General features: G+C 38.7%; 3 protein-coding genes across 3 annotated transcripts; 2 read left to right on the top strand and 1 right to left on the bottom strand.

The window, feature by feature from the left end:
• Nucleotides 1-4,019: 4,019 nt before the first annotated feature.
• LOC128233381 (uncharacterized) lies at nt 4,020-54,845 on the bottom strand. Its single transcript, XM_052947034.1, has 9 exons — nt 54,717-54,845; nt 52,080-52,137; nt 49,552-49,688; nt 37,231-37,379; nt 27,284-27,417; nt 12,163-12,253; nt 5,961-6,129; nt 5,503-5,644; nt 4,020-4,142 (listed from the first exon to the last, which is right to left on the bottom strand). Exons 1-9 carry the CDS (start codon nt 54,771-54,773, stop codon nt 4,090-4,092), a joined length of 990 nt encoding a protein of 329 aa, XP_052802994.1. The 5' UTR covers nt 54,774-54,845; the 3' UTR covers nt 4,020-4,089.
• Nucleotides 54,846-55,106: 261 nt separating this feature from the next.
• Nucleotides 55,107-68,108, top strand: LOC128235275 (uncharacterized). Its single transcript, XM_052950084.1, has 8 exons — nt 55,107-55,257; nt 61,061-61,203; nt 62,434-62,573; nt 63,572-63,711; nt 66,075-66,162; nt 66,356-66,533; nt 67,107-67,275; nt 67,681-68,108. The coding sequence occupies exons 1-8, from the start codon at nt 55,152-55,154 to the stop codon at nt 67,713-67,715; spliced, it is 999 nt and encodes a 332-aa protein (XP_052806044.1). The 5' UTR covers nt 55,107-55,151; the 3' UTR covers nt 67,716-68,108.
• A 13,148-nt stretch (nt 68,109-81,256) lies between these two features.
• Nucleotides 81,257-81,907, top strand: LOC128234356 (uncharacterized). Its single transcript, XM_052948553.1, has one exon. It carries the CDS (start codon nt 81,257-81,259, stop codon nt 81,905-81,907), a length of 651 nt encoding a protein of 216 aa, XP_052804513.1.
• The last annotated feature ends 44,353 nt before the right edge of the window (nt 81,908-126,260 follow it).

Below are 126,260 nucleotides of genomic sequence, written 5' to 3' on the forward strand. Positions count from 1 at the left end.
GTTTCAGAGGTGTCGTTAGTTGATGATGTAGACGGTGGTTGGGGGCAATGGACAGACTGGACTTTGTGTTCACGTGACTGTGGGGGTGGACAGCGGTGGAGGCGGCGGGAATGCAGTGACCCATTACCCCTAGGACACGGTCAGGACTGCCCTGGTCACACGCTTGAGGGTCAGCTGTGCAATGACCACCCATGTAAAGGTATGTGCTCTTTCTTATTCAATAAAACTCGATAAAGAGAACCATAAATTCCTCCCCTTTACACACAAGGCTTTATTTTTAGGACATTTAATGAGTGGCAAGTGAGGTGTTGTATTCCTTTCCTTCACACTGGCATTTTGTCACTTTATGTTCAGTTGCTTTTTACATGTATATTTAAACAGAAAATTAAAGCTCTAATTTTCTTCAATCCTAGGTCAATGGGGCTGCTGGTCCACATTGTCCCTATGTTCTGTCACATGCGGACAGGGTGTGACGTCACGCACAAGAATGTGCAGCTCTCATCCACCTGGACGGAAGTTCACCATTCCTTGTGATGGCAGCAGCGAGGACTTCTCCAACTGTGATATGGGACCATGCAGGGGCAAGACTGTATTCTAAATATCTTGGTGTCCTTATGGTTCTAATAGAAGATTCTTATTAATGTGTCTGTAATATCATGGTATTATGCATTCTGAACACGTACATGTAGATTTTAAAAGGTTTAATTTCTTCAGGTTGTCACTGGTGTTTTTCAGAACTTGTTTTGCCAATGAAGGGAAATCTGGCAGTACATATTTCATTCAATCACATGAAAGATATTTGTAACTTGAAAACTTTGAAATACATGTATTTTGCTTTTCAATCAAACCAAATCACTTTTACAGTGGTAGCAATTGCAAGCTCGCTGTCTGAGGACGGGTACCTATCACGGCCGCGGTTCAGCCTCGGGCAGATGTTCCTCGTTGGGGCCCTTGCCTTCTTCCTTGGCGGTTCTGCATCCCTTGTGCTCTACGCCTATGTCACAAGCTTCTGTCGTGCAATGAAGGACGCCAAGCAGCAGGAGCGCCTGCAGGCCGCTCATCGTAAACAGCGGGAACAACACCAGAAGCGCCAGTCAGAGCTCTCTGCTGCCTCCATCCACTCATCGTTGCGCTACAACCCTTCAGTAACATCACAGGCCAGCATTGAGCACATGTTCGGTGGGAGGGGCAAGGTGTATGACGTACAGGGCATCTCAAAGGATGTTATGGGTGAACAAGCAGAGCCGTACTACTCAACCATTGACAAAAAGTGCACTCTACAGACATTCACCATCAAAGACCTTTAGCTCAACTTTGTCTTTGGTGCAGTGTTTAATCTTTAATTTCTGAAGGTGTTCATTGTGATATCATGTAAATATTACACTGGTTGAAATCTGTTCATTTTAAAACCAGTTTATGTACTATTTACTGTCAAAATAACTTGTATGTACCGTGCTAATTAGCAGTAAATCAACTTGAGTAATAAATAGGGATGAAGCTTAGACTTACAAATGGCATTATAATTACTAATTTCATTGGTTGTCCCATTTGTCAGGGCATTTACGAAGAGACTTTGTCTACTCTTTAAGAAGAACATGGAAATTTACACACATTTTTCTTTTCATAGCGTTGAATCAGGCGGTACTCCCCAAATAGCCACTTAGAACTACTGAGAGCTACTACAAGACACTTAAAAGCACTATGTAATGTTATAAAGAGAAGTAATGAAATAAAATATATCCAAAAGTCCTACAGAAGCTCTTTTTCAAGTTGCTGCATGTATACGCATATCCATAGAATGCTCAAGAGAATCTTCTTTTTCAATAAAAAGACTTATTTCAATTCTAATCAAACACTAGACATCTAGATTAAATTCAAAATTCATTTTAATCTGTCCACTTTTTACCGGATTTTAAACTTGATTATATAGATGTTAAATCTATAAGTGCTTTAAGCAGCTCTCTATTTTTCTTAGTAGCAATTTAAGTTTTATGGACATCTCAAAATTTCTTTCAATGCAACACTGTTGATTAATACCAGTTTTTATTTATAGATTTATTAATATATATATTCATAGCTAAATGAATTGATATCGATATTGCATTTTAAACATGCTGCCTCAGAAAACTCCTTACAAAAATGCTTCATGTGTTTAAATTTTAATTAAACACAATACAGTGAAAAATCTAGATTAAAGTAAAAAAAATAATTAATAGTCCTAAAACTAAATCTTTTTAAACTTCTTCATATTTATCTATAAGCTATATATGCATCAAAAATACCGGTACTAATATAAGTTCTGAGTAGCTCTTAGTAATTCTTAACAGCTTATAGCAGGACTTTATATCAGGGAAGACATCCATTATAAGTATAGCTCAGTGATTTTTGAATTGTTTAACTCCTGTATTACCCATGTATTACTCCATGTACAATAAACATTGACCTTATTGAGGTTGTACAGTGTTACTTGTCAGCTCAGTTGTGTAGTGCTGCTTATCCGAAAAGTGAAGCCAGCGCATGCTGAACTTGTGTGTTTGTCTAGGTCACAAGGAAACTGTTTTATGCCAGCAAGAACATTGTACATATAGGCATTTTTAAAACATATGATGTATAAAATCAGGTAGACAGGTAGATTATCACTGTGATGTTGTGAATGTGTGCAGCCCATTCCTTCATGACAGGTAGATGTAGATTATCACTGTGATGTTGTGAATGTGTGCAGCCCATTCCTTCATGACAGGTAGATGTAGATTATCACTGTGATGTTGTGAATGTGTGCAGCCCATTCCTTCATGACAGGTAGATGCAGATTATCACTGTGATGTTGTGAATGTGTGCAGCCCATTCCTTCATTTATTCAGGTCCCTGGATCTGATCCACTCAATTTCGTACAATAGTTTGCTCAGTGTTATAATTATCTTTGTGTGCTATAATCAAATGTTATATATTGTTATCCTGTAATTGCATTTTCAGGTTTTAAAGTGTTGTGTTTGTTCCCAAAATGACATAAAAAAAACCAGTTTTTAGTCATATTTTTTAATGAAAAATTAAGATATTTGGAATGGTGTAAAATCGGGTGATGGTCACAATTTTTGGTTAAGTTTCTTTCCAGGTCATGAATTCAATCGTTTTCATCAAATTGTTATGAAACTTGGTCAGAATACTTGTCTGCAAGTTGTCTTGACAAAACATTAATATGGGTCACCTCAGGTAAAACAACCAGGTCACTAGGTCAAATCTTAAAAGAAAATATATGTCATAAATTCAATAGTTTTTATCTAATTGTTATGAAACTTGGTCAGAATACTTGTCTTGAGCAGTTCTAAACAAAGGTTACCTCGGGTCAAAAATAGGTCACTACATGTCAAATCCCCTGTCATAAATTCAACCTGTTTAATAAAATTTTCATAAAACTTGTAAACAACTAATTTCACTTGCTATCCCATAAACAGTAAAAAACAGACATAATGTCTGTTTGTCAGATTATTTGAATCATGACAGATTTTTATCTAGCTCTACTCAAACCTTAAGAATAAACGGTAGTAAAGAGCAAATTTTAATTACTGCCCAAGAACCACAAATCAAAATGAAAAAAACATCATAAAATGAAAATGCAGCTTAAATGCGGTGTACCCCATTGTCCCATGTTTTATATCTTCACTCAAAACAATTCTTTATCTAAATGACGCATTCTCTAAAACTGAGCCAATTAGTATTTTTCATAAAGACATGTTTTGTAAATCTTATCATACAGAATATAAAGAAATGCTTAAAAATATTTTCAAATGTTAAATTTGAAGTTGTCATTTATTGCTCATTTTTATGAAAAGTGTATTGTACAAAAATCGTAGCAACTTTGACCTGCTAAAAGTGTATATATTTATATCTATAATTTATTCATGGCAATGTACTCCTAACTTATTAAATAAAGCAACGTTACATTGCATTTTTTTCTTTCTTTTATTTACTTTAACCAAGGGTATTTCAATAATTCTCATATAATATAGGTCCTTGACATGCAGGCCCAAAGCATGTGTTGTAAAGGTGACATCATGTATCAGGAAGTAACATCAGACTTAGGGACAAGGGTCACAGGAAACGGGTACACAGCCAAACCAGGAAGAGCCACACACACTCTGTCTCTGAAAACCAATTTAATAATTACAACACCGACAACAGAGCTAAATCTTTCAAGTGCCATGGTAGTAAAGCTGTCCCGTTTAACGTGGCATGGTAGTAAAGCTGTCCGGTTTAACGTGGCATGGTAGTAAAGCTGTCCCGTGGCTGAGGCCCATATCGTAAGGGATACCTACTGGCAGCCCTGTGTATACTTTTTAATATCAGGGAGGACAAGAAAAAAGTTGATCCATAGCATCAAGTCGGCACAATGAAATTAGAAGAAAAAGTGCATGCAGATAACCAAAAATGGTTATTTTAATGATAATATTTTGTTTTATGTTGTGCTCGAAGGACATTATGGTTAATAATATTGTTACAATAGTTTAAGCCGGGAATTATAGAAATTATAACAAAAATATACATTGGTTTCTTCGGATGAAATAGAGTCAATGGTCTAATACATAGATTTCAATAGCATGAAATTCACCTTTTATTTGTACCAGCATGTTATGTGAATTCCTTGCTTTATATATTTTATAAGTTTTTGTAACACATTTCACTCATATGAGTATATAGAACGGGGATAAAAATACTATACATCAAAGGGGAATTATCTGGAGTTCATTCTTTCGAATGTCATTTTCAAAACAATTAAGCTCAAGGTTAATAATTCAAAACTCGGCATTTTTGCTGTCACCAAGGGAGATTACTGCGTAGGAGGTTTACAAAGAAAGGATATTTTAATATTACCGTGTAACCTTCATCTATTTGATATCAATCAGAACACCTCGGTCTGTATCTATCTCGGAGATGGCCGAGTTGTTATGATTGAGTTGGTATTTAAAATCAAAATTTTCATAATGATAAGCAGGGCTATTATAATTTAAGGTTTCATTATCAATTAAAGTGCAAAGTTTTATAAAACAAACTAAATTTCATATTTTATCATGCAGCGTGGAAACTATTGAAAGCATTGTTCTGCAATTTATGAACTAGTCCCTAAATTGGAATATTTCTAAAGTAATATCAAATATAGTCGGCGCCCTTCTGGGCGCCGACTAATTAAGACTCCGACATGAATAATGGAGCTGTATTCAATATTGAAAAGTAAGACTTAATAGATAGAAGAGCTTTAAAAGATGCTGCTGACACGAGCTTAACATCGTTCAACTCTCAGATACTGAAAGGCTGAAACTCAGGACTCAGCATTGATTTATTTTTCGCGCTGTTTCAGGCTACCCTTGACATCCATCATTGCATATGTCTGATTCATTCCGAATGACAAAATGATACAAGTATCTATGTAGTTTGCAACATACTTGTTGATTTCTTAATGGCTTTACATATGTCATACCAGAGTTAAACAGACCCATTAAAACATACCTAGATGTGTTGCCTCAGAAGAAAAAATTAAATCATTGTCTGTTATCCTGAGGCTGTAGAGAACGCTTCTTGTTTCTGACTTGGTCTCACTGCCATCACTTTCCGTTAGGTAAGATCTCTTCCGTTTTGTTGAAGAACAATTCTGGTAAAAAGAAAATGTCATCGTCATACACATGACTTTACACGGAGTCTGTTTTGTTGAAATACAAAGAGGGTTCATTCATTCCCAAATTTAATACTGATTTTGCAATTTGACCTAAAGTTGGTAGCAAATACTTGTAATTATAATACCATTATAGCAACAGTAACATCACTTGTATCATGGTGTTACAGGAAACCGTGAATAAACATTATCAACTATTTAATTAAGTCAATCAAATTCCAACTCAGGATATTTGTCTATACATGACCTTTCATAATATATACAATTTCTTAACAATTTTGAAAGTCTTCTTTACCCAATCACAGAAGTTTGATGTATCGGACGGACACATGCGCATGGAGCACTGGAGGGTGATGTAGTCTGATCCATAAAACCGGAAGCCGATCAGGGCAGCATTGATCTTGGACCCATTGTTTGCAGTGTTCCACATGAAGTTTGAACACAAGCTCGAGTCTATTGTGCACCTAGTAAAGAAGCGAGGATATGTCTGTATTGCATGCTCATATTCACACATCACCAAGCAACAGCAATTATCTATAGGCACATCATTATGGTTATTCTAGAGCATTTCATATGCTAACTTTTTGGATTTAGAGCCTGTGATAGTTAATGATGAAGTGAAATCAGGGCTTCTAACAGCTGATAGTCTATTCTGAAAATCCGCCCAGGGTCTGTTTGAGTATGAAGGATTCATGCCCAGAGCAAGGTAAAGGGGCTGAGATCCCATTGAGACTGTCATTCATCTGATTTCAAGATAAATTCTGAACTTGAACATTTGTAAATCATAAATGCATTGAACTCTTAAATAAGCTTTATCTATATACACTTTGAGCTTAACATTGATATAAGCTTATCTTTTGAGAAGTAAGTTTATTACATTTGTTAATTATCAAAATCTCAATCTTCTCATTATGATCAATAAATTATCATTGTGCAGCAAGATCATGAGTGGGGCAATGGACCCGCTGAGCCATGCCTTCACCAAGAGATAAAAACTACTAAAGCACCATGGAACCCATGCCAAACACAAGGCCATTGTTTCTTTTAAAGATTGGACAACTTTATAGACTCATTTAAATATCATAAACTTTCTTCATGCTATGGCCAAAGTCTGCATTTCAACACCACGGCCATCACATCTGACTACAACACCTAGGCCTTCACATCTGACTACAACACCAATGCCATCACATCTGACTACAACACCAAGGCAATCACATCTGACTACAACACCACGGCCATCACATCTGACTACAACACCAAGGCCATTCCATCTGACTACAACACCAAGGCCATTCCATCTGACTACAACACCACGGCCATCACATCTGACAACAACAACAAGGCCATTCCATCTGACAACAGCACCAAAGCAATCACATCTGACTACAACACCACGGCCATCAAGGCAATCACATCTGTCTACAACACCATGGCCATCACATCTGACTACAACACCAAGGCCATCACATCTGACAACAGCACCAAGGCAATCACATCTGACTACAACACCAATGCCATCACATCTGACTACAACACCACAGCCATCACATCTGACTACAACACCACGGCCATCACATCTGACTACAACACCAAGGCCATCACATCTGACAACAGCACCAAGGCAATCACATCTGACTACAACACCATGGCCATCACATCTGACTACAACACCAAGGCAATCACATCTGACTACAACACCAAGGCCATCACATCTGACTACAACACCAAAGCAATCACATCTGTCTACAACACCATGGCCATCACATCTGACTACAACACCAAGGCCATCACATCTGACAACAGCACCAAGGCAATCACATCTGACTACAACACCACGGCCATCACATCTGACTACAACACCAAGGCCATCACATCTGACAACAGCACCAAGGCAATCACATCTGTCTACAACACCATGGCCATCACATCTGACTACAACACCAAGGCAATCACATCTGTCTACAACATCATGGCCATCACATCTGACTACAACACCAAGGCCATCACATCTGACAACAGCACCAAGGCAATCACATCTGACTACAACACCACGGCCATCACATCTGACTACAACACCAAGGCAATCACATCTATCTACAACACCACGGCCATCATATCTGACTACAACACCAAGGCCATCACATCTGACAACAGCACCAAGGCAATCACATCTGACTACAACACCACGGCCATCACATCTGACTACAACACCAAGGCCATCACATCTATCTACAACACCACGGCCATCACATCTGACTACAACACCAAGGCCATCACATCTGACTACAACACCAAGGCAATCACATCTGTCTACAACATCATGGCCATCACATCTGACTACAACACCAAGGCCATCACATCTGACAACAGCACCAAGGCAATCACATCTGACTACAACACCACGGCCATCACATCTGACTACAACACCAAGGCAATCACATCTATCTACAACACCACGGCCATCATATCTGACTACAACACCAAGGCCATCACATCTGACAACAGCACCAAGGCAATCACATCTGACTACAACACCACGGCCATCACATCTGACTACAACACCAAGGCCATCACATCTATCTACAACACCACGGCCATCACATCTGACTACAACACCAAGGCCATCACATCTGACAACAGCACCAAGGCAATCACATCTGACTACAACACCACGGCCATCACATCTGACTACAACACCAAGGCCATCACATCTGACAACAGCACCAAGGCAATCACATCTGACTACAACACCACGGCCATCACATCTGACTACAACACCAAGGCAATCACATCTGACTACAACACCAAGGCCATCACATCTGACTACAACACCAAGGCCATTCCATCTGACTACAACACCAAGACAATCACATCTGAAGACAACACCAATGCCATCACATCTGACTAAAACACCATGGCCATCACATCTGACTTCAACACCGAGGCCACTACAACACCTAGGCCTTCACATCTGACTACAACACCAAGGCCACTACAACACCTAGGCCTTCATATCTGACTACAACACCAAGGCCATCACATCTGACTACAACACCGAGGCCTTCACATCTGACTACAACACCTAGGCCATTCCATCTGACTACAACACCAAGGCCACTACAACACCTAGGCCTTCATATCTGACTACAACACCAAGGCCATCACATCTGACTACAACACCGAGGCCTTCACATCTGACTACAACACCACGGCCATCACATCTGACTACAACACCAAGGCAATCACATCTGACTACAACACCACAGCCATCACATCTGACTACAACACCAAGGCCACCACATCTAACTACAACACCACAGCCATCACATCTGACTACAACACCTAGGCCTTCACATCTGACTACAACACCAAGGCCATCACATCTGACTACAACACCATGGCCATCACATCTGACTACAACACCTAGGCCTTCACATCTGACTACAACACCAAGGCCATCACATCTGACTACAACACCGAGGCCTTCACATCTGACTACAACACCAAGGCCACCACATCTGACTACAACACCAAGGCCACCACATCTAACTACAACACCATGGCCATCACATCTGACTTAAACACCACAGCCATCACATCTGACTACAACACCGAGGCCTTCACATCTGACTACAACACTGAGGCCTTAACATCTGACTACAACACCACAGCCATCACATCTGACTACAACACCAAGGCAATCACATCTGACTACAACACCACAGCCATCACATCTGACTACAACACCTAGGCCATCACATCTGACTACAACACCATGGCCATCACATCTGACTACAACACCAAGGCCATCACATCTGACTACAACACCAAGGCCATCACATCTGACTACAACACAGAGGCCTTCACATATGACTTCAACACCAAGGCCACCACATCTGACTACAACACCAAGGCCACCACATCTAACTACAACACCATGGCCATCACATCTGACTTAAACACCACAGCCATCACATCTGACTACAACACCGAGGCCTTCACATCTGACTACAACGCCGAGACCACAGCCATGACATCTGACTACAACACTGAGGCCTTAACATCTGACTACAACACCACAGCCATCACATCTGACTACAACACCAAGGCAATCACATCTGACTACAACACCACAGCCATCACATCTGACTACAACACCGAGGCCTTCACATCTGACTACAACGCCGAGACCACAGCCATGACATCTGACTACAACACTGAGGCCTTAACATCTGACTACAACACCACAGCCATCACATCTGACTACAACACCAAGGCCATCACATCTGACTACAACACAGAGGCCTTCACATATGACTTCAACACCAAGGCCACCACATCTGACTACAACACCAAGGCCACCACATCTAACTACAACACCATGGCCATCACATCTGACTTAAACACCACAGCCATCACATCTGACTACAACACCGAGGCCTTCACATCTGACTACAACGCCGAGACCACAGCCATGACATCTGACTACAACACTGAGGCCTTAACATCTGACTACAACACCACAGCCATCACATCTGACTACAACACCAAGGCAATCACATCTGACTACAACACCACAGCCATCACATCTGACTACAACACCGAGGCCTTCACATCTGACTACAACGCCGAGACCACAGCCATGACATCTGACTACAACACTGAGGCCTTAACATCTGACTACAACACCACAGCCATCACATCTGACTACAACACCAAGGCCACCACATCTGACTACAACACCACAGCCATCACATTTGACTACAACACCAAGACCATCACATCTGACTACAACACCAAGGCCACCACATCTGACTACAACACCATGGCCATCACATCTGACTTAAACACCACAGCCATCACATCTGACTACAACACCGAGGCCTTCACATCTGACTACAACGCCGAGACCACAGCCATGACATCTGACTACAACACTGAGGCCTTAACATCTGACTACAACACCACAGCCATCACATTTGACTACAACACCAAGACCATCACATCTGACTACAACACCACCAAGGCAACCACATCTGACTACAACACCAAGGCCACCACATCTGACTACAACACCATGGCCATCACATCTGACTACAACACCACGGCCATCACATCTGACTTCAACACCGAGACCTTCACATTTGACTACAACACGAAGGCCATCACAATTGACTACAACACCATGGCCACCACATCTGACTACAACACCAAAACCATCACATCTGACAACAGCACCAAGGCAATCACATCTGACTACAACACCACGGCCATCACATCTGACTACAACACCAAGGCCATCACACCTGCCTACAACACCAAGGCCATTGCATCTGACTACAACACCAAGACAATCACATCTGAATACAACACCAATGCCATCCCATCTGACTACAACACCACGGCCATCACATCCGACTTCAACACTGAGGCCTTCACATCAGACTACAACACCATGGCCACCACATCTGACTACAACACCAAAACCATCACATCTGACAACAGCACCAAGGCAATCACATCTGACTACAACACCACGGCCATCACATCTGACTACAACACCAAGGCCATCACACCTGCCTACAACACCAAGGCCATTCCATCTGACTACAACACCAAGACAATCACATCTGAATACAACACCAATGCCATCCCATCTGACTACAACACCACGGCCATCACATCCGACTTCAACACTGAAGCCTTCACATCAGACTACAACACCACGGCCATCAAATCAGACTACAACACTGAGGCCTTCACATCTGACTACAACACCAAGACCATCACATCTGACTACAACACCAAGGCCACCATATCTGACTTCAACACCGAGGCCTTCACATCTGACTACAACACCAAGACCATCACATCTGAATACAACACCAATGCCATCACATCCGACTACAACACCAAGGCCATCACATCTGACTACAACACCAAGGCCATTCCATCTGACTACAACACCAAGACCACTACATCTGAATACAACACCAATGCCATCACATCTGAATACAACACCAATGCCATCACATCTGACTACAACACCAAGGCCATCACATCTGACTACAACACCAAGGCCATTCCATCTGACTACAACACCAAGACAATCACATCTTAAGACAACACCAATGCCATCACATCTGACTACAACACCACGGCCATCACATCTGACTTCAACACCGAGGCCTTCACATCTGACTACATCTCCAAGACCATCACATCTGACTACAATACCACGGCCATCACATCTGACTTCAACACCGAGGCTTTCACATCTGACTACAACACCATAGCCATCACATCTTACTACAACACCACGGCCATCACATCTGACTTCAACACCGAGGCCTTCACATCTGACTACAATACCACGGCCATCACATCTGACTACAACACCGAGGACTTCACATCTTCCAAAAACAGATGAGCTTATAATGAATAAACAATGAGACAATGCCACTGATATTATTTAAACAGACGGTGTGACATACCCGTTCTGTATCAACTGGACTTTGGGCACATCATCGAGCACTTCTTGACCTCCATATGCCCAGCAGTGTTCTGGCTTCATCACAAAAGTCGCTGAAATGAAAATTGTGAAGTGGTCAAATTTAATAATTAAAGTGTTCACCTCTCACCCTGGCCTTAAAGTCCCGATCTAAACCTAAACTAAGAAAGGACACATGTTTTTAGTTATTTTGACTTTGTTCAATTAGGCATAAAGTTTGTATATTTTCACTTATACTATTATGAAACCAATTCTCCCATTGAACAGACTTGAAATGTTATCTTAAGATGTTTAAACATTGATTCCTCTTACTTATTCACTTTCTTGATTAAAAATGTTGCATCAAACAAGGCAAAACATGTTATCATCCATGTATGTCTCTGATAATATCAGAAACATTGCAACAATTAAATACATGAGCTTAAATTACACTTAGAAGGTATAATTGAATTAAAACTGTTCAGAAATTCCATCCATATATTACCTATATAGATAATAATGCTTTCATTTTCTGACTACTCCCCCCCCCCCCCCCGTTGTTTTTTAGTATATTTTGTTTTTCTCGCAACCTGACTGTTACATTGAATCTGACCAAAATTGTACACAACCACTGGTCAAGAGTGGGAATATAGAAAATACAAGTTGTTTGATCGGTAACCTTAATATTCTTGGATATATGAACATATTATAAAAGGATATTTGTTAAACTTATTCATATTGTGTGTAGTGGAATTAAGTTCAATGTCAAGGTTATTTTGGCTAAAAAAAGAAGGAAAATGAGTCCTTGATTTATAACATCGATGAAATAGCAAGCCTTAAATATTTTCAATAAAGTAATACGGTAATCCATCAATGCATATGTAAGTTATAGCGCGGACACGAGCATGTGTACTCTGACCTTTAAATGTCTCGTGACCTTGACCTTTGAGGTATGGACCCGGGTCAAGGTCACTGCACATCGTCTCAATGAAGACATTATTTGTACCAAGTAATATGGTAATCCATCAATGCATAAGTAAGTTATAGTGCGGACACGAGTATGTGTACTCTGACCTTTAAATGGGGCCATATGGTTAAAAATGCCCAGATGGGACCCATATATATATATATATATATATATATATATATATATATATATATCTGTATATATATATATGCTCATCTGTAATTGGATACACAAAGGAAAACGAAGATCATTGTTATAATTTTACGAAAAATAGTAAACATCGATACAAAGTGAAAAATGTTCATTATTTCATGCATCGGCTTCATATCTTTTGCCATGATATGTCCCAGATAGGTCCCATTAACTCGGCATTATCATCATAGTAGGGCAGTGTTAGATGGTAAGGCACGATGTTGTGGTGATGATACATAAATACACCAAGGAACAGATATTTTTCAGTAATTTCATTTTTTTTATAACTTCTTAAATATAAAACTTTTGCAATTGTGTTTTTAGTAGCAATTCAGTCACAATAAAAAAAAATATGTGGAAAATATGTCACGTGATATTTCATTGACGTGCGAATGATGAACGCGACTGAGTGAAAAAACAAGGGTAGGCATCATAAAAGAAAAGGTAAAGGTTCTTATTTTACTTTAAAAGCAAGTTGTATTTATATGTATAGTATTTTGATCGATTCCAAACAAGTTAATTACTGACGACTTTCATGTAAAAGTAATGTTTGTGCTACAATTTGTCATATAATTTCGCGATCATATCGATATCGATATAAACTATAAAGGCATTCAGGATGGCAGATGGCAAAACTAAACAACGACACATTCTTTGTTCATGCAGCTCTGGGGAACCTATTTACATATAGACCTCCAAAGAGACTTTAACATATTGTTTTCTCTTGAATGGATTCTGACAAGTGCACCTAGAATGTTGACTTATTTACTTACCAACAAAAAATCGGATTTATGACTAAAAAATTGCAGAATATTTATCACCGCTTTTCAAATTGATTATATACAATTTGTATGCATCGATTGTTTTATCATATAGACATCAACGTCGAACTACATGTTATGTTACTTAGTTACAAATAAGAGACCCATCAACAAGACAAATATGTTTAGTTCACATTTGGATGATTATTCAAAAGAAGACTCTTAATATTCCCTTTCTTTCCCTTTTATAAACTGCATAACACTGATGTTTCAGGTAGGTTATCTAAGGAAATATATTTTATTAACATTTTTGATCCAATTCTAAACAAAACGTGACGATGTCAGATTTCATTTACCAACACGTGTACATATGTGAATTCCCAAGTTACGGTGTCAATATTGTCATATTTTACTTCGATTATTGTTTCCCTGATGAAAGCGAAACCTGTTGGCATTGACTAATTATCATTATATCTCAGAATGATGTTGGTTTTAATTTTACTATAATATTTTCTTATCCAGGGTATAGTAAAATATCAAGATGAAGTAAGGAATTTGGCTGAATTAAATGGCAGTTACTTAAGGGTGTTACCCTTTAGAACTTTTAAGAAATTGGGGCCAGATGACTGTAATTATTTCAACACCATTTATTTTCCTGGACACACAATTCTAATAAACAGAACATGTAGAGAATCTACACATTCAAGTATAACAATATTGCTTAGACATAAAGCAGCATTTCAATCCAGAAATGAACTAACAGTTTCAAGTTAATTGTCACATTGGGTTCAATCACAAAAATCATGCATATAAAATAAAGAAGAATTTAAAGGAGAAAAACTAAACACAAACAAGAACTATTGACTAACACAATTAATGCACCTTGAAAAAATGACTACTGAACTGACATCACTGAATGTTAAAACATATATATCCTTATTTCCTCCATGTATGAAGAGTTACATAAGTTACATAACAAAATACATATGAAACAAAAGTAGAGCAACAGCATAGAACAAATATTTACATAATAACTTAAGATTACATCATTAAGACCCATTTCATTGTTGTCTATCAAGAAGGATTAATTAATATATACACACTTACTCCATAGGTTAAAAAAAATGTATCTACCAGGTACAAATCAGGGATCACTGTCTTGGTATGTGGAACACATGTGGCAGGTTATTTTAAAATCTGTACATACAAGAGAAAGTTACAGCCCGGACACGACACCTCTACTCTATGTCCTTATATGCAGCACTCCATTGTGAATAAACACTAAGTGTGACCTTGACCTTTGAGGTAGGGACAGGAGTCTTGCACGCCACACGTTGTCTTGGTCTGTGGAACACATGTGGCAAGTTATTTTAAAATCTGTCCATACAAGGGAAAGTTACAGAGCCGGACGGACGGACAGACGGACGGACGGACAGTGCGATTTTAATATGCCCACCTTCGGGGGCATAAAAAAGCACATTGTTACTGTGAATAAGTTTATGAAGTTTGAAGCTGATATTTAAATGATAGTAGAACAGAACAAGAGCTGTCACAGTATGTGACGAATGCCCCCAAATGTGACATTGACCTACGAACAAGGTCAGTACATGAAAAGTTGATCTTGCCTTTATGTGTCAAATACATATGGCAAGTTATTTTAAATTTCCTCTGAACATAAAAAAATACCACCGATACTTGACAACCTACACTGTTAAGTCCTTATATTCAGAATTCCCTTGTGAATAAACACTTAGTGTATCTTTCACCTTAGAGGTAGGGACATGGGTCTTGCACAGGACACGTCTTCTTTGTATGTGGAACACATGTAGCAAGTTATTTTAAAATCTGTCCTTACAAGGGAAAGTTACAGCCCGGACACGATAACCTATACCCTATGTCCTTGTATGCAGCACTCCATTGTGAATAAACACTAAGTGTGACCTTGACCTTTAGAGGTAGGGACACGGGTCTTGCACGCGACACGTCGTCTTGGTATGTGGAACACATGTGGCAAGTTATTTTAATATCTGTCCATACAAGGGAAAGTTACAGCCCGGACACGACAACCTATACTCTATGTCCTTATATGCAGCACTCCATTGTGAATAAACACTATGTGTGACCTTGACCTTTGAGGTAGGGACACGGGTCTTGCACGCGACACGTCGTCTTGGTATGTGGAACACATTTGGCAAGTTATTTTAAAATCTGTCCATACAACGGAAAGTTACAGGCCGGACACGACAACCTATACTCTATGTCCTTTTATGCAGCACTCTATTGTGAATAAACACTAAGTGTACCTTGACTTTTGACGTAGGGACACGGGTCTTGCAGGCAACACGTTGTCTTGGTATGTGGAACACATGTGGCAAGTTATTTTAAAATCTGTCCATACAAGGGAAAGTTACAGCCCGGACACGACAACCTATACTCTATGCTTATGTGCAGCACTCTATGGTGAATAAACACCAAGTGTGACCTTGACCTTTGAGGTAGGGACACGGGTCTTGCAGGCGACACGTCGTCTTGGTATGTGGAACACATTTGGCAAGTTATTTTAAAATCTGTCCATACAAAGAAACGTTACAGCCCGGACACGACAACCTATACTCTATGTCCTTATATGCAGCACTCCATTGTGAATAAACACTAAGTGTGACCTTGACCTTTGAGGTAAGGACACGGGTCTTGCACGCGACACGTCGTCTTGGTATGTGGAACACATGTGGCAAGTTATTTTAAAATCTGTCTATACAAGGGAAAGTTACAGCCCGGACACGACAACCTATACTCTATGTCCTTATATGCAGCACTCCATTGTGAATAAACACTATGTGTGACCTTGACCTTTGAGGTAGGGACACGGGTCTTGCACGCGACATGTCGTCTTGGTATGTGGAACACATTTGGCAAGTTATTTTAAAATCTGTCCATACAACGGAAAGTTACAGGCCGGACACGACAACCTATACTCTATGTCCTTTTATGCAGCACTCTATTGTGAATAAACACTAAGTGTACCTTGACTTTTGACGTAGGGACACGGGTCTTGCACGCGACACGTTGTCTTGGTATGTGGAACACATGTGGCAAGTTATTTTAAAATCTGTCCATACAAGGGAAAGTTACAGCCCAGACACGACAACCTATACTCTATGTCCTTATATGCAGCACTCCATTGTGAATAAACACTAAGTGTGACCTTGACCTTTGAGGTAGGGACATGAACTTGCACGCGACACGTCGTCTTGTTATGTGGAACACATTTGGCAAGTTATTTTAAAATCTGTCCATACAAGGGAAAGTTACAGCCCGGACACGACAACCTATACTCTATGTCCTTATATGCAGCACTCCATTGTGAAAAAACACTAAGTGTGACCTTGACCTTTGAGGTAGGGACAGGAGTCTTGCACGCCACACGTCGTCTTGGTCTGTGGAACACATGTGGCAAGTTATTTTAAAATCTGTCCATACAAGGGAAAGTTACAGAGCCGGACGGACGGACAGACGGACGGACGGACAGTGCGATTTTAATATGCCCACCTTCGGGGGCATAAAAAAGCACATTGTTACTGTGAATAAGTTTATGAAGTTTGAAGCTGATATTTAAATGATAGTAGAACAGAACAAGAGCTGTCACAGTATGTGACGAATGCCCCCGAATGTGACATTGACCTACGAACAAGGTCAGTACATGAAAAGTTGATCTTGCCTTTATGTGTCAAATACATATGGCAAGTTATTTTAAATTTCCTCTGAACATAAAAAAATACCACCGATACTTGACAACCTACACTGTTATGTCCTTATATTCAGAATTCCCTTGTGAATAAACACTTAGTGTATCTTTCACCTTAGAGGTAGGGACATGGGTCTTGCACAGGACACGTCGTCTTTGTATGTGGAACACATGTAGCAAGTTATTTTAAAATCTGTCCTTACAAGGGAAAGTTACAGCCCGGACACGACAACCTATACCCTATGTCCTTGTATGCAGCACTCCATTGTGAATAAACACTAAGTGTGACCTTGACCTTTAGAGGTAGGGACACGGGTCTTGCACGCGACACGTCGTCTTGGTATGTGGAACACATGTGGCAAGTTATTTTAAAATCTGTCCATACAAGGGAAAGTTACAGCCCGGACACGACAACCTATACTCTATGTCCTTATATGCAGCACTCCATTGTGAATAAACACTATGTGTGACCTTGACCTTTGAGGTAGGGACACGGGTCTTGCACGCGACACGTCGTCTTGGTATGTGGAACACATTTGGCAAGTTATTTTAAAATCTGTCCATACAACGGAAAGTTACAGGCCGGACACGACAACCTATACTCTATGTCCTTTTATGCAGCACTCTATTGTGAATAAACACTAAGTGTACCTTGACTTTTGACGTAGGGACACGGGTCTTGCACGCGACACGTTGTCTTGGTATGTGGAACACATGTGGCAAGTTATTTTAAAATCTGTCCATACAAGGGAAAGTTACAGCCCAGACACGACAACCTATACTCTATGTCCTTATATGCAGCACTCCATTGTGAATAAACACTAAGTGTGACCTTGACCTTTGAGGTAGGGACATGAACTTGCACGCGACACGTCGTCTTGTTATGTGGAACACATTTGGCAAGTTATTTTAAAATCTGTCCATACAAGGGAAAGTTACAGCCCGGACACGACAACCTATACTCTATGTCCTTATATGCAGCACTCCATTGTGAATAAACACTAAGTGTGACCTTGACCTTTGAGGTAGGGACAGGAGTCTTGCACGCCACACGTCGTCTTGGTCTGTGGAACACATGTGGCAAGTTATTTTAAAATCTGTCCATACAAGGGAAAGTTACAGAGCCGGACGGACGGACAGACGGACGGACGGACAGTGCGATTTTAATATGCCCACCTTCGGGGGCATAAAAAAGCACATTGTTACTGTGAATAAGTTTATGAAGTTTGAAGCTGATATCTAAATGATAGTAGAACAGAACAAGAGCTGTCACAGTATGTGACGAATGCCCCCGAATGTGACATTGACCTACGAACAAGGTCAGTACATGAAAAGTTGATCTTGCCTTTATGTGTCAAATACATATGGCAAGTTATTTTAAATTTCCTCTGAACATAAAAAAATACCACCGATACTTGACAACCTACACTGTTATGTCCTTATATTCAGAATTTCCTTGTGAATAAACACTTAGTGTATCTTTCACCTTAGAGGTAGGGACATGGGTCTTGCACAGGACACGTCGTCTTTGTATGTGGAACACATGTAGCAAGTTATTTTAAAATCTGTCCTTACAAGGGAAAGTTACAGCCCGGACACGACAACCTATACCCTATGTCCTTGTATGCAGCACTCCATTGTGAATAAACACTAAGTGTGACCTTGACCTTTAGAGGTAGGGACACCGGTCTTGCACGCGACATGTCGTCTTGGTATGTGGAACACATGTGGCAAGTTATTTTAAAATCTGTCCATACAAGGGAAAGTTACAGCCCGGACACGACAACCTATACTCTATGTCCTTATATGCAGCACTCCATTGTGAATAAACACTATGTGTGACCTTGACCTTTGAGGTAGGGACACGGGTCTTGCACGCGACACGTCGTCTTGGTATGTGGAACATATTTGGCAAGTTATTTTAAAATCTGTCCATACAACAGAAAGTTACAGGCCGGACACGACAACCTATACTCTATGTCCTTTTATGCAGCACTCTATTGTGAATAAACACTAAGTGTACCTTGACTTTTGACGTAGGGACACGGGTCTTGCAGGCGACACGTTGCCTTGGTATGTGGAACACATGTGGCAAGTTATTTTAAAATCTGTCCATACAAGGGAAAGTTACAGCCCGGACACGACAACCTATACTCTATGCTTATGTGCAGCACTCTATGGTGAATAAACACTAAGTGTGACCTTGACCTTTGAGGTAGGGACACGGGTCTTGCAGCCGACACGTCGTCTTGGTATGTGGAACACATTTGGCAAGTTATTTTAAAATCTGTCCATACAAAGAAACGTTACAGCCCGGACACGACAACCTATACTCTATGTCCTTATATGCAGCACTCCATTGTGAATAAACACTAAGTGTGACCTTGACCTTTGAGGTAAGGACACGGGTCTTGCATGCGACACGTCGTCTTGGTATGTGGAACACATTTGGCAAGTTATTTTAAAATCTGTCCATACAACGGAAAGTTACAGGCCGGACACGACAACCTATACTCTATGTCCTTATATGCAGCACTCTATTGTGAATAAACACTAAGTGTACCTTGACTTTTGACGTAGGGACACGGGTCTTGCACGCGACACGTTGTCTTGGTATGTGGAACACATGTGGCAAGTTATTTTAAAATCTGTCCATACAAGGGAAAGTTACAGCCCGGACACGACAACCTATACTCTATGTCCTTATATGCAGCACTCCATTGTGAATAAACACTAAGTGTGACCTTGACCTTTGAGGTAGGGACACGAACTTGCACGCGACACGTCGTCTTGTTATGTGGAACACATTTGGCAAGTTATTTTAAAATCTGTCCATACAAGGGAAAGTTACAGCCCGGACACGACAACCTATACTCTATGTCCTTATATGCAGCACTCCATTGTGAATAAACACTAAGTGTGACCTTGACCTTTGAGGTAAGGACACGGGTCTTGCACACTACACATCGTCTTGGTATGTGGAACACATGTGGCAAGTTATTTTAAAATCTGTCCATACAAGGGAAAGTTACAGCCCGGACACGACAACCTATACTCTATGCTTATATGCAGCACTCCATTGTGAATAAACACTAAGTGTGACCTTGACCTTTGAGGTAGGGACACGGTTCTTGCACGCGACACGCCGTCTTGGTATGTGGAACACATGTGGCAAGTTATTTTAAAATCTGTCCATACAAGGGAAAGTTACAGCCCGGACACGACAACCTATACTCTATGTCCTTATATGCAGCACTCCATTGTGAATAAACACTAAGTGTGACCTTGACCTTTGAGATAGGGACACGAGTCTTGCATGCCACACGTCGTCTTGGTATGTGGAACACATGTGGCAAGTTATTTTAAAATCAGTCCATACAAAGGAAAGTTACAGAGCCGGACGGACGGACAGACGGACAGACGATGAGATTTTAATATGCCCACCTTCGGGGGCATAAAAATAATTATAACAAGTGATTTTAAAATCTGTCCATACAAGGGTAAGTAACAGCCCTGACACCACAACCTATACTCTATGTCCTTATATGCAGCACTCCATTGTGAATAAACACTAAGTGTGACCTTGACCTTTGAGGCAGGGACCAGGGTCTTGCAGGTGACACGTCGTCTTGGTATGTGGAACACATGTGGCAAGTAATTTTAAAATCTGTCCATACAAGAGAAAGTTACAGCCCGGACACGACAACCTATACGCTATGTCCTTATATGCAGCACTCCATTGTGAATAAACACTAAGTGTGACCTTGACCTTTGAGGTAGGGACATGGGTCTTGCAGGCGACACGTCGTCTTGGTATGTGGAACACATGTTGCAAGTTATTTTAAAATCTGTCCTTACAAGGGAAAGTTACAGCCCGGACACGACAACCTATACCCTATGTCCTTGTATGCAGCACTCCATTGTGAATAAACACTAAGTGTGACCTTGACCTTTAGAGGTAGGGACACGGGTCTTGCACGCGACACGTCGTCTTGGTATGTGGAACACATTTGGCAAGTTATTTTAAAATCTGTCCATACAACGGAAAGTTACAGGCCGGACACGACAACCTATACTCTATGTCCTTTTATGCAGCACTCTATTGTGAATAAACACTAAGTGTACCTTGACTTTTGACGTAGGGACACGGGTCTTGCAGGCGACACGTTGTCTTGGTATGTGGAACACATGTGGCAAGTTATTTTAAAATCTGTCCATACAAGGGAAAGTTACAGCCCGGACACGACAACCTATACTCTATGCTTATGTGCAGCACTCTATGGTGAATAAACACTAAGTGTGACCTTGACCTTTGAGGTAGGGACACGGGTCTTGCAGGCGACACGTCGTTTTGGTATGTGGAACACATTTGGCAAGTTATTTTAAAATCTGTCCATACAAAGAAACGTTACAGCCCGGACACGACAACCTATACTCTATGTCCTTATATGCAGCACTCCATTGTGAATAAACACTAAGTGTGACCTTGACCTTTGAGGTAAGGACACGGGTCTTGCACGCGACACGTCGTCTTGGTATGTGGAACACATGTGGCAAGTTATTTTAAAATCTGTCCATACAAGGGAAAGTTACAGCCCGGACACGACAACCTATACTCTATGTCCTTATATGCAGCACTCCACTGTGAATAAACACTATGTGTGACCTTGACCTTTGAGGTAGGGACACGGGTCTTGCACGCGACATGTCGTCTTGGTATGTGGAACACATGTGGCAAGTTATTTTAAAATCTGTCCATACAAGGGAAAGTTACAGCCCGGACACGACAACCTATACTCTATGTCCTTATATGCAGCACTCCATTGTGAATAAACACTAAGTGTGACCTTGACCTTTGAGATAGGGACACGAGTCTTGCATGCCACACGTCGTCTTGGTATGTGGAACACATGTGGCAAGTTATTTTAAAATCAGTCCATACAAGGGAAAGTTACAGAGCCGGACGGACGGACAGACGGACAGACGATGAGATTTTAATATGCCCACCTTCGGGGGCATAAAAATAATTATAACAAGTGATTTTAAAATCTGTCCATACAAGGGTAAGTAACAGCCCTGACACCACAACCTATACTCTATGTCCTTATATGCAGCACTCCATTGTGAATAAACACTAAGTGTGACCTTGACCTTTGAGGCAGGGACCAGGGTCTTGCAGGTGACACGTCGTCTTGGTATGTGGAACACATGTGGCAAGTAATTTTAAAATCTGTCCATACAAGAGAAAGTTACAGCCCGGACACGACAACCTATACGCTATGTCCTTATATGCAGCACTCCATTGTGAATAAACACTAAGTGTGACCTTGACCTTTGAGGTAGGGACACGGGTCTTGCAGGCGACACGTCGTCTTGGTATGTGGAACACATGTTGCAAGTTATTTTAAAATCTGTCCTTACAAGGGAAAGTTACAGCCCGGACACGACAACCTATACCCTATGTCCTTGTATGCAGCACTCCATTGTGAATAAACACTAAGTGTGACCTTGACCTTTAGAGGTAGGGACACGGGTCTTGCACGCGACACGTCGTCTTGGTATGTGGAACACATTTGGCAAGTTATTTTAAAATCTGTCCAAACAACGGAAAGTTACAGGCCGGACACGACAACCTATACTCTATGTCCTTTTATGCAGCACTCTATTGTGAATAAACACTAAGTGTACCTTGACTTTTGACGTAGGGACACGGGTCTTGCAGGCGACACGTTGTCTTGGTATGTGGAACACATGTGGCAAGTTATTTTAAAATCTGTCCATACAAGGGAAAGTTACAGCCCGGACACGACAACCTATACTCTATGCTTATGTGCAGCACTCTATGGTGAATAAACACTAAGTGTGACCTTGACCTTTGAGGTAGGGACACGGGTCTTGCAGGCGACACGTCGTTTTGGTATGTGGAACACATTTGGCAAGTTATTTTAAAATCTGTCCATACAAAGAAACGTTACAGCCCGGACACGACAACCTATACTCTATGTCCTTATATGCAGCACTCCATTGTGAATAAACACTAAGTGTGACCTTGACCTTTGAGGTAAGGACACGGGTCTTGCACGCGACACGTCGTCTTGGTATGTGGAACACATGTGGCAAGTTATTTTAAAATCTGTCCATACAAGGGAAAGTTACAGCCCGGACACGACAACCTATACTCTATGTCCTTATATGCAGCACTCCACTGTGAATAAACACTATGTGTGACCTTGACCTTTGAGGTAGGGACACGGGTCTTGCACGCGACATGTCGTCTTGGTATGTGGAACACATTTGGCAAGTTATTTTAAAATCTGTCCATACAACGGAAAGTTACAGGCCGGACACGACAACCTATACTCTATGTCCTTTTATGCAGCACTCTATTGTGAATAAACACTAAGTGTACCTTGACTTTTGACGTAGGGACACGGGTCTTGCACGCGACACGTTGTCTTGGTATGTGGAACACATGTGGCAAGTTATTTTAAAATCTGTCCATACAAGGGAAAGTTACAGCCCGGACACGACAACCTATACTCTATGTCCTTATATGCAGCACTCCATTGTGAATAAACACTAAGTGTGACCTTGACCTTTGAGGTAGGGACATGAACTTGCACGCGACACGTCGTCTTGTTATGTGGAACACATTTGGCAAGTTATTTTAAAATCTGTCCATACAAGGGAAAGTTACAGCCCGGACACGACAACCTATACTCTATGTCCTTATATGCAGCACTCCATTGTGAATAAACACTAAGTGTGACCTTGACCTTTGAGGTAGGGACAGGAGTCTTGCACGCCACACGTCGTCTTGGTCTGTGGAACACATGTGGCAAGTTATTTTAAAATCTGTCCATACAAGGGAAAGTTACAGAGCCGGACGGACGGACAGACGGACGGACGATGAGATTTTAATATGCCCACCTTCGGGGGCATAAAAATAATTATAACAAGTGATTTTAAAATCTGTCCATACAAGGGTAAGTAACAGCCCTGACACCACAACCTATACTCTTTGTCCTTATATGCAGCACTCCATTGTGAATAAACACTAAGAGTGACCTTGACCTTTGAGGCAGGGACCAGGGTCTTGCAGGTGACACGTCGTCTTGGTATGTGGAACACATGTGGCAAGTAATTTTAAAATCTGTCCATACAAGAGAAAGTTACAGCCCGGACACGACAACCTATACGCTATGTCCTTATATGCAGCACTCCATTGTGAATAAACACTAAGTGTGACCTTGACCTTTGAGGTAGGGACATGGGTCTTGCAGGCGACACGTCGTCTTGGTATGTGCAACACATGTTGCAAGTTATTTTAAAATCTGTCCATACAAGGGAAAGTTACAGCCCGGACACGACAACCTATACTCTATGTCCTTATATGTAGCACTCCATTGTAAATAAACACTAAGTGTGACCTTGACCTTTGAGGTAGGGACACGGGTCTTGCACGAGACATGTCGTCTTGGTATGTCGAACACATGTGGCAAGTTATTTTAAAATCTGTCCATACAAGAGAAAGTTACAGCCCTGACACGACAACCTATACTCTTGGTTCTTATATGCAGCACTCCATTGTGAATAAACACCAAGTGTGACCTTGACCTTTGAGGTAGGGACACGGGTCTTGCGCCCGACACGTCGTCTTGGTATGTGCAACACATGTTGCAAGTTATTTTAAAATCTGTCCATACAAGGGAAAGTTACAGTCCGGACAGGACAACCTATACTCTATGTCCTTATATGCAGCACTCCATTGTAAATAAATACTTAGTGTGACCTTGACCTTTGAGGTAGGGACATGGATCTTGCACGCGACACGCCGTCTTGGTATGTGGAACACATGTGGCAAGTTATTTTAAAATCTGTCCATACAATAGAAAGTTACAGCCTGGACACGACAACCTATATACTCTATGTACTTATATGCAGCACTTCATTGTGAATAAACACTAAGTGTGACCTTGACTTTTGAGGTAGGGACACGGGTCTTGCACGTGACACATTGTCTTGGTATGTGGAACACATGTGGCAAGTTATTTTAAAATCTGTCCATTCAAGTGAAAGTTACAGCATGGACATGACAACCTATACTCTATGTCCTTATATGCAGCACTCCATTGTGAATAAACACTAAGTGTGACCTTGACCTTTGAGGTAGGGACACGGGTCTTGCACGCGACACATTGTCTTGGTATGTGGTACACATGTGGCAAGTTATTTTAAAATCTCTCCTTACAAGAGAAAGTTACAGCCCGGACACGACAACCTATACTCTATGTCCTTTAAATGCAGCACTCCATTGTGGATAAACACTAAGTGTGACCTTGACCTTTGAGGTAGGGACACGAGTCTTGCACGCCACACGTCGTCTTGGTATGTGGAACACATGTGGCAAGTTATTTTAAAATCAGTCCATACAAGGGAAAGTTACAGAGCCGGATGGACGGACGGACGGTGTGATTTTAATATGCCCACCTTCGGGGGCATAAAAAAAGCACTAATTATAAAATGATAATTAACATAATTTTGACAAAAGAAGAATTCTGTGAAAATATTTTGAAGTTGGGCCTGTGTTTTCTGAAGAGAAGAGTAACAAGACAAAGTGAAAACTAGCTGCACCCTTGGCAGCCAAGTTAGCTAATTAATCACAATAGGGTGAAGAAATTTGATATATGGACACCTAAGGAACATTTCTGTGAAATTATTTTGAAGCTTCTGAGAAAAACATTTTCAAAGCGTTTCCTTTTATTTGCCAAAGTTCTATATGGAACCACATTTGTTGAAGAAATCTGAAAGAGGACCACCCTAGGAACATTCCAGTGAAGTTTGATTGAAATTGTGCCAGTGGTTTAGGAGGAGTTGTTTGGAAGAAAATGTTGATGAGGGACAAGCAGACGACGGACAATCACTTTATCACAATAGCTCACGCTGAGTACTTGTGCTCAGGTGAGGTAAAAAGGGTGGCCAAATATGTTATTCAATACTATTTTCAAATACAGTTTAACACCGCTGTTATCGTTATTTCGAAATTATGTTTTGGTCCCGATTTTACTCCTTTAAATTAACTTTTGGTCTTTATTCCAAAATCGCTATTCCGAAATAATCGCTATTCTGAAGTAAATATTGCGAAAAATGACTAAACTGTGTGTATCGTATTGGTAATGTGTAACCGACATTGCAATCTTCACGACTTAGTATTTCACGTAATTCGCGAACACTGTCATTTGCTGAAATTGTTTATCCAAAACATCGCTATTCCGAAGTAATTTGTTCGGTCCACACGATTTCGGATTAACGGTGTTCAACTGTAGCTAAAAGTATGGTTTCAGTCCTTTATTGAAGGAAAGTGTACTTCCGTGACAAATATGTTCTGATTTTTAAAGAATAACATGACTGAATTTCAAATGTTGATCTGTTCAAATCCACAAAATTAGGATATGCATACGTATAGTTTCTATGGTCCACCATATTGGCGTCCCTGCGGGTACTGTTTCTGCAATGTCTTCTTCTGTGTCATCTAGGAACATCTTTGATCTCACAGCAAATGTAGGGTATATCCTCTTCTCTATCACCAGATCACTGATATGGAAGTACATGCACAAGTAGTTAAAGTACATACATGTCATAATGTATTCACCAGATCATTGATTAGAAAGTTAGTGCACACACAGTTACTGTACACGCATCATAATGTATTCACATGTGGCAAGTGTTTTAAAGCTGCACTCTTATCGATTGACCATTTAGACAACTTTTTTTTATTTACTGTCTTGGAATGAGTAAATTTTTTCGTAAATATCTGCAAACCAGTGATAATAGATTGCTGACCAAAGATCAGATTGACGATTTTTATATTTCCCTTGACAATTTATGTTTTATGGCTAAAAGCGTTAGGTGAAACGATTATTTGTCCATTTTTTTAAACAGGCGTGTAAAAACATGACAAATAAGTGTTTGCTTAAAAAGATACAAAGGGCAATAACTCTTACAATATTTAGGTTGGATTTATATAAGTCAACACAAAAAAATCACAATTTACTGTGAATAAGTTGATGAAGTTGGAAGTTGGTACCTTCAATGATTTTAAAACAATAAAATAACAATAAAAACAAGAGCTGTCACAGTATGTGACGAATGCCCCCGAATGTGACATTGACCTATGAACAAGGTCAGTACATGAAAAGTTGATCTTGCCTTTAAGTGTCAAATACATATGGCAAGATATTTTAAATTGCCTCTGAAAATACCACCCATACTTGACAACCTACACTGTTATATGTCCTTATATTCAGAATTTCCTTGTGAATAAATACTAACTGTATCTTTTACCTTAGAGGTAGGGACATGGGTCTTGAACGCGACACGTCGTCTTGGTATGTCAAACACATGTGGCAAGTTATTTTAAAATCTGTCCATACAAAAAAAAGTTACAGCCCGGACACGGCAACCTATACTCTATGTCCTTATATGCAGCACTCCATTGTGAATAAACACCTAATAGCTATAAGTGTGACCTTAACCTTAGATGTAGGGACACGGGTCTTGCATGCGACACGTCTTCTTGGTATGTCAAACACATGTGGCAAGTTATTTTAAAATCTGTCAATACAAGGGAAAGTTACAGCCCGGACACGACAACCTATACTCTATGTCCTTATATGCAGCACTCCATTGTGAATAAACACCTAAGTGTGACCTTGACCCTAGAGGTAAGGACATGGGTATTGCAAGCAACACGCCGTCTTGGTAAGTGGAACACATGTGGCGGGTTATTTTAAAATCTGTCCATACAAGAGAAAGTTACAGCCCGGACACTGCAACCTATACTCTGTGTCCTTATATGCAGCACTCCATTGTGAATAAACACCTAAGTGTGACCTTGACCTTAGAGGTAGGGACACAGGTCTTGCACGCGACACGTCGTCTTGGTATGTGGAACACATGTAGCAAGTTATTTTAAAATCTGTCCATACAAGGGAAAGTTACAGGCCGGACAAGACAACCTATACCCTATGTGCTTATATATGCAGCATTCCATTATGAATAAACACTAAGTGTGACCTTGACCTTAGTGGTAGGGACATGGGTCTTGCAGGTGACACGTCGTCTTGGTATGTGGAACACATGTGGCAAGTTATTTTAAAATCTGTCCATACAAGAGAAAGTTACAGCCCGGACACGACAACCTATACTCTATGTCCTTATATGCAGCACTCCATTGTGAATAAACACTTAAGTGTGACCTTGACCCTAGAGGTAGGGACATGGGTCTTGCAAGCAACACGCCGTCTTGGTATGTGGAACACATGTGGCAGGTTATTTTAAAATCTGTCCATACAAGAGAAAGTTACAGCCCAGACACAGCAACCTATACTCTGTGTCCTTATATGCAGCACTCCATTGTGAATAAACACCTAAGTGTGACCTTGACCTTAGAGGTAGGGACACAGGTCTTGCACGTGACACGTCGTCTTGGTATGTGGAACACATGCATCAAGTTATTTTAAAATCTGTCCATACAAGGGAAAGTTACAGCCAGGACACGACAACCTATACTCTATGTCCTTATATATGCAGCATTCCATTATGAATAAACACTAAATGTGACCTTGACCTTAGTGATAGGGACATGGGTCTTGCACGTGACACGTCGTCGTGGTATGTGGAACACATGTGGCAAGTTATTTTAAAATCTGTCCATACAAGCGAAAGTTACAGCCCGGACACGACAACCTATACTCTATGTCCTTATATGCAGCACTCCATTGTGAATAAACACTAAGTGTGACCTTGACCTTTGAGGTAGGGACACGGGTCTACCACGTGACACGTTGTCTTGGTATGTGGAACACATGTGCCAAGTTATTTTAAAATCTGTCCATACAAGAGAAAGTTACAGCCCGGACACGACAACCTATACTCAATGTCTTTATATGCAGCACTCCATTACGAATAAACATCTAAGTGTGACCTTGACCTTAGAGGTAGGGACACGGGTCTTGCACGTGACAAGTCGTCTTGGTATGTGGAACACAAGTGGCAAGTTATTTCAAAATCTGTCCATACAAGGGAAAGTTACCGAGCCGGCCGGCCGGCCAGATGGACGGATGGTGCAATTTTAATATGCCCACCTTCAGGGGCATAAAAACTGATGACCCATATTCGAACTTTACTTAAAAATTATCAAAACAACCTTTTGAACTTGAGCTAGAAATCAACAAAACAACATTTCTGACAAATTTCCAGGATATTTGGGCTGAAAATGTTACCTCTAGAATGTTAACAAGGTTTTTCCATATTTGGGCTCTGCGACCTAGTTTTTGACCCCAGTAACCAATATTCGAACTTGAGCTAGAAATCATTGAAATAACCTTTCTGACAAATTTCCAGGATATTTGGGCTGAACATGTTACCTCTCGAGTATTAACAAGGTTTTTCCATATTTGGGCTCTGTGACCTAGTTATCTTGAGCTAGAAATCATCAAAACAACCTTTCTGACAAATTTTCAGAATATTTGGACTGAAAATGTTACCTCTAGAGTGTTATCAAGGTTTTCCATATTGGGCTCTGTGACCTAGTTATTTATCACAGATGACCCATATTTGAACTTGAGCTAAAAATCATCGAAACAACCTTTCTGACAAATTTCCATTATATTTGGCCTGAAAAAGTAGCCTCTAGAGTGTTAACAAAATGGTTCTATTTTTGGGTCATGTGACCTAGTTTTTCATCCCAGATAACCCATATTCCAACTCGTCTGAGTATACAAACACTAAGTGTGACCTTGACCTTAGAGGTAGGGACATGTGTTTTACACGCCACAAGTCATCTTGGTATGTCAAACACATGCTGCAAGTTGTTTTCAAATCTGTCCATACATGAGAACGTTACAGCCCCGACAAGATCACCTATACTCTGTCTCATATGCAGCATTCCAATGTATTTAAACACTAAGTGCGACCTTGACCTTAGCGGTAGGGGCATGGGTCTTGCACGAGACATGTCGTCTTGGTATGTCAAACACGTTTGACATGTTATATTAAAACCTGTCCATATATGAGAAAGTTAAAGGCTTAATACAATCACTTATACTCTTTGACCTTATATGCAGCATTCAATCATATTCAAACACTTAGTGTGACCTTTACCTTAAAGGTAGAAACACAGGTCTTGTACATGAGTCATCGTCTATGTATGTGAAAAACATGTCAAGTTATTTTAAAATCTGTCCATACAAGAGAAAATTACAGCCTGGACGTGGGAAGTTAAGCCAGACAAAAGGACAGACAGACTTTAATATGTCCATCTTCATGGGCATAAAAAGTAAAAAGGGTACCTATGTCATATACACAAACCCTATAATTTCAAGAAATAGTTTGAAGTACCATTACATAAAATTAATTAAATACAAATAATTAATGAGGTAAGTCATGTCCCACTTCCTGGGTACATAAATCTACACAATGGCTTTAACCTTACAGATTTTATTGCAATATATTCATTTTCAAGTATGAAAAACATATAAATGTGATTATCTTGAAAACATTTAAAATGCACTTTGCATGTTATTGCACAAAGGGGGCGATTATTAGGTTGGGTATATTCAGTTTTTTATGATTAACTTGTTATTAAGGGCTCAAACAAGTGATCTCATTGGACTCGAATAATATCATTCTTTAAATCGGAGATTATTGAATGTCACGGATATTGGTTTAACGGATTTACACCTAAAAGGGTGTTTGTTCGACCTGCACATACATGTCAATGTGTAAACATTAGCTTGTCTAAAAATTGGTGACTTGTTTTCATTGCACATGTCCAGGTCCATAAATGGATGTTTGTTTTAATTGCACATGTCCAGGTGAATACCTTGTCCATAAATGGATGCTTGTTTTAATTGCACATGTCCGGGTGTATACCTTGTCCATAAATGGATGTTTGTTTTAATTGCACATGGCCGGGTGTATACCTTGTCCGTAAATGGGTGTCTGTTTTAATTGCACATGTCCGGGTGTATTCCTTGTCCATAAATGGGTATCTGTTTTAATTGCACATGTCTAGGTCCATAAATGGATGTTTGTTTTAATTGCACATGTCCAGGTCCATAAATGGATGTTTGTTTTAATTGCACATGTCCAGGTGTATACCTTGTCCATAAATGGATGTTTGTTTTAATTGCACATGTCCAGGTGTACACCTTGTCCATAAATGAGTGACTGTTTTAACTGCACATGTCCGGGTGTATACCTTGTCCATAAATGGGTGACTGTTTTAAATGCACATGTATGGGTGTATACCATGTCCATAAATGGGTGACTGTTTTAACTGCACATGTCTGGGTGTATACCATGTCCATAAATGGGTGACTGTTTTAACTGCACATGTCTGGGTGTACACCTTGTCCATAAATGGGTGACTGTTTTTATTGCACATGTCCAGGTGTACACCTTGTCCATAAATGGGTGACTGTTTTAATTGCACATGTCCAGGTGTACACCTTGTCCATAAATGGGTGACTGTTTTAACTGCACATGTCTGGGTGTATACCATGTCCATAAATGGGTGACTGTTTTAACTGCACATGTCTGGGTGTATACCATGTCCATAAATGGGTGACTGTTTTAACTGCACATGTCTGGGTGTATACCATGTCCATAAATGGGCGACTGTTTTAACTGCACATGTCCAGGTGTACACCATGTCCATAAATGGGTGACTGTTTTAATTGCACATGTCCAGGTGTATACCTTGTCCATAAATGGGTGCCTGTTTTAATTGCACATGTCCAGGTGTACACCTTGTCCATAAATGGGTGCCTGTTTTAATTGCACATGTCTGGGTGTACACCTTGTCCATAAATGGGTGACTGTTTTAACTGCACATGTCCAGGTGTACACCTTGTCCATAAATGAGTGACTGTTTTAACTGCACATGTCCGGGCGTACACCTTGTCCATAAATGAGTGACTGTTTTAACTGCACATGTCTGGGTGTATACCATGTCCATAAATGGGCGACTGTTTTAACTGCACATGTCCAGGTGTACACCATGTCCATAAATGGGTGACTGTTTTAATTGCACATGTCCAGGTGTATACCTTGTCCATAAATGGGTGCCTGTTTTAATTGCACATGTCCAGGTGTACACCTTGTCCATAAATGGGTGACTGTTTTAATTGCACATGTCCAGGTGTACACCTTGTCCATAAATGGGTGCCTGTTTTAATTGCACATGTCCAGGTGTACACCTTGTCCATAAATGAGTGACTGTTTTAACTGCACATGTCTGGGTGTACACCATGTCCATAAATGGGTGACTGTTTTAATTGCACATGTCCAGGTGTACACCTTGTCCATAAATGGGTGACTGTTTTAACTGCACATGTCCAGGTGTACATCTTGTCCATAAATGGATGACTGTTTTAATTGCACATGTCCAGGTGTACACCTTGTCCATAAATGGGTGACTGTTTTAATTGCACATGTCCAGGTGTACACCTTGTCCATAAATGGGTGACCGTTATAATTGCACATGTCCAGGTGTACACCTTGTCCATAAATGGATGACCGTTTTAATTGCACATGTCTGGGTGTATACCTTGTCCATAAATGAGTGACTGTTTTCATAAATGGGTGACTGTTTTAATTGCACATGTCCAGGTGTACACCTTGTCCATAAATGAGTGACTGTTTTAACTGCACATGTCCAGGTGTATAGCTTGTCCATAAATGGGTGACTGTTTTAACTGCACATGTCCAGGTGTACACCTTGTCCATAAATGGGTGACTATTTTAATTGCACATGTCTGGATGTATACCATTTCCATAAATAGGTGACTGTTTTAATTGCACATGTCCAGGTGTATACCTTGTCCAAAAATGGGTGACTGTTTTAATTGCACATGTCTGGGTGTACACCATGTCAATAAATGGGTGACTGTTTTAACTGCACATGTCTGGGTGTACACCTTGTCCATAAATGGGTGACTGTTTTAACTGCACATGTCCAGGTGTACACCTTGTCCATAAATGGGTGTCTGTTTTAACTGCACATGTCCGGGTGTATACCTTGTCCATAAATGGGTGACTGTTTTTATTGCACATGTCCGGGTGTATACCTTGTCCATAAATGGGTGACTGTTTTAATTGCACATGTCTGGGTGTATACCTTGTTCATAAATGGGTGACTGTTTTAACTGCACATGTCCGGGTGTATACCTTGTCCATAAATGGGTGACTGTTTTAACTGCACATGTCCAGGTGTATACCATGTCCATAAATGGGTGACTGTTTTAACTGCACATGTCCAGGTGTATACCTTGTCCATAAATGAGTGACTGTTTTAACTGCACGTGTCCAGGTGTATACTATGTCCATAAATGAGTGACTGTTTTAACTGCAAATGTCCAGGTGTATACCTTGTCCATAAATGGGTGCCTGTTTTAACTGCACATGTCCAGGTGTATACCTTGTCCATAAATGGGTGCCTGTTTTAACTGCACATGTCCAGGTGTATACCTTGTCCATAAATGGGTGCCTGTTTTAACTGCACATGTCCAGGTGTATACCTTGTCCATAAATGGGTGCCTGTTTTAACTGCACATGTCCAGGTGTATACCTTGTCCATAAATGGGTGACTGTTTTAACTGCACATGTCCAGGTGTATACTTATAACATCTTTGGAATATTGAAAGGAAATTTAATTAAAGAACAGAGACAGGTATGTTAGGACATTTGAAATGTTCTCATATCTAGGACAAAATTGTGCTGAACAATAATGAGTGAGATACTGAACTGTCCCAGCAAGGTCATATACAAATTGTTTAGAATTTTATCTGATAATGAAAAGAAAGCCTGCACTTCTGTGGAACATCTTATTTTTTGTTGAAATGGGTTTGAACAAAATTGAAGTATTGCAATGTATGGCACATGACAACAAATATGTGTCATTTCAGGAGAACAAACTCTTTATCTTCCATATAACACAGCTTTTACATTGTATTTCAGACAGTCTACTTGCTTTGGTTGATACCATATATTTGGGTACGATGAGTATTTTGTGTGGCTAATGCTGGTTTTAAATCAACCATGGTAATGCCACTATATTTTTTTTTAAAATATTGGTTTTGCTTGTGTTGTTAAGCTCTACCCAAGCTTTGAAGACATGTATATAAAGCATGTAACCTTGGTCAAGATAATTGAACATCAAAATGCCTAAAATAATCTTAATATTAAACAACTGCTGTCGACCATTTGCAAACTAACATAGACAGAGCTTAAACAAAATTACCGTTCGCATTCAAATATAACGTAATATGTTTTCGATGTTTTATTAAGACTAGATATTACTATTTGAATATGAAACAAGAGGCCCAAAAGGGCCTATGCTCTACTGGCATGGCTCTTGTGGTCATTTTCAATCCAGAGCATGTACGTTTGAGTAATAGGCAACTAATATAGTTCACTTTTAGTGTTTGGGTTAGCTGAAAACGCTGCACGTTCAACATCTGAGGACAGGAAGTGTTGTAAGCAGATTAGTTGCATGAACTTTTTTTAATATGTGCCAAGTAAAGGTAATCTGAGGGTAAAAAATATTTGCTTTCAAAACTGTACTCATCGTCAAAATTTCATTTCTGTAGCTTTAAAAATAAAAAGTCGGTCAAAGGTCAAAGTCAAGGACATCCGAGGACAACATTAATGCTTGTTTGCAAAACTGTTCACATGGTCAAAATTTCATTACTGTAGCTTTAAAAATTAATAAGTAAGTCAAAAGGGGTGGGGCCAGCTTTTTCCCAAGGGGCATTATTTCAAATGTTTTCAATTGCATCATTTGATGCTCCACAACAAATATCAAAGGTATGGGCCTTGTGGTTTGAAAATATTTCTTAAATAAGTGTGGAAAATTGTGACACCCAGGGCAGTGCCAGTTTTGACCCAAGGAGCATAAGTTGAACAACCATTGTAGTAGACCACTAAATAAAGCCTTGTTCAAAATAGCAAGGATTTGCATAGTGGTTTCAGACAAAAAGGTTTTTAACATTTCCCAATTTAAGGGGGGGGGGGAGTCCCTTACAAAGAAAAGAGAACTCTTCCCTGGGCCTCCGCCAACGTCACTGAGATCGTTTGCATTTGCCGCACTGGTCCCGTCCCTTGCGGGACAATCTCGGTGGGGGGGGGGGGGAAGTAATGACCCCAGGGGCATAATTTGAACAAAACTTCACAAGCAAATGTGACTTTACATGTAAACTTGGCTAAAAATAGACTTCGCTTAAATAGCATTTTTTATACTTTCAAGACCCATAATCCTGGCATGCATGGGCAGATTTCGCTGGTTTTCAAAAGGAACCGAGTTCTAATGGATATCTAAATACTGTACAAGTTTCATCGAGGTACAATCAAAACTGACGACTGTATCATGTTCACAAGCAATTGTTTACAGACGAACTGAATTTTTAATACTTTCAAGGCCCATAATCTAGGCATGCATGGTCGGATCTGGCTGGTTTTGGTCAGGAACCGAGCTCTAATAGATATCTAAATACTGTACAAGTTTCATCGAGATACAATCAAAACTGAAGACTGTATCGTGTTCACACAATAGCATTTTTTTATACTATCAAGGGCCATAATCTAGGCATGCATGGGCGGATCTGGCTGGTTTTCGAAAGGAACCGAGCTCTAATGGATATCTAGATACTGTACAAGTTTCATCGAGATACAATCAAAACTGAAGACTGTATCGTGTTCACAAGCAATTGTTTACAGACGCACGGACGCACGAATGCACGGACGCACAGATGCACATACTACGTACACATTACCATCGCATAAGCTCTTTTGGCCTTTGGCCAGTAGAGTCTGTTGATATTTTTTGTTTGAAATTAAAGGTGCCTATCTGATTATGTGCCTCTATCTTTAGAATAGACATTGAACTATTCACCCCTGCACAGATTTAACTGTTCAGTACATAGTAGGTTGTTGTAACTATGGCAACATGTTTTATGAAACTAAAAGTGAAATTAAGAATATTGGTTTGTGAAAAAAAGAAATGCTTTTCAAAACAAACAGATTACATTTATGATTGTTTTAAATCTAGCGCATGTACTTTGCAGGCATTTGAAACTCAAATTTATCAAGTAGAAGCTACTTCTAGTGTTTTGTGGAGGGTATTCTTTTCAAAATATAAGATCAAAGCATTTTTCACCATTCAAGACATGGTGTACTGACCAACCGACAAGTCAACAAAACAGACTGAAAAACCAAGAGATTGACCGACATATATTTCACAAAAGTATATATACTTCATCTACTTCAATCTGGCGTGATAAGCAAAATAAGTAGAAAGTAACTTTAATTCTTAACTAACAAAATACCAAGAGGGGGTTTCCATACTTAGCCTGTAGAGAGACTGAAATGGTGTGGAACTCTCCTGACTCTGAGATCTCTTTACATTTGAACGAGTATGTCAGCGCATTCGGCCCTCCGTACACATCAGGGCTAGTGAAGTCATGCGTGAAAAACGTCACTTCAACAACATTATCCTAGACAGAGGACAGAAAAACAATCAACTGCATCATACAACTATACAAGAGCTGTCACAGTATGTGACGAATGGTTTGTGCATTTGCAAGACCACAGTTATGGCATTATGTCTAACCAACATGGTCGGTGCATTTGCAAGACCACATGGCATTATGTCTAACCAACATGGCTGGTGCATTTGCAAGACCACATGGCATTATGTCTAACCAACATGGCTGGTGCATTTGCAAGACTAAAAGACTACATGGCATTATGTCTAACCAACATGGCTGGTGCATTTGCAAGACTACATGGCATTATGTCTAACAAATATGGCTGGTGCATTTGTAAGACAACAGTCATAGCATTATGTCTACCCAACATGGCTGGTGCATTTGAAAGACTACATAGCATTATGTCTGCCCAACATGGCTGGTGCATTTGAAAGACTACATAGCATTATGTCTACCCAACATGGCTGGTGCATTTGAAAGACTACATAGCATTATGTCTACCCAACATGGCTGGTGCATTTGAAAGACTACATAGCATTATGTCTACCCAACATGGCTGGTGCAATTGAAAGACTACATAGCATTATGTCTACCAAACATGGCTGGTGCATTTGAAAGACTACATAGCATTATGTCTACCCAACATGGCTGGTGCATTTGAAAGACTACATAGCATTATGTCTACCCAACATGGCTGGTGCATTTGAAAGACTACATAGCATTATGTCTACCCAACATGGCTGGTGCATTTGAAAGACTACATGGCATTATGTCTAACCAACATGGCCTGCACATTTGCAAAACCACATAACATTATGTCTAACCAACATGGCTGGTGCATTTGCAAGACCACATGAAATAATGTCTAACCAACATGGCTGGTGCATTTGAAAGACTACATGGCATTATGTCTAACCAACATGGCCTGCACATTTGCAAAACCACATAACATTATGTCTAACCAACATGGCTGGTGCATTTGCAAGACCACATGAAATAATGTCTAACCAACATGGCTGGTGCATTTGCAAGACTACATGACATGTCTCACCAACATGGCTGGTGCATTTGCAAGACTACATGGCATTAAGTCTAACAAATATGGCTGGTGCATTTGCAAGACTACATGGCATTATGTCTAACAAATATGGCTGGTGCATTTGTAAGACTACATAGCATTATGTCTACCCAACATGGCTGGTGCATTTGAAAGACTACATAGCATTATGTCTACCCAACATGGCTGGTGCATTTGTAAGACTACATAGCATTATGTCTAACAAATATGGCTGGTGCATTTGAAAGACTACATGGCATTATGTCTACCCAACATGGCTGGTGCATTTGAAAGACTACATGGCATTATGTCTACCCAACATGGCTGGTGCATTTGAAAGACTACATGGCATTATGTCTACCCAACATGGCTGGTGCATTTGAAAGACAACATGGCATTATGTCTACCCAACATGGCTGGTGCATTTGAAAGACTACATGGCATTATGTCTACCCAACATGGCTGGTGCATTTGAAAGACTACATGGCATTATGTCTACCCAACATGGCTGGTGCATTTGAAAGACTACATGGCATTATGTCTACCCAACATGGCTGGTGCATTTGAAAGACTACATGGCATTATGTCTACCCAACATGGCTGGTGCATTTGAAAGACTACAAGGCATTATGTCTACCCAACATGGCTGGTGCATTTGTAAGACTACATGGCATTATGTCTACCCAACATGGCTGGTGCATTTGAAAGACTACATGGCATTATGTCTACCCAACATGGCTGGTGCATTTGAAAGACTACATGGCATTATGTCTACCCAACATGGCTGGTGCATTTGAAAGACTACACGGCATTATGTCTACCCAACATGGCTGGTGCATTTGAAAGACTACATGGCATTATGTCTACCCAACATGGCTGGTGCATTTGAAAGACTACATGGCATTATGTCTACCCAACATGGCTGGTGCATTTGAAAGACTTCATAGAATTATGTCTACCCAACATGGCTGGTGCATTTGAAAGACTACATAGCATTATGTCTACCCAACATGGCTGGTGCATTTGAAAGACTACATAGCATTATGTCTACCCAACATGGCTGGTGCATTTGAAAGACTACATGGCATTATGTCTAACCAACATGGCCTGCACATTTGAAAGACTACATGGCATTATGTCTAACCAACATGGCCTGCACATTTGCAAAACCACATAACATTATGTCTAACCAACATGGCTGGTGCATTTGCAAGACCACATGAAATAATCTCTAACCAACATGGCTGGTGCATTTGCAAGACCACATGACATAATGTCTAGCCAACATGGCTGGTGCATTTGCAAGACCACATGAAATAATGTCAAACCAACATGGTTGGTACATTTGCAAGACCACAGTTATGGCATTAAGTCTAACCAACATGGCTGGTGCATTTGAAAGACTACATGGCATTATGTTTAAGAAATATGGCTGTTGCATTTGTAAAACCACAGTCATAGCATTATGTCTATCCAACATAACTGGGGCATTTGCGAGACCACATGGCATTATGTCTAACCAACATGGCTGATGCATTTGCGAGACCACATGGCATTATGTCTGACCAACATGGCTGGTGCATTTGCGAGACTAAAAGACCACATTGCATTATGTCTAACCAACATGGCTGATGCATTTGCGAGACCACATGGCATTATGTCTAACCAACATGGCTGATGCATTTGTGAGACCACATGGCATTATGTCTAACCAACATGGCTGATGCATTTGCGAGACCACATGGCATTATGTCTAACCAACATGGCTGATGCATTTGCGAGACCACATGGCATTATGTCTGACCAACATGGCTGATGCATTTGCGAGACCACATGGCATTATGTCTAACCAACATGGCTGATGCATTTGTGAGACCACATGGCATTATGTCTAACCAACATGGCTGATGCATTTGCGAGACCACATGGCATTATGTCTAACCAACATGGCTGATGCATTTGCGAGACCACATGGCATTATGTCTAACCAACATGGCTGATGCATTTGGGAGACCATATGGCATTGTGTCTAACCAACATGGCTGATGCATTTGTGAGACCACATGGCATTACGTCTAACTAACATTGCATCACCACATGGCATTGTGTCTAACCAACATGGCTGGCACATTTGCAAGACCACATGGCATTATGTACAACACGGCTGATGCATTTGCTATACCATATGGCATTATGTTTTACCAATATTGCTGGTGGCATTGCAAGACTACAGGGCATTATGTCTAACGAACATGGCTGGTTTATTTACAAGACCACATTACATAATGTCTGTGCCATAGGATTGAGAATCCTCTATGCTTTACAACATCACAGCTTTGGTCATACAAATGCAACATTGTCTTTATGTGTCAATTACATATGGCATATTATTTTAAATTGCCATAACAGTTGACTGGCTCACATGCTATCACTATAAATTGGCAAATACTGCTATGGAACAACAAACCAGTCGAGATCTACTGCATTAGTACTCATATCTATTCGTTTTTCTTTTGTTTCGCACCAAAATCAATACGGTCGGGAAAATAATTTTGAAAAAAAAAATGGAATTCATTTTTTATTTCTTTTTGTACTTTTCGGAATATTAGACCCGCCGGTTTTGTAAACCAATTTATATAAAAGAAGTGGCCTAACAGTGACCTGGACACTAGGGGGCCAAAAGGCAATCCAATGAAAGCTCTGCATAAATTTGTCCTTAAATACCAAGTTTGGTCACACTATGTCAAGCCCTTACTTGAGTTATTCAGTACTAACCATATTTCTAATTTTAGCAACAGTGACCATGACCTAGACCAAAACTCTTGGGCCTGAAACACAATCTTAGGAAAGGTCTCTATAAACTCTTCTTATATACCAAGTGTCACAATATATAGACCCTTACTTATTATTATACAAATTAATCAATACAAACCATTTTTATATTAATAGTAACTTTGACCTTGACCTTGATCCTAGGGGCCTCAAACGCATTCCCACCAAAGGTCTCCATAAACTCTTCGTATACAACAAGTTTGATCACTTTATGTCAAACCTAGCTAAAATTATTCGAAAAAAAAAGGTGACTTTGACGCTACCCTCCCACCAGCCCGCCTGAACAATGACGCAAGTCATTCTAATACATTGTTTTTCCTCTATTAAAACCTGGTTAAGAATATAAAAATGTGCTTGTGAAAAGAAATTAAAATAAAAATAAAACTAGAAGCGCCGCAATGCGACGAAACCAGGTTTTTGTTATGGGCAATCAGAAATTATAGCCAATTAATTTGTTGTATGACTTTATCTTTACTTTTATCAAAAAAAGACGTAACTGAAAATTACTGTTGGAAACCATTTTTCTATTTTTAGTAATAGTGACCTTGACCGTAGCCCCTCCCCACTCAAAAGCAATTCCAAGCTAGCTCTGTACATAAGCTACCTACACACCATTTCATCAATATCGGTCAATGCTAACTAAAGTTATTGGGCAGAAACCATTTTTCTATTTTAAGTAACAGTGACCTTGACCATTTTTTTTATTTTAAGTAATAGTGACCTTGACCTTAGCCCCTCCCCACTCAAAAGCAATCCCAAGCTAGCTCTTCACATAAGCAACTTACACACCAAGTTTCATCAATATCGGTCAATGCTAACTAAAGTTATTGGGCAGAAACCATTTTTCTATTTTAAGTAACAGTGACCTTGACCTTAGCCCCTCCTCCCTCAATAGCAATCCCAAGCTAGCTCTTTACATAAGCTACCTACACACCAACTTTCGTCAATATCTATCAATGCTAACTAAAGTTATTGAACAGAAACCAATGTTTGATGCCCGCCCACCCGCCCGCCCAACGACAACCTCATTCTAATAACCCGGTTTCGTTGAAAACCTTGTTAACAAGAGATGTTTGTCAAACATTATGCCCCACATCCATTAGCCCCATGTTGTCAGGATTTTATGGACAATTGAATGAAATTATGCATGGACCGAAATGACAGCTGATTTTGTCACTGACATTGGATGCCGTTGATGTAGTTTTAAGATTATGACCAATCAAAGTGTGAGGAAAGAGTGTGTTAGGACCATGACCTTTGACTCTATGACCTCAAAATCCATAGGAGTCATTAGCTCTTCACCAAAAACCTAAATAACAAGTTTGAGGGCCATGGGTGCAGGCATTGTCAAGTTAACATTAAATGAACATTTTCGCATTCAGATCACTGTGACCTTGACCTTTGACCCGATGACTCCTAAAATCAATAAGGGTCATCTACTGGTCAGGCCCAACTTCCATGTCAAGTTTGATGATCATAGATTCAGGCATTATTGAGATAAGATTTGTTAACTTTTTTGCGTTAAAGATTACTGTGACCTTGACCTTTGGCCCAATGACCCCCAAAATCATTAGGGGTCATCTTCTGGTCAGGCCCAACCTTCATATCAAGTTTGAGGACCATAGGTCCAGGAATTTTCGAGTTTGCTTTCAATGTCACTGTGACCTTGACCTTTGACCCCTAAAATCAATAGGGGTCATCTACTGGTCAGGCCCAACCTCCCAAGTCAAGTTTGAGGGCTATGAGTGCAGGCATTATTGCGTTGTCACTTTTACCATTCAAGGTCACTGTTACCTTGACCTTTGGCCCTATGACGCGCAAAAAAATAGGGTTCAGCTACTGGTCAGGCCCAACTTCCATATCAAGTTTGATAACCATAGGTGTAGGCATTGTTGAGTTATCACTCGGACAAGCTTTAAAATCATTTTACCATTAAAGGTCACTGTGACCTTGACCTTTGACCCAAAGAGCTCTAAAAACAATAGGGGTCATCTACTGGTCAGACCAAACCTTCGAAATAAGTTTGAGGACCATAGGTCCAGGAATTGTCGAGTTTGCTTTCAATGTCACTGTGACCTTGACCTTTGACCCCTAAAATCAATAGGGGTCATCTACTGGTCATGCCCAACCTCCAAGTCAAGTTTGAGGGCCATGGGTGCAGGCATTGTTGAGTTATCACTCGGTCAACCTTTTATCATTCAAGATCACTGTGACCTTGACCTAGGCCCAATGACCCCTAAAATCAATAGGGGACATCTACTGGTCAGGCCCATCCTTCATGTCAAGTTTAATGACCATAGGTGTAGGCATTGTTGAATAATCACTCGGACAAGTTTAAAAATAATTTACCGTTAAAGGTCACTATGACCTTGACCTTTGACCCGATGAGCCCTTAAATCTATATGGGTCATCTACTGATCAGGCTGAACCTTCATGTCAAGTTTGATGACCATACGTCCAGGAATTGTTGAGTTATCACTCGGACGAGCTTTGGTCTACCGACGGACAGACCGACCGACCCACCGACCTACCTACCGACATGTGCATAGCAATATACCCCTCTTCTTTGAAGGGGGGCATAACAAAATTAAATCAAGGGCCATAATTTGTATTCAGGGTTAAAATGAAGTTACCGTAAATGACTGGGTATTAGACGCCCTTTTTTTTCCTCAGATTTCAGATGCCTGTGTATAATACCCAGTTACAATTTTTTTAACTTTTTTTCTGAGGTCGATTTCAAGCCGAGAGTTTGTTTAGATTTATGTAGAAAGGGACGTTACTTGCGTCATATTAATCGAGTATAAACAGCAGTTGAATATCTGGATACCGTATATCGTAAGACGTTTATAATTTAAACAAAAATATTTTTCGATTAGTTATTTACCTGAATTCACCTAGAGTTCGGACACCTTTAATTATTTTTTTAACATGTTTGTTTAACCTGCCTTTTTTCTTCATGTTTGCATTTTACCACTTATTAATTTATCCGTAGTAATCAATGGTCATAAACTTATTTATTACGCCTATAAGTGTAAATCCTTCATCAAGTTAATTAAAACACCATTTTATACATGCATTGAACTGAATTAACACATTCTATCGGCTTCAGATCAAAGAGTCACACTGTGTGACGTCACATAACTTACAGTTATACCCACAAGGATCTCGTGGAGAGCATGGACATTGCTATGCAGGATTAATGTATAACTGTACGATTATTGCTTCATACAGTCTGTGTGGTACAAGTTTGAAAGTTTATTGGCAGATCGTTTTACAAACATGTCATGTCTATGTTTTCTTAATCCCTTGATTGCCCTTGTGGTTTCTTTAATCCTCCATTAGACCAATAAATATATCACACTTCCTTTTCAACAGGCAATAAATCGTTTAGGATGGGTAATAACTAATTAACTTGTCACAGTGGTGTATACCTTAAGTTATCTAGCCAGGCATTGTAACGATAAAAATCAATAATCTTCGTCTGTGAAACTTGGAAACTGTGCAAGTTATGATTGATGTCCTTTGGGTGTCCGAATATTAGGTACGCAAATACCGGTTAAACATACCAATACTACAAACTGTTGCGATAATGGTATTGTTTTTTTCGTACTTTGTCACATACTTTATTCTTTTCTGTAGGTGTTGACATTTTGAGAACAAACCCGTACAATATAAGGTTTTTGCATAACTTAACTTTTCATTCTCGACAGTTTATCATTGTATGGTTTTTAAGATAACCGTCGCCATTTTTCACGATTTTTTTTTTTTTTTTGTTACTGTCAACAAACATGGTGGCCGAAAATGACACGATTTGACATCTTTTCTATGCGTCTTTTAACCAAAAACATAGATTAAAAGTTTTTTCCTTGGACTTTCCACAGAATTTTTTCCCTGCGTCTAATACCCCTATCGTCTTATACCCAGTCATTTACAGTTTGTTACCTTGTTGTTAGATGGTCGTCATTAATTGTGCGAAGTATTAACTGCATTGAATGAAGGGTATAGAAGTGTTTTTTATTAAAATCCCAACCTGCCTTAACTTTAACCTGCCCTAAAACTTTAACCTAAGTTTCTAAGTCATTCAGGGGCCATTACTTGTACTAAGGATAATAAGGAGTTATTTAACCCCATTGTGTGATGGTCCTGAACAACTGTGTGAAGTATTAAGTCCATTGAATGAAGGTTATAAAAGTTTTTAATAAATATCCAAACCTGCCCTAAAACTTTAACCTAAGTTCAATAGTCAATCAGGGGCTATAATATGTATACAGGATAATGTGGAGTTATCTAACCTTATTATGTGATGGCCCTGAACAACTGTGTGAAGTATTAAGTGAATTGAATGAAGGGTATTGAATTTATACCGTAAATGACTGAGTATTAGACACACTTTTTTCCCTCAGATTTCGATGTAAAAAAAATTCCTGCATCTTTTAACCGGTAACAAGCTTTTGAACTTTTTTTCTGAAGTTGATTTCAGGCAGAACGTTTCTTTAGATTTATGTAGAAAGGGATGTTACTTGCGTCATATCGATAGAGTATATACGGGTTAAAACGGCAGTTGAAGATCAGGATATGGTATATCGTAAGACGTTTATAATTCAAAAAAAAAAACGATTAAAATTATTAAAATTATTCAATTTCATTTTGAATATAACAATAATTAAACATGCATATAAAGAAGCAAAGCTGTGCACTGTCAAATTTTTTTTTGTCAGTTGTACGATAAGGTGTGAAAACTCACTCTGCCTTTAAAGCTGTTTAATAAACCAATACTACAAACTGTTGCGAAAATGAACTTGATTTTTCACACTTTGCCACGTTCTTTATTCTTTTTGTAGGTGTTGACATTTTGAGAAAAAACCCTAACAGTATAAGGTTTTTGCATTACTAAACTTTTCATTCTCGACAGGTTTACGATATACTTTCAGAAAGACAGTATCTTACAAATTGTTATAAAAGGTACTTTACAGAGCCATACAGCCATAAATTTTAAATAATTTATTATGTTTTATATAACATGAAACCAATCAACAATGAAACATATTTTGCTTTGCATTAGTATTCTATGGTTTTAAAAATAACCATCGCCATTTTCACGAAAAAAATATTTTTTACGTCACTGTCAACAAACATGGTGGCCGATCGCGGCAGACGATTTTGACATTTTTTCTATGCGTCCTTTAACCCAAAACATAGGTTAAAAGTTTTTTTCTAGGATTTTTCACGGATGTTTTTGCCTGCGTCTTATATCCCCTATTGGCTTATACCCAGTCATTTACGGTAAGTGAAAATCCAAACTTGCCCTAAAACTTTAACCTGCCCTAAAACTTTAACCTAAGTTCCTAAGTCAATCAGGGGCTATAACTTGTATTAAGGATAATATGGAGTTATGTAACCTCATTGTATGATGGTCCTGAACAACTGTGTGACGTATTACATCAATTGAATGAAGGGTATAGAAGCTTTTAATAAATATCCCAACCTGCCCTAAAACTTTAACCCAAGTTCCATAGTCAATTAGGGGCCATAATTTGTATAAAGCATAATATGAAGTTATCTAACCTCATTATGTGATGGCCCTGAATAACTCTGTGAAGAATTAAGTGAATTGAATGAAGGGTATTGGACGTTTAAGTGAAAATACAAACTTGCCCTAAAACCAGATGCTGATGCCACTGCTGGGGCGAGTAGTATAGCCCTCCTTATTCTTTGAATAGTCAAGCTAAAAATGCGCCAAATATCTTAATCTGCATACAAATCATCAACTATTTTTGTTTTGATAATTTAAGTTGAACATAACAACACGTTAAAATAACAAGAGCTGTCACAATAACAGCGCGCTCTACTATTCCGCCGCTTTTCGGTGTAAGGATTGAAAAGTTTTGGCGAAACATGCATGGATCACTGTTAGATTAGATTTCAATGCAATACATGATGTGCTGAGGTATTTACATAAATTGAATGGAAAATATTTTAGGTGGTACGCAAACTTTAACGTAAATTCAAAGTAGAAAAAGGGGCATGATTTTGTCAAAATGCTTGATAGAGTTACCTCCTCCTGTGTACAGGTTGGAGGCATGATGGTGAACAAGTGTGGGAAGTTTCAACGCCAGATGTCAATGGACTTTGAAAATATTTGAGGTGGTACGCAAACTTTAACGTAAATTCAAAGTAGAAAAAGGGGCATGATTTTGTCAAAATGCTTGATAGAGTTACCTCCTCCTGTGTACAGGTTGGGGGCATGATGGTGAACAAGCGTGGGAAGTTTCAAAGCCAGATGTCAATTGACTTTGAAAATATTTGAGGTGGTACGCAAACTTTAACATAAATTCAAAGTAGAAAAAGGGGCATAATTTTGTCAAAATCCTTGATAGATTTACCTCCTCCTGTGTACAGGTTGGGGGCATGATGGTGAACAAGTGTGCAAAGTTTCAAAGCCATATGTCAATGGACTTTGAAAATATTTGAGGTGGTACAAAAACTCTTACAAAAGCTTTAACATAAGTGATTACGCCGACGCAGACGCCGTCGCTCGGGTGACTAGGATAGCTCTCCTTATTCTTCGAATAGTCGAGCTAAAAATGCATTAATCTGTATTTTGCTTCTTCAATCATAGGTTTCAACTGCAAAATATTTTGAATGCATTGTAATCATCTAATAAATGTAATCAAAACAAAAGGAATCCTTGACAATCTTTAGCATTACAAATGTATATTAAATTCTAAACTAGAGCTCTCACTGAAGGTGATTAATACCCCCGAACACTGCCTCTCATTATGATTTATAATTGTATGAAGTTTTATGCTATTCCATCAAGTAGTTTTCGAGTTACTGTCCGGACAAAAGTTTGACAAAAAAACACAGAAAAAGGCAATAACTCTGTAATTTGCTAAAATAGTTTAGTGATTCATGTACACTGAACTCCTTCTCATTATGCTGTACCATTGTATAAAGTTTTATTACATTCCATCCGGTAGTTTTCAAGTTATGCCCCGGACAAGAAAAAAGTAACAAAGGGCAATAACTCTGTAATTGGCTGAAATAGAATTGCGGTTCCTGTACACTACACTTCCTCTCATTATGATCTATCACTGTATGAAGATTTATTAAATTCCATCCAATATTTTTCAAGTTATGCTACATAACAGAAAAAAGTAACAAAGGGCAATAACTCTGTAATTGGCTGAAAAAGAATTGCTGTTTCTGTACACTGCACTCCCTCTCATTATGATCTTTCACTGTATGAAGTTTTATTAAATTCCATCCAATAGTTTTCAAGTTATGCTCCGGACAAGAAAAAGTAACAAAGGGCAGTAACTCTGTAATTATCTGAGATAGAATTGCGGTTCCTGTACACTGCACTCCTTCTCATTATGATCTTTCACTGTATGAAGTTTTATTAAATTCCATCCAATACTTTTCAGGTTATGCTCTGGACAAGAAAAAAGTAACAAAGGGCAGTAACTCTGCAATTAGCTGAAATAGAATTGCAGTTCCTGTACACTGCACTCCCTCTCATCATGATCTATCACTTTATGAAGATTTATTAAATTCCATCCAATAGTTTTCAAGTTATGCTCTAGATAAGAAAAAGTAACAAAGGGCAGTAACTCTGTAATTAGCTGAAATAGAATTGCGGTTCCTGTACACTGCACTTCCTCTCATTGTGCTTTACCATTGTATGAAGTTTTAATAAATTTCATCAAGTAGCCTGCAAGTTAATGTCTTGAAAACAAATTGACAGCAAAAAAAACAAAGGGCAATAACTCAGTAAATAATTTAGGTAGAGTTATGGTTCTTGAACACTGCACTTCCTCTCACTGTGCTTTACCAATGTATGAAGTTCCAATGAATTCCATCCAGTACTTTTCAAGTTATACTCCGGACAAAAAAAAGTAACAAAGGGCAATAACTCAGTAATAAGCAAGAATAGAGCTATGGTAATTGTACATTGCACTTCCTCTCATTATGCTCTACCATTGTATGTAGTTTAATCCAATTCCATCAAGTAGTTTTTAAGTTATGCTCCGGACAAGGTAAATTGCAACGGACCGACCAACAAACCGACCGACCGACTGACCGACCGGGTGACTCAAATATACCCCCTTCAAACTTCGTTTGTCGGGGGTATAAAAAGCAGAAAGGTGCTCAAGGTTGTTTACATGAGGGCAGAAGGGTGCTACTAAGGTGCAATATCAGGGTGCAGCAACTTTCCACAACTCTATAGCTAAATAGATATATATACTCAAACTTGTTTTCATCAAAATCTTAATAAGTTTAACTTACTTTCTCACATCCAGTGATAATGGCGGCCAACTTGTTAGGAACCCAATCTGCGGTGCACTTCTTGCTGTCGTTGTTAGTGAACACACGTGTCGATCCACCCGGGTTCTCCACCACAATTGTGTCATTAGGGAAACATCCTTGTGAAAATACATCATGGCATGCTCAAACCCATTCATATTTATAATACTGGAGCCCTTATTGACAATTGTTGAAAAGCATAGATAAAATGATTTTAATAAAATAATTATGCTTCTTATATCAATTCAATTGTACCATTGGTTGGAAATGTTTTGTTGGTTTCATCTTTACATGATCCCTATATCCAATTGACAACAAGTACATGTAGATGGAGCTTAACCATTCAATAACAAGCATGCATCTAAAATACAACACTATACACATATACTGCAATCTAGTTTTTGAATATTGTCCTTCACAACATGGTCATACATGCCATATCCCCCGGTGGGGGGAAAAATCCCCCAGAATTTCGATTCATCCCCCGGTCTCCTGGCGGGAGATAAAAATCCCCCGGCATTTCAAAAAATATATATTGCAACGTGCCGGGGCTAACTTTCAAATAGTTATATAAGATTTTCCTCTTTGGCTAGTTTGCCAAATAATTTGCACTAATGATTATTTAAAATGATTGGATAGCGAATACAATTATCATTCAATCAATGATAAATCAACAAAGATTGGAATATATACAGTTATCATAGACTCACATATTAAATTATCCAACTTTTTTGATTTCCCCAGCTTTCTATTTAAAAACTGTTCTAATAGTATTATGTCAATGTACGGTAAGGACTTTTGAGTTTACTTTCATTACTTCTATTGTTAAGGAGGCGCTTTTCTATTTAATATTCTCTGTTTCACAGTTTATACCATACTTATATCTATATTAATATAGATAGTTCGGTATAAACCCCTAGGGAATTAACATGTATATTTGCCGCTAGGACAAATAGTGTTTAACCCCTATTAGAGATAATAAATATAGTACACCTTGTCTTATCAAGTTGTTTCTCTCGCAGGAGCCAGCACAAGAATGAATAAAATCTGCTGGTTTGCTGTATTTATACTCACGATATCACGTGACCACATTGGACAGTCCTAACTGGTTTGAATAGTCCAATTTCAACGTTAAGTCCTTTTCCGTAGGGGTTTTGCCTTATATTTTCATATTTTCAGAAAACAACAGTATAAGTATAAATCGCTGTTCACATCATGATTGTAAATATTCAACCATCTTATTTCAATTTACGGTCATGTTGTATCATTAGCTGTTGTTTTTCTTGAAAATTCACTCTCTTAACTATTACATACCCCATATTAAAAGTTAAGCATTAAGTGCATATCAAAGATATCCAAATAGTAATCCAAATAATAGTTGATAATGAAAACTTACTATTTACTATTTCATCTTGTGCTTTTAAAGAATACTTGCTACAGAAATATATTGTTTTTAAGACAATTGAAAAACAGCGGTTTGCTAACTATTCAAAACGAAAGCGAAAGTGTACAATAGCAAAAATATATACCTTACTGTAAAAGCAGCAGACAACAGTTTAACAATGCATCGCTCGGCCCAAATTTGCTACAATATTTATTTTATTTTTTTTAGATTTTACATCAGGCAATAATGACAAAGTAAAACCACAGTATGTGAGTGAAACTGAATGTAAAGAAACAACTCCGCAAGGGTGAAATGCCTGTTTAAAAAAGGTTTGATAAATGCCAAAAGGAAACCTTAACAACAAGTGATCAATTAATTTGAAGTAATGATCAAAGGCAAAGAAATATTACTATTTTGGAAAAGGAAGAAATTAATAATATTCATTCCATTCTCTTAGTGTCTGAACTTCATCATAGCTGACAGTATTAAGCAGAATTTTTTAAAAGACTTTGGAGGAAGGTAAATTTTATTATAGTACAGTATCACAATGTGATAAATCATGACATAAAATAATTCTGTGTAATGAAGAAGTTAGAGGTTTTCATAGCAAAATATATGTGAATACATTTTTTCGTACTTGCGTCTAAAAATACTTTGAAATTTCGCCAATTTATACCTGCTAAAAAAATCCTGAATACTACCAAAATCCCCCTGAATTTTCAGTCTTTCTGAACAAATCCCCTTGAATAGTCTCAAGAAAATATGGCAAGTATGCACGGTACAAATGTCACCCGCTTCATTTTGATTTAAAAGAATTCTCTTGAGCCGACAGTCATTAACTGGGGTTGGGTTGTGTATGCAGTAACAATTACCGATTTCCTACAATAATGTAAAAGTATAATATATTTTGTATTTAAAATGGAATATGATTTAATATAGTAAAATAGCATGATTTGGGTATTTGTCCCGTTTTGTATTTGCATAGGCAATATATATACGCCAACTACACTTATATGACATTATTAAATCAAGACTTCAAGAAATCAACAAAATTAATCAAACTACATGTATAACCCCTCGGGAACAGAAATTACAAACTTGTAAAGGCAGTAAGGGCATTACTTACGCCAGGCTGGGGTACTCGTCACAGGGACGGCAAACAGCAGTACCGCACAAACTTGTGCCTGAAAACAGTTTAAATGTATGATTGAGTCTTGAAACCATTGCTCCATCAATCATTATAGTGAACATACATGTTACTGTCAAATTAGTCTGTGCAAACCCTTGTCATAATTGGTGAGTCGTGTATTGGGAAACAGACACTAACAAGATGTTTGTCAAACATTATGCCCCCCTGAGCGCCTTGTTGTCAGGATTATATGGACAATTGAATGAAATATGCATGGACCGAAATGACAGCTGATTTGTCACTGACATTGGATGCCGTTGAGGCAGTTTTAAGATTATGACCATTCAAAGTGTGAGGACAGTGTGTTATGACCTTTAACTATATGACCTAAAAATCCATAAGAGTCATCAACTGGTCACCAAAAACCTACATGTCAAGTTTGAGGGCCATGGGTGCAGGCATTGTAAAGTTATCACACAGACAAGCTTTTTTCTATCAAGGTCACTGTGACCTTGACCTTTGACCAGTAGATGACCCCTAAAATCATAAGGGGTCATGTATAGGTCAGATGCAACCCCAAGTCAAGTGGAGGCCATGGATGCAGGCATTTTTGAGTTATCACTCAAACAACTTTTTTCGCATTCAAAGTCACTGTGACCTTGAACTTTGACCCAATGACTCCTAAAACCAATAAGGGTCATCTACTGGTCAGGCCCAACTTCCATGTCAAGTTTGATGATCATAGGTTCAGGCATTGTTGAGATATCACTGGAAAATATTTGTTAACTTTTTTGCGTTAAAGGTTACTGTGACCTTAACCTTTGGCCCACTGACCCCCAAAGTCAATAGAGGTCATCTACTGGTCAGGCCCAACCTTCATGTCAAGTTTGATGACCATAGGTCCAGGAATGGTCAAGTTTGCTTTCAAGGTCACTGACCTTGACCTTTGACCCCCTAAAATTAACAGGGGTCATCTACTGGTCAGGCCCAACATCCAAGTTAAGTTTGAGGGCCATGGGTGCAGGCATTGTTGAGTTATCACTTGGACAACCTTTTGTCATTCAAAGTCACTGTGACCTTGACTTTTGGCCCAATGACCCCTAAAATCAAAAGGGGTCATCTACTGGTCAGGCCCAACCTCAAAGTCATGTTTGAGGGCCATGGGTGCAGGCATTGTCAAGTTATCACTCGGACAACCTATTACCATTCAAGGTCACTGTGACCTTGACCTTTGGCCCGATGACCCCCAAAAACAATAGGGGTCATCAACTGGTCAGGCCCAACTTTCATATCAAGTTTGATGACCATAGGTCTAGGCATTGTTGAGTTATCACTCGGACAAGCTTTAAAATGATTTTTACCATTAAAGGTCACTGTGTGATGAGCCCTTAAATCAATAGGGGTCATCTACTGGTCAGGCCCAACCTTCATGTCAATTTTGATGATAATACGTCCAGGAATTGTTGAGTTATCACTCGGACAAGCTTTGGTCTACTGACTGACCGACCGACCGACCGACCGACCGACATGTGCAAAGCAATACCGGGGAATGGGTCTTACCTAGGCTTCCTGGGGTAGGTGCATTTGGCGGGTATTTGACCATCAGTTTGTCTCCGCAGGACGGGGATTTTACCCGGGGTTGGGTTGACCGAAAGTCAAAGTCCCGGCTATTCCCCGGACCTGGGGGGCTGTAGTTACAATTGACTGGTGCAAAAGTAAGACATTCTACTTGAAGTGATATGGCTTGGAACATGTGTTTGGAATGTGATAATTTGTGGCATTAATTATTTCCCAATCCTTCTGTTGGTTTCAAAATTATAAAGAGACAAAATGACCTTGGATCCATATTTATGAGAATGACTTTCAAGCTGGATTATATGCTTGGCCTATGCTTATTTAGTTATTTCCAAATTCAGGGTTTGACAAACAAGGTATGTCAGGACTCTGAGACTAAAATTATGAGTTTCAATAAATGCTATTCGAGACCCATTTCTAGTATTTTTGTGAGTTTCTGAAAAAAATTAAACAAGCTTCATCTTAAAGCTGAAATAGACAATAAATACTCTGCTTTTTTATTTGACAAAGAGATTTTCTTTCCGAGATTGACTTGTAACAGTCCGCTGTAGGTGGATGAGCGTTCATAGTATTACATTCCGTTATAGACGGGAGTACGTTCATAGTATATATGTTTACTTGGTTGATAATATGCAAATTAGCAAAGCGTGGGCTCCGTGTGGATTGAGAATTTACTGTATATAAAGACCAGTGGACCCCTTCAAGGTCGAGCATGCTTTTCTCTGAAGGGATCTGCTGGCCTTCTTTGACGTCGCACGGTATAGACTTATTTTGACTAGGACTTCTAAAACGACTGATGTACTCTACCTATACGAAATTTTTCGCCCTTAATTGACCAGAAAATTTTACTAGAAGTTCTGGGCGTAGATTTTTTCCAAGCGTACGTTGAATAATATAAGTTTTAGTGTTGAAGGCCGAACCAGGTCGGGTTCTTTTTTATTTTAGTTTGGATATTTGTTATTGATCGGACGGCAAGTTATAAAAGAGAAATATTTACTTGCAAACAATACAATGTCAACATTATATCAATGCATTTTCATGAAAAGGTTTTTTACTCACTGTTGAACAAAACCAGGTATGCATAAAATGCCGTCTTCTTCTCTGTCCACACGCCATTGTATCTGAGACTAATTGGACGATGCGCACGAGGAAGGGTCCGAGGAAATCTAGGGAAAAGTGTCAAGCTAGGTTCACTGGGTGAATACTTCGTCACAAATGCATATGGCTGTTGGATTCACTTTGTCGAATATGACACTTTTAGAAAGGTAAGTGACAACAGACAATGTACATGTAGTTCAATTTAACACACACCAAATTGATATATGATTATATTGTTAGTGTGTGCAAAATGCGACCAATTTTGCCCAACAATTACAAACTACAAATTACTCTTTTTTGGCGGATAACTGCACCCGTGTAACACACCTATTTTGCACGGGCGCGGTTATTTACATAAAACAAGGTGTTGGATTACACTTGGATTCTAGGAAAGACATGGCGGACACATCGAGGTTGACGAGTGGAGACATGACAGGACTTCTGGTAATTGTTCTTTGGGCGTCCTTGTCCATTCCATGTGGAGCTCTGGAGGTGAATATGGGTAAGGTTTATATAGCATCAGTAGATAGAAATGTGCATTGGTATAGGCCTAGAATAAGTATATGTTTAATGCAATACATTTACGTAATGTACATTTTAAATTGTGGCCTTGATAGAAATAAAACTTGGGCTTCTGCCTTCAAATATTGTAAGGCTAGGCATGCTAATAAAATAATACTTCAGTGCTTTCAACACTTACGTTAATTTAAACGAATGTTCAAGCAGTTGCTTGATTTTTTACATGAATATTTAAATTGATGGATTTAAAACTAAATAATTGGATCAGGATGCTTCTAGTGATTGAAGTTCTGCTCTTCATACACACTATTTCAGTTTGATACATCAACCTTTAATAATTTACAAGTTCATTCGAAAGCTATATAGCTTGTGTCAAAACATAAAATACAAGAAGTCAATTATTTAATGGCGTCTTCAGTATATTACTTAATATTAAATTTTCTAGTCTCCCCTTAAAATTAATATATAAATATATATATCATATATAAATATGTTCTTTTTCTTTTTTCTAGTTTTGTGCAATTCAGATTCAAAAGTAAATAGTAGTATAAACTTACATATATGTTTTCGTTTTGACCTAAGAACATGTACTATTAAGATAATTTGTTGTTTGTACCATGTTATTTGTTAATATGTTTTATTTCACAACTCTTTGGTTATAATTAAGCCATGTCTCTTAATAAACCTTAAAAAAAGTAGTTGCTCTTTAAGTATAGAAATTCCCTAAAATCCGTCATATCAGATCAGCTAGTTTAGTTACCTTGTCCAATCAACACTAACATTGGTAAGACTGTGTATGGGCAGAATATCCTGGTCAGGTTCCATAACTAGCCATGTAGCCTCAGTCACTCCAGAGTTATGGCCTTTGAATTGACAATAACTGTATTAACAGTGTCCGCTCACTAAATTTGGCTCAATATACACACATTTTTTCAACAAACTTGGTGTCCTTTTTTTGTGTCGCATTTTGTAACAGTTGGTGCTCTTGTTCATATTGGTATTGTCAATTGGTTAGTAAAAAGGTGAACCAATGGATTCCAAAAAAACAAACATTTGACCTCATTGGATTTGTAGCATTTACCCATATTTCTATCATTTGATTGTTGAAGAGTTTGATCAGGTATGAATATCCTATTGTAATGTTACTGGTATAATGGACAAGATATGGAAGTGAACAATCACCCACGTATAATTTATAACATAAATAAGTATGTACGGTTACTCAATAATACCATCTAATTCTTATTACCATGATAAATGTGAAGGCCGTCAAGTCATTCAAAAAGTTTTTGATCACAAACGAAAGTGCGCTGTCGCGGACGACATTGTTCGGAGGTGACACAAAGCAAATGAATATGAACAATCGAGGTCAATATTTTATTGCTGTTGTAAAGGGACTTATCTCGTAAACACCAAAAGTGGATTCATGAAAATACATGACTTTCGGTGCTCAATCGGTAACAAATGATCGGTATCAAAATGTAATAAGCACTGATCCTTTATGTATTTCTCTTTTTCATAGAATACAGGTAAATGTGAGTTTACATTTATAAACAAAGGATCTTGAAATAATCAGATCATTTGTGCGCTTATTAAAATCCTTTGGTTAGAACTGCATACAAATACTCATGACATTCTACGTATGTGTATGTTCTTCTACGCGTGTGTATGTTATTCTAAGTGTGTGTATGTTATTCTTTGGTGTGTATGTTATTCTACGTGTATGTATGTTATTCTATGTGTGTGTATGTTATTCTACGTGTGTATGTTATTCTAGGTGTATGTATGTTATTCTACGTGTATGTATGTTATTCTACATGTATGTTATTCTACGTGTGTGTTATTCTACATGTGTATGTTATTCAATGTGTGTGTATGTTATTCTACATGTGTGTATGTTATTCTACGTGTGTGTATGTTATTATATGTGTGTGTATGTTATTTTACGTGTGTGTATGTTATTATCCCCCGCTTGAAAAGGCGAGGGGATATAGTAATGGTTGGCGCAATTCCGTGCATGTGTGCGTGCGTGTGTGCGTGTGTGCGTTAGTCCGACATTCATTTCTTTGCATCTCCTCTTACATTTCTCATGCGATTTCTACCAAACTTTCACAGATTGATGATCATAAATTGAAGCAGCGCATATTGTCAGGTTTCCTGATTTGACCATTTTTGAAAGAGTTATTGCCCTTTGCTTATTTTACATTTAAAATTGGTTTCTTCGCAACTCCTCTGTCTGGCTTTCTTGATTCAACCATTTTTATACGCCCGAAGGGTCGTATAATGTTATGGCCTCCATCGTCTGTCTGTCTGTCTGTCCGTCTGTCCGTCCGTTAGCAATTCCGTGTCCGGGCCATAACTTGGTAACTAATAAAGCGATTTTCAAATAACTTTATACAAATCATCACTACATTAAAAGGATGTGTCGCGCGCAATTTCCAGGTCCATACCTCAAAGACTAGAATCACCATGGGGGTGCGTTAGCAATTCCGTGTCCGGGCCACAACTTTGTAACTAATAAAGTCATTTTCAAATAACTTTATATAAAGCATCATTACATTAAAAGGATGTGTCGTGCGCAATTTCCAGGTCCATACCTCAAAGACTAGAATCACCATGGGGGTGCGTTAGCAAATCCGTGTCCGGGCCACAACTTGGTCACTAATAGTCATTTTCAAATAACTTTGTACAAAGCATCATTACATTAAAAGGATGCGTCGCGCGCAATTTCCAGGTCCATACCTCAAAGACTAGAATCACAATGGGGGGGCGTTAGCAATTCTGTGTCCGGGCCACAACTTTGTTACTAATAAAGTGATTTTCAAATAACTTTATACAAATCATCACTACATTAAAAGGATGTCACATGGAATTTCCAGGTCCATACCTCAAAGTCTAGAATCACCATGGGGGGGGGACGTTAGCAATTCCATGTCCAGGCCATAACTCAAAGACTAGAATCACCATGGGGGGGCGTTAGCAATTCTGTGTCCGGGCCACATCTTTGTAACTCGTCCGTTAGCAATTCCGTGTCCAGGCCATAACTTGGTAACTAATAAAGCGATTTTCAAATAACTTGATACAAATCATCACTACATTAAAAGGATGTGTCGCGCGCAATTTCCAGGTTCCTCTGTCTGGCTTTCTTGATTCAACCATTTTTATACGCCCGAAGGGTCGTATAATGTTATGGCCTCCATCGTCTGTCTGTCTGTCCGTCCGTCTGTCCGTCTGTTAGCAATTTCGTGTCCGGGCCATAACTTGGTAACTAATAAAGCGATTTTCAAATAACTTTATACAAATCATCACTACATTAAAAGGATGTGTCGCGCGCAATTTCCAGGTCCATACCTCAAAGACTAGAATCACCATGGGGGTGCGTTAGCAATTCCGTGTCCGGGCCACAACTTTGTAACTAATAAAGTCATTTTCAAATAACTTTATACAAAGCATCATTACATTAAAAGGATGTGTCGTGCGCAATTTCCAGGTCCATACCTCAAAGACTAGAATCACCATGGGGGTGCGTTAGCAAATCCGTGTCCGGGCCACAACTTGGTCACTAATAGTCATTTTCAAATAACTTTATACAAAGCATCATTACATTAAAAGGATGCGTCGCGCGCAATTTCCAGGTCCATACCTCAAAGACTAGAATCACAATGGGGGGGCGTTAGCAATTCTGTGTCCTGGCCACATCTTTGTTACTAATAAAGTGATTTTCAAATAACTTTATACAAATCATCACTACATTAAAAGGATGTGTCACATGGAATTTCCAGGTCCATACCTCAAAGTCTAGAATCACCATGGGGGGGGGACGTTAGCAATTCCATGTCCAGGCCATAACTCAAAGACTAGAATCACCATGGGGGGGCGTTAGCAATTCTGTGTCCGGGCCACATCTTTGTAACTCGTCCGTTAGCAATTCCGTGTCCGGGCCATAACTTGGTAACTAATAAAGCGATTTTCAAATAACTTGATACAAATCATCACTACATTAAAAGGATGTGTCGCGCGCAATTTCCAGGTTCATACCTCAAAGACTAGAATCATCATGGGGGGGCTTTAGCAATTCTGTGTCCGGGCCACATCTTTGTTACTCGTCCATTAGCAATTCCGTGTCCGGGCCATAACTTGGTAACTAATAAAGCGATTTTCAAATAACTTTATACAAATCATCACTACATTAAAAGGACCTCAAGCCGAATCTTCTTTGGGCGTATAATGCTCCGTTTCCTGGTGCTCTTGTTGAAAGAGTAATTGCCCTTTGCTTATTTTACATTTAAAATTGGTTTCTTTGCAACTCCTCTTACGTTTTTCATGCGATTTCTACCAAACTTTCACATATTGATAATCATAAAGTGAAGCAGCGCATATTGTCTGGCTTTTGCGATTTGACCATTTTTGAAAGAGTTATTGCCCTTTACTTATTTTACATTTAAAATTGGTTTCTTCGCAACTCCTCTTACGTTTTTTCATGCGATTTCTACCAAACTTTCACAGATTGATGATCATAAAGTGAAGCAGCGCATATTGTCAGGCTTTTGCAATTTGACCTTTTTTGAAAGAGTTATTGCCCTTTCTTAATTTTACGCATTTCTTATGTTCCTGAGAAACTAACCTTACCATTGATTGGCTTTTGTTACAAAAAATGCCCCCATGAGGCGGAGGATATAGCTGTCTGTGACAGCTCTTGTTTCTAAATGTGTGTATGTTATTCTACGCGTGTGTATGTTATTCTACGTGTGTGTATGTTATAATATGTGTGTGTATGTTATTATATGTGTGTGTATGTTATTCTACATGTGTGTATAATATTCTACATATATGTATGTTATTGTACCTGTGCGTGTTATTCTACGTTGTGTATGTTATTCTACGTGAGTGCGTGTTATTCTACGTAAGTGTGTGTTATATTCTACCTGTGTGTGTTATTCTACCTGTGTGTATGTTATTCTACGTGTGTGTATGTTATTCTACATGTGTGTATGTTATTCTACGTGTGTGTATGTTATTCTATGTGTGTGTATGTTATTCTACGTGTGTGTATGTTATTCTACGTGTGTATGTTATTCTACCTGTGTGTGTTATTCTATGTTTGTGTATGTTATTCTACGTGTGTGTATGTTATTCTACCTGTGTGTGTTATTCTACCTGTGTGTGTTATTCTATGTGTGTGTATGTTATGATACATGTGTGAATGTTATTTGATGTGTGTGTATGTTATTCTATGTGTGTGTATGTTATTCTAAGTGTGTGTATGTTATTCTACATGTGTGTATGTTATTCTACGTGTGTGTATGTTCTTATATGTGTGTGAATGTTATTCTTTGTGTGTGAATGTTTTTCTACGTGTGTTTATGATATTCTACGTATGTGTATGTTATTCTACGTGTGTGTATGTTCTTATATGTGTGTGAATGTTATTCTTTGTGTTTGAATGTTTTCTATGTGTGTGTATGATATTCTACGTATGTGTATGTTATTCTACATGTGTATACATGTTATTCTACGTGTGTGTATGTTATTCTACCTGTGTATGTTATTCTACGTGTGTGTTTGTTATTCTACGTGTGTGTTTGTTATTCTACCTGTGTGTATGTTATTCTATGTGTGTGTATATTATTCTACGTGTGTGTATGTTATTCTATGTGTGTGTTACTAAGATGATAGATTTCAGTTTGACCATATTGATTAATGTGTAAATCTTTGTAATGCCATTTTAATAAAACAATGTCTTGAATTCATACTTCATATTTACTGCAGTATTTGAATTATACCAGAATGCTTCCCTGACGACACGATTGTGATAACCAACCCTGACCCGGGAACGTGGCTAAGCGCGTATGCAGAAGACTCGACAAACATATGCACGGTTACCATGGCGGCTGATATGTCAACAATCTCTCTAACAGGATGTAAAAAGGTACTTTAGTCAGTTATACTTGAATATATGCATTTTAACTAATATATATTTGCGTTCCTAATTTCCTGCGTTCTAAACGATGGTCATTTATTACTATGTGCGTCCCTTGCTGTAAATTTCCTCCCTCGTATTTGTATCCTCTCTGATATTTTTGGCGCGCTTATAACCCTTATGATTGTATGCCCAGTGTACATTAGCGTAGCATCTCTCAATGAGTGAACTCCATTTGAGAGTGATTTGAGGTTACATGCAACCATTATTATCCCCCCCCCACCCTTCGAAGAAAAGGGGGTATATTGCTTTGCTCACGTCCGTCGGTCCGTCCGTCTGAAGACCAAACCTTTTCCTAGTGAATCTCGACAATTCCTGGACCTATGGTCATCAAACTTGACATAATTGGGCCTGACCAATAGATGACCCCTATTGATTTTTATGGGTCAATGGGTCAAATGTCAAGGTCATATTGACCTTATACTTGAAAAGTTTGTCAAATATTGTCCGAGTGATAACAACAATGCCTCAGGACCTATTCTCATCAAACTTGATATGGAGGCTGGGCCTGACAATTATATGACCCCTATTGATTTTAAGTGTCATTGGGTCGAAGGTCAAAGTCACAGTGACCTAGAATGCTAAAAGGTTGTCAGAGTGATAACTCGACCATGCCTGCACCCATGGCCCTCAAACTTGACATTTAGGTTGGGGTGACCAGTAGATGACCCCAGATTTTGAGGTCATAGAGTAAAAGGTCTAGGTCATAACTTATATTGGTCATTAAAAAATTACGTCATAATTATTTACTTATTCTGCTAAGAGGATACAAGTTTATCTGCAAATATCAGTCATGATATCTGAACATGATTAAAAACAGTAGCTACTATAATATTCTCACACTTTGTAGGGTCATAATCTTAAAGCCTTAGTTGGTAGGAGTGACCCCTTTGATAAATCTGAAAAAAAATTATTTTAGGTTAGATGTCACTAAATATTGTACAGGTCAAATGACACAAAACCAGGAGTTTATTCCCATCAAATCACTGATCTCCATGACATTCGTGACTGTGAGTTAATTTGTTGTTGTGTTTTTACACCGGCCTATCGTGTCAACGTGTCAAATGGTGCGCGATACTCATTGAATACACGTCTATAAAAGTGCACAATCATGAATGTATGCACACTTTGCATGTTTCTTGCCGTGCGAGAGCCTTACTGTGTCGTTAATCCTGACAGGACGACAACATCGTGGTGTCGTTGTCGAGCAGCAGCGGGGACAGTCCAACCATAATTGGAGGCCTGGACGCCACAATCTTCATCGTCCACTGTAAGGAAGACGGTATCTCCAAAGACGTTGTACAGGGAGTTGTCGTTTCGTAAGTGGTTGCTTCCTTTGTATGAAAAATATTTGTTTTAACCAGGGCCAGTTTTCAATATTTATCTTATCCTTAGACATGCCTCGGTTATTGGTCAGCTAAGTATACCGGCCAATCAAAACACTTAGTTTCTATTCTTAATTTTAAGTTCAATCTAAGTTACTTATTGAATGCGGCCCTGATCATTAGTATGACGTACATCATTGTTCGAGCGGGCGGGCGGCGTCAAACTTACCTATGAAACTGAATAATTTTAGTAAGGGTTGACTTATCTTGACAAGAAGAGATTATGGAGACCTTCATGAGATTGCATTTTGGGGCCCCTAGGTTCAAGGTCAAGGTCGATATAACTAAAAAAAAGAAAAACGATTGAAACTTAATTACTTCAGGTAGGAATGACATATTTTGACTTCAGTTGATATTTAGGAAGAGTTTATGTTTATGGATACCTTTCGTGGGATTGTGTTTGGGATCCCTGGGGGCAAAGTCAAGGTCACTGTTACTAGAAATGGAAAAAAGGGTTGAAACTAAATAATAACTTAAGTTAGGGTTGACATATCTTGACTAAACTTGGTTTTTAAGAGAGGTTTCATGGGATTGCGTTTGGGGCCCCTTGGGTCAATGTCAATGTCGCTCTTAGTAAAAATAGAAAAATTGTTGAACCCGAAAAATCTTAATTAGGGTTGCCATATCATGAGTAAAACTTGGTGTTTAGGATGAGCTAAGGTGATCTTTCATTCGATTGCGTTTGTGGCCCTAGTGTCAAGGTCGCTGTTACTTAAATAATAGAAATACAATTTAAACTGAATCTTACAAAGAAGGCTGCTGTTCTTTTGTCAATCATTGAAAACCTGGTTTCGTTGCATTGTGTTGTTTCTTGTTATTTACTCTAAAGCAAAATCAAAGCAAAATTCATAATTTGTTTCTAATTTACCTTTTTATGGAATTGTCCATTTCAAAGTTATCTTGTTACATTACACCTAAGCTTATTTTACCAGAACACTTGTACCGACGAGCGGGCCTCCGGTGACTCCCAGTGTAGGCGTCACGATGAACTTCCGGGACGTTGACCACACGGGGACTATCGTCACTTCCGGCGTTGTAGGGAATACCCTCACATGGACTCTCGAGGTTGACGGTAAGACCAGTCTTGTCATCTTGAGCCGTTAATGGTGAAGGTCTAACAGGAGTGTTTGTATTGGTATAGTGATCTTTAATAATAAGTATTCTGTCCGTTTGATTAAATTTATCACTTTTGTTATAACAGTTCTGTATCTTTAAACCTCTTGAAAACATGTTAAGAACAATTAAAAGGGATTCCATAGCGTCGATATGAGGCTCCATACTTGGAAGGCGTAGTTGAACTGATGTTGCTAAACACGAGAAACATGTCTTGATGAAGGAATGTTAACTTTCATAATTATAGTAGTATGCATGCGATAATACTCTTTTGTTATTTTGTGTGACATGTAACCTAACTGATGGAATGTCACAAAAAGGGGGTTGGTTTGATTGCATCGTCAGGTAAACTCTGGGAAAGAGTGCCATATTTTGATGAAAGCTCAAGGCACGTCGTGATTCCTAAATATTTTATTCAGGCTTTTCGTTGAAATATGGAGTTTTATCAGTGAAATAACATTAGCGAAAATATCAATTTGTATTTTCATTTCAGACTCAGGAGTGAAAATATATATATAAAGTTTTAAGAACTACTTTTAAAACCAATTGTAGTTACTTCCCTATGATTAAAAGCGAGTACCTCACATTGATGTTGCGTATAATAAAAATAATGTTCTTTTCAAAGTGTCTTACTGTAATACGAACTCCGTGGAAAATTCACACAACAATTAACTGATACTTAGCTGATAATAAAATACCCCACCACAAAATGTTAAATGTTGAATATCAACAACTAAACGTGGTTTTCACACCATCTTGGAAAAGACCCGTCCACAAGCGAATAAGGTCCATCTCTTATCTAATCTAGTCGATCAATGTGATTGTCATGAAACAAACACTAAAATTGGAAACACGTTTTCAATCCAATTGTTATAACTGTTTTGCTAACGCTTTCAACTTTTCAAATAGTCATTTAGTAAATGGCAACCAGTTTAATTTGGTCAATGTATGACTGCCTTGTGCCATGTTAACAGTATATTTCTTCCACGGTGCATCAGGTATGCCATGTTAGCAGCATATTTCTTCCACGGTGCGCAATGTTAGAGGAACATTTGTTCCACGGTGCATAAGGTATGCCATGTTAACAGTATATTTCTTCTACGGTGCATCAGGTATGCCATGTTAGCAGCATATTTCTTCCAAGGTGCGCAATGTTAGAGGAACATTTGTTCCACGGTGGCCATATGATAGGAATATTAATTTGTTCCACGGTACACAAGGTGCGCCATGTTAGCTGTATAATTATTCCACTGACACAAGCTTTGTTATGTTGGCGGTGTATTTTTCCATTTTGCACAAAGTGCGACATACTAGCTGTATATCAATTTTGTTCACTGTTCACAATGTGTGCCATGTTAGCAGTATAACTGTTCCACGGTGCATAAGGATTGCCATGTAAGGTGAGTTACGCTATTTTAATGTGTTTATTTTGTCCCACATTTCACAAGGTGCGCCATGTTAGCTGTATAATTATTCCACTGACACAAGCTTTGTTATGTTGGCGGTGTATTTTTCCATTTTGCACAAAGTGCGACATACTAGCTGTATATCAATTTTGTTCACTGTTCACAATGTGTGCCATGTTAGCAGTATAACTGTTCCACGGTGCATAAGGATTGCCATGTAAGGTGAGTTACGCTATTTTAATGTGTTTATTTTGTCCCACATTTCACAAGGTCTGCCATGTTATTGGTATGTTTGTTCCACAGTTCACAATGTTCTTTATTTGAGCTGTATATTTGTTTTACGATGCACTTTGGGCGCCATGTTAATAATACATTGTTCTATGATGAACAGGGACGCAATGTTAGAGGTATAATTGTTCCAAGTTATACCAGGTTAGAGGTATAATTGTTCCACAGGGTCACCCTGTTAGTGGTATGTTTGTTCCACAGTTCACAGTGTTCGCTATTTGACCTGTTTATTTCTTCCAAGATGCACTCGGGACGCCAAGTTAGAGTTATGTTTGTTCCAAGGTATGCCATGTAAGAGGTATGTTTGTTCCAAGGTACGCCATGTTAGGGGTATGTTTGGTCTTAGGTACGCCATGTTAGGGGTATGTTGGGTCTTAGGTACGCCATGTAAGATGTATTTATGTTCCAAGATACGCCACATTAGAGGTATGTTTGTTCCAAGGTTTCAAGGTTCGCCATTTTAGGGGTATGTTTGATCCAAGATACGCCATGTTAGAAGTATGTTTGTTCCAAGGTACGCCATCTTAGAGGTAAATTTGATCCCAGAGGGACATCATTTTTACAGTTTTTTGTCCCGACTTTGCACACAATACGTTATGTTTGTTTACCTGTATTTATTTACCCACAGAGGACTACTACTTGAAGGTATTGAGCTGTTCCGTCAACCCTGGAACGACCGAGGATCAGGACACGAAAGCCACTGTCATCACTGATGGGTGAATATATACACACACGCTCCGGCTATAGAATTATGAATAAAAAGCGGAAGCAATCAATTACTTTTTTGTTAAACATCTTCAATAACAATGCAGTTAAATTTCAAATAAGACAGGGTACCCCAATCATTCATCATTGAGTTTCATCGATGCTCGTGTTAACGTACGCCTAAATTGCCCCTTTCACTTACAGTTGTACAGACCTGCCCAATTTGGCACGGAGCTTCCATCCGTCCAAGAGCGCAGTGGTGGGTACCACCCGCGTCTACCACACCGCTTTGACCATGTTTCGCTTCCTCCAGAGTAACAATGTCTTCTTCCAGTGCACCTTGCTCATATGTCCGCCTGACGGCCAGTCAAACTGCGACATGGTACGCGAACATTTGTTTTCAAATCATATATAAGTACTGTAGATAGGATCCGTCACGAGTTGTCATATAATGCATATTAACGAGTTCGGGGTTTGTGTTAGTAAGCGAGCCTTTAGCGAGTTTAATAAAATTGTGAATTATATTATGACGAGTGTCAGATTCCTTTTATCGCATGCTCTACCATTAAAAAATAGCAACAATGACCAGCCTTATTCACCTGCTCTAGTTACCACAAGGCAATGCCATTTCCCGCACTACATGCATGCGCAAATCTAAGCATGTCAGTCAGTTTTTTTAATTGTTTTGGGGGGATTGTTTCGTAGCACTCGAACCGTTTCATTGTTTCGTTGTTGTTTTTTTGCATTGTCAGTGTTTAGTCTGCGCATATTATCGTCTGATAATGTAAGAATCGTAGCCGGAACTATCATAAAATGTTTTTCTTTAATGTCCAAGCTATTTGACGCTCACCTCTTGGTTGGAACTGTATTATATACGATGACAGGAACAACGATTTGGTAATCCTTAAATCTACAGAACTTGCAATTTACAAACAGATTATAATATACCTTTCAGACTTGCTCAAACGTGTCAAAGCGGTCTTTGTCCGGTAGGAGTATAAACAAAAAGGTCATTGACGGCACGGCGCTCCGTGTTGTCGCCAGTAGGAATATCCGCATCTTGGAGCCCACTATGACTCGACAAGTAAATGGTGGGGAAAGATTTGGAGGCAATGTTTTGACAAGTGAGCAAACTTTTCTATGTCAACAAAAAGTTAACCTTAACTTGAAAGTAATTAAAGGCTTTGTGCATGTGTTTACTTTGGCAATTTACAATTGTATAGCAAGTACCCTTCGTCGCCAAAGACAGAACGATTGGTGGCACCTGTTTACGATGCTCTTGTGCCCACTTTGATCGGTTTTAAATTAATTGTGTACGGTCCTATGTTCTATGTGATCACACTCTTCAGCAACACGTTACAGTATTGCGTCAGCGTCGTTAACGGCGTATTTCCTCGTCCTCGTGCTAAATATTGCATTACTAACTTCGCCGTCCCTGACGAGTTTCGTATATTTTTTAAACATTAATATTGTTAATGAATTGCTATAACCGTTTATTAATTCTGGTTATGATATGTCTTTCTTTCCAGTGATGGCGTTGCTTGTGTTTAACCTGTCCGTCTGACTCTGTGCCCTGCTCCCGTGACTTGAACTGACGCGCCAAATTACTTTGTATTAGAAAACGAATGTTAATTTTTGAAAGATAATAAATCTCTATTATTGATTAAAATACAAAAATTATGCATAAATAGTTTTAGTTTAATAGCTGGCAGATATGAGTTTTGCTGAGTACTACAAAATACATGCCCGCTCCACATATAGCACTGGCAATGTAAACTACATGTATATGCGAACGTATTTAAATGCATGCTCAATTCCCATAGTGATATAATATTGTTTATCATTTCTAGAACATGTCTTAATGTCTTTATACCCTAGTTCTACTGTAAGTGTGTGCAGGTGTAATTCAATATCCACTTATATGATTTCTTTGTATAATATATATGTGTGGAATCATTTTGTTTCATATCTTATCATTTTACTCGATCGTGTATACAGCAAGCTCAACGTTTAGACATATTATATATAGCTATATGCGGAATGTGCATGTCATTTGTTCGCATACAGCTCATCTTGTTACGGCCTATAGCATTAATCTCGCCTTGTTAAGTCTTATGCGCTTGTTGAGGTTTACACTCCTATATTTCACCTAAATACGGCCTATACAGATATAGTTCACATTGCTATGTCCTACTCGTACATAGCTCACCTTGTTACGGCCATTGCGCAAATGAAACCCACTGGTACAACGTACGCGCCCATTTCTCACATTGTAACGTCCAATATGCATATAAAACACCTAGGTACGACATACGCGCCCATTTCTCACATTGTTACGGCCATTGCGCATATAAAACACATTGGTACGACATACGCGCCCATTTCTCATCTTGTAACGGTCTACACGCATATAAAACACCTTGGTACGACATACGCGCCCATTTCTCACCTTGTAACAGCCTTTACGCATAAACACCTTGGTACGACATACGAGCCCATTTCTCACATTGTTACGGCCATTGCGCATATAAAACACCTAGGTACGACATACGCGCCCATTTCTCACCTTGGTACGGCCATTGCGCAAATGAAACACATTGGTACGCCCCCATTTCTCACCTTGTAACGGTCTATACGCATATAAAACACCTTGGTACGACATACGCGCCCATTTCTCACCTTGTAACAGCCTTTACGCATAAACACCTTGGTACGACATACGAGCCCATTTCTCACATTGTTACGGCCATTGCGCATATAAAACACCTAGGTACGACATACGCGCCCATTTCTCACCTTGTTACGGCCATTGCGCAAATAAAACACCTTGGTACAACATACGCGCCCATTTCTCACATTGTTACGGCCATTGCGCATATAAAACACCTAGGTACGACATACGCGCCCATTTCTCACCTTGTAACGCCAAATATGCATATAAAACACATTGGTACGACATACGCGCCCATTTCTCACCTTGTAACGCCCAATATGCATATAAAACACCTAGGTACGACATACGCACCCATTGCGCAAATGAAACTTCTTGGTACAACATACGCGCCCATTTCTCACTTTGTTACGGCCTATACGCATATAACCTAGGTACGACATACGCGCCCATTTCTCACCTTGTAACGGCCTATACGCATATAAAACACACTGGTACACATACGCGCCCATTTCTCACCTTGTAACGGCCTATACGCATATAACCTAGGTACGACATACGCGCCGATTTCTCACCTTGTAACGGCCTATACGCATATTAAACACACTGGTACGACATACGCCCCCATTTCTCACCTTGTAACGGCCTATACGCATATAACCTAGGTACGACATACGCGCACATTTCTCACCTTGTAACGGCCAGAACGCATATAAAACACCTTGGTACGACATACGAGCCCATTTCTCACATTGTTACGGCCATTGCGCATATAAAACACCTAGGTACGACATACGCGCCCATTTCTCACATTGTAACGCCCAATATGCATATAAAACACCTAGGTACGACATACGCGCCCATTTCTCACATTGTTACGGCCATTGCGCATATAAAACACCTAGGTACAACATACGCGCCCATTTCTCACATTGTTACGGCCATTGCGCATATAAAACACCTAGGTACGACATACGCGCCCATTTCTCACCTTGTAACGCCAAATATGCATATAAAACACATTGGTACGACATACGCGCCCATTTCTCACCTTGTAACGCCCAATATGCATATAAAACACCTAGGTACGACATACGCACCCATTGCGCAAATGAAACTTCTTGGTACAACATACGCGCCCATTTCTCACTTTGTTACGGCCTATACGCATATAACCTAGGTACGACATACGCGCCCATTTCTCACCTTGTAACGGCCTATACGCATATAAAACACACTGGTACACATACGCGCCCATTTCTCACCTTGTAACGGCCTATACGCATATAACCTAGGTACGACATACGCGCCGATTTCTCACCTTGTAACGGCCTATACGCATATTAAACACACTGGTACGACATACGCCCCCATTTCTCACCTTGTAACGGCCTATACGCATATAACCTAGGTACGACATACGCGCACATTTCTCACCTTGTAACGGCCAGAACGCATATAAAACACCTTGGTACGACATACGCGCCCATTTCTCACATTGTTACGGCCATTGCGCATATAAAACACCTAGGTACGACATACGCGCCCATTTCTCACATTGTAACGCCCAATATGCATATAAAACACCTAGGTACGACATACGCGCCCATTTCTCACATTGTTACGGCCATTGCGCATATAAAACACCTTGGTACAACATACGCGCCCATTTCTCACATTGTTACGGCCATTGCGCATATAAAACACCTAGGTACGACATACGCGCCCATTTCTCACCTTGTAACGCCAAATATGCATATAAAACACATTGGTACGACATACGCGCCCATTTCTCACCTTGTAACGCCCAATATGCATATAAAACACCTAGGTACGACATACGCACCCATTGCGCAAATGAAACTTCTTGGTACAACATACGCGCCCATTTCTCACTTTGTTACGGCCTATACGCATATAACCTAGGTACGACATACGCGCCCATTTCTCACCTTGTAACGGCCTATACGCATATAAAACACACTGGTACACATACGCGCCCATTTCTCACCTTGTAACGGCCTATACGCATATAACCTAGGTACGACATACGCGCCGATTTCTCACCTTGTAACGGCCTATACGCATATTAAACACACTGGTACGACATACGCCCCCATTTCTCACCTTGTAACGGCCTATACGCATATAACCTAGGTACGACATACGCGCCCATTTCTCACCTTGTAACGGCCAGAACGCATATAAAACACCTTGGTACGACATACGCGCCCATTTCTCACCTTGTAACGCCCAATATGCATATAAAACACCTAGGTACGACATACGCGCCCATTTCTCACATTGTTACGGCCAATGCGCATATTAAACACCTTGGTTCGACATACGCGCCCATTTCTCACCTCGTAACGCCCAATATGCATATAAAACACCTAGGTATGACATACGCGCCCATTTCTCACATTGTTTCGGCCAATGCGCATATTAAACACCTTGGTTCGGCATACGCGCCCATTTCTCACATTGTTACGGCCTATACGCATATAACCTTGGTACGACATACGCGCCAATTTCTCACCTTGTAACGGCCTATACGCATATAAACTTGGTACGACATACGCACCCATTTCTCACATTGTAACGGCCTATACGTATATAACCTTGGTACGACATACGCACCCATTTCTCACATTGTAACGGCCTATACGCATATAACCTTTGTACGACATACGCGCCCATTTCTCACCTTGTAACGGCCTATTCGCATGTAACCTTGGTACGACATACGCGCCCATTTCTCACCTTGTAACGGCCTGTACGCATATAAAACACACTGGTACGACATACGCGCCCATTTCTCACCATGTAACGGCCAGAACGCATATACAACACATTGGTGCGACATACGCGCCCATTACTCACCTTGTAACGCCCAATACGCATATAAAACACACTGGTACGAAATACGCGCACATTTTTCACCTTGTAACGGCCAGAACGCATATAAAACACCTTGGTACGACATACGCACCCATTTCTCACCTTGTAACGCCCAATATGCATTTAAAACACCTAGGTACGACATACGCGCCCATTTCTCACATTGTTACGGCCAATGCGCATATAACCTTGGTACGACATACGCGCACATTTCTCACCTTGTAACGGCCTATTCGTATATAACCTTGGTACGACATACGCGCCCATTTCTCACCTTGTAACGGTCTATACGCATATAACCTTGGTACGACATACGCGCCCATTTCTCACCTTGTAACGGCTTATACGCATATAAAATACCTTGGTACGGCCTTCACGCCTATATCTCACCTTTGCACGACATACGCGCCCATTTCTCACATTGTTACGGCCAATGCGCATATAACCTTGGTATGACATACGCGCACATTTCTCACCTTGTAACGGCCTATACGCATATAACCTTGGTACGACATACGCGCCCATTTCTCACATTGTAACGGCCTATACGCATATAACCTTGGTACGACATACGCGCCCATTTCTCACTTTGTAACGGCCTATTCGCAGATAACCTTGGTACGACATACGCGCCCATTTCTCACATTGTAACGGCCTATACGCATATAAAATACCTTGGTACGGCCTTCACGCCTATATCTCACCTTTGCACGACATACACGCCCATTTCTCACCTTGTTACGGCATGTAGGCATATAAAACACCTTGGTACGACAAACGCGCCTAATTCTCACCTTGTAACGACTTATACGCATATAAAACAAATTTGTACGACATACGCGCCCATTTCCCACTATGTAACGGCCAATACGCATATTAAACACCTTGGTACGACATATGCGCCTATATCTCACCTTGGTACGACAAACATGCCTATATCTCATCTTGTAAACGGCCTACACGACTATATCTCACATTGTAACGGCCTATACGCCTATATCTCACCTTGTTACGACCAACACGCCTATAACTCACCTGGTTACGGCATACACGCCTATATCTCACCTTGTTACGGCATACACGCCTTTATCTCACCTTGTTACGGCCAACATGCCGATATCTCACCTTGTTACGGCCAACACGCCTATATCTTACCTTGTTGCGACCAACACGCCTATATCTCACCTTGTTACGGCATACACGCCTATATCTCACCTTGTTACGGCCAACAGGCCGATATCTCACCTTGTTACGGCATACACGCCTTTATCTCACCTTGTTACGGCCAACATGCCGATATCTCACCTTGTTACGGCCAACACGCCTATATCTTACCTTGTTGCGACCAACACGCCTATATCTCACCTTGTTGCGGCCAACAGGCCGATATCTCACCTTGTTACGGCAAACACGCCTTTTTCTTACCTTGTTGCGACCAACACGCCTATATCTCACCTTGTTACGGCATACACGCCTATATCTCACCTTGTTACGGCCAACAGGCCGATATCTCACCTTGTTACGGCATACACGCCTTTATCTCACCTTGTTACGACCAACATGCCGATATCTCACCTTATTACGGCCAACACGCCTATATCTTACCTTGTTGCGACCAACACGCCTATATCTCACCTTGTTGCGGCCAACAGGCCGATTTCTCACCTTGTAACGGCCTATACGCATATTAAACACACTGGTACGACATACGCCCCCATTTCTCACCTTGTAACGGCCTATACGCATATAACCTAGGTACGACATACGCGCACATTTCTCACCTTGTAACGGCCAGAACGCATATAAAACACCTTGGTACGACATACGCGCCCATTTCTCACCTTGTAACGCCCAATATGCATATAAAACACCTAGGTACGACATACGCGCCCATTTCTCACATTGTTACGGCCAATGCGCATATTAAACACCTTGGTTCGACATACGCGCCCATTTCTCACCTCGTAACGCCCAATATGCATATAAAACACCTAGGTATGACATACGCGCCCATTTCTCACATTGTTACGGCCAATGCGCATATTAAACACCTTGGTTCGGCATACGCGCCCATTTCTCACATTGTTACGGCCTATACGCATATAACCTTGGTACGACATACGCGCCAATTTCTCACCTTGTAACGGCCTATACGCATATAAACTTGGTACGACATACGCACCCATTTCTCACATTGTAACGGCCTATACGTATATAACCTTGGTACGACATACGCCTATATCTTACCTTGTTGCGACCAACACGCCTATATCTCACCTTGTTGCGGCCAACATGCCGATATCTCACCTTGTTATGACCAAAACGCCTATATCTCACCTGGTTACGGCAAACACGCATATATCTCACCCTTTACGGCCTGTTCGGATAATGCTCACATTGCATTGTTTCGGCCTACACGCCTTTATCTCACCTTGTAACAGCATACACGCGTATATCTCACCTTGATACGACATACACGCCTAAATCTCACCTTGTTACGGCATACACGCCTATATCTCACCTTGTTACGGCATGCACACCTATATCCCACCTTGTTGCAACATACACGCCTGTATCTCACCTTGTTACGGCATACACACCTATATCCCACCTTGTTACGACATACACGCCTATATCTCGCCTTATTTCGGCATACACGCCTGTGTCTCGCCTTGTTACGGCATACACGCCTATATCTCACCTTATTACAGCATACACGCCTGTATCACCCCTTGTAACGGCATAAAGGCCTATATTTCAACTTGTTACGGCCATCAGGCGGATATCTCACCTTGTTACGGCTAACAGGCCTATATCTTACCTTGGTATGACCTTCACGCCTATATCTCACCTTGTTACGGCCAACAGGCCGATATCTCACCTTGTTACGGCATACACGTCTATATCTCACCTTGTTACGGTATACACGCCTATATCTCGCATTGTTACGACATACACGCCTATATCTCACCTTGTTACGGCATACACGTCTATATCTCACCTTGTTACGGTATACACGCCTATATCTCGCCTTGTTATGGCATACACACCTATATCTCACCTTGTTACGACATACACGTCTATATCTCACCTTGTTACGGTATACACGCATATATCTCACCTTGTTACGGCATACACGTCTATATCTCACCTTGTTACGGTATACACGCCTATATCTCGCATTGTTACGACATACACGCCTATATCTCACCTTGTTACGGCATACACGTCTATATCTCACCTTGTTACGGTATACACGCATATATCTCGCCTTGTTACGGCATACACACCTATATCTCACCTTGTTACGACATACACGTCTATATCTCACCTTGTTACGGTATACACGCATATATCTCGCCTTGTTACGGCATACACGCCTATATCTCACATTGTTACGGCATACACGCCTGTATCTCACCTTGTTACAGCATACACGCCTATATCTCACCTTGTTACGGCATAAACGCCTTTATCCAATTTCTAAAAATTCTTTATCCGAAATATCGTCATTTCGAAACTTCTTTCTGTGTCCCGACGAATTCGGATCAATCGTGTTTAAATGTAGACATATTTTCGAAATTACTGGAAACTATTGGTGCATTAGAACATTGACATGACGTCAAATGTGAGGTTAACAAGTGATATGCGTTTTTGACGTCAATGGAAATAGTTCTTCTTTAGGGAAATATTTAGTATTGTTAATCGAACTATGGAAAACTTTAGAATTGTATCCTTGTGGCGATTTCTTAAAAAAAGTTCAGCAATAGTTTCTTAAGCTTATTCGAAAGGAAAACACAACTGCTTTAACAGTGTTAAACGGTGTTTTGCAGTCAGCTCTTACTTTGAGGCTTTCGACTAGTTTGGCGCTTGCCTGGTGTTTTGCAGTCAGCTCTTACTTTGAGGCTTTGACTAGTTTGGCGCTTGCCTGGTGGTTTGCCTCAAGTCCTTTATAGCAGGATTATACTAAGAACATTGTTCGTGCAATTAATATAACATTCTTATTTCGAAGAGTTCTGAGTTGATGAAGTAATTTTAATAATATATCGACAACTTAGTTTCAACTTTTTTATCTGTTAAATATAAATTAAGTAATTTGTCGAAATGAAATAAGTTCCTTTACCTTGAAATCGGTGTCCGTTGATGAACAAATTGAGGGATGTTTTATCATTCGTTTTAAACTTTTATGATGAACTGTGTCAAACTGACATTATAAGAAGTCATGATAAATAAGTCATGCAGCCACCATGACGGTTTCATAACTACCAATTTTTTAGCTTCAGGAGTTGTATTTCATTAAGCTATATATAAATGCGTGACATTGGACACTTGACGTTCAAAAACGAATGTTGTCACGACATTGATCCTTGGACAATCAAAAATAGATGCCGTGCTGGCAGAATATTGGACATTCAAAAACGAATTTCTTGCTGGCGCAACAATGACTATTGAAATAAATGTTGTGTAAATTGGACTTTCAAAAAATCGTGCTGGCACAATAATAGGACATTAGATATATAAAAACAAATGTCTGGCACGACATTTGACATTAAAAATGAAAAGTCGTGCTGGCAATGTCGTACCATCACATTTATTTTTAAGTGTTCAATGCCCAATGTCTCATGTTAAACTTACTTGACACAGTTATTTCATTACATTATGAAATAAGGCGATGTGTGGGCAGTAATGGTGTACACTCAATATGGTGTATTGTGCGGGAAGAGAATGCAACGAACACCACTGTACGGGCTACGAATCCCACGAACACACTGTAATATTACTTATGGTTTGCATTGTCTAAATGTATTCAGTTGTACTGTGATGCTTGTCGAGAATAAATGTGTGTAAAGCTTATGAAATCTTAAGTTATTACATTTGGCGACGAGGATAGTGGATAATGGCTGTGTACGGAAGAATAAGAGTTTTGCTATGGGGAAGAAGATTGGAACGAGTACATTGAAAGATTGGCATATTATTTTATTGCAAATGAAATTACTGATGCGGACAAGAAGAAAGCGATTTTATTATCAGTGGTTGGTGCAAAAACATACAAACTGATGTGCAATTTAATTTCACCAGTCAAACCAAGTGACAAATCTTTTGCTGAATTAAAAAAACTTGTTTAGAAACATCATCATCCTAAACCATCAGAAATAGTACAGAGATTTAAGTTTAACAGCCGTGCTCGAAAAAGTGGAGAAACTGTATCAAACTATATGGCGGAATTACGTAAATTGTCGGAGGATTGCAATTTTGGAGAGACATAAGAAGTAATGCTTCGTGATCGACTCGTTTGTGGTATTAATGAGGACAGGATGCAGCGGAGATTACTGTCAGAACCAAAGTTGGATTTTAAAAAAGCGTTGGATATTGCGACAAGCTTGGAACATGCGGCAAAAAGTGCTGCCACTTTACATAATCAATCGATAAATGGAACTACTGTGTATAAAGTTGGTCAAAATAGGCACAAGCCAGCAAGGACTGCTCCCAACAGGCAATCTGGAAAAGCAGGTGGTAAGCCGTGTTATAGGTGCACAGGTACAACTCATGGACCAAACGACTGTCCATATAAGAATTGTGTTTGCTACAATTGTTCAAAAACAGGACATGTGCAAAAAGCTTGTAGAGCGGAGAAAAAGCAAAAACAGCTTCCGCCAAAACAGTTAAAAAGAGACCAGGAAAACAGAACTTTGTGGAGGACGATGACGACGATGAAGTGTAGACCATGTATAACATTGGTGATCATACAACGCGATATAAGGTTGAAATGAGCCTTAACTCCACAACTGTGTCATTTGAGCTGGACACTGGTGCTTCAGCAACGATAGTTAATCGGAAGACCTGGGAAAGGTTGAAAAAATCTTCATCTCTTGAGAAAACTAAGGCAAAGTTGAAAACATACTCTGGAGAGTATTTAACAATTCTTGGGAAATGCAACGTCAACGTGATATACGAGGACAAGAACGTTGTATTGCCGATCATTGTAGTGAATAATGACGGGCCAAATCTCCTTGGAAGAATTAAACTGGCCTGAAAAAATAAAGCTTGACTGGGGAGAAATTTTTTCTGTTAAAGTCAGTGGGGCAACTGATGACAATGATTTGAAGGCGATTTTGAACACATACTGGACCGTATTCAATGAAGGATTAGGAAAAATAACTGGCGTGAAGGCAAACATCTACAGTGACGTAGATGCCAAACCAAAGTACTTTAAAGCACGACCAGTACCGTATGCAATGAAAGAAGACATTGAAAAAGAGCTTGAGCGTCTACAAAACGAATGAACAATAACCCCTGTAGAGTTTTCTGAATGGGCAGCGTCGATTGTACCGATTGTCAAAAGTGATAAATCAATCAGGATATGTGGTGATTATAAAGTAACAATAAATCAGTGTTCAAAGTCGGACAATTATCCGATTCCCAAAATTACAGATTTGTATGCTACGCTAAATGGCGGGAAACAGTTTTCAAAATTGGACATGTCACAATCGTACTTGCAATTGGAACTGGAAGAAGATTCGAAGAAGTATGTCACCATAAATACGCACAAAGGCTTATTTGTGTACAATCGAATGCTTTATGGTGAAAAGTCTTGTCCAGGAATTTTTCAGCGTACCATGGAAAATATGCTACAGGGACTGCCGCGTGTTATTGTAAGAGTTGATGACATTTTAGTCACAGGACGTACACGCAAAGAACATTTGAAAAATCTGGAATATGTGTTAGACCGGTTACAGAGGCATGGTGTCAGGCTGAACCGAAACAAGTGTGTCTTCTTAGCAAACGAGGTTATATATCTGGGACACAAACTCACAGAAAAGGGAGTTGCACCACTACCAGAACGGGTAAAGGCTGTACAGGAAATGCCAGCACCCAGCAACAAGAAGCAGCTACAAAGTTATCTGGGAATGATTAACTTTTATCATATGTTTCTCAAGAACATATCACAGATTTTGACGCCGTTACGTGCGTTACTTTTGAAAGGAGCAACATGGCCTTGGGGCGAGAACGAAAATCAGGCATTTCTGCAATCAAAGAAGCTTTTGGCATCTTCAGATTTGTTAGTTCATTTTGACCCTGAAAAACAGCTACTGTTAGCCTGTGACGCATCGCCGTAGCGGTTTTGTCACACAATATGGAAGATGGTTCCGAGAGGCCGATTGCGTTTGCTTCTAGAACTCTATCAGGTGCAGAGAAAACTATTCAGTACTTGAAAAGGAGGCATTAGGATTGGTATTTGGAGTGAAAACATTTCACCAATATTTGTATGGAAACAAATTTGGGTTGCCATCGGACCATAAACCGCTACTGGGTTTACTGAAGGAAAACAAACAAATTCCAACAAAGGCAGCCGCAAGAATACAGCGATGGTAATTGACATTGGCAGGTTACGAGTATGTTTTGCAATACAAGGCGGGACCAAGTATTGGAACTGTTGATGGTCTAAGTCGATTACCGAGATCTACAGAGGTTTCCGAACCGCCAATTCCAACGGAAGTCGTGTTAGCCATTGAACAATTGGATGAAACGCCGGTAACATCACAACAGGTCAGGCTATGGACGCAACGAGATCCGGTTATGTCAAAAGTTGCTGTGTTTCTGCAAAAAGGATGGCCGGAGAAATGTCCAAATAAGGAATTAAGACCTTATTTATGCTGTTAGAAATGATTTGAGCATGCATGATAGATGCATTCTTCGAGGAAATCGTGTAATTATACCTCCACGTGGACGTGTAACAATGTTGGACACGAAGAACATCCAGGTGCAAACAGGATGAAATCCTTAGCCAGAAGGTATGTATGGTGACCTTTTATGGACACTGAAATTGAAAATCATGTGAAACACTAAGTCAGACAAACAGAAACATGCACACAGAAGCGAAATTGCATCCGTGGGAATGGCCGCAACGACCTTGGGTGAGACTGCATGTCGACTTTAGCAGTGGCATTTGAACTATTACAAAGGACATTTGCTACATATGGACTATACCAGCAACTGGTCACAGACAATGGAAGTGCATTCACTAGTTCAGAATTTGACGAGTTCATGAAAAAGAATGGCATAAAGCACATTCGAGTTGCAAGTTACCACGCAGCGAGCAATAGTCTGGGGAGCGAGCTGTAGGGATAATCAAAAGTGGGTTGAAGAAGCAACGTCATGGGACTATTCGGCAAAAGTTGGTAAAGGTGTTACTCACATATCGACTTACACCGAAGACGACACTTGGCGTGAGCCCGAGTGAACTCCTTTATGGAAGAAAATTAAGGTCAAGGTTAGATATGGTAATGCCAAATTTCACTGAAAAAGTTCAAAATAAACAGGCAACTATGAAAACCTACCACGATGCACATGCAAAAGACAGACAATTTCAAACTGGAGAAAAAGGTTTTTGTGTGGGAAAGTGTTAGAAAATCATGGACACAGGGGACAGTTATTAATCAAACAGGACCGGTTTCATATGAAATTGAAGCAAATGATGGTCGTTTGTTGAAAAAAAACATGTGGATCATTTGCGTGACCGACACTGTGTTGATATCACAGAAGAGCCTGAATTAGAGGATGGTATACCCCCAATTCCAAATCCAGCTACGCGCATGCAACAGAAGGATACAATCGAGAGTATGCCAGAAGTGCAGGATTCGCCAACAACGCAGGATTCGTCAACCACCGCCGATACTTCAATAGCAGCGGAACAACCACAGCAACCACCAAATCTACAGCTACAACAACAGCAGTATCAACGACCACAACGCCAGCGCAAACCGCCAATCCGTTACAAGGATTATGTGTGCTAAAAGATTTTTACAATATTGTTGTGTGTTAAAAGGGCATAATAATCCCTAACCATTAATAAGTGTCAAGTATCATACTAAGCTGATATTTTCTTTCATAAATTGATAGAAAATTAGTATATATCAATATTTATATACTAGTATATGCTATTATAATTAATAACCATATATATTCATCTGTATATGTTTATTACGTTATGTGAATGATTGTTTGAAAAGACCAACATTTCTTTGTACATCTACTTAAATTAAGGCTGGAATGTTGGAACACTATTTTTCACAAAAAGCTAATCTAGGACATCGGGTTATTATTTTCATGTACATTTCCAGAGTGTTTGACATTTTAATCGGTCAACAACCGCATTAACTTGATAACGTTCTGTTATTGGAGTATAATTGCCAAACCCAGGATTCAACTTACAAATGTTAGCAAAGGTTATCAAAACAAGACAGTTTTATTTCATGGAAATTCAGGGAAAACTTCTCGATGGATTCATGAATGAACTCTTAATTTAGGGGGGAAGGATGTAGTAATGTGAAATAGACTATAGCTTGATATTACTAATGGTTTGCATTGTCTAAATGTATTCAGTTGTACTGTGATACTTGTCGAGAATAAATGTGTGTAAAGCTTATGAAATCTTAAGTTATTACACACACCACTTTACTGGATACGAATCCCACGAACACACCACTGTACGGGAAGCGAAAGCCACGAACACACCACTGTATAGGAAGCGAATGCCACGAACACACCAATGTACGGGAAGCGAAAGCCACGAACACACTTCTGTACGGGAAGCGAAAGCCACGAACACACCACTGTACGGGAAGCGAATACCACGAACACACCACTGTACGGGAAGCAAATGCCACGAACACACCACTGTACGAGAAGCGAATGCCACGAACACACCACTGTACGGGATACGAAAGCAACCAATACACCACTGTACGGGAAGCGAAAGTCACGAACACACCACTGTACGGAAAGCGAATGCCACTTACACAACACTGTACGGGAAGCGAAAGCCACGAACACACCACTGTTCGGGATACGAAAGCCACTTACACACCACTGTACGGGAAGCAAATGCCACGAACACACCAATGGACGGGATACGAAAGCCACCAACACCCCAGTGTATGGGAAGTGGATGCCACGTACACACCAATGTACGGGAAGCGAATGCCACGAACACACCACTGTATGGGAAGCGAATGCCACGAACACACCAATGTACCAGATACGAATACCAAGCGAATGCTACGAACACACCAATGTACGAGATATCAATGCCACGAACAAACAGCTGTGCGGGTTATGAATGCCAAGTACACACCACTGTAAGGGATATGAATGCCACGATCACACAACTGTACGAGATATGAATGCCACGTACACACCACTGTGCGGGATATGAATGCCACGATCACACAACTGTACGAGATATGAATGCCACGTACACACCACTGTACGGGATATGAATGCCACGATCACACAACTGTACGGGATATGAATGCCACAAACACACAACTATATGGGATAAATATGCCACGTACACACAACTGTACGGGATACGAATGCCACGTGTACTTTGCCTTAGATTTCAACTCTGAGAAATCAGTTGGTCAAGATTTTCAGGAAAACTTTAGGATATTAGAGAAAGTTCTTTATAACCGTGGATAGAGCGGGGTTTATGGTCTTTAAATCACAAAAATTCTCCAAACATTAAGAAAGTTATCTTTAAAAACCTTACCTGAATCGAGACTTGTTGACATTTTTTGCCGTGCACTTTACCAAATAAGTCACGTGGGTTCTCCACCGTGTCAATGACTGCTTGACAATTTCGCTTTTTTCAACGTCTTTTGACATTATTATGACGTAACTTTTTATGACGTATATTTTTAATATATTGACGTCGTTAGTAGTCAACGTTGTCTTTGCAAAATTAGCAGCAGCTTTACATATTATAGTTATTACAATCTACTAAAATGGCCGGTGGAAACGAAATAGAGTTGTTTCGGGCGCCAGACATTAAGGTCCCTATCCAGTAAGTAATATAACGATTTAAAAAATTGCTTTCACCATCCGCATAATTAAACAAAATACAATTAGTCACATTGCTTTTTTCTGAAATAACAATAACGAAATAAGTGTACTTTAGCTAAACAGTCTCGTATAAATAAGTAATGCAAATTGCAACATACTGCTGACGTCACAGGATGCATTGTACAAAGAATGGTAACTTTTGAAATTTAAATTCAAAGGAAATGCATAAGATGATCGAAATTTAAGCTGAAGAATATTTCATGATAATATGAGATTAATTACAATATTGTTCCATATGATTTGTCGATGTTCATTAAGCCGACATCCGCTGATCATGATTTATAAGTGTTGTTTTTCTTCTATTTTCAATTTAAAGGGAGTTAATGTAACAAGTTTCAAGTTTTTATTTACATCTTTGGCATACAATATGCATGAGATGATGACATAGAAACAAGGTTGAAACAGTTTACACAAAACAGTGAAACACTTACCAGAAATAACATTATATAAAACACAGAAAACATAATGCGTGCATCACTGAATTGAGATCAAATTGAAAAATAATATTCACAACAAAATACAATAATATCAGGCTATGTTAATTAATTTACTAATGTGAAAATTGACAAATGAGCCAATTAATGATAATGGTTTTAACACATTTTGATGATTATAATAATACTGCGGTACAAAGTTAGTTCTTATATCGTGAACATGATTACATTCTAACATAGTGGTTAATAATATTTTTGTCTCAAAGAGAACAAGTTAAATTTAAGGGTTTATACAATATCTAAATGTCGCCCCTTCTCTATGGGTAAAAGATGATTTGTAGTTCTAAACTTACATAGGAAATTACAAAGTTTTAGACTATACGGAATTATATCTAGATATTTTTCAAACCATAATTCATTCGTTAAAGGAACGGTAAACTACACATTTTGAAGAATTGTCTATAGAACTTTGCCATTGCTGCAAGAACTGATCGTTCAATCTAGTACATGAATACACAATTTTCTAGAAATATACAATGTTATTAACTCTTTGGTTTAAGAAATATTCAGATAACCAAAGTTCATCTATTTTTAACAGAAGATATCCAAGAAAAAATAAGAATATCGCAATTAAGAAATTGTCTTGAGATTTGACGCAGTGTTTTGTATTCATGAACTGCTGGAATGTTTTCTTTGCAAAACACAGTGTTTTTCAGAAAGAGATATGTTTCTAGTATATAAGTGTAGATAATTACTCCGAGACATGCTTCAGTCGCAAATGAAAAAAACTCTGTGGCTATAAAATGCATGCTACATTTAACAATCGGTCACAAAAAAAGTATCTCAGTGTGTTTCAAATTATTTAAAAAATATAATTTTAAGATGATTTCATAAAGCCGCAATCCAATCATTTACCGCTCTTTACTAATATCTGATTATAGTTTATAGAAATTTAATTTATAATTGTTTTACGTCGATAAAAATCACGAGCGTTATGAAAAAGACTATCTTAAAAGACAACAACGTCAATAAGTGAGAACACCGCAAGAGGATGACGACGATACAAAACTAGGTATATCAACGGTATTTGATTTTTTATTACAAGATACACCAACCAATAAACGTTAGTTATGACCAGAGGTGGGATTATATAACAATAATAATAATAATAATGCGTGTAATAATACTGCGACGACGGTGAAATGATGATGATGATGATGATGATGATGATGATGATGATGATGATGACGACGACGACGACGACGACGATGATGATGATGATGTATTGCGTTTCATACACACGTTTTTAAATGCTGTACATTGCAGCATCGCTAGTGACGTGGCGTACTGGAAGAACTGGTTCCGGGAGTTGTCAGCAGCCAACACAAGCCACGCTCACGTGCTCACGAGTTTGGTCTGTGATATGGACATCAACATGCATACACTGCAGCTGGACAGAGCTAAACACACAGGTTCCGTCATTTTTTATTCATCATGTGACATTCATTTACAGAACTCCCCAGTAGATATGTGTATATGTATATCACATAGTATGGACGAACAACAATGCGCTTTGCACATGTAGAATCTACAGTTCCGTTTGAAATAATAATTATGCTGCAGTCCAATATTTCTCAGAGTAAGATCGGTAGAATATTACCATTACTTGACATCGAACAAACATAATTACCTATATATATCTACTATTTTATTTTGAACCAGAAAATTTACACGTGGACATTTATAATTTAATATATGTTTCATACGATTTGCATTATACTGTTAAACATAATCCAGAAGAGGCTACCTTCTACAAAGACCTGTTGTGCTTGCGGCGAAGCGTGAACGATCGGTCACAGAAAATGCGCGAGGACGCGACGCACTATTCGCAGTTGGCAGAATCGCTCGTACAGTAAGTAATGGATGAACAGGACGCATTTTGACATCCTGTTTCACGTCGAGTACTTATTATGTTTTTGTGCTTTTGCTTTACCAAAGTCGCTCATGTTGTTCTTGATAAGGAGAAGCTTTATAATAACAGAGGCGAATCCATGAGTTGACGTTAGAGAGCGCGTACTTTCTGAGTGCAACTTTTGGCGTGCGCCTCTTTCCACAGAAACTTTAATTATTCGCACAAAACATTGGAATGGTGGTTTTGGGGTTCTCCTCAAAGAAATTGTTGGCTAATTTAGTTTGAAACGTACCTGACCTACAATCCAACTGACCTACAATCCAACGAACCTACAATCCAACCTGGCCTACAATCCAACCTGACCTACAATACAACTGACCTATAATCCAACCAACCTACAATCCAACTGACCTACAATCCAACAAACCTACAATCCAACCGATCTACAATCCAACCGACCTACAATCCAACCCGACCTACAATCCAACCTGGCCTACAATCCAATCCTACAATTTTTCAGCTTAATTGTATGCATATTTGTTCTATAATATTGGCATGAGGTCGCACCTGCTCCGAACTCTGATTCTGCTAGTATGTAAATAGTTCTATTTTTTTCTTACTTTGGAACATGACCTTTTCAATGTGTTTTGGTTTTAGGTACACGGATATCAGAGGTCAGTGTGACGTTGACGTGATGGCGCTGCACCGTCAATTCCAGTCGTCCAGAGACAGGCTGCAGACGCTCATTAAGTCCGTCAATGAATATAAGCAGGTACGCGCGGTCACAATGAGTTTCATTTAGTTCAACGTAGGTAAGCGTGACGTCGCCGTGAATAATGCTGAGAGTTTTGTTCATGTCATGGCTTTTTATGTTATATTCCATAACATTTGTAACGGACTTAGTCCGAAACATTTTAATATTCTTATAATCCCCGGTCACACCGACATTCCTAACGCGATGAGACCTCTTTGCGAGTGGTTTTATTATTCGGAGCTCCTCGGCCATTTTATCGAAAACAACTTGTGACCTCGGATATATGCCGGTACATCAGTTGAAGTAGCTCGTATTTTATTTAATTATATCATTACTTAAATGTAGTGTTTTAGAGTTGTATTTATTGATCTAAGTTTAAATTGATTGCCAGTGAAGTGTATTATTGTAAACGTAATTAAAATTCCCAAGAGTTAAGTCATAATTAAAGTTTAACTGCTAAATAAAATAACTACGCGATCTACTTGCAGCGGACATAAAAGTACCGCTTTTTGAGTATGTAAACCGTCCAAATACATCCGAGGTTGTTTTAGATAAAAATGGCCGAGGATTTCCGAATGAGGTTTTATTTGCGACAGACTGGCAAATGCTGAGTGCGATACAGCCACTTCTGCCTTTTTGGAATAAGGGTACAGCAGTAGTACAGCATAAATTCTGCAACTTGATTGATAGGCAACGTTTCGGAAACTGTTCACTGCAACAAAATAATACTGTATTGCGCAAAAATGTATTTTAAACGACTGTGATATAGTGCAAACACAACGGCAGTTATCGCTTAGACTGTGTGACAATTACATAAGAGGGATGTTTTACCTTTCAACAGGCTTACCATAGGGCAATGCTTAACAAAGAAGCTGCCGCCCTTCAGGTGCACGCTGCAGAGGAGTCAGGTGACATGGGGAAGGTAGCGGAGGCGCGCCGGAAGCTGGGAAACATAAACGAGAAGGCGACCTCTATGCTGCAGCGCTACAACAAGTATCTGGAGAAATGCCGGGCAAAAATGAAGAAAGTGCAGCGGGTAAGAACTCGTGCGCTGCGTAAGACATGCTCCTGTTGTTTTTTTTGCAAATCGCACCTAAGCGCTCATTCTGCATGCACAATACGAATCAATCGTTAAGTATTTAACAATTGCATCTCTATGCAAACAATTATGTCTTAAAGAACGTTTGTGTTGTGCCCGCTAGTACATGGGACATAATCTTACTTGGTTGCTATATAATCTTATAATCTTTTCACAAATAAAATCGTGACACATCAATTACTGAAATGTGAACATTTCTTAAAATCGAACAATCTGGTAGTGTCGAGTCAATTCAGGATTTCAGGACGTTAGAAGGGGCGCTCTCAGGGGCGCGAATTATGATGTGTTCCCCCAACCCCCATAACCGAACAAATACGGCTTCAAAAAGCCAAAAGAACATCGAATAATTTAAGTATATAAGGGTGCATTCTGATGTAATTAATTAATACTTATTCTTCCTTATTGGCATAAGAAGGATATATTATTCATTTCTATTTGGGATGCGCGTGCCAGTTGGCAAATCCTCATACCCCAAATACGCAAGTAATAATAAGTATTTGATAATATTATTATTTTCAATCAAGTATATTTTCAAGAAATATATTTTCCTATATTTGAAATCATACCGTTATATAAAAAGACAAATCGAAATTAGCTCGTTTCCTAAACATTTCAGAGGTCTGACGATTTCGAGACTACTCTGGTGGCCCAACAAACTGACCGCTGCCGGAAAGTACTTGACACCCTGAAGAGCTGCGTCCAAACGACACACGCCGGACTGACAATGAGGAGGTAAATTGGTATTCTTATCCTGTTCTCCGAGCTGTAACAAGGATACGATTGCTGTTGGTATGAATGTCGGTCAGTCTGTTTGGCCGTTTGTTTACTTGTCTGTCGATCGGTCGTTCTGTGTGCGTGCGCGTGTCTGTGTCTGGCTAACCATCCGCCCGTCGATCGGTCGTTCTGTATGCGTGCGTGTGTCTGTGTCTGGCTAACCATCTGCCTGTCTATCGGTCATTCTGTATGCGTGCGTGTGTCTGTGTCTGGCTAACCATCTGCCCGTCGATCGGTCGTTCTGTATGCGTGCGTGTGTCTGTGTCTGGCTAACCATCTGCCCGTCGATCGGTCGTTCTGTATGCGTGCGTGTGTCTGTGTCTGGCTAACCATCTGCCTGTCGATCGGTCGTTCTGTATGCATGTGTGTGTCTGTGTCTGGCTAACCATCTGCCCGTCGATCGGTCGTTCTGTATGCATGTGTGTGTCTGTGTCTGGCTAACCATCCGCCCGTCGATCGGTCGTTCTGTATGCGTGTGTGTGTCTGTGTCTGGCTAACCATCCGCCCGTCGATCGGTCGTTCTGTATGCGTGCGTGTGTCTGTGTCTGGCTAACCATCTGCCCGTCGATCGGTCGTTCTGTATGCGTGCGTGTGTCGGTGTCTGGCTAATCATCTGCTTGTCGATCGATCGTTCTGTATGCGTGCGTGTGTCGGTGTCTGGCTAACCATCTGCTTGTCGATCGGTCGTTCTGTATGCGTGCGTGCGTCTGTGTCTGGCTAACCATCTGCCTGTCGATCGGTCGTTCTGTATGCATGTGTGTCTGTGTCTGGCTAACCATCTGCCTGTCGATCGGTCGTTCTGTATGCGTGCGTGTGTCTGTGTCTGGCTAACCATCTGCCCGTCGATCGGTCGTTCTGTATGCGTGCGTGTGTCTGTGTCTGGCTAATCATCTGCTTGTCGATCGATCGTTCTGTATGCGTGCGTGTGTCGGTGTCTGGCTAACCATCTGCTTGTCGATCGGTCGTTCTGTATGCGTGCGTGCGTCTGTGTCTGGCTAACCATCTGCCTGTCGATCGGTCGTTCTGTATGCGTGCGTGTGTTTGTGTCTGGCTAACCATCTGCCCGTCGATCGGTCGTTCTGTATGCGTGCGTGTGTCTGTGTCTGGCTAATCACCTGCTTGTCGATCGATCGTTCTGTATGCGTGCGTGTGTCGGTGTCTGGCTAACCATCTGCTTGTCGATCGGTCGTTCTGTATGCGTGCGTGCGTCTGTGTCTGGCTAACCATCTGCCTGTCGATCGGTCGTTCTGTATGCGTGCGTGTGTCTGTGTCTGGCTAACATCAATATGTCGGTCGGTCGATCAATCAATGTATGCGTGTTTGACTGACCGTATGTATATCAGTCGGTCGATCTGTGTGTTTTCTGTGCGTCTAGCTGACCAACTGTACGTCGGTCAATCTTTGTATTTGTCTGTGTATATCAGTGTCCGACAAACTAACCGTCTGTACGTCGGTCAATCTGTGTGTTTGTATGTGTGTATCTGTGTCTGGCTGACTGACCGTCTGTACGTCGGCCAATCTGTGTGTTTGTCTGTGTGAATCTGTGTCTGGCTGACTGACCGTCTATACGTCGGCCAATCTGTGTGTTTGTCTGTGTGTATCTGTGTTTGGCTGACTGACCGTCTGTACGTCGGCCAATATGTGTGTTTGTCTGTGTGAATCTGTGTCTGTCCGATCGTTCTGTATGCAAACGTGTGTCTGGCTAACCATCAGTATGTCGGTCGGTCGTTCTGTATGCGAGCGTGCGTCTGTGTCTGGCTAACCATCTGCCTGTCGATCGGTCGTTCTGTATGCGTGCGTTCGTCTGTGTCTGGCTAACCATCTGCCCGTCGATCGGTCGCTCTATATACGTGCGTGTGTCTGTGTCTAGCTAACCATCTGCCCGTCGATCGGTCGTTCTGTATGCGTGCGTGTGTCTGTGTCTGGTTATACATCTGCCCGTCGATTGGTCGTTCTGTATGCGTGCGTGTGTCTGTGTCTGGCTAACCATCAATATGTCGGTCGGTCGATCAATCTGTGTATGCGTGTTTGACTGGCCGTATGTATATCGGTCGGTCGATCTGTGTGTTTTCTGTGTGTCTAGCTGACCAACTGTACGTCGGTCAATCTGTGTGTTTGTTTTTGTGTAAAACTGTCCGACAAACTGACTGTCTGGACGTCGGTCAATCTGTGTTTTTGTCTGTGTGTATCTGTGTCTGACTGACTGACCGTCTGTACGTCGGTCAATCTGTGTGTTTGTCTTTGTCTGTCTGGCTGACCGTCTGTACGTCGGCAAATCTGTGTGTTTGTCTGTGTGTATCTGTGTCTGGCTGAAATATGTATTGAACCTTAGTGAACATTTAAGTTTAATTGGCATTAGTGATTAGTGATCATTCTATGCATACACATTTCAGAGCTACTAGACACGTGAATAGTGTAAGCATTTAAGCTCGTCTTCGAGAAAAGGTCAAGTATTGTCATAGCTTTGGTGTCGCTGTTGTGCAAAAACTTCAATCCAAAAACTGCCCAAGATTTGCAATTGAACTTGGTATATATGTTGCCAGACACAAAAACGCACACATTAAGCAGGGCCAATAACTCTGATTTGAATAATTATTGGCTTATGCCCTTTTTCGAGTGTAAGATAACAACAGAGTGTTGGCGGTCGATCTTCGGCGCTCTTGTGTCAGCTACCCGTAGTAATGTGAAACCTATTACAGCATGAATAAGCGTGATGCAGACATTTTATACAGCTGATTATTAGGATGAGCTCTTTTATGTTCCAGAGACCTCATGTTTGAGTCCATTGACAGCCGTCAACTCATCACAGACAGCATCGTAAAGAAAGATACCATAGCTATGCCCAGTTTTGAGGTAAAACATTATGTTTTTGTCTTGCAAGATCTATTAGGAATCGATAATATTTTTAAGATTGACTTTTGTAAAATGGTTTAAACCAGTGTCGTATACCGAAAGTATTTATAGTCTGTACTGTGTAGAATTACTGTCCATTATTTCATAAGGAAGTTTTATTCGTACAGGAATGATGTTAAATACGCATGGTCACAATTTACGTCCTTTCTTTTTCTCTTTCAAAACATCCTTAATTTTGAAGAGACTTACAGAGAATTGCATTAGAACGGAAGTGCTAAAACTCTCTACATGTATGTTGATTCCAGGGTTACTCTTCAGCTGTAGCGACAAGCATGGCAGACGACGGAGAGGAATGTTGCATGGACCAAGGTGAGTCGTTCTCGGTGTTTTCCTTTCACATGATTTATGACACAGTTTGTAATTGGCGTGTGCAGTGTGTGTGTGTCCGTCGACTAAGAAAGAGTAATGCTATTTTCTACGATTGGTGTAAATGTAATGCAGTAAATATAGTATAATTAAATGCGTCATTGATTCCAGAGGCGGCCAGTGAAGCCCCGCCAGGGCAGACACTTCCAGTTTACGTCGTCACCGACGCATACCGGAAAAAGAATAAGAACGAACTCGGCCTCCATGTCGGTAAGTACTCGAATTCTAGAATAGTCCCATTAAACAGATTTCTCCCATATAGTTAACGGTTATCTTTTATCAATGTTTGTGAACAGGTAATTTATAAGTAGGCGAACAAAATACGTTTGTTTCTTATAGAACAAAGCATATAATAATTAAAAATTATCAGCAATGTATTTAATTTAGTTATTGTGTTTAAACTTATTCCTTCCATGTTTTGATCAGAAAAGAAAGATTTGTCTTGATTTTGCCAATTTTCCCTACACCATGATTGTGTATAATGCAACGGAGTGTTGGATATATATGGGGCATGTTTAAGCATTGTATATTCAACTGTTATATGCTAACATTGATTATACGGAAAATAAGCTCAAGAAACCACAACAAAAATACAAAAAAACGCAATTAGAGACATACAAAAAAGTCCAGGGTCGTAGCTAAATTTTGGGGTTGGTCGGGAAACCTGAAACAAACATAATTATATATTTTTACGCCTTATGCTAAATTTATAGCGATTGCACATTTTATTTCAGTTTGTGGGGACTTTTTAAGTCGAACGTATCCTTGTAAACGCTACACTACTTTCGATGCATTTCCGTTTGTTTTCAACATAACTATAACTTTCAGCTCGTTATACATTTCAGGCGACCACGTGACACAGCTACTTGTGGCCAACGAGACTGGCATGGCGTATGGCGAGGTCACTCGTGGTATTTTCAACTCGAAGAAGAGGGGATTCTACCCGGTCGGCTGTGTCAAACCGGCCAGGAAAGCCCTGCAGCCTAATTTCCTTGTCAACAAGAGCGGAAATCCCTGGGAGCACCCCGGAAATCAGATTATGGACACCGGAAGTCCTAGCTTGAGAAAGCACAAGTGGTTTTCCAAGGCCAATATCCTGAAAAAGGTGTACGGAGTTGAGGTGGAGGTGGAGAAGGCCAAGCCTAGACATAACGAAAAAAAAACTTCTTCTAAAACCCAGGTGGAAGAGTCCGTCGGATGTGACCAGACGACAGTCGAACTGCTGACACAGCCAGAAGTAGACACATATGGAATTGAGGGTTTCGCATTCACAATGAGACGACACCCGCCACTTGAGAGCAGAAGTCACAATATGGCCGCCAATGAGTGTCTGCTCGTTGAAGAATTAGACAATGACATCTGTCAGTCGAAGAAGCCAACGGTCAATAAGCAAATTGGACGGAATAGGGGAGATATCATTTAAATAATGTCAAATCCAAGTATAATGACTGGTTATTTTATTACAGCAGACTGTTCAGTTATACTTAAATAATGTTGAAATTTGTTTCTGAGAACTATGCTTGTTCAAATAAAAGAGAACCAGTACGAATTGTCGCGTGTTAAGTGCTCGTATTGTTTTTCGTTCTACAATGCGCCTACATGCCAATATCATACGAAGTCTTTCATAATGTAATTGTTAGTGTTTGTTGTTTGAAGTATATGAACATTTCGTCGTCGAATGCTTGAAGAAAAGAGTTCTTTCACCTTACCATGATTAAAGCATCGAAATTGTCAAATATTAAGATAAACATAACATTGTACATGTAGAAGTTGTCGGTGCATGATGTTATTACAGGTTATTGCCCAATCAGGGGACTGGAAACATCTTGAGAAAATGTTATTTAAAAATTATAATCAGAAATTAACAATTGATCTGCCTACCCAATTTCCAGTTATCTTAGACAGCATATACCTAGAAGAAATTAAACGTGGGTGTGGGTCAGCGCCCATGGAAAGTAATTCTGTGATTGCGCCGAATGTTGATGACCAATTCTATGTAGTGTTTGCCCTGCAATGTAAGCTAAATAAAAGCGGTATATATTTTTAGTTTTTTTTACTTTTGAAGAACCGTTACATTTTGCCTGGCACCAATAAGAAAGGAACTTGAAACGAGCCGTTATGCCTGAAAATGCTGTTCCGCGCATGCGCATTGCACATTAACGATTCGTTAAAGTATGTATTTTTCATAATTTCGTCCGAGATTTTACATAGAATGTTTCAGTATATTGAAATTCATTTACCATATCAGTGTTTGTGTTTATTATTTCATACAGCTTATGGGTTTTTAATTCGGTTTTGTAACCATATTTTTTAGATCAACGTGCAAGTCTTCGTATTCGGATCGGTGATTTGCGGATAAAATGGCGGCTTTTGCAATTTAGGAGGTGGATTGTGTTTGTTTACTAACACATACGAATGCAAGTATATGCAACTTATTTAAGTAATCGTATGAATATGGCATTGCTTGATGGTATTGTACACTTTAACAAATTTCATGTAAAAATGAATCGCCAATTATGATTTTAAAGAGGTACGTTTTGGAGATTGTGATACTTAAAAACTCTGCGTCACACTGGTGTTTTTGTATTTTCTTTAAAAATGTATATGTACCATATTTTTACATATCATTTTTAATATGCACAATGCTAATAAATGGTATTGCATATTTTAGATAAATTAAGTTAAAATGTTGCTAAATATGTGACTTGAATGTTCCCATTTTTTCATTGTTAAAATAGGCACCGGATGGTTGGTGCCGGGATGGTGTAATGACATTTATATTTTATTCTATGTATTATACTATATATTTGTGCCACTATTTACATAATAAAATGCTAAGGTACAGATCTCAGCCAATATCTGTGATAATATAGTCATATTTCACAAGTTAACCCATACCATGATCCCTCCGGAATATATTTGGTCAAACCGGAAGCAAGATTTAAAAAGAACATTCACTTGCTGTTATAAAAAAATTCCACCATATTCAATGAACGGATTTTAAAATAACTTTAAAAAGAGGAGCGATTATTCTGTATTCACACTTATTTGACCCACTAGGTCCATCCTTTGTGTAGTCACATGGTACATTATTTGGCGCGAAAGTTAAACCGCCTATCAAGGCGTTAGTTTTTTTAATGAATATTGAGCAAAATTGTCGCGACTTTGATTGATGTTCGTACAAAATGGAAAAGCACCGAAACATGAACGTTTGAATTACCGTTCGTTTATAAAAAAACAACAAATTGTTGATATTTAGATTAATATCCGTTTGTAAAACCGTTCGTTTATAAAATCAACAAATTGTTAATATTTAGATTAATATCTTAGTATATTTGCATAATACAGAACTTAACTGAGTGACTTGTGTTAGGTTGTGGTGCATACACTGGCCTATCCATGGACGTCCGTCCCCAAGAGCATATCAGTTGTGTAAGACCCTGGTAATCCATGAAAACACACTGTGCGTCCAATGTCCATATCACGTGTGCAGTCTCGTCAGCATCTTCTTTGTTCAAGGCCTCAACAACATTTACACTCTTCACAGTCTCGTCAGCATATACACTGTTCACAGTTTTGTCAGTATCTAAACTATTTATGGTCTCGTCAGCATCTACACTGTTCACGTCCTCGTCAGCGTCTACAATGTTCAAGGTCTCGTCAGCATCTACGATGTTCACAGTCTCGTCAGCATATATCTGTTTATAGTGCCCTAAAAATCTACACTGTTTAATGCCTCGTCAGCATCTACAACGTTATATGTCTCATCAGCATATACACTGTTCACGGTCTCGTCAGCATCTACACTCTGCAAAATTTCGTCAGCACGTACGTTGTATAAGGTCTCGTCAGCATCTACACTGTATAGGGTCTCGTCAGCATCTACACTGTATAAGGTTTCATCAGCATCTACACTGTTCAAGTTCTCGTCAGCATGTACACTGTATAAGGTCTCGTCAGCATGTACACTGTTTAAGGTCTCGTCAGCATGTACACTGTATAAGGTCTCGTCAGCATGTACACTGTATAAGGTCTCGTCAGCATGTACACTGTATAAGGTCTCGTCAGCATGTACACTGTATAAGGTCTCGTCAGCATGTATACTGTTTAAGGTCTCGTCAGCATGTACACTGTTTAAGGTCTCGTCAGCATGTACACTGTATAAGGTCTCGTCAGCATGTACACTGTATAAGGTCTCGTCAGCATGTATACTGTATAAGGTCTCGTCAGCATGTACACTGTATAAGATCTCGTCAGCATGTACACTGTATAAGGTCTCGTCAGCATGTACACTGTATAAGGTCTCGTCAGCATGTACACTGTATAAGGTCTCGTCAGCATGTACACTGTATAAGGTCTCGTCAGCATGTACACTGTTCAAGGTCTCGTCAGCATGTACACTGTTCAAGGTCTCGTCAGCATGTACACTGTTCAAGGTCTCGTCAGCATGTACACTGTTCAAGGTCTCGTCAGCATGTACACTGTTCAAGGTCTCGTCAGCATGTACACTGTATAAGGTCTCGTCAGCATGTACACTGTATAAGGTCTCGTCAGCATGTACACTGTTTAAGGTCTCGTCAGCATGTATACTGTATAAGGTCTCGTCAGCATGTACACTGTATAAGGTCTCGTCAGCATGTACACTGTATAAGGTCTCGTCAGCATGTACACTGTATAAGGTCTCGTCAGCATGTACACTGTATAAGGTCTCGTCAGCATGTACACTTTTTGAGGTCTCGTCACCATGTATACTGTATAAGGTCTCGTCAGCATGTACACTGTATAAGGTCTCGTCAGCATGTACACTGTTTAAGGTCTCGTCAGCATGTACACTGTATAAGGTCTCGTCAGCATGTACACTGTTTAAGGTCTCGTCAGCATGTACACTGTATAAGGTCTCGTCAGCATGTACACTGTATAAGGTCTCGTCAGCATGTACACTGTATAAGGTCTCGTCAGCATGTACACTGTTTAAGGTCTCGTCAGCATGTACACTGTATAAGGTCTCGTCAGCATGTACACTGTATAAGGTCTCGTCAGCATGTACACTGTATAAGGTCTCGTCACCATGTATACTGTATAAGGTCTCGTCAGCATGTACACTGTATAAGGTCTCGTCAGCATGTACACTGTATAAGGTCTCGTCAGCATGTACACTGTATAAGGTCTCGTCAGCATGTACACTGGTCAAGGTCTCGTCAGCATGAACACTGTATAAGGTCTCGTCAGCATGTACACTGTATAAGTTCTCGTCAGCATGTACACTGGTCAAGGTCTCGTCAGCATGTACACTGTATAAGGTCTCGTCAGCATGTACACTGTTCAAGTTCTCGTCAGCATGTACACTGGTCAAGGTCTCGTCAGCATGTATACTGTATAAGGTCTCGTCAGCATGTACACTGTTCATGTTCTCGTCAGCATGTACACTGTATAAGTTCTCGTCAGCATGTACACTGTATAAGGTCTCGTCAGCATGTATACTGTATAAGGTCTCGTCAGCATGTACACTGTTCAAGTTCTCGTCAGCATGTACACTGTATAAGTTCTCGTCAGCATGTACACTGTATAAGGTCTCGTCAGCATGTACACTGTATAAGGTCTCGTCAGCATGTACACTGTTTAAGGTCTCGTCAGCATGTACACTGTTCAAGGTCTCGTCAGCATGTACACTGGTCAAGGTCTCGTCAGCATGTACACTGGTCAAGGTCTCGTCAGTTCTCGTCAGCATGTACACTGTTCAAGGTCTCGTCAGCATCTACACTGTTTAAGGTCAAGGTCTCGTCAGCATGTACACTGTTCAAGGTCTCGTCAGCATCTACACTGTTTAAGGTTTCGTCAGCATGTACACTGTTTAATGTCTCGTCAGCATGAACACTGTATAAGGTCTCGTCAGCATGTACACTGTATAAGGTCTCGTCAGCATGTACACTGTATAAGGTCTCGTCAGCATGTACACTGTTTAAGGTCTCGTCAGCATGTACACTGTTTAAGGTCTCGTCAGCATGTACACTGTATAAGGTCTCGTCAGCATGTACACTGTATAAGGTCTCGTCAGCATGTACACTGTTTAAGGTCTCGTCAGCATGTATACTGTATAAGGTCTCGTCAGCATGTACACTGTATAAGGTCTCGTCAGCATGTTTACTGTATAAGGTCTCGTCCGCATGTACACTGTATAAGGTCTCGTCAGCATGTATACTGTATAAGGTCTCGTCAGCATGTACACTGTATAAGGTCTCGTCAGCATGTATACTGTATAAGGTCTCGTCAGCATGTACACTGTATAAGGTCTCGTCAGCATGTACACTGTATAAGGTCTCGTCAGCATGTACACTGTTTAAGGTCTCGTCAGCATGTATACTGTATAAGGTCTCGTCAGCATGTACACTGTATAAGGTCTCGTCAGCATGTATACTGTATAAGTTCTCGTCAGCATGTACACTGTATAAGGTCTCGTCAGCATGAACACTGTTTAATGTCTCGTCAGCATGTACACTGTTTAAGGTCTCGTCAGCATGTACACTGTTTAAGGTCTCGTCAGCATGTATACTGTATAAGTTCTCGTCCGCATGTACACTGTATAAGGTCTCGTCAGCATGAACACTGTTTAATGTCTCGTCAGCATGTACACTGTTTAAGGTCTCGTCAGCATGTACACTGTTTAAGGTATCGTCAGCATGTACACTGTATAAGGTCTCGTCAGCATGTACATTGTATAAGGTCTCGTCAGCATGAACACTGTATAAGGTCTCGTCAGCATGTACACTGTATAAGGTCTTGTCAGCATGTACACTGTAAAAGGTCTCGTCAGCATGTACACTGTATAAGGTCTCGTCAGTATGTACACTGTATAAGGTCTCGTCAGCATGTACACTGTTCAAGGTCTCGTCAGCATGTACACTGTTCAATGTCTCGTCAGCATGTACACTGTATAAGGTCTCGTCAGCATGTACACTGGTCAAGGTCTCGTTAGCATGTACATTGTATAAGGTCTCGTCAGCATGTACATTGTATAAGGTCTCGTCAGCATGTACACTGTATAAGGTCTCGTCAGCATGTACACTGTATAAGTTCTCGTCCGCATGTACACTGTTTAATGTCTCGTCAGCATGTATACTGTATAAGGTCTCGTCAGCATGTACACTGTATAAGGTCTCGTCAGCATGTACACTGTTTAAGGTCTCGTCAGCATGTATACTGTATAAGGTCTCGTCAGCATGAACACTGTTCAAGTTCTCGTCAGCATGTACACTGTTTAAGGTCTCGTCAGCATGTACACTGTATAAGGTCTTGTCAGCATGTATACTATATAAGGTCTCGTCAGCATGTACACTGTATAAGGTCTCGTCAGCATGTACACTGTATAAGGTCTCGTCAGCATGTACACTGTATAAGGTCTCGTCAGCATGTACACTGTATAAGGTCTCGTCAGCATGTACACTGTAAAAGCTCTCGTCAGCATGTACACTGTATAAGGTCTCGTCAGCATGTACACTGTTTAAGGTCTCGTCAGCATGTACACTGTATAAGGTCTCGTCAGCATGTACACTGTTCAAGGTCTCGTCAGCATGTACACTGTATAAGGTCTCGTCAGCATGTACACTGTATAAGGTCTCGTCAGCATGTACACTGTATAAGGTCTCGTCAGCATGTACACTGTATAAGGTCTCGTCAGCATGTACACTGTAAAAAGTCTCGTCAGCATGTACACTGTATAAGGTCTCGTCAGCATCTACACTGTATAAGGTCTCGTCAGCATGTACACTGTATAAGGTCTCGTCAGCATGTACACTGTATAAGGTCTCGTCAGCATGTACACTGTAAAAGGTCTCGTCAGCATGTACACTGTATAAGGTCTCGTCAGCATGTACACTGTATAAGGTCTCGTCAGCATGTACACTGTATAAGGTCTCGTCAGCATGTACACTGTATAAGGTCTCGTCAGCATGTACATTGTATAAGGTCTCGTCAGCATGTACACTGTATAAGGTCTCGTCAGCATGTACACTGTATAAGGTCTCGTCAGCATGTACACTGTATAAGGTCTCGTCAGCATGTACACTGTATAAGGTCTCGTCAGCATGTATACTGTATAAGGTCTCGTCAGCATCTACACTGTTCAAGGTCTCGTCATCATGTATTCTGTATAAGGTCTCGTCAGCATCTACACTGTTCAAGGTCTCATCAGCATGTACACTGTTCAAGGTCTCGTCAGCATGTACACTGGTCAAGGTCTCGTCAGCATGTACATTGTATAAGGTCTCGTCAGCATGTACACTGTTTAAGGTCTCGTCAGCATGTACACTGTTCAAGGTCTCGTCAGCATGTACACTGTATAAGGTCTCGTCAGCATGTACACTGTATAAGGTCTCGTCAGCATGTACACTGTATAAGGTCTCGTCAGCATGTACACTGTATAAGGTCTCGTCAGCATGTACACTGTTCAAGGTCTCGTCAGCATGTACACTGTATAAGGTCTCGTCAGCATGTACACTGTATAAGGTCTCGTCAGCATGTACACTGTTTAAGGTCTCGTCAGCATGTACACTGTATAAGGTCTTGTCAGCATGTACACTGTTTAAGGTCTCGTCAGCATGTACACTGTATAAGGTCTTGTCAGCATGTACACTGGTCAAGGTCTCGTCAGCATGTACACTGTATAAGGTCTCGTCAGCATGTACACTGTTCAAGGTCTCGTCAGCATCTACACTGTATAAGGTCTTGTCAGTATGTACACTGTTCAAGGTCTCGTCAGCATGTACACTGTATAAGGTCTCGTCAGCATGTACACTGTTCAAGGTCTCGTCAGCATCTACACTGTTTAAGGTCTCGTCAGCATGTACACTGTATAAGGTCTCGTCAGCATGTACACTGTATAAGGTCTCGTCAGCATGTACACTCTATAAGGTCTCGTCAGCATGTACACTGTTCAAGGTCTCGCCAGCATCTACACTGTTTAAGGTCTCGTCAGCATGTACACTGTTTAAGGTCTCGTCAGCATGTACACTGTATAAGGTCTCGTCAGCATGTACACTGTATAAGGTCTCGTCAGCATGTACACTGTTCAAGGTCTCGTCAGCATGTACACTGTATAAGGTCTCGTCAGCATGTACACTGTATAAGGTCTCGTCAGCATGTACACTGTATAAGGTCTCGTCAGCATGTACACTGTTAAAGGTCTCGTCAGCATCTACACTGTTCAAGGTCTCGTCAGCATGTACACTGTTCAAGGTTTCGTCAGCATCTACACTGTATAAGGTCTCGTCAGCATGTACACTGTATAAGGTCTCGTCAGCATGTACACTGTAAAAGGTCTCGTCAGCATGTACACTGTATAAGGTTTCGTCAAAATGTACACTGTATAAGGTCTCGTCAGCATGTACACTGTTCAAGGTCTCGTCAGCATGTACACTGTTCAAGGTCTCGTCAGCATGTACACTGTATAAGGTCTCGTCAGCATGTACACTGGTCAAGGTCTCGTCAGCATGTACACTGTATAAGGTCTCGTCAGCATGTACACTGTTCAAGGTCTCGTCAGCATGTACACTATATAAGGTCTCGTCAGCATGTACACTGTTCAAGGTCTCGTCAGCATGTACATTGTATATGGTCTCGTCAGCATGTACACTGTTCAAGGTCTCGTCAGCAGCTACACTGTTCAAGGCATTCGGAGCTCCTCGGCCATTTTTATCGAAAACAACCTCGGATGTTTGTCGGTACATCTGTTGTAGTCCGTAATTTTCTGAATTATATCCTTAATTAAATGAAGTGTTTTAGCTTGTACTTATTTGTATAAGTTTGAAATGATTGCCAGTGAATTGTATTATTGCAAACATAATTAAAATTCCCAAGAGTAAAGTAATATGGTTTAACTGCTAAAATAAATTAGAACCCGATCTACTTTCAGACACGACTTAAACATGCCGATTTCTTAGTATGTAAACCGTCCATATATACATCTGAGGCTTTTTTCGATAAAAAGGGCCAAGGAGTTCCGAATGTTTTTTAGGTCTCGTCAGTATCTACACTGTTCACGGTCTCGAAGCGAACAATATAGATCGGATCGTTTTGCATGGGTGTGCAGGTTGAGCTGCATGTACGTCACTGTCACATGGACAGAATACGGAAGAGGGGAATTGAAACTATGAGGTATATTGTTTCGTTGACAAAGGGTTGTCGAGTGTGAATGCAAGCAGAACAATACTTATGCTTTAATAATCTATTCATAACAGTTTCTTCCTTATAAATCGTTTATGAAACACCACTCATCCAGACCTTACAAAGAAGCATTGCTACATATATATGGGCCACTTGTTGAAGATCTATTTTCGCTCAATTTATACCTGGGAAAGGAAACTAAATATGAACCAAAGACTATTGATGGTAATAAGTATATAATAACACCCAACAGAACGACTTTCTTAAACAGATTCGTGGCTGACGTTAATCAGTGGAGCAAGCAGTCGGAAACATTAAGGGATAAGAACACCCCATTTGTACAAAGGTAAGTCCTTATACTGTTATGGGTTTGTATTCGACTCTACGATCCTCCAGTGCTAAATTATGATAGTTTTTTTTAGTTTTATTTATCAGTGTTGCCTCTTTTGCGTACACGAATGTGACGTAAGCACTTTTTATAATTGAAAAACGGAGAGCAATATTTAAGGGTCCATTTTCACCAATGTCTTGAGTTCAGAAAACTGAATTCTTAAAGTGTCACTCGTATCTAAAATCAATACATACACATGTATAACAAGCATAAATTTTGAGTGATAAACCTTTAACTACTTAAAAAAGAATGCATTTGTGGAAAATAGTAATTACTGATAACAAGATTGTAACCGTGTATTTAAACGCTGAAAACACACAATTATAAAATAACTGGTGGGTCCTTAAAATTTATAGTGATCAAATATCGTCTCAGCAGCTTTATTTCAAATTACACACGGTATCCTTTATATGAACCATTGTTTTTTTTTTATATTTATTCATCCTTTTCGGTTAATTAAAACAACTGTATTGATTGTGGTAAATTCTTTTAGGGAGTAAAAGTGCATCTTTAAATGTTTCAAAATATTTAAAGTGTACGTAATTTTGCAAAAGATATGTGCTTGATTTTAGGACACAGATTATTTGCGACAGATAAATTTCATTTTTACAACGAAATTAAAAAGTTGCTTTTCTGAGTCTGAGTCTCAAACTTCGATGTCGAATTTATTCAGACCAAACGACTTATATGGACATGATTCCTTTACGTCGTATGCAAAAAACGAAGAATTTTAATATTTTTTTCCCTGATGCTGAAGATGCTGTATGTTAACGTATGAATATATCGATAGATAGATATATAGATTTATTTCAGTAAGGAATGCACATACATGGACAATTAAAATAAACAACATGTATAGTAAATAAAATTATACATACATGATATTTTCAATAGCCATGACAGGCATACCGAACCAAGGATGACACAAAAAAGAGAAAACTCTTATTTTCATTGTGGTCCTTTGTTAGGGAGGCATTGCATATTTAAGTAATAATATAGCTGTATTCGAAATTGCACAAATATATTAAAAGTTAGTCTTTATGAATAAATATTGCCTTAGTTGTATCACAGTCACTTTACATAATTTAGTAACATAAAGTTATAAGTTGAGAAAGTTAAATATAATTATCACAATATAGTATGAATATGACAGTATGTAGTACTTATAAAATGCGAGGTTAAGTTAAAATGGTTCCTTTACTGAAAATCTTTGAATAAATAAATGAAAAAACAAACAAAACCTTTTAATAGCATAACTAATTATGCCAAATTATCTAAAAAAAAGATTCTTTACTAGCAATTTAAAAATAGGTAATTTCTTAGTCTGTGCGATACAAGATGGCAACTTGTTCCATAAGGAAATACCAGAAAAGAAGAAGGACTTTAACCCAAAACCTTTGACCTCTGGATTAGCATAAGCCCCTTTCTGACATAACCTGGTCCTGTGTGTATGCACAGTATCTTGGGAGATAAAATTGTCTCCCATGTAGCCCGGGGCTATGCCATTTTTTATTCTAAAGACATGACCCAAACTTATCTGGTGTACACGTTTGTTGACAGGTAACCAGTTGAGTAATTTAAAGTGTTCTTGGCCAATGTGAGACCTTGCATCAAGATCCAAAACAAACCTCATAAGTTTATTTTGTGGTTTGGAGCTTGGTTTTAAGTAAGTTGGTCAGACCATGATACCACATAGAACAGGCATAATCAAACTGGCATTGATAATAATTAATTGATAATTAATCGATTATCCGATAGGTATTGTATGTAAATAATCCAAGTAATCCAGTACATTTCTAAATAAAAACACTTACCAATCGACTTAACACTGAAAAAATGGCGTCGAAACAAAAATGCAACTGTCGAGTTATGTTGAGGCCATTATCGAGCTTAATGTAAAACTGTTTCAATGACATCGTTCGTGACGTCACTCAAGTACTTGATATGGAGGTTATTTTGAACTAACTTTTTTTGCATTTTCTTGACCTTTAACAGTTATTTTTAATTACAAAAGTAACTTATGGTGTGTATTTTATGCAATAATAGCACTCGGGCTGTGAACCATTTTGCGGGCCTTTTCAGATGGTAACGACCTCAAAAAAATGTATTTACCCTATATTATTTTTTCTGGGCAGAATTCCTTCGCCGCTTCCATTCGGACCAGCCTTCACTCAAAACGTTTTTTAACAAATGTAATACAAAACAGCATACTTTGAGAGAAAAAGACCATGAGAAATATTGGAAGTAAAAGCAGAAAGTAAAAAATACGATGATTATACGTTCTGCATGACTGCTATCATCGATTGTGGTGCTGGTTTTAAAGAAATAATACTGTAAGACAAGATGACTGATTTTTCATAATTTGGAGTAAAGCAAAGAAGAAAAATATATCTATTTAAAATTGATGCGTAAGAACTTCTGGTGAGTGTATTCTGTAGCTAGTTACTTATAATATTAATTATAACTAGATTAATATGCAGTTACTTTGTGTATGCAGATGTCGCTGAGGTCGGTAGTCAGCGTGCTCCTGTGGTTCTTCGCTGTGGTCAGATCACTCGAGATTACACGGACTGTTGCTCTCTCACCGTACGTACATGTTTGCCGGAATGTGAGGATTGTAATGATCAAAGCTTTTCGAGTAGTCACTCGGAATATCTTTCTGTTAACTAATCCTTTTCCTTCCCAAAGTTATTAACATACTGGAGACAACGTACATTTAACTGTTTAAAATATGAACCGTTTGTTAACAGACCCTGTTTAAGACATGGGAGAAAATAAAATAAAAATACATGTACGACGTACTTTTTTTCTTAAGAAATCCATTTCCACGTGTAAAGAACGCACTGAGGGTTGCCTACTTAGAAGAGGACGGTTGGCAAATAGTGTTCCGAGCAACTGCCGGAAATGGACAATCCGTATACGATGCGTGGACAAACGGTAAGACACAAGTCCAACATTATCATCCTTCACCTTTTCGAAACCCCCTACCAAATAAAAAAAGTTTCATCGGCACCGGTGAAAACGGTGGTCAAAATTTAGGACAAGTGCGCAGAAATTAAGTTATACCAAATGTTTGTTCATTTTTTATTTAAAAAGTTACAATTGAGTCATTCATAATTACGTGTTTAATGGTTTTGATTTTAATGGCATCAATTACGAGTTCGGTGTATGTTTGACAGTGTTAAGCATATTGACATGAACTGCTTACAGGCACTAGTACAATTTCTGTCAAGCCGGTGGACATAACAAGAGCTAATTCGAGTCATTATATGAGAAAGAACCTAAGATCAAACTGGGAACGATACAACATCAAATACGTTAAAATGGCCGTCTACAAAGACAACCGCGAAGCCGCCTATGTGATTTTCAACGGCGAGGGAAGTACGGCCGATGACTGGTTTTCTCCGAACAATGTCGTAGACTCCTCCTGGGTGGATTTAATGTCTTCAGAAACGCACAATTTTTTCTCCATACTTGGAGCTGATGACGGCAGGGTGCTTCGACGCTTTTTCATTAATACATTGTACCGTGGTTGTCCAGGAGATATTGGTCATTTTGCAGTCATTGAAGAAGGAGTCTGCTCCTTTGATAAACATGCCCGTTTTCCTCAGTTCATCTACTCCAACCAGAACGGGGCTGATTTTTGGCAGAACCGATTCGCAGTTGTAGATTATTTCTGCATCTTTATTAGTACTGCCTAAATTGAAGAAAGACCGATCGCCGACAACCACTCATTACTAGTTAGATTGTCAGAGGTTGTATCTTCAACAGTTAGAACATGTTCGGTCATTGTCGTCGACATGGAGAGTTGTTTTGACCAGATACCAACATCTGCATGAGAAGTCGGCCATCTGTTATTGAAATGTTCAATGTTTTACTAAACTCAGCTATCGCAACTCAACCAATCAACAACCTTAACGCCGAATACGACTCGTTCGCAGTTTCTGTTGTTGTTGTTGTTTTCGTTATAAAGGCGTATATACCAACACCTTTGTAGAATAAATGATATTTTGTTTTAATTTAAATAGAATTAAAATGAGTTCCTTTAAAGGTGTATGTATGTATGTATAAGCATAAATATTACTCAATATTCCTGATATTCTACAATTAAGCTAGTTCTCTAATAGTTATATTAACCATTGTGTTATTTTTTATGTCTGGTGAACCTTGTGGTTTTATGCCTGTTGACATAATCTATTCATTTAGCTTATAAAACTATTTAAAATAATACCAAAAAGTACGGGGTCACCTGACCCCAGTATGACGAAAGATCTGAGACAGCTCTGTACAGTGTGTGTATACCACGTGATAAATTACGTCATATATGCTACGTCGGAAGGCAACATTTTACATAAAATGAAGACTAAAATCAAAGATAGCTTTTCTTATACTACACCATTTTGAATAAAACAAAGGACAGTCTATGCCACTTAAAGAGCCCCGCCTTCGTTTTATTACAGAAGTTTGATTAGGAGATTAGTTTCATCAAACACTTCGACAAACCTGTTTCCATAATAATGTTTTGATAGTTCTGGCTTCCATAACTTTAATGTTGATATTTATTTTTTTGATGTTTACAACGCATTAAAGTTATGGCGTAACCCCATAGTAAAGTCAACCAGAATCAATTGAGTGTGATGATGCAATGCAATCACATGACCATGATGACGTCGATGGATTCTATTTATAGCATCGGATTCACATTGTTCATTTAGTTGAATCCAATTGCAGTAAGGCTGTAAATACCTTTTGATAAGTAAAAACAATTTATTTATTCCAAATTTGTTATTAGTTATTTATTAATTATTCGAAATAGAAAAAATAACAGCAAAATAAACACTTGGTCACATGGGTATTTTCTGAAAATCTTGGTGTCACGTGATTAAATTTGAACACAACTATGACCTAGATAAGGAATGCTTGTAATAGGATTTATTAAAAAGCTAAATCAACTATCTTTAAAGCGTTTTTTGGTTTTGAAAATGAGTTTGTGAACTACATTTTACTTCATTAACCTAAGGATACAGCTATTTTGTCTGTACAATGCATACAAGTGAAATAACTGCGTGACATAAAACTCTCACGAATTCTGGTAGGGTTTGGATACGGCGTTCTCTTCAGCGAACACATCCAAAAAGGTAATATATAACGTGTTCGCTGAAGTTCTTTAGCTAATGTTTTGACAGTGCTCCGTCAGACGGCCGTATTGTGAAAAGGGTTTTCGAAGTGTTTGAAGAAACTAAACTCTCAATCAAACTCTGGTAAAAGACCGAAGGTGGAGCTCTGTAAGAGGCGTAGACTGCGCTATATTTCATCGCAAATGGTGAAGAAATAGTGAAGTTATCTTGTTTTAAATCTTCATTCGAAGCAAAATATTGCCTTCCGACGTAGCATTTATACCGCAATTTATCACGTGGTATACACACACTGTCTGTAGCACACCGAACTTTTGTCTCAAACTCAAAAAAATGGCTGACACCGTTGTAGAACGCTTACAGCGTATTCATATTATAGCAAAATTTGGTCGATAGCGGGTTCCGGGATTATTTAAAGACAGGACGAACCTTTTTGAGAACATGTCCATTGTGGATTCTCGAAAGAAGTACTGATTTCTTCCGGAAAATATCGGCATGATAGAGGTTGATATTTTTAATTAACTGCATGCAGCCTGCTCTACCACCTCTGCTGTATGTACTTGAACTCTTTCAGCTTGGACTCAGTCCAGTAGGTAGATCTCTTTTAACCAAGTCATTCATTTCACCCCAGACGACACCGATGTTGATATGAGCTCGCGTTTTATTTTCCGGTTGGGAGTATTTAGCGGAAAGTTTCTGCATATTATTAAAGCGAATGAGATAGTTGAGACTGAGTTTAAATTTCGGTTGCGAACGGTCTCATGCTATGTCGTGATCACCAATTTAAGTCCGACCTCAACCGAGTCCAAAAATATTCTCAGGTCAAACTTTGAGAACGAGTTTGAGTTTGTGTTTGTAACCTGGGGTCTGCCAACTGTCCACCCTCGCTAAAAATGAACTTCAGACATCCCCCGACACAAATATACCAAGAAACGCTCTGGACAAAAAATGCACACAACCACTCTAGGGACTGTACTATTGAGTTCTAACGTGATACTGAGGCCAGGTATTTGACATTCAAATTTGTTTATATCGAATGCTTTAAATGTGTCGTATCATCTTTTGTCAATTTCATTAGACATCAGTCAAATAAATGTAGTTTAGTTTCTAACGAATTCTACATGGGACATGGATGTCCTCCATACAATTTCTAAAGTTCTGCCTCGAAGTCCCAGGAACAAACTCGTAACATTTCAGAAAGAGCTCCTTAAGCGTTTCATACTAACAGCTTTCAACTCGATGTGTGTTTTATGAACTAGCGTTGCTGATTAAAACACCTAGTAAAGTCCAGTGTCTTTATGTCATTTAAGATGTTCAACAACCTTATAAAAGTATAGGAACAATTTATCAACATTTTTCTTGAAATGGCGGAACAACCCTTATGTGCTTTGTAACATTCAACGTATGACAATATTTTTGGTTCAGCCAGATTTACGCGGTCTTGGTTGTCTTATTCCTTTCATTTTATCTAAACTGCAATTGTATTTTTCTCTTCAAGTTTTATTGGTACCTGCCTTTGCATCTGTCTCTCTTCTTACTTAATACTGAAGTTCTAGTTTCCTGTATTTTAATTCAGACTGATATTAGACAGTGAAACAGAGTGCACTCTCTGCAAAAACGTTCCCGTCCGCTAAATAACAAACCAAAGCATTCTTAAGTACTTGCTTACGCATAGAAGATTTAATTTCAGACATATTATAATGATTGACAAGATTGAGCAAGTCATCCTTCCTTAACAAATTGAACTCCTGGGAAGACTTTGCTACAAAATGATCAAGTTAAATAAGCTAGTTTTAATCACAAAATGAGTATCATCAAATCTGCAACAATTCAAAATTCAGTTTAAAAAAGTAACTTAAATCCCTTCAATTTAGTTCTCGTTTATATGTAAGGGTATATTAAATTAGGTATGTACCATTAAGCACGTAATCGCTCACCTATCCTCATGGCACTGTTGTTTTGTCATGTAAAATGATTGGCTTCTGTCCTTTCTAAACCTTGTACACATGTATATGATATAAGTTTTGAATGTATATTACTGCACAAAGATTATATCTTTTTACTGTATAATATGTTAAAGAAGATACATACTGCAATGATGTCAGTTCGTTATTGTTAACAAAGTAAAATAAACTCGTGAAGTCTATATAGAAACGTTTACTACTGTTACTTTAAAAAACTGTTAATGTTTTGATTGGGGAAGTAAAACCCTTGTCATGGCAATTTTTTATACCGATGAAGTGTTAAAACAATGATTTATGTTGATGATGTCCAGCATGGGGCCCGTGGTTTCAGGTGTTGCTATTCTTTCGGTTACAAAATTGTCTATATACTCTTCAGATCCATAATTCAAGTACGTTCAGTATAAATTATTGTTTTAACACTTCGTCAGTATAAGGAATTGCCAGTATGGTCACCATGCAACTCTTCATGCAATTTAAGTCACTGCTATAACTGTAATTAACACATATGTAAACATGTAATTATTAACATGTGAAACCTGTCGCAAATCAATATTCGAGGTCAATATCACTTTTGGAGTCCATCATCACTTTTCAGGTCAACATCCCTATTTATAGGCATGGCCTTGAAAGGTATGTTTCAAAAACACCAATAACTTTATGGTTAGAAGGCGTGATCAGCACGTGGGAAAATATCGGATGACATATTTCGATAAAATATTCCTTTAAAGGGGTCCATTATTATTTGAAGAGCTCTACATATATTTCAGTATATGTAGATTTGGCGTTCCATAGTTCAGGAACAAAACAGCTAGCATCCTTCATAACGTCTAGTACCATAGTTAAATGAGAAACATCGGCATTTTTGTTGATACCAAACTAGTTTAAATTTTGGTTTCAAGGGTTTCGGCGGTTTGGAAACCTGTTTCGTAAGTTTGCTGAAAGTAACAAATGCATGCAAAGTCATAATCTGCAAACTGCATAGATTATTAAACTAGATGTGAAATGACAGGCTTTCTTAGAATATACAGTGCATTTGGCTTTATTCATACGTCTGTGTATTGTCCATATGGTGGATACATGTCAAAACATGCAAAGTGTTAAGTCCCAAAGAAAAACTGAATCCATGAATGTAGAGAAAAAAGGGAGAGAAATAAATTAGAATGTTTTATCAAAATCTATATCATCGAAACGCACTTTTGTTTCCGCGCGCACAAAATCATTTAAAGGTCAGTGAGTGAAACGATCAAATTATCATTCATCATTGAATGGTTTCCACTATTTTACCCATATGCTTGAAATAAATTGCTGTCTCTCAGTGATGGCGTTGCTCCTGGTTTTGGGCGTCTATCCGTAATGGGTGTGAAAACAAACAATATCGTTTTGTTTATTCTATAACAATATGTAGTCGTATCTTCCTGGTAAAACATGTATAGTGAGAGAACTGAGGTGGGAGAAAAAGCATCTTCCACATGGCCATGGAAGATACTTCAAACTTTTTTCAAACTTTTATTTCTTATAAGCATAAGGCCCAATATAGGGCAGCATTAGCATATATATATACACAAAAAATATACAATATTACGTTCACGTGCTCACACATAGGGTACGACTATTTTATTTATTAGGTGTTAATTTATTTTTTGTTTGTTATGTTTTAACAAATTAAAATAAGTTTTGGAAAAGGATATTGTAGTAATAGAGTACCGTACATGTCGAAGACAAATAAAAATATAAAAAAATAAAATAAAAATAAATGTATGTTTCGAACAATTTATAAAAGGGCAACAACTTTGGCTCACTAAAAAAAAACTAATCTCCTCAATTTAGTTGAGTGTAACCAGACTTGATGCGGCATCATATTTGAGTACAAGAAATCCGATTTAGAAAAACGTGTTATTGGCGCCGCACTGAAGTGCGCGCCTATTATGGAATGGGAATTTATTTTTGTTAGTGGTAGGAGCGGTTTTTAAGTTGATTGACAGTTGGGTTTTACTGTTATTTTATTATGATTAAAAAATGCAAATGGGTGGCGATTGCATGGGTGTTAAAAATGTTATTTATGTTTGAATAGATTGTCTTCAATTTATCTTCAAAACATTATATCAGAAGAACGACAAATAAGTTTAATAACTGTTCCCGATTCGTTTACGTTTTCTGATTGGTTACCTGTAATATCATGTGCCGGAAATGTAAACATTCGGAGGAGTTCCGAATGAAATGTAAAATGTGTGGACCGGTAATTATGTGAATGGAAATAATTATATTTTATGTTGTTTTGTTATGTTTACTGCATTGATAAACCATGAGGTAAGCTGTTTTCTTTAATATAATCGATATTGGAATTAAATGTTCACCTAACTTTATTTGTTAAAGTGTTGAAGGTGACATCAGTAAAATTTTATTACGATTGCCCCCGATTTGTTTTATTTTTATAACAATTACACATATCCGGATGTTGCTATTTTTAGAACCAGAAGGTATTTCCCCGCTATTCATAGGTCAATAATGGAATTTCTACATCGCCGTTTAATAGTTGGAAACTAGGTGATGTTTTTTGATGAATATACGTTTAAAATAAGTAAACACTAAAAGTGCACACTGGCAGTTGATTACGATACATCTAACAATTTGAGTCATTACAGTAAAACATGGATTATAAGTGAATTATACGCGTACGAGAAGATTTCCTGTCGAAAAAACGAATGTCAACAATCAGCATGGAACTGGGATATTCGTATCAAAGGGGTATTCATGTAAGTATCCTTCAGTAGTTGTGTACGTTTATGTGTTCAAAAATGTTTGGGTTTTTTTAATTCATCTTTAGAATTCTTAAATCATTTTTATTTGTTAATGTTAAGACAGCGTAATAATATTTTTACATGTACTATAAATATACATGTTACATACTTTACATCTACTTATATAATGCACCAGTCAGTTGAAACCACGGCCCCATCTAAAATTCTCGTCCTGCGGGGACGAACTGATGGTCAAATCCCCGCCATATATTTTGCTCAAAGACAAAAGCACCGCATACACCTGGCACTGCGAGGCCACCTGAAAGGTTAAAACACAGCCCATTTCCCCGGCTATCCCTGGCATATCCCCAGACCTGGGGGGCCGTGGTTACAATTGACTGGTGCATTATGTACATGTTACATAAATGTACTTATTTACATCATTTATGTATATGATATGTGTATGTAATCTTTTATTTGATTGTTTTATCTTAGAAAAATATTAGACATAAAATTTTGTTTAAAAATGATGTGTTTTGGTATGTGACCTATTTCTAACATACCATAATACATAAACATATCCATTATTTGTTTACAAACTGCATATTTTCAAAATTAACCTGTAAGAGAAGATGTACATGGTTTCGGGCTGGAAGCCACTACAGCTTGGACACAAGCGACATTCATTTGCTTGGTGTAGGTCTCGTTGAACGCCATACTGTTGTGAATCATTATCAACCATATGCACAACAACTACACATTTGTGCCTACCAACCCTTACTCTTGGCTAAAACGGATATTAGTGCAGAATGTATAATTAATACATGTGCATTTGTATTTTACGGTTATTGTTTCTGTTGGTTGATAATCAGAAGTCTAATTTCTTTCAGGCAGGAAAATGACTGAATATTACTAAGTCAACAAATCGGGGTTATATGAAGAATTCCGGCCTGCATTAAATACTTTGTTGGATCATTGAGACAGATTTGACATCCATGTCATCCACAAGGCAGTCACATCTGATAGAGATGATGTGAGTATTTCATATAAAACATATTTAAGTTGGTGTTTGTTGTTTTATAAACTCACTGTATTCAATAATCCAGTGGTGATGGTGGTGGCGGTGATGATGATGAATTTTATTGATAAATTTAGTAATTTTCTATATATTATATACATGAATGTATCAGCTTGTTTTTTTTGTTTTTTTAAATAATGTCGAGAAATATTAAACTGTTTATATTTTATTATGACAGTATTATTATCTATACTAATTAGTTAGAAAGTACTTTTTTTCTTTTACAGCACTAAACATTCTAGATGGGTAAAGAACCTGAAAGGGCATGAAAACCAAATCAGCATTGATTCAGCATTCAGTAATTATCATCTGTGCATACACTACAAGTACAAACGCATGGGAACAAACCAAACTTCAAATGTTGAAGAGTGAAGAATTATTGTGAAAAATTCTAAATGTAAGAATACCATTGACTAAACAAAACAAATAGACATCGATTACCCACAGAGATTGTTTACATGTTATAATATCAAAAAGACATTAGTTGAAAACTTTCACTCTGACATTTTGGAGGGGCATTACCGCCTACTTAGTGTTCTTGTTTCTTTACATATTTTAATTTAAAAGTACATTCATTGTTTTTAAATCTGAATTCTGAGTTAGTATCATAAGTAAAATTCATTTATTTGAATGATTACATTTTATGAATAAGTCCAAATAAGCTTTATCAATTTTTACAAGAAAAAGGTTGATTTTTAAGCATTATATTAGCTATAAATATGTATAGTTACATGACATAATGTATATTTTCTTCAAAACTGAACGGTAAACTATCATAAATTGTCTTTTAAATTGTTCATTAGACATCATAGAAAATATTTAAAATGATTTCAGCAGGTTGTCTTATTATTTACTATATTTTATGAATTGATTAAGCTGCTATATATTTTCAAACATCGAAATACTGCTCTGTTCTGAAGACTCACAAGATCAATCAAAATGATTTTTTTCCATGTGTATCAATAATATGTTCGGTTGAACTTAAGTTTTCTTTGTTAACTGAAGTTTATTTTACCAGAAACTGTTGTGTTTATTTCATAATCTCTGATAATGTGAAAAAAATCAAATATAGACAAAATATTTTTAATTCACAGTAAAAAAAATCTTCAAAATTTGGATAAAAGTCCCATAGTGTACCATGATAATAACTATGTTGTCGGTAAAAGCTTTATAAAAGTGTGTATTACTTATAAATACGTTAATTCAGTTTAATTAATTATGGCCTTTAAGGATTTTTGTTTTAATATAGATTTCCTGTTATATTGAGCTTTGTCAATTTTTTTTGTTGTTTTGTATTATGTACAATTACAACATCTATTTCCTGACTTAATTTTTTTGTCTCATTTGTCAAATTGAATTGTTACATATTTAAGTGGAAAAAAACCACACACTATTTTTAAAGATGCACTCTTACTCCCAAATAAGACTTATCACAATTAATATCATTGTTTTGATTTTTTTTTAAATGGGTTGATAGATGTCAACAACAATGTTTCTAATGAATTAAGGATCTTAAGTTCAATTTGCTAATAAAAATGAACATAAAACATGGTATTTCTGCCTTGTGATACTATAGTAGACCACAGTAAATCTTTAAGCAATCACCAATCATTTAATATTTGTCATGCTTTCTGCTAATATAAACAGGGTCAGAAGCTTGTTATCAGTAAACAATATTTCAGTAAATGCATTATTTAGTAAGTAGTTATTGTTTTATCAGTCAATTTGATGTGTGTTATAAATACAATTATATGTATTGATTCCAAATAAGAGTTTCACTTTAAAGATGCTCATTTAAAGATAATGAACAGACACACAAAAACTAGACACATTTGATACTTATTATATGAATGATTATTGTTTAGGTGACCTCTGATTTGTTTTGGAGATATTCATAAATGGGTGTTATTCTTTGCTGTCTTCAGTTTCTTATAAATTTAAGGATTTTTATAATTGCTTTTCTGGTATGTATTACAATGTAATTTAATGCAAATGAAAACACACTTTAAACTAGACACATTTGATACTAATGATATATATGATTATTTTTACATGTACTCTGATTTGTTATGAAGATATTCATAAAGGGGTGTTATTCATGTTATTATACATTTTGGACTTGATTTAGTATTGCTTTTCTGGTATATATTCATTTAATGAACAAAGAAATTATTTTAAGTATTCAGTATCACTTTCACACATTGTTTACTATTATTTTTTTGCATATTTGGCCTATTTATGCTTATATGTGCATTGTTGTATTTCAAAACCTTTGTGAAAAATAGAAACAGTATTATTTCTTCCATACGAAGTCTGAAACATATTCAGTTTGAATGCGGTATTTTTTTATCATACTTGAAAAATTTGCCATTGTCCAATAAGACACATGCTGTTTTTGTGTTAATATCATTATCAACTAAAACATCCATTTTCAACTCTTCTTTACCATGTAAATGAAGAAGTTAACATTATAACTCCATTGACCAGATTTTTATGCAATTTTACATTAAATTTTAGTATTATTAAACAGCTTAAAACAAGGCATGTTATGTTATAAATGCATTTCATCTAGTAAACAATGTTCACTTTTTATATAACAGTTCAATAATTATGTTCCATTTATGTTTGCAACTTTCAGACGAGATGATAATGTTTATTAAAGTACTACAAAAAATGTTAAATTGTTTTTTTATATCACTTCTGTATGATGAATGAGGAAACTTATTCTTCCTTACAAGTTGTCATTCCAGCATGGTGACGTTGCCCCCTCCCCGTATATGATTAGAACTGCAGTGTACATGCACAATAACTCTATTTCAGTGTATTGCAAGAGTTATTCCCTTTGTACCTTTTCCTGTCCGGAGCATAACTAGAAAACTACTGTTTTGGAATTTCATTAAACATCATTCAATGTTATTTAGCACAACGAGAGGAAGTGCAGTGCACAATGACTATAGCTGTATTTCAGCTAATTACATAATTATTGCCCTTTGCCGCTTTTTCTTGAGCATTACTTTAAAACTAATTATATAAATGGTATTGAAATAAAACTTGGTATATGGATGATAGGTGGCAATGACAAAAAGTACAGTGCACAAGTACCCTAAGTCTGTCGTGTTCATTAATGTACCACATCCCTAATAAAATGTTCAACTTGAAACTCTTCAATTTCAATGCTTTTGCCTATGTTGTCAAGCAGAATACTACAAATATTTTGAATTTCATGGATGCTGTTCGTTGCACCATAATATGCTTGTTGGCCTTGACATTCCTTGTTTTTCAACATATAACAAATGCATAAACTATTAAACGGCGCCCTTTGATGCTTTGCATCAATGGTCTTTCTTGTTTTACGTGTGAATGAAAATTGATTGAACTACAAGGATTAGCCGTTAAAGGATTAATCCGGTTGATCTTTAGAAGAGGTTAACAATAAGGTAAGTTTTCATTTATTTGTTTTCTTGTGTTTTTACCGCTATACTGTTCAACAAATCAGATTTCTAAATAGTTTGGCAGCCTGCCCATGAAGATTGCGTCACCATGTCTGATTACAATTGTTGACATGCCAAATTTTATTAATAATATAAATTTTATAGATTTTTTGTTTGTTTGTATTGTTAAATATATTATATATATACATTTTGTATTATTGTTATTATTATTATTATTATTATTATTATTATTATTATTATATATTTTCTTTTTTTTTCTTTTGTAGTATATCGAATTATATCTAATTAACTTTATACCTGTACAATCATTAAACAGTTAAACACAACATATATCATCGTCACAGACGTTTCAATCATTAAATAATAACCAATTACATGTATCTACAATATCAAGTGCTGTATAACTACAAGTTATATATAAATAATTAACTTTATACACATGCACAATCATTAAACAGTTAGACATGGTACAACATATATCATCGTCACAGAGGCTTTTGTCATAAAATATATATATATATATATATATATATATATATATATATATATATATATATATATATATATATATATATATATATATTTTAAACTTTATACATTACAAACATGGTAACAAATTATTCGACAAATACAATAGATGAATTGTATGGTTGCAAAACATACATATGACTATAAACAGTTTATATTTTTTTCTATTTTCAGGTTGCAGTTCTCACCTTGGGAGTATACATATATACATGTAAATACAAATCTTAACGTGTGGACATGTTATTCATCAAACTCATAGGAGATTAAGAGAGCATCATAAAAAAAGGATCAAACAATGGTATGATTGTATGCACAAGTAAGTTTACAATTCCATTTCGTATTTAACGTATACAGAGTAATTAGTCGATTTACTATTGTTTGTATTGTATTAGTTTGCTGCAGAAAATTGCTACATTTCTTAATTCGGAATCATGTATTTTAAGCATCTGTATTAATTTAACAAAACTTGGTCTAGATAAATAATCTTTATGGATAAATTTCTTTCTCATTTGTTTAAATACATTGCATTCGAAAATAAAATGATATTCATCTCCTAACTTGTTGCATATGTTACACTTTCTTTCGTATATTGGGATGTTATGCCACCTGTCCGTTTCAATTGGTAGACGGTGGTTTCTAGTGCGAAAAGCCATAAATGATTTGCATAAGTGTGCTGGTAGTATATCTATATATTTTTCTCTATTAAATTCAGTTTTTAAATGTTTGTATATATTTGTGTTTGTTGATCTTTCAATGTCACTATACCAACGTTGGATAAATATGTCTTTGAATTTTTGTGCTGAAGATTTGATTAACCATTTACTGCTAATAAAGCTTTGGCTGTACCATATTCCTGAGTATCCACTATGACAAAGTATTGTTTTGATGTTTTCTATCCAGGGTATTTTTAAGTGATTTGTTGAATGATAGTGGTGCAAGACTTGGTAGAGTTTTGATGATAGTTTTGTGGTACTATTATTGTTGATATCGTCCATGACTCGTGTCCAATATGATACCTTTCTACTTTGAATATCAACTGTCAAAGGTGTACTAATAGTTCTTTACCTGAAACACATACTTTATAATTATAGCGTTGTTGCTGTTACTGTTGTTGATGATTTTGTTGCTGCTGCTGTAATTGCTGTTGTTGTTTTTGTTGTTGTTACTGCTGATGTTGCTTTTGTTGTTGTTTGATATTCTTTTAACGAGTACAAAGGTATGTTGCGCCCATTAGCTGCATTATGACATGACCCCGTTTCATATTTCATTGTATATTTGAAAGCCAAAAAGGAACATGAGTTTGAATAAAATGCAATTCCCAGTCACATTGAGGTTACCCAGAGATGAACTTAAAACCTTAGCCAGAGTCCCACTTGAGATAATTCAACTCAAAAAGTGGTCCTAATGTTGTGACAGGAACCCTTCTAAAATTTGAATATAATGACACCAAATCATGCTCGGAGAGTGAAAGCGAGAAGAAAGCAATGCGTAATCTTTCATTGACCTTGACAAGTTCGAAGTATTGCCCCTGAAATCAACATGAACTTGATACAGTGTCGTGCCAAAGAGCTGGATATCGCTTATATATGTGTCGGTTATCTTAAGAAACCTATGTAATTATAAAATATGTGATTTTAAAGTATGCGCTATTTAGGGACAAACCTCGTATGTGCTTTGTGTAACCACTTTTTGACATTACTGAATGTCTAAATGTAATCATAATTGGTAGAAATGGTCAGTATGATATCTTAGAAGAAGACATATTCGCGAGACCTTGATTATCAGTGTTGCCAAATACAATAATCGAACTTCTCGATAGAGAAAGTCAGTAGTATGACGGAATGTTTGAAACAAGGACCAAAGATAAAAGTTTCGTTTTATATTTCGTTTGAAACTACAAAGACTGGTATCCAGAATCTTCATATTTCATCAGTAGCATAATAAATATGAAAACATAATCATACTGAATATGAAAACATAATCATAATAAATATGAAAACATAATCATAATAAATATGAAAACATAATCATAATAAACATGAAAACATAATCATATATACTGAATATGAAAACTTTTATAAATGATTTCTTCCGAGTACGTGATATTCATCAGTGTGTCGTGCGTATCTAGGGAATTATTCCAGTGTTTCGTTCGTATCTAGGGAGTTATTCCAGTGTTTCGTTCGTATCTAGGGAGTTATTCCGGTGTTTCGTTCGTATCTAGGGAATTATTCCAGTGTTTCGTTCGTATCTAGGGAATTATTCCAGTGTGTCGTGCGTATCTTGGGAATTCGTTCGAATCTAGGGAGTTATTCCAGTGTTTCGTTCGTATCTAGGGAATTATTCCAGTGTTTCGTTCGTATCTAGGGAGTTATTCCAGTGTTTCGTTCGTATCTAGGGAGTTATTCCAGTGTTTCGTTCGTATCTAGGGAGTTATTCCAGTGTTTCGTTCGTATCTAGGGAATTATTCCAGTGTTTCGTTCGTATCTAGGGAATTATTCCTGTGTTCCTGACAGTGGTTATTTCGAAAATGTCGATTTTCATCTTTTCTGTTCGTTTCTGCAGTGACGGAAAAACCGTTGATGCGAGTTTAAGTAATTCTAGGCGAGTCTCTCTGAACCATAGAACGTACGCGCACGTCTCAGCAAACTCGTTGACAACGATGAGGATGTCTAGGATGAAGCTGCGTGTAGTGATCTTCAGGGGAATCGCCGTCGAAAATACAATGTACAGTGCTGCGGTGATCAAATATATGACAACAAAAATGAAAACGACAAGAGTTGATCGGTTTTGTTTCAAGACTCCTGCTTTGGAGGTTTGTAATTTGGAGCTTTGTTTGCATACAATCATGGTAATCAAACCAAAGCTTGTACAGCACACTAGGGCAACAAATGGAAAAGTGAACTGAATATAAATCACTGCGCCACGGACAATGCAAGTCGCAAATCTTGTCCCAGACGATATAGCGATACATTTCGCTATGTGACCCAAGTAAGGTAGTATGTAGACAATCCAAATAAATGCACTAATACGCCGAGTCATCCTAGGCGACAAAAGCCGTAAATACACGTTGGGCCATTGAAAGATGACCAATCTCTCCAGGGACATTATAGCAATTGTAATATACGACAAAAAACTTGCCCCGAGGGCAAGGAATTGTAAGATGACATACACTTCTAGATTAGATACTGGGCCTCTTATGCAAACAAACAACGTTGCCAGCATGTCGAAAATGAGCAATCCGCCTGATAGGAACCTTGCGGTTTGCGGTGTGTTGCGGGTCCGTGAGAAAGCCACATAGGACGGAGCGGTGAAGAGGAGGACACAGGCGGAGGCCAGGAAAACGGGAATTACCACTTCCGGGGACGTGTTTATCGAGGTGTCCAGCAGGTCAATGGTAGGTGGAGCTGACGTCATGTTAACTACTGGAACCGCCACCTCTTTGGCGGTATTCGGCTCTCTTATCGCGGTTGGAGCAAATGTTGCATTTGATGTGCTTTGGTTTACCATCATCTTCTTTTGTGATATTATTAACAGCTTCGTGTCTGAAATAGCATAATTGTAACTGTACTTTTAGCCACGTTGTTAGATGAACACTTCAAGCACAATACCACTGGTGTTTCGTTTCATTTAAGTGTGTGTCTTCCGGTGCATTTTCATATAAACAACAACAACAACAACAACAACAAAACATTAATTATTTTACTAAATGCCAAAACCAAATTCTTAATTTTACTCTAAATAAAACCATTTTACTGTTTACTAATAAAACGTTTCGACCTCTTAAACATAGTGCTTTTGTGGTGAAAAAAATCACATGTGATCCAACAAAGATGAAACGTCCTCAAACAAGGCTCCAATGCATCAACTTCCTGGTGTTAAAAATGCAAATACATTTCTTAAAAATAAAAGCAATCAACACAAAACCATAGTAAATTGATAATTGGAGAGTTGCAAACATGTAGTCACCTGAAACATTTCCATATTTGGCTTACACATTTACGTGTAAGTGCTTTTATCAAATTATATTAATATCTACTTAAAATTTGCGAAGCTCTAAATGAAAACTTAAAATGTATAAAAGGACCTTTCAACGACCTTTAAATTATGGGAATTCGAGCTGAAAATGATCTGAAATTACTTGCATAAGTATATAGTTTTTTCTCCGTTTCGTTGCTATAGCAGCCACACGTTGTTTCTCAGCAACCAAACAAACAACTCCTTTGGTATTGTATATAATATACCGTTAGATCATTCAAATATGTGTTAAGAAGCTATCAAGATTAATTTCACTACTATGAGATATATAGTATAATCTTCACTTGTTTATTATTTTTATAATTTCCATTACCATAGCACCCATTTGTCCAAAGAAAACAACAACAATTATCTTCATATTATTATCTCTCCACATCGTTTCCTAAACCTATATATTCTGTGATTTTATGCGAGGTGTATTTTCGTTAATTGTGTGGCCACAGCAACAAACTGTTTTAAACATGTTCACTATTTCGGTTGCCATAGCAACCACATTACTTGTTCGACGTTTAAGAACTTTCAGATGTGCATAATTTCCCTATAACAAAGTGTCCACCTACCAAGTTTCATGACCGTAGCTTTAATATGCTTTGAGTTATGTCAATATCAAGTCAAAGTGTAGTATTATCATCATTTTCATTGCCACATCAACTACATTTTTTTGTTCGACTAAAGAAGTAAAAAGTGTGTGCATAATCTTATTATTGTCCTAACCATATACCAAGTGTCACAAACCTAGCTTGCATTGTTCTTGATATAGTGTAGGTGATATCGAATTATTTCCTGATCCTGATTCAGGCAAGGCTACATGTAATTTACGCCAAAATATTCGAAATATTCGACCAAAAATGAACTGAACAACGAGTTTTTGCTCATTTAGGATCATGAATTATGTTTAGAATATATATTTCGTCCCAATGCAGAGATTTTCTAATGTACTTCACTATTTCTTCACCATTTCAAATGAAACATAGCGCAGTCCGCGCCGCTTACAGAGCCCCGCCTTCGGTCTTTTACCAGAGTTTGATTGAGAGTTTAGTTTCTTACAACACGTCGACAAACCTTTTCACAGTATACGGCCGTCTGACGAACCACTGTCAAAACATAATTTTGGAAACAGGTTTGCCGAAGTGATTGATGAAACTAATCACCTTATCAAACTCCGGTAACAAACGAAGGCGGGGCTCTTTAAGCAGCATAGACTGCCTTTGTTTCATTTAAAATGGTGTAGCAAAACAAAAGTTATCTTTGTTTTAAATCTTCAATTTAAGCAAAATGTTGCCTTCCGACGTAGCATTTTGACATAATTATCACGTGGTATACACACACTGATACAGAAAACTACAGAAGGTGACACCCGTTACACTTAAGAAATGGGTTTTCGTTAGTGCCATACATCAGGGATTCGGAATATGTATCAAAAATCCTATGGCCTCAATGCTTACAATTAACCCATACGAGCTATCGAACTAAAAACTTATAATTTATGTGAAACCGAGAAATTTATTAAATAATAAAATCAAATAAGATTACATTAATACACAAAAACATGGTTTACTTTAAACACTTACATGATCTGTAACCAGCGTCTACACCTCAACATCAGTTTCTCCAGCTTCGAAATGATTGAGTTCATCTCTTTGACGTGCCATTTTACGCCTTGACAACGACCTAACGATGCCCTCACGCGTTGATTATAAAGAACTGCGCCATTGTATACTGTTGTCTATGATCTCCGCTGATTGCTACAAGAACACTGTAATTTTCGCTCATTAAAAAAATGATTTGTGTTTTTCTTTTCTAAACTGTCCCCCAGAATTAGGGACATATAAGTACCTCAGCACTACATCCAAAACACGTCAATGGTCAATAGACCAAAGAAGTGAGAGTTTGTGGTGGAATTCTAAATGTCGTTAAATAAAGTATGCCCGCTTTCCCTGCTAACTAAAAGAAGCTATAATACACTGTTTCAGTCACTCTCACGTTTAGAATGTCGCTCTTACGTTTAGAATTTTAGAATTCCACTATCATAAAGGTAGCATCAAACGTGGTATAACTTTGGACACCATCACCAAACATGTTCACACTAAGACATCTCTTTGACTTCATCAGTGCTTGAATCAGATCATGAAGTTTCACAATTCTTATATGAGACTAATACATATAATAGCCTTTTTTGGACTTTGAAGAAAGAGCAGCGCGGAATTAGGAGAAAACTGAGGTTCACACGCTAAAGTTCATGCGACTATAAATTAATTGCCGCTGCCTCTTAAATGTTATTGACATAATAAAAAAGGTTGAGCTAGGGTCTGTACTTGTGTACCGGCCCGGTACTGTCTGGGAACGGCGTTTATTCATACCTACGGTGTCAATGTTTAATATGCACATGCAAAAAGGAGAATTGTTACGATCGTGTTCGTGGTTTGTCTAGAAAACCATATGGCTCCTTATGCAATAAGAAAGAGCTTGAACACATATTCAACGGTGAAACAGTCATGTAAGAAAAAAAATAAAAGATAAAAATAAAATGTCATCCCCAGCCCCCATTAGCAAAAAGGATGAATATCTGGCAATTGATTTATATTGACCTTATCGTCCAAAATACTAGATTTTGGGCGTGGATTTATTTTCTGTTTTCTTGAGTTGGGATGTTTGTAACGGATTCGTGCTTAACATAGCATTATGAGTTGTCTATAACAGGTTACTATATTTTACATTTATGTTTTTTAATATGCTTAGCTAAATACTTCCTTGCGTCATAGCAAGCGGCAATCGTAACAACTCGGCCATCTCCGGCAAGCTTCGAGATAGACCTCGTAAATAGTAGTAAGGATATACGAAAGTGCGATGCGGCTGCCGGCGATTAACACCGTTTTCAATCCGCGTAAAGAAGGCCCATTGTAACAACAAGGAAATGGATTGTGTTAAATTAAATGTGCTTGTTTAAGAGAAAATATTTATTTTAACCTCAAAGAATGTTCGTTTTATGAATATTTAGATGTTTCCTTATAGTTGAAGCACTCTATTTCCTCTAGAAAAATCGTGAGCACACAGAAAATGTACTTGACAGTCATTGAAATGATCATACGGTTCATGGCATGCATGAATCATTACATCGGATTAAATGCATGCATGGACTAAATGTCAACATTTTCTCAACAGTTATTGGAATACCCTAAGAAATGTAAGTTTTAAGCATTATTGGGTTTGGGCTGCAGATTTTTTTTTATGTATACAGTTCTGTGGGGTTGTGGTGGGGCGGTGACTATCCACGCACTAACCTCTAGCTATTGTTAGAGTACCAGTACAACGTTTATGTGGATATGCACCAGACAATTGTAACCACGCCCCCCCCCCCCCAGGTCTGGGGAATAGTGTAGTCATTCTAAAATGCTAAAAGGCAATGTCTAAAAGGCTTTTTTTTAATGATGGTTAGTCTGGACGTCATTCATAACAAAATTCAAAAACATGTAAAAACTGTCAATGAAATGAAATGTTCTTCATTTGTATTCTGTGGCTTAAGACTGCCAATAAATACCTTAATTCTTATCAATTACCATATCCATTTTGCAAATTCACAAGCTATTTCTTCAAAAAAAGTAATTTAAATACCTGATTTCAGTTGACAGGAGCTTTCATACTGCCAAAAAGAAAAAAAGGTTACACACAACTATACTTTTGGGTTTTAATCTGATGTAGTATTTTTAGTCTGGATTACCTTCCCCTAACACTATCGTTATCAGTTACCACACTTTTGTATTTAATGAATTTGAAAAACATTTATCGTCACATACAGGATTCAAGATTTATTTACAAACTATTCTAAGGGCAATGTGGACAATGCATACTATTATACATATGTATATAAAATAAGACTAAATATTAAAAAAAAACATGTATATCAACAGCATTGTTACACTAAGTGAATCAAAATCAATTTATTATGTGTATATATATATAAATATAGTTTCGCTAGAACAGATGTTTCATGATGATATTTATATTAACAAATACCTTATTCCTCACATTAGAAAACCTATACAAAACTCAACTAAAGGGAATCTTCAGGAAATTACTATTTTTAAAGGAATTGATAGAAAAACGTAATTACAAAACATTGTTGTTTGCTTTTTTTCCGACTAGAGTGCATTTTATTGTCAAGCTTAAAGCTTATAGGAAAACAACTAGAGTTAGAATTGTTGTGTGTTTTTTAAAAGAACTATATTGGTAAACAAAAGTAACACTTATAAATGTGTTTAAGGGGTTAAAACATGACAAAGCCGGTCCCCTGTGTGAGAATTGGTCTTCATGCTCTTAAAGAATATGCCTCGGGTTGTTATGAGACACTTGTGAAAAAAATGCCATGCATGCAAATGAAAATTCTTCCCATACTCTGCATGATAACATTCCACGAACTGAACAATATTGCTATTTGATTCATTTTGCAAACACTAAATGTCTTTATTCCAATATAATAACAAAAGTAATTAATGTTTGGAAACACTTATTCTTATTTTATTTTGAATAATTTACAGATTTACAATACAGCATTTAAGTTGCCTTAACAAAACTACTGCCAATGACACTACAGCTCGTACTAAAGTAACTAATAGTCATGTGTAACCTTAAGCAGAGAAAAGAAAATGCATTTGGATATTCTCGGCTACATTCGTTAAAGAAAACAATGGTGTTCCGTGAATTTTGATGGTGTTTGAAAATGCATGTTGTTTTAACAATTCGGAACATGATTATTTTATAATATATAGTGCAATTGATGTAAAAAGGATTACTTTTAACCGGTACAGTCTTCTTTTTTGTTTTGATAGACTAAATTGGAAAATTCTTAATAAATGTGCGACCAAATTCTGATCGGCATTTTGAACATGTTTACGAATTTTGTTATGAATGACGTCCAGGCTAACCATCATTAAAAAAAGAAGCCTGGACGGCATTTAAGAAGGACTAGGGAATAGTGGGGACTTTGACTTTCAGTACAGCCAACCCTGGCTAAAATTCCCCACCCTGCGCGGATGATCCAATGGCGAAATCCCTGCCAAATGCTCCCACACCCCAGGGACTCTAGGTAAGGCCCATTCCCCTCTATATTTTAAGCGAAGACAAAACCACCACATTCACCCAGCACTGCAGGGCCACCTGATAGGTAAAAACACGGCCCATTTCCCCGGTTAACCCCAGTATTCCTCTGGACCTGGGGTGGGGGGGGGGTTACAATTGACTGGTGCATTAATTAAGTTGACAGATAGTATTTGTTCAAGGCAGATCATGCTTCACTTTACCTCCTAGGCTGTGGATAAAACCACTCATTAGAAGTTTCCTTACACAATATATTTGTCTTAATCTATAATTATTAGTCTCAATATATTTGAGTAAATTGTCATTTTTTATTTAAAAACAACAACACCAAAAGAGTAACGGATAAGATACTCAACTGATTTATTTTTTTGTAAATAAAAGCCTTAAACAAAACATTTAGCCTGGTCACTAAGCTTTTCAGCAATGTATACCAGACTTTTTTCAATAATACTTAATCTATTTTGAATAATTAGCCTTTAGATCACTCTTCACCAAATGACTCTTTAATGTCCAACTCCATAAAATGCAAACAAGAATAATTACAGTTTGGATCAACATGTCTCTTAATTTTATTTTTAATATTAGTCAAGTAATAACAGAGCCATCTGTATGCAATCCAATGTAAAATTAATGATAAATTAGGTTTTGCTCCCATTTTTACTTTTATTTCTGTGCCAAGCCCTTTTAAGTGCATTGAGTCTTTTGGGAGACTTCACAATATTTCTGGCGTTTAATCCCCAAATATGGCTTTAAGTTGCCATACAAATTTAAGTCTTCATTACAAAAAAATACTGTGTCTCCACT

The sequence above is a fragment of the Mya arenaria genome, chromosome 5, assembly GCF_026914265.1.
Source record: "Mya arenaria isolate MELC-2E11 chromosome 5, ASM2691426v1".
Classification (NCBI taxonomy): Eukaryota; Metazoa; Mollusca; class Bivalvia; order Myida; family Myidae; genus Mya; species Mya arenaria.

Excerpts from the sequence above, each read along its gene's own strand:
- LOC128233381 (XM_052947034.1), bottom strand. The coding sequence starts at position 54,773 with ATGGCGTGTGGACAGAGAAGAAGACGGCATTTTATGCATACCTGGTTT. Across the intron at positions 37,380-49,551 it reads TTATCACTGGATGTGAGAAA|GATAATGTTGTTGAAGTGAC; the intron begins GTAAGTTAAACT and ends TCCTCTGTCTAG. Across the intron at positions 27,418-37,230 it reads TCAGTCTCTCTACAGGCTAA|TGATCTGGTGATAGAGAAGA; the intron begins GTATGGAAACCC and ends CTTCCATATCAG.
- LOC128235275 (XM_052950084.1), top strand. The coding sequence starts at position 55,152 with ATGGCGGACACATCGAGGTTGACGAGTGGAGACATGACAGGACTTCTG. Across the intron at positions 61,204-62,433 it reads CTCTAACAGGATGTAAAAAG|GACGACAACATCGTGGTGTC; the intron begins GTACTTTAGTCA and ends TAATCCTGACAG. Across the intron at positions 62,574-63,571 it reads GTACAGGGAGTTGTCGTTTC|AACACTTGTACCGACGAGCG; the intron begins GTAAGTGGTTGC and ends TTATTTTACCAG.
- LOC128234356 (XM_052948553.1), top strand. The coding sequence starts at position 81,257 with ATGCCACGAACACACCAATGTACGGGAAGCGAAAGCCACGAACACACT.